General features: G+C 49.4%; 3 protein-coding genes across 5 annotated transcripts; 1 reads left to right on the top strand and 2 right to left on the bottom strand.

Annotated features, from left to right (window-relative positions):
* The first annotated feature begins 20,460 nt into the window (after window positions 1-20,460).
* Window positions 20,461-34,906, top strand: TP53INP2 (tumor protein p53 inducible nuclear protein 2). Of its 2 annotated transcripts, none has more exons than XM_066330482.1 (4): window positions 20,461-20,614; window positions 29,319-29,650; window positions 32,854-33,163; window positions 34,599-34,906. In XM_066330482.1, the coding sequence occupies exons 2-4, from the start codon at window positions 29,524-29,526 to the stop codon at window positions 34,849-34,851; spliced, it is 690 nt and encodes a 229-aa protein (XP_066186579.1). In that variant the 5' UTR covers window positions 20,461-20,614; window positions 29,319-29,523; the 3' UTR covers window positions 34,852-34,906. The 2 variants fall into 2 exon arrangements, with proteins under 2 accessions (XP_066186579.1, XP_066186580.1); XM_066330483.1 differs by having other exon boundaries at window positions 33,034-33,163; window positions 34,599-34,902.
* Window positions 34,907-45,175: 10,269 nt separating this feature from the next.
* Window positions 45,176-89,255, bottom strand: NCOA6 (nuclear receptor coactivator 6). Of its 2 annotated transcripts, XM_066330479.1 has the most exons (16): window positions 89,156-89,255; window positions 82,378-82,480; window positions 77,029-77,181; window positions 76,657-76,931; window positions 73,618-73,773; window positions 72,927-73,049; window positions 71,424-71,552; window positions 69,788-70,603; window positions 66,942-67,088; window positions 64,868-65,987; window positions 59,029-59,150; window positions 55,185-58,130; window positions 53,629-53,697; window positions 51,698-51,734; window positions 48,702-48,850; window positions 45,176-45,775 (listed from the first exon to the last, which is right to left on the bottom strand). In XM_066330479.1, the coding sequence occupies exons 4-16, from the start codon at window positions 76,889-76,891 to the stop codon at window positions 45,729-45,731; spliced, it is 6,096 nt and encodes a 2,031-aa protein (XP_066186576.1). In that variant the 5' UTR covers window positions 76,892-76,931; window positions 77,029-77,181; window positions 82,378-82,480; window positions 89,156-89,255; the 3' UTR covers window positions 45,176-45,728. The 2 variants fall into 2 exon arrangements, with proteins under 2 accessions (XP_066186576.1, XP_066186577.1); XM_066330480.1 differs by lacking the exons at window positions 82,378-82,480; window positions 89,156-89,255 and adding an exon at window positions 78,834-79,237.
* Window positions 89,256-94,633: 5,378 nt separating this feature from the next.
* GGT7 (gamma-glutamyltransferase 7) lies at window positions 94,634-115,428 on the bottom strand. The gene is made up of 15 exons (XM_066330478.1): window positions 115,185-115,428; window positions 112,228-112,454; window positions 110,985-111,136; window positions 109,662-109,773; window positions 109,076-109,143; window positions 108,266-108,339; window positions 107,636-107,829; window positions 105,479-105,566; window positions 104,322-104,449; window positions 101,988-102,076; window positions 101,084-101,236; window positions 100,475-100,592; window positions 99,828-99,965; window positions 98,776-98,875; window positions 94,634-97,335 (listed from the first exon to the last, which is right to left on the bottom strand). Exons 1-15 carry the CDS (start codon window positions 115,369-115,371, stop codon window positions 97,172-97,174), a joined length of 1,992 nt encoding a protein of 663 aa, XP_066186575.1. The 5' UTR covers window positions 115,372-115,428; the 3' UTR covers window positions 94,634-97,171.
* Window positions 115,429-116,162: the final 734 nt, after the last annotated feature.

Here is a 116,162-nt window from a genome sequence, read left to right as displayed (position 1 = left end):
TCCATCACCATCAGCCAGAGCCCGCAGGTGCTGGGGAGCAATGTTGTGCAGTGAGGACCTGGAGAACCCTTCTTGGCAACTGGGGAAATCCTACGTGGTGCATCCACCTGTAGCTGACGTCTCCAGTTTGCCCAGAAAAGGGGCCCAGTTTTATAGGCTCCAGTTGACAAGTCCAATTTACTTGTTTACCTTTTTGTGCAGTAAACATCTGGTTCTGATGGCCCACTTCCCGAGCAGCTGGGGACAGGGCTTAGCCAGAGTCCAGGCCAGGAGGGTTTTGCCTAAAATACTATACTGACAGGTCTCTAGGGATATCTGTAGGGAAGATTTCTCGATATACCCTACACAGGGTTATACAAACATCTCTACAACAGTCAGTTTGGATTAAGAATAACTAATACAAATATTTTAATCATCTATTTTTAAAGAACCTTGATGGTATAATTGCATCATGCTCCACATTAATCTTGTAAGTCGGCTCAGGTTTAGGCCTGCTGTTTAGGCCTTAGCATATCACTCATGCACTGTTCCTGGGCTGAACTTCCCACTGCTCAGGGACCAGCTTGCACACCCAAGTGTCCAGTGGAGGCATCAAAAGCCAACCTGTGGCCCCCCAGCCAGCTGGGCAGGAGGGGTTTGTGCAGGAGGTGTGTATTGGTCCTGTAGGGCACTGGAGCTGCCCTTCCCAGCTGCTGAGTGCTCCTGGAGCACCAGGTCCTCCCCTAGACCTATCCTCTCAAGCTTGATCCAACCCCAGAGCACTGCAGTAGAGGTTCCTGAGGGTTTGCCCCATCCTTTTGCCTTATTTTCCACTAGGAAAGTGGAAAAAAGGCACATGGTGTTCTACAGTGCTGTACTCTGCAGCTTGGCACAGAGGTTCCCCGTTGTGTGGGCTCTGGCAGCTGCTGGAGGTGGCTGTAGAGCCATGGGAAATGAGCGTCAGAGCCTGTGGGCACTTGTGGGTCAAATATTTTTGCCCTGTAAGAGCTTTGTTGTGGTGGTGCATTTTGTTCAAGTTCACCTTTATATTCATTTTGTTAAGTTATATGCAGTGGTTTGTTCTATGTACCTCCCCACCACCTTCTTCCCCTTACGGTTTGCCCCCAGTTACATTTGTCTGTCAGTCATCTGTTATATAACCCCTGGTCCTGTCAGTCACTCGGGGGTCTCTCCCTGCATCCAGAATGTTCCAAGGAGAGCGTCGAGTGACTGGACAGGATCCAGGCTTCCCCCTCCCATTATTTTCTGTATGGTTGTTGCACCTGTCTACTGTATGTTGAGCCACACCCTGACTGTACCCCACTGGCCTCTGACTGAACCCTCCCCTGTGTTACACCCCCCTAAAAGCTGTTGCAAAGTCCTACCCGGGGTCTGTCTGAGGCTGGTACCCCGAGGTGAGGACTCCACGCCGGAGCCCAATAAACTCCTCTTGGGTCTACCCCCTCCAAGAGCCCCTCCTTTTGTTCTCCCTGCCATGGCCACACTACACTCCTGGCAAGCTGAACCTGTCGTATTGTGGTGGTGTCAGGGCTGGCTGGCAGTGGCAGTACAGGCACCACCTCACTTGGTGTTGTTTTAAACCCCTGAAGCACAAATTTTTATTCTCTATTTGGAAATAAAGGCAACAGGAATACAGAACCCACCACTTTGTGTGCAGCTTTAGTAACAGTGAACATATTTCTTGGTTTAAAGTAATGGAATTGCAAATTCATCCCTTGACAAGTTTTCTGTCTATATCTGCTTTATTCCATAAAGCAGCCGTGCTGTCCTTAGAGTGGGAAGCAGCCCTGCCTTGGAAAGCCACTTCTAAGCTGAAACCAGTATCTTGATCAATATTTTTCCAGTTAATCCTCAGAAGGGATGTGAGAGAATCAGCTAAAGATAAAAGTCAGGTGAATGACAAGCTTCTCCCCAAAACATCAGTCAAACTTGTGGAAATCTTGATCCTGGTCCAAACCAATGCAACAAAGCAACAGTGCCCAGAAGTGCAGACTTGTGACTTCCAGCACTTGGTGACCCTGGGTGACATCTAGAAGTACTCCTCTTCCTAATGCTTCAGTTCTGTCGGTATTGATTTGTGTTACAGACACACCACAGGAAGTCCATTTACGGACCAGTTGCTGTAAAGGTTCACATTGCCATCTGGGGTTTCAGCTGCAGTAGCTGGGATCAAGTCCAGTCTGAGGGGCACAGGGGGGATGTGTAAAACCAGATTAAAGGAAAGTGAATGCATGGCTTGCCCTGAAGTTGTCTTTCCATCTTCTCACTGGGTTGAACTGTTGAGGGCTGCTAGACTGTGACAGGGGCCAGGGGCAGGGACTGGTTATCTCTGAGATGGAATTGGGATAGACAGTCACACCTGTGGAAGGGAAGGGCCCACATGCCCCTGTGCCTCACCTGCACTGCACTTGGAGCAAGGGCTGTACTGTCCCCTTGCCCTGGCCTCTCTGGCAGCTCCACAGGGGAGAGGATGCTTCCTGCATGCAGAGAGATACCTGCAGGAGAAGGACTTCTCCTGTTGCAAAGAGGATTTTTTATATTGAGCATGGTGAGGCCCTGGCACAGGCTGCCCAGAGAAGCTGTGGCTGCCCCATCCCTGGAAGTGTCCAAGGCCGGGTTGGATGGAACTTGGAGCAGCCTAGTCTAGCAGAGGGTGTTCCTGCCCGTGGCAGGAGGCGGAATGGGATAAGATTTGAAGTCCAACTCAAATCATCCTGTGAGTTCATGATTTTCTCTGAAAGGAGCCACTGAAGAATGCCCTTATGGTCAAATCTTATAACTTGATTTAACCCAAATAGCCTATTAATGGCATGTAGTGGGCACTATGGGGTCTGAGTGAGCATTTTGTATGATACTTGTGACATTACAAATAGTCATTTTTAGCACTACTGGAGATTGTGCTGACACAGGCAAGAGGAAGGCTCTGTTGAAACAGGCAAAGGGAAGGGTCTGTTTTGTTTTCCAAAAGGAAAACAAAAGTAGGGAGAGTTGACGATGCTTGCCCCAAGTCAGATGTGAATGAATCTTCATATTCTGAGCCCAGTCCTAATCCTCTGGTCTCCCCTGCTTGAGACCTGGTAATTAAAATCAAGGATCATTTTCTGGGTGAGATCAGTGGAGAATGGTCATAGAAAAGGAAAGGCCACCAAGTCAAGCAGAGTGACTGAGTCATGCCTGTTACTGCAAAATGAGAGTCCTGAGGCCCAGCAACAGCTCTCAGTGTGCTCAGCATGGAGGAACCCACAGCTTGCAGTGGTCTAGCCTGGAGAAAGAGGGAAAAATGTGTGGACTGCAGGGACAGCAAACGTCCTCCCCACACAGTGCCATCCCCTCCTCAGCCCCAGGGTTTTGGCCATAGTGACTCCACACAGCACAGCTTTCCCCCTTAGTGTGAAAGGGAGAACATGTCCAGAGCACGGGGTATCTTGAACCCTGCACGAAAAATACACCAGGTAGCTCAGGGTGTCCAACAGAAAGTCATGGAATCATTAAGGTCAGAAAAGACATCTTAAGATTATTCAGTTCCACTGTTAACCCAGGTCCACCACCAAACTGTGTCCCCAAGTGCCACATCTACATGTTTTTTTTAACAGTTCTAGGAATCATGAGTCCACCACTGCCCTGGAAGCCTGCTCCAATTCCTGATCATCCTTTCCATGAAGAAATTTTTCCTAATATCCAACCTAAACATCTTACTCTGCGTTTGGCTGGAGCACCACACGGACACATGAACCCCTGACCTGCTCTTTGAAAATCTCCAGGCATGACCATCCTGCTGTGAACCTGCACAAAAGCACAGCTGGCCACCCCACAGCCAGCCTCAGTCTCTGCCCTGTTTCTGTCCCCCTGAGGAGCAAGGGAGACTGCCCAAAACCACATAAATGGTCCTTCACTGGAGACTTGTCCCCTGCCCACTCTGCCTCTTCCCACCTGGAGGATGGGCTGCTTCCAGGTTGAAAATATGTTGAATTTCTTAATTAGAAAAGTTTACAGCTCAGGGTCTGGTTGGGATGCTCCCTCTAGCCACACCACCCTGGCCTGTCAGAGACCTGGTGGGTGGGTGATCCTGGGCCATTGGCACCGTGGTCTGTGCGGTGCTCCTGGGCTGCAAGGAGCTCCCTTCCCTCTGCTCTGGGGTGCACAAGCTGGGCTTCCCCAGTGGTGCTTTCCCAGTCCACAGCACAACCTCCAAGGTAGCAAACATCTGTCTCATGTAACAAACCCCACTGGGCCCTGTGGGCAGGGACAGAGCCACATGTTTTCTTCCCTGGCATCAAATGTAGCTTAGGATGTTCCTGCCTCACCCCAGGGCCTCATCCAGATGCTCCCAGGCTTTCAAGATTATAAAAAAATCTGTGCCCTCCTCAAGCCCTGGTGCAAGGTAGAGGCCATGAGCAAACCAGCTGGGAGTGTCCAGCTCAGCCCAGCCTGGACTGCTGGTTGAGCTGCGCAGGAGGTGCTGGCACCACTGTGTCTATGCCAGGTTGCCTGGGACAGAGGTGTGTCACTGGAGCAGAGGACTCCCAGCTCCATCTCCTGGTGCTGGGTGAGCTCTGAGGGCTGGCTTCCACCACAGATGAGGATGACCCTGCCTGGGCACAGGTCCCCCCAACCCTGAGTGCTCCTGGAGGTCTCCTGGCACTAGTTTGGTGGGGATGAGCCTCCTGGCACAGGTGGGGTGTCAGGACAAAAAGAAGGGGTGGAGGCATTCTCAGGGAGAAGGCAGAAATTCAGCCAGAGTGTGACAGTGTGGCAGGAGGTGCTGGGCAGTGCTTTGGGGAGTGGGGCTGGAGAGGAGCCTTTGGCTGGAGCTGGGGACTGTGGTGCTCAGACCTGCCAGTGACTCAGCTGCTGACATCTGGTCCTTCCTCCCCGTGCCTGAACCTGGGGCCGTTTGCGGTCATGCCCGAAGCCTCCATGAGGCTGACCTGTCTGGCTGTGACATCCTGCTCTGGATGCTCAGCTTGGCTGCTGGGTGCTCAGCCCTCAGACGGGCTCTGCCACAGGAGTCACTCCCCACCTGTTTTGTCCCGTGGGACCCGGCTCTTTGAAGTCCCCACCCCGCCTGTCCCGTGGTGCATGACTCGGCTGTCAGCTGCCCCGGGGACCCTTCCCTTGTGCTTGTCACGCGTTGCCTGAGCCGCCAGCCACATCCCCATGCTCTCTCCATCCGATGTGTTGGGGGTCTGAGCTCTGGGACAGCAATGGGATGTTTATAGCCAACATCTAGAAAACCATGTCCTCTCAGTTTCTGCCACAACAGAGCATCCCTGCAGTCAGGGCTCGTGTGCTGCAGCACTGCCCTGGCCAAACCCTCTGCCCTGTGTTCCGCCTCAGGAAGGATGAGAGCACTGGGGTTCACCCTGTGCTGTTGGGGAGCGCCTTGGCTCTCTGGGATGGACCCTGTCCCATTGGGGTGCACCCATTGCTTGCCTCTACCCACGACGGCCTTTTTTCCCAGGGATAGACTCCGGGGCACAGGGAGGGGAATGGAGCCACGCAGCCCTCCTCAGGTGGAAGGCAGTTCCAGTCTGTGTAGGTGCCACCCGAGCACGTCTGCTGTGCCCCGAGACCATGGCTATGTGCCGCGGGAAGCACGGCGGCTGCAGGGCCCAGGGCAGGGGCAGTGCGAGCGCCCCTCCGTGCCCGCGGCCGCCTCCCAGCCGCACACGGGCCCGGCCGCCTTCTCCGGCGGCGGGCCACGGCTCTGCTGCCGGGCTGGCGGGACAGACAGACCCTGTCACCCCGGACAGGCCCTGCTCTGCCTCCCACCTACCTCCCACTGCACCTCTGGCTTTCCTGCATTCCCCAGGCAGCCACACGGGGTTCCATGGCCACGACAGGGACTCACGTCCAGGCGATCTGGCCGCGGAAGGACCGATGCAGGCTGCGCGCAGAATGTTTGGAGGAAGCTCGGAGGAAGTGCTGTCCTTCTTCCAAACCTGTCTGTCCTGCTTCTTGCCACCCCTGACTCTACTTGCCTGGCCAGATTGCAAGACTCGGGCCAGTCTCCCGCAGTTTTTGTCCCCAGGTGATTCCCTGTGGTTTTGCCAGTGCCCGCCTAGGCTCAGCTGCCTGCAGGGCAGCGGGGATGGTCTGCTGGATACGGTCCTCGCTGCCACGTGAACCCAGCACAGCCCTGCCGGGCCTGCTGGGGGTGCGCATGGAGGGGACCCTGGCCCAGGCGCTGACCTGGGCCCTCTCCTCCATTGCTGCCTGATCCCAGGGCAGCAGGACAGGCGAGGCACTGTCCTCCGTGGGATGGTCAAATTGTCGCCTTTGTATTTCTTCAGATTTCTGTCAGAAAGAGGTGGTGATGAAAACACCAACTTTAGGTGCCTGGTTATAAGGTGGCACAGAAGTAGTTGGAGTCCTGCTGCTTTCCGAAGGATCTTCCTAAAGAGAAGTATATCTGTGAGTGTCCCTCTAATGGTCACTTCTTGAACCAGCCCCACTGATGCCAGCCCCATGGGGGGAGTGACAGTGTTCTGGCTCCATCCCATTTGCTGTGTTTGGGATGATTAATTAGGCACATCTGAAATACTTTTTAGTAACCAAATCAATGGTTTCTAGTCTGTTGCTTTTCCACATCTCCCCCAACTTCCAGCCTCTGTCTCCAGCTTTACTTTCACATCACCTCACTAAATCCCATTTTGAACAACACCCAGGGCAGAAGAGCATGGATGGTACTGGTGCCACCCAGCTGTAATCATAGCTGTCTCTTGCATCACCTTGACAGCAACCTCCAAGTGCAGAAAAGCAGGAAGTAAAAAGGGGTATTTTAATGACCCAAGTTATACACAACACACCAATTATCTGACTGGGGCAAAATAGGGTTCACAGGAGAAGCAGTTCTGCAGGAGCCTTTCATCCAGGTGTGTGAGGGTTCCCAGGTGAGAGGTTTGCAGCCAGAAAAGCAGCAGTGCTCCTGGATGTACTCTTTCTGCTGCTGCTCTGCTCTCATTGCTTTAATTTGGATGAAACCAGGAAAAAGGTTTATTGTAATAAAGTTCACAAGAACTTTATTTCCTGGGAGTATTGTCTGCCCAGGAAGGCATGCAGCAGAGCTGCCTAGGAGGGTGTTGCAGGGACATGGGGTTGTTAATACAGAGACAGGAGCTGGGTGAAGTATATGCAGGTGATTTTTCCCATTGGATCCATGGATTTTTCCCATTGATCTGCCTCGTTTTGGGTCAGGCCATACCTCCCTGGTGTCCTTGCTTGGAGAAGTTTCCCTAGGGTTAAATCCCACCCTGGGCACACAGGCACAATCCCACACTAGTGCTGGAGCTGCTGCCCATGCAGTGGTGCAGGAGAGGAGTGGAGTGAGGGGAGTTATGCCCAGTGCTGACTGGCTTCATCCCAGCTGGCTCTGATCCCCAGCCATGCACGTGCTTTGCTGGATGCGGGTCACGGTGCCCTCATCCAGGCAGAGTCCAGCCCTGGAACTTTGAGAAGTGGATGGCGCACAGAGGAGGCTCTGCCCCCGTCCCTCTGCCTGCCCGGGTCATGGGTAGGTGGGCATGGTGACCCATGCCTGCTAGAGCACTCCCAGCTCTGATTCCCACAAAGTGCTGTTTCTCCTCCATCTCCAGTGCCCCTCCCGCAGTGATGACCCTGCTCCTAGGCGGGGAAGGGAGAAGCCTTGCAGGTGCCATGAGCCTCTGGGGTTACCAACAGCAGCACTTCCCCTTCCTCCATGTTACAGGTTCTCCTCATCCACCAGCCAGCACCCCGCCCTGCACACCCATGGGACAATTCCCTGTGCTGGCCTTGCCTTCCAGCCCCTTCCTGGTCTCAACTCTAATGATGGGGTGTCACAGTCCCATGAAGGACAGGTGAGGACAGGAATGCCTGGTGCTGTTTGTCAGAGCTTATCTCCACCTGGCCACGACCCTGTTTTTATGAAAGAAGTTATTCAGAAAGTCTGGGGCATCAGGGGAGATTTGGGCACAGGTCCTGGAGGCTGTTTGTGTTTCTGGTGTTGCAAAACCAGCTCTCTCAGTGGCTGAAACTGGGTGGCTGCAGCTGGAGGTCAGGAAGGACCGATGCAAGTTCAGAGCAGAAGTGCTGGGGAAGCACCTTGGCTCCTGAGGGCAGTGCCATGGGGAGCGGTGACAATTCTTGTGCTCCGTGCTCTGAGCTGGCTGCATCAGACCTGCCTGGAAAAGTGTGCATTTACCTAAAAATCCACAAATAAAGTCTCTGAGCGTTGGGGGAGGAAGGCAGCCTCGTGCTCCAGGTGTGGCTTTGTTCCTGAAAGAGCCCCCACTGCTGCAAGTGAGGCTGTTCCTTGGATCTGCTGCCAGCAGTGGCAGAGGAGGATGCCAGGCTGCCAGGGCTCACTCGGGCTGCAGGCAATGAGCCATGACAACTTCAAAGCATCTTGGACCTTTTTCAAGGAAACTTTCCTATCTCCTTTCAAAAAGATAGCAAGACTTGGCCCTAGCCCTATAAGATACATTTTATGAGCTTCTTTCCACCTTTGTTAGTCCTTACGCTCGGGGGAGGGTTTTTTAAATCCCAGGAGCTGGTGACCAAAAATTGCCAAATCCCAGAAACATGCAGAGCTGATAGATCCATTTTGGTGCCCACCCAGAGCTCTGGAGATCTCCTGGGAGAGTAGTCCTCCAGTGCCTCAGGATTGCATGGGTGAAATTTCCTTTCTTCAGTTCTGCTGCCCAGTGGTGCTCTTCTCTCCTCCCACGGACCATGCCTGTTGTCCTTGAAACGTGTGTGTCAGGATGGTACAGTCACTCCCACACCTCGATGGGCAGGAGATGGAGAAGAGGTGGATCTATCAGGTCAAGGGGTCTGGCAGGTTGCAGGTGGAAAAATTCCCTCCTGGACCTGGCTTTAGTGCCCCAGTGTGGGCAAGGAGGGACCTGCTGAGGACATCCCTACAGCATGGTCCAGAGGCAGCAATGTTGCATGGGCTGACGGATGCTGGTGGGGTCAGGGCTGCCTGGACCCCCCTTTCTGAAAGCTTCTGCACCAGCTCGCCATTCCACTTGGGCAGAGCAGAAGGAAGGACTAGGCTTTTACAGGGCTGTAAAATGCCAAAAAACCTGTAAGTTTTCCCACTGTGCTGTAAATGGAGCTGAATGACCTGTCTTGGTTGAAAGGAGCCCTTGCCTGCACCTTCCCCTCTGGTTTAAACCAACAGCAAAGTCGGTTGTGAAGTTCTGAGTGAATTGAGAGGCCTGGTGGCTGTGGGATTCTGATCAGCAGGATCACCTGTACCTTTGCCCTCCAAAAAAACAGTGCAGAGCTTCTATGGAAGTTCCATGTGCCTGGGGTTGTATAGAGCTGGGTTTATTGCCTCCTCTGAGAGCACCCCCAGGGATGGGAATCTAGGGCACTCACTTTGGGTGCCCTGGGGACCGAGGCAGAGCGAAGTGGGGCTGTAACCAACCGAGGTATGACATGAACCTACTCTGAGCATGTTGGCTGGGACCATGGACCTTTAAAATCCTGTGTGCAAGTGACACTGAGTCCTGTGCTGGGCTGGCCCAGCTGCAGCTGGGGCTGAAACACTTTTGTCTATATTTAGTGCATTTTTCAGATAACCCTCGTTCTATTTTTGGGCTGTGTGCTGACTTAGGGCCCCTTTTTCCTCTTGTGCTCAACTGTACCACAGGTCAAGCCTCTCCATTTTTGGGATCCTCAGGTACTCAAAAATTTGGAAGGGGATTAAGGAGAAGACAGGTGCAAATAAGCTGTTTGCCTTCTTCCTTAATTTTCAAAAAAAGGTGAGAAAATTGGTTTTTAAGGCATTTTGATGGAGCAGCTAAGCCTGGAAACCATGAAAGGTCTTTGCTAACTCTCCTTCAGAAAGAAGGAGACTTTCAGAGGAGCAGAAACCTGGGCTTCATGTGAGAGAGAATGGGAGAAGATGCATGGGCATCTTCTGCCTGGGGTGGTTTGGTGGTTCTTGAGTGTTTCATCTCTATGTGCAGTATGGAGAGAGCAGTGGGATCCAAGGGCAATTTCAGTGAAGGGTCCTTATAAGGGAGTGGTGGCTGGGCTTGGTGGCAGCTACCCTCCTGGTGGGAGAGCTTGGCTGGCAGGACCAGCATGCCTGCGAAGACCTGGCGGAAATGTCTGAGAGCAGGAACCTGTGTTTTGCTCTTTTTAAGGTCAGCTTCTTGGAAAGCACCATGCTTGGGGAGGCCATGATCCAGGGAGCAAAGTGACAGGCACACGTGTCCCCAGCATCCCTGTGCCAGGGTGACAGGCCTTGCTGCTGTGATGAGGCAGAGCAGTGTGGTGACACAAGGGCCACGGGCACTTCACTCACCCAGGGAGGTCCTGAGCAGCAGAGCTACCGTGCCCTGGAGTGGAGCTCCAGGAGTGCACCAGCCAGTGCAGTGCTCCTGCAAGTCATGCCAGACCAGTGCCACCACCAAGCTTGATCCAGGCAGGGAGAGCACTGCAGAGCTGCATCTGGCTGCGTCTGCCACTACACTCACACTCCACCTGCACTCAGATGACGTAACCCAGAGGCATGGAGTTACCAGAGATTGTGGGTATTTTAAAACTCCTCTGTGTATCAAAGGTCTTGGGATGGTGCCCGAAGAGCAAAGGAAAAACTTTCCCCTTGTCCTCTCCTCAAATTTGGAGTCCCATCTCCAGTGTCACAGTGATCCTAATTCCTCTGCTGGCTCCGGGGGAGGGTGACATGGTCCTTCAGCAAGGTGCCAGGGTACACGCAGTGGGACTCTGCCTCTCACAGTGTCTGGAGGAGGATGTTTAAAATGCCACAGAGTCCTTGAGGGTTCTCAGTCCTGTCACTCAGCACTGCAGTGTTTACCTCCACCCCAGCCTGGTGTGGCAAGACTGGATACACCCCGCCAAGGCCAGCCCAGGGCTCATGGAAGGGCTGAGCTGCTGTCTCCCATCTGCCCTGGGGGTGACCTAGGCCCCATCCTGCAGGACCTGACCAGCGTGGCAGAGCTTGGCTCACCCAGCACCCCACCACGGCAGGACGCCTCTCCCTGCCTCTGTTCTGGGCTGCTGGAGGGTGCCCTGCCAGCACAAGCAGGTGCTTGGCAGCACCCAGAGCAAACATGACCATTAACACTGCCCATCCATGACTGCCAGCTTGTGGGGTGGCTTGTGCTCAGGTTTTCAGGAGCTGGCTGCACACAAGGCACAGCTCTGTACGGAGGGGCTCGGCCCTGGTCATGCACAAAGGAGCAGGACTGCAAGGTGGTCCGGTTTTGTGCCTGAGGGAGAGGGGCAGCAGGAGGAGAACCAGAGACAGGATGAGACCAAGACTCTGTTGGCCTGATTCATCTGAGACCTGTGAGCACTGCGGCCAGACATCCACCAGCTCATCTCCTATCAGGCATCAGATGTGCAGTGGTGGGCTGGGAAGTGTGTCCACAATGGCCCTAATGTGGCTGTGCACTGCAGCACTGCCTCCCCGGGCCTGTACCTGTGGCTCAGCCTGAAGGAGTAACTACAAACCCCAAACATCACCAAGTGTGTAGAAAATGGAGCCTGGCCATTTGCAGCCAAATTCCAGCCCCCCTCTCCAGGCTGCCATGCCTGGTTGGCTGTAGCAGTAGGTCCATATCTTACACTGCTCTGGTGTGGGAGCTGTGCTCCTTCTCCAACCAGGGCCATGACCGTGATATATCCAGCCATGCCTTTGGTATTGCCCCCAAGCAGAGTTGCTGGCCTGACTGGAAATATCTCTAAGCTAATTTTAATCTGGGTAGTGGTGTATTTTTCAGGTCATTGGGGTGGGTGGTGGGCAGGGCTTGGAGGGTGTCCTGGGGCTGTGCCGCGTGTGGGGACGTGCACACACCGATGTCTGCATAGACACTGGAACTCGGGGGAGGAACCCTGGCCATGGTCATAGGGGATCTGTTCCCTTCATCTCAGCACAAAACCAGACTGCGGATTAAGAGGAGACTTTAGTGTTCCCTCCCACCCTCAATATAGTGAAACCTACAGAGGACAGGACATTTATAGCTGCCCTCCCTTATTGGGAACTCTCTTGGGTTTCACTCCAGGGTGACACCTGGGAGCAAACTCTAGTGCTGCTGGAGGCAGCTGAGAGGAGGTTGCAGAGTCCTCCTGCCCTGCACAGCCCCAGGGTCCCTGCAGGCTCGGGCCAACGTTGGGCCAGCTGGGAGGACAGTGGTGGTGCCAGGCACCTGAAGCACCCACCTCATGCCTCTCAGAGCCATCCCATTTCCCTGTGAGCATCAGGCACAGGAGTTCTCCTGGTCTGGCATCACATCACTGCTGCGCCATCTGTGCCATGAGACTCCAAAGACTCTGACTGGTCCTAACCACCCCCACAGGAGGAACAAGAAGGAAGATCCCTCCTTTGGAGAGATGCCATATGGAAACTGGGGAACTTGCTCCAGGCTCTCCATCAGCTCCACAGTTCCCTCATCTTCTTTTTTCACACCTGACTTTACAATCTTTTTCCATGAAATATAAAGTAATTCTTGCAAGGGGCTCTCCAGGGAGAGACTGAGACAAAGAACCAAATGGGCAGGGAGATCCCAGTGGGGCAGGAACCATTCCAGCATCATGGACCAGGAAAGCACATAAAGAAAGCTGCAGGTAGGTAGTCCCTGTCCCCAGGGAGAGCCAGGCAAGGCTGAGACTTGGGGCTGCAGGAGCAGTGAGGTCTCTGCTCAGCCAGGGCAGCTGCAGGTTCCCTCCTGGCTGCCTCTAATTTTGGGACAGGAAGCTCAGACACCATGGTGGCATGTCATTGTCTGAAGACAAAAGAAGAGTCAAGGTGACTCAACACAAGGACAACCATGAGCCCAGCTGGAACAGATCCTCCAAGGCTGAGGATACCACTGCATGGTGGATGAGCCCGTCCTTGTCCCGGGGATCCTACTCCAGCACAAACAACTTAGATTGTCAAAAATTGACCCATTAGGAAAGGGAAAGCAGAGCAGAGCTGCTGCTGGTGACCTGGCCAGGGCAGCTGAACACAGCATGGCCATCCCAAGGCTGCTCCCGCCAACTCCTGCCAGCACAAGGTACGCAGCCCATTCCCAGGATGCTCCAGGGAGCCCTGCCCCTCCACATCAGGATAAAACCAAACTGCAGGACAGAGAATTCCTCAGCCAGGGATGATGGGTTCATTTTTCCCCACTTTACTCAGACCTTCTTGGATGAGGATGCTAATGGTCAGGACGTGCAGTTTGGGTGGGAGCACAGGCTTCCAGAGGAAAGCCTGATGGAGCAGCCTTGTCTCCACTCCAGAACTGGGCTGTGTCACCATGTCAGCATGGTGGTGTCCAGCAGCAGTGTCCCCTGTGGACACCAGCTGCTGGGGAAGGTATGGTGTGACCCTGTATCATGAGGTGCAAGGAGCAAAGAGAAGGAGCATGTCTGGATGGCACCAGCAAAGTGCAGGAAAACCGGTTCACCTGGGACATAATACCTTGACCAATCTCCAGCAAGGCTTAGCTGAACAATCAAGGCTGGGCAGCTACAGAAGAATGATTTTCTACCCTGTAATTTTCCCATCCCCTGAAATGGAAGACACACGTTTCATTTTATTTGATTATGATTGTCCTGGGTTGAATTTGAGTGTAGGAAGTTCCTGCCTCTGTCCCAGGGAGGGATTTAAAGTAAAGTTGGTACAAATATATGTGACTGTGAACAGACGAAGATGAGGATTAAGTCCTCCATGGTCAGCACTACCTTGTGCCTCAGCCCAGACAGGCTTAGTTCAGGGTGTGCACTCCTGGGGCTCAAACAAATCCACATTGAACTGTCAGAGGCCTGGCCAGGTGATTGAGCGGTTGCTCTTTTGTTCAGCTTCAGCCCAGGCTTTTCTTCCACTCTTGCCATAGAGGGCTGAGCCTCCCCATCCTGGGTGGATCCCAGGGCTCAGCACTGCTCTGCAGCAGGACTGACTGCCAAAACCTCACCTTGCACAAGGCAAATATGTGTCAGGAGTCAAAAGAGCCAGAAATGCTGTCATGTGGAAGGTGGCAGCTTCCAGAGTTCATCCAACCCAGACAAATACAGGGCACCAGCAGCTTCGTGGCATGACCTGCCCTGACCCAGTGGAATGCAGCACCTTTGGTGATAAAGGCATGGCCAGGCTAGCACTTCTACTGGCCTGAGTATGGCTTAGGCAGGATTTAACTTTGACCTTAAAGAGGCCCCGAATGCTGATTCAAATGCTCATCTTACTTTTGGGGCACACAGACTTGAGGGTAACTTGGGAACATACATGAATAAAGCACCACTCACTGGGCAGAACATTGGGCAGCTCATGGCACCTGGCTGAAGGGGTCACTTCAACCCAGGAGCAGGCAGAAGAGCCAGAGATGTGCGATCCAAACCCTGAAAAATCCAACTGTTCTGATTTATAGAAGCTACAAATACCGTCACCAAAGCCCCTCAGGAATGTCAGAGTCTTAGAGGACTCTTGAGTGCCAAGGCTCCCAAGGGCTCCTGGGTCCTTGTCTAGCCTGCTTGGAGTCTGAAGGGCTACAGGAAGAGCAAGCCTTGAGCTGGGGTCTGTTCCTTTGCTCCATACCATTGCATGCCCTCTGGGATAATGCACACTCCATGGATCTCACACTCCTCTGTGGAGAACAACTCCCCCATGGGGAACACCCTCCCCATGGAGAGCACACTACCTTATGGAGCACATCCCTCCCGTATGGAGCACATCTCACCCCTGTGGAGTACACATCACCCCTGTGGAGAGCATCCCACCACTCTGGAGCACATCCTACTCCTATGGAGCAGAATCCTTTCTTCCTGTGGAGCATAACCAACTCCTGTCCAACTCCTGTGGAGCGCAACCCACTCTTATGGAGCACATCCCCCCACTATGGCGTATGGCACGAGCTCCCTTGGGGTGAGGCTGGGCCCCTGCAGGTGACAGCTGGGATCCAGGGAGGTGAGGAATGACCAGCCTCGGGCATGGCCAGGGCCAGGGAGCAGGAAGGACCGGCCGTGCCCCGGCAGTGGAGGGGCGCGGGGCAGCGGGGCCAGCAGACTCCTTCTCTTGGCGTGCTGTGGGAGGTCGGAGCTGGGTATTAGTCACTTTTGAGAAGACTCATCAGAAGCCTTTTAATGGGGCAGCAGCTGCATTCCCCGCTCCCTCCTCCTGCGGTGCAGGCAGGAAGAATGCAAAGCTTTGCCTGCGCTCCTTGTCCGCGGCAGCTGCCTGCTCCCACCGCCGGAGCAGGCAGGGGGCACCGGGGGTAGGGGGGTGGCGGTGGCAGGGGGTGACAGGCTTCTGCCGTGTCCAGTCTCACACCATCCTCTCGCCCCACAGGCAGTGACCCCGGCTGCTGCACCCCGACCGGCAAGGTTACTCCATGCTGAGACACACACCCCAAAATTTCGCCTTGGGTCAAATTACTGGGCTCATCTCACCGGCTGCTATTTCCTTCTGTCCCCAAGCCAAGCGAGGAGGTTGTGGAAAACAAGGAGATGTGAGTCCAGGGTGCCCTGAGTCAGAGCCCGGCGGGCTGGGATGGCGGGGCTGCTCGCAGAGGGGATCAGCAGTGTCCCCAGCCACGAGGGACACCCCGGGCCGGCTGCGACAGGCGGCCAGCCTCTGCTCTGCTCACTCCCCCAGATACCTGCCTCCCTGGGCAGCCTTCCCGACCGGACACTGCTGTCTGGCCCAGAGCCGGTTTGCAGCCCTGTTTTTCAAAGCTGTTTTGGTGTCTCCTCGCAGAAAGCTGCTGCTGACCCAAATTCTAAATATAGAAACAAGTCCATTTTTTATGCGACAAATGCAATACCTCTGTCCTACGTTCATCTTTGGGAAATAGGTCTTTTTGTCAGAGAACTGCAAATGTAACACCCAGATTTCTTTCCAGTAGGGCCACCTCCTGGCTGTGGTCAGTCCCAGAGGACACTCACAGTATTTGCTCTAGATAAACTCCTCCAAGCTCCTTCACTGCTGGTAACCACACTCAAAGCCTCAGGCAAATCCCAAGCTCTTCATGGACCATCCCCATCTCAGGTGCTGGGCAGTTTCTCTGGGATGGAAGTGCATCATGAGGCTAGCCTGCTGCCCTCTCCCCTGGCAGACCAGCTGGGGAGCCAGGCCCCGTCTCTTCCCCTCACCCTCAGGTGCTATGTGGGCTGTGGGCATCTGTGGGTGGCACAAGGAGGTTTTATGGGGCTGGAAGGGTGGTGATTGCCCCACAGGTATGATCATCAAGCCATCTGCTCTGCACCTCGCTCTGGTTACTACCTCTCATCCAGGCCATGCAGCAGAGAGCAGCTCCTCCCCACTGCAGAGCACATCCCTGTCCCACAGGTGTCCTGAGGAGGAACTGTCTCCAGCCTTGAAATAACCACAGGTTCCCTGAGTGCCTCACAGCTCTTCTCCAGTGTAGGCCAGGGGGCTGGGCAGAGGTCTCTGTGCCCACTGGAGGCTGGGAGCCAAGGCAAAACTCCGTGCTGGCAGCAGTGGGGTGCTGGCAGCGGTGGGGTCCCAGCCATCAGGCAGCAAGTGACCAAAGTTGCAAACAACCCCCATTTACCACTCACCTGAGCCACACTACATCCACACAACCCTGCCTGTGGCAGGGGCTGAACCAAGCCCTTCACCTGTGTGTGTGTCTGGCCAGACACAGCTACATCTCCCTACCAGCATCCCTTTGATGCCAGCAGGGAGGAGAAGGGAAGAGGGAGGAGACACTGAGGAGTCCTGTGGACCTGAGATGGAGACCAGCTGAGCCAGCCAGGTCGCAGGCATCTCTAGGAGGGGCAAGACATAGGGGAGAAGCCATGCTGAGCCTGTGCCTCATGGACCTTACTCTGGCCACCAAGCCCCAGCAAGACACTGAGGCTCCTCAGGGACTGGTAGTTTTTCCCAGTTTAAGTAAGGAGCGCACCTCTTGTCCCCAGTGCAACCACTCAAGGGACCAGAGGAACTCCCAAGGAGATTGATGAGGATTTTTAATGACATGAAACAGTGCATATTGCATTTTTTTGATCTATGACACAGACAAACAACTTCAGGCAGGAGCTTCCAGGCAAATCCATTCCAAGGGACAAGCAGCATGGAAACAGCCACCTGAGGAGCTGAGGTGTGGCACATACAGACACGAGACGTGTGTGTGGGTGATTGGTGGCACATCCCAGTCCACTTCACTGGGGCTGGGTGCGTGTCTGGCCACATCCCTGGGGCCCTGGAGCAGGTTCCCAAAGGCTCTCAGTGGGATGGGAGAGGCTGGACGAGGGTAGCTTGGGGAAGGAGAATGAACAGCTTCTGCTCATTCATAAAGACCCTGAGATTAGCTCAGTTGGTCAGAATATGGCGCCAATAACACCAAGGTGAGGTCTTGACCCTGTATGGGCCATTCACTTCAGAGTTGGACTCAATGATCCCTTCCAGGTCAGTATATTCTGTGATTCATTTCCCTATTTTCTGCTGTTTGGCACAGAGCCTGTGTTGAAGGATTGTCTCTGTACACTGCACATGTACTTCTTCATCAGCTGCTCTTCCCATCCCCAGCTAACGAGCACAAAGCTCATAGTGTGGCAGGAAGCCCTGTGGCTCACTCACATTGTGGCCTTGAGGCACCTGGGAGCTGCAAGAACTAAGCTGGCTGCTGACCCATAGCCCCTGGACATGCCTGGAAAATGCTTCTTCAGGTGCTCAGCACTTACCTGGTGACTTCAGCATCACCATGAGGAGTGGCTGGGGCAGAGCTCCCTGGCCTTGGGGAAAACTCATGTCAGGGACTTGTTTGAGATGCACCCTGGGGACCTGCAGGGAAACCAGAGTAAGCAGCTGGGACTGGAGGGGTGCCCTGGGACCCCCTTCTCAGTCGATGCCAAATGCTGGAGACATGTTCTTGGAGGGCTTTGCAAAGATCCAAACATTCTATTATTTCCTGATTTCTTATTTTTTTAGAAGTTTACAGTAGCTGGATCAAGCATATTTTTTAATAGAAGAAAGGTAAACAAGGCTTGCAGCTAGGTGATCTTTAAGAGCCCTTGAAACTCAAACCATTCTATAATGAGCACCCTGCCTGCTTTGCATGCCATTTGTTGGATGAAATGAAGCACGTGCACTACACACTGATCCTGCACCTTGCCAGAGGCTCTCAGTGCTGCTTCCAAAGCATCCTGGATGAAGCAGAAGCCAGTGTGATCACCTTCCTATTTTCAGCAATCACTCAAATTCACAGAGTGCCTCCAGTTACACACCTGAGCAGCAGAGCCTGAGGCACCTGCTGGGCTGGACTTGTGCTGTGACACACAAGGTGCCTGTAAACTCCCCATTACCTGCAGGCAGGTGAGGTGTAGTCAGCTGTTTGCTCATCCCTTCCAGGCATAGCCACCTCAGGCCTTGCAGCTCAACTCAGTGTGACTTTCCCAGTGACCTGAGAGCCATCCAGGAGTCAAAGCCAAGTCATGCCCCGTGTCCCCCTGTCCTACCTCTGGATGTCACAGGGAAGGCACTCCAGTTTCCTTTCCCTCACTCAGTGTCAGCAGATACTGCTGTCCCTGGGGACAGAAGGTGGGGTCCCTCCGGGCTCTCTTTGCTATCCCCATGCACAGACAGAAGACACAGTGACACAGAGCCCAGCTCAGCACTGCAGGATTGTAGGCACATGAAGGCTGGGCCACCACAGCTTCCTGCCCACTGTTCCCTGTGCCAGCAAGATTAAAGTAATTTCCTGCTGTCACACAGCACAGCTGTCACCCACTCCAGTGCCCCAGGCCACAGCCCCTGGCTGGGCACAGCAGGGCCTGGCAGCCACTGCTGATGGCCTCGGGCTGGTGAGGAGCTCCTTCCTCTGCTTCACCATCTGTGCAGCAGCTTTTCCACCAGTAAATCACTGGGGCTACACGCTGCCCTGGGAGGGGACGGCGACCCCCTTTTGGCAGTAGAAGACCAGGGCAGGGTGCAGCAGAGATAGAAGTGTTTCCCTTCCCCGTTGGAATGGAGTGAGAGTCCATTCCTTTAGGGCATATGCCAGCACAAATGGAGCAGTTTATCCTGGAACATGTTTCACCCTAACGAGATTCATTCTGTTGCATTTATTTATGCCTTCCTCAGCAGGATTAAAGGTTAATTTCTGCACTCCTGCTGCAGCCAGCAGGAGCCATCTTACAATCACTCCATGTGAAACCAGGAGAAGTAGAAGCAGCAAAATGAACCTGCATGGGCTGCAGAAGCTCTTGGCTTCAGGCAGGGAACAAGCTGGGGGTCAAGTGTGGTTATGCTACAACTTCTAGGTGTCTTCTGCAGATTGTCCTCTGCTATGCCCAGCAGTTTCAGCTTCTTGGGCATTAAGTGAAACTGCCATGGCTAGCTCAGAATGCCCTCTGTGGACATCCCAAATGAGTGGACTTTCTGCTTAGGACTGTTTCATGCTTCACAGGCTTCTGCTCCCCTCCTTGCAAAGTGGGGTGGGAGCTCTGCAAGGGTGGCAGTTCTCCTTCCAGAATGGTTTACACTCTTCTGCAAGATCCTTCAATTACAGAAGACTAAATGTTATTTAGTTTGTGACCTTGTGTTGAATAAGATAAAATTAAATTCTACCTCTTGTGAATTTACAGTGGGGAATTCTCACCTGTGATGCCAGATGAGTCCTACCTGTTCCATGCATGACTCAGACACCCAAACTGCTCCATTAATGACTGTTTTAATAAATGTTCTTTCTTTATATAGACAATATCCTGCCGTGTGACAAGCCTGGCATGATGTCAAACCAAACCTTGGTCCCATGGTCAGCCTGTGCCGAGGACAAAGGCAAACCTCCTGATGCCAAGCATCCTTTGGGGCTATGGCACTTCAGGGATGTTCCTGGTGTCTTCACGAACCTCGAGCCCCCTCTGTCTCGCAGGTGGGTAATGGTTGGGTGGCACATGCCAGGGTTCCAGCCCCCTCAATCGTGTCACACCAAAGTTTCTCTTTGGACGAGGCCTCTGTAGCGCAGCAGTGAGCAGGAACTGGGTGTCTGGGAAGCCTCAAGCCTCTGTCCCTTCCCTTCGGCAGGCGCCAGCACATCCCCCCGCACCCTTCCTGTCCTCGCCCCGCGTCCTCGGGCCGCCGCGGCCGGGACTGGACTCCAGCGTTTTTGTTGGGTTTTTTTAAGGCTTCAGCTCTTACTTTTCGTCCATCTCCCTCCTCCGGTTCCCGTTGTATCTGGCTGCCGAAACTCCCCTCCCCCCCTGTCCCCCCGGGGGTCTCAGCGCTTCCCCTCTACCCCGGCACTCCGGGGCTCTCCGGCCTTTCCCTTTGCCCCCCACGTCCCCGGGAGCCCCCAGCCCCTCTCCGCTGCCAGCCGGGGGCTCTGCCGCCTTCTTTCCCCGCGCCACGGAGGAACCCAAAGGGCCCCGGCCTCGCCCACTCGCGTCCGCCCGAGCCCCGCTCCCCACCCGCGACCCCCGGCCCCGCCCCGGGGCGGCCCCGCCCTCCCTGTGCCCGCTCCCATTGGCTGCGGCGCCGGGGGCGGGGCCGCTTTGTGACGTCACGATCAGCTGTCGGAAGGTGCCGATTTGTGCGGGGGAGCGGCGGGCGCTCGGCAGAACCGCGGGGTCCGTTCGGCACCGGCCCCGGCCCCGGCACCGGCCCCGCCATCGGCAGCGGCCCCTCAGCGCCTTCCGCCGCGCGGGACGCGCAGGAGCGGTGAGTCCCAGCGGGACGCGGCCGGGGCCGCGGGGTTGGGGCTCGGCGGGCCCTCGGGGCTCGGGCGGGGAGGGCTCCGCCGGGGCTGTGGGGGCGGCCCGGGACCCCTGGGCTTCGGCCCCCCCGCGCCTGTTGTTTGTTTCTTCATCGCCGGATTAAGATTGGCCGTCGTTCCCCGCTCCCATTGGCTGCGCCGTGGTGACGTCGTGTCATTTGCATATGACATTGAGACGTCACGGCCCTTCTCCCCCTTGTCCCGCCGTGACCCTGCCGGCCCCAGGGCGATGGCCGAGGCGGCGCGTGGGACTTGCCCGCCGTGGTCACGCGTGGGTGGCCCCCGTGTCCCTGCCGCGCCAGTCGCTGCTGTGGCTTTTCTCAGCAGGAAACGTGCATGTGTCTCCCCCGGTGATGTTTAGATGGTCTTCGGGTGCAAAACGTGGCGTTTTGGAAAAGGAATGTAAATATATAAATATAAGTATGTGTCACTATAAGAAATATGTCATAGAATTACAGAATGAGTCGGGTTGGGAGTGACCTTAAAAATCATCTCGTTCTAACCCCCTGCAGGGGGATGTCCTTGCAGGGACACCTTCCTATACCATATATAATATACTGTATAAAATACAGCATATATCATATACTATATCAAATAAATTTGTGTAAAGAATGTAAATACATGTAAATCTCTAATACAGAAAAGTATTATCTATTTAACTTTTTTCCAGTAAATCCTTAGTGCTTTGGATCTAGATCCCCTCTGCCTTGAGATCTCGATTGTCCTTGTAAATCCCACCAGTTTTAATGAGATTCAGATGTATGCTTTGATGTTTTTGTTGAATTTAGTTGTGCTGCCTGGTAAGGGGCTGTACATGGCAGGGAGAGGGTACTGGCAGTGCCAGGCTGAGGTTTGTGCCATGGGGCAACTCCAGCACATCCCAGGCTGCTGAACCCAGAAGTCCCTCAGGTACCAAACACAGCATCTCCTTCTGCTATTGCTACTCTAAGGGTGTCTCCTTTGGGACAGCTCAAAAAGGTCTTAAGTCCTAAAAGGACAACTTTCCTCTGGGTTTCATGTCTCTCACCTCAACTTGGCTGAGCCTGGCAGACTCTGGAAACTAGAGTCTCATCGGGGGGGCTCATTGTGGAAAAACTTGGGCTTTGTGGTGTGTAGAAACAGGTTTAAAAGAGTGTTTTCGCTCTTGTAATTATTTTATGCATATACATATTTGTGTAGGGGAGCTACAGTCCTGCTCAGAGCCCCTGAGCAAAGAGACTGGCACGCTGGCATCCCAGAATAGTGGATTATCCCTTGAGCCCAGCAATAACCAGTGCTGAAGTGGCACTATCGAGGGCTGAGCTGGGCAGGTGCCAAGTTTGGCCAAGGTTTTGCTGGGTTAGAAAACCATCCCAGAAACCCTCTCAGAAACAGGTGTTGGGCTCTGGTACAGGACTATGCTGGACCTCCTTTCCCACCAGGCTTAATCTACAGAGTGCCAAGAACTGTGTTGTTTGGCTCTAAAATAAATCTTTCCTCTCCTTTTATGTTTCCTCCTCCCAAAGTACACCCTTTCCCCCCCTCCTCAAACAACAAACCTACCACAAGAAAAGGCAAGAGCTGTCTGCTGTAGCTCACTGTCACTGTTGGGAAGCTGCTTATCTGCTGCTTATCTGGCTGAACAAAAAAAGGAAAAATATAAAAGTTTTTCCCCAGGTAAAGAAAGGGTTAACACCTGCTTGTAATAAAACTGGAAAACCCTGTGACATAAATTTGTATCTAAAGGTTTTTTAATGTTAACTGCGCAACAAGTCCTACTCTGGTGAGGGGGGCCCTGAGCAGGCTTGGGGAGAGCTGCTGGGGAGCTCAGGTTCATGTGGTGTCCAAGTCCAGTGTGCCAGGTGTGTCAGCCTCTGTGATTTATGGGGTCTGTAAGGGTGGCCTGCTCCTCTCCCAGTGTGCGGCTCCTTGGGATGCTTCACACCTTGGGATGCTGCACTCAGTGCATCCCAGGGAGGACAGTTCTAAAATTTCATAGCACGGCTCATGGCAAATCTAAAATTTCCTGGATCCTGCCAGCCACTGGCAGATTTTCCAGGACTGTGTGTGATTATATCAAACAGCACAAGGTCACATTTGCCCTTGGGGTAAGGACCTTCCTGCAGCAGTGACACAAGACCCTGCGTGGATGCAGAGACCAGCTCCTGGAAAAACATCTCCTCCTCATTCTGCAGGGTTGCCCTCCTTCAGGCAGGATCTGGAGGAGCTCCCGTCCCTCCTGAGACCCTGGACTGGCTGAGGCAAGCTCTTCCAGGTCCTGTCCTGGTCTGCCATTAATAAGAAGAGTCTTGTGATTAAGAGTTGGGATTTTTCAAACTGGTCTCTGCCTTCCCCACTCTACTCTTCTGATCTGCCATGGAAGAGGCTCTGGCTGTGACTCAGCCTCTGTTTTGCTGGAATCAGCCTGTCTGTGCCAGCAGCACCTCGGGGTGCAGCTCTGCTCCTGTGCCCAGGGCTCCCCCAAGGGAATCCCATCAGTGGGCCTGCTGGAAGCAACGGGATCAGCTGGACCTGTAGCACAATTGTTGTGGGACCAAAGGCGTTAATTCAGCCCTGCCAAACTGTCCCAGGCAGGTCTCTGGCAGCTCTGGTCCCTCCCTTGATGGGAGTGGGTAGAGGACAGCACAGGGATGATTCACTGGTCATTTCTAGAGTAATGAGCAGAACTCCCCTGAGCTGCCCAGCTGCCAGATCCCCTTCTCCTGTGTTCTGTGTTTCTGTGCCAGGTTTAGGATTTTTGTATATCCAGCACAAGTGAGCCTGTGAAACGCTTGTCTAATTTAGGTAAAATGAGTTGAAAATCCCATTTCCCAAGTGGGTTGGAGGAAGGCACCTGATTTGTACCTCTGCCTGTGCCAGGATGACTGCGCGGGGTATTCTTAGCTGTGCTGAGGAAGGACTGCTCCTGCTGCCTATCAGCAGCATCCCTCTTGCTGCCAGGTATTTATGGAAAGTTTCAGGGAGCCTGTTGCCATTTCCAAGGGGAGCTGCTGTTGTTCTTGCAGACGGTGACTTTTGAGAGCTGCCAGTCCTGCAATGCTGCAGCTCCTGCCCCGGCGAGCTCCTGGCTCATCCTGGGGCTTTGCTGCCGAGCCTGTTCCCTGTTCTTAGCTCCTGGGGTTATTTGCAGCCACAGTGACTCAGAAAACTAATTATTGTGTTTAGGTTTCTGAAGGGGAAAAAAATAACTTGATGCATTGTGGTTTCCTTACTTCCACTTTAAACTTAATATTTTTAATACCTTCTGGCTTGTTGTAAAAGGCTGTTGGACTTTCTGGAAGGAGTCTGATAATTTATAGTAATTTATAATAATTTTATAATAATATAAAATAATTTATAATTAATATATAATAATTAATTCAGAAACTCATCTGTCCCCAAGTGAGTGTCCCTGGTGGGCTGTCCCCTTGTGCTGGCGGTGCCTGGAATGGGATTGGCATACTGAGGAAGGGGGATTGTGGAAGCCTGGGAGGGATGGCAGGTGTCTGTGGTGAGGGCCCTAGGTCTGGCAGGGGTCAGTGTGGTTTCTGGGGCAGCTCAGCCCCAAGGATGTGGTACCTAGGCAGCCCCTTGTGTCTCAAGGGGGGACATGTGGGATACACATCCTCCACAGATGTGGGGCACATGTAGACATGGGAAAGCTGGAAAAAGGGACCTGAGAAGAAGAGAAGCCGTCTCCTGCTCTAAACTGATGGTTCTGTGGGCACCATCTCTGCCTGGTAACAAGGCAAGTGTTTACTGCAGGGAAAGCAGAGGCTTTCCAAATACCTGGATAAACTTCAGAGCTTGATCTGCTACTGGCTCCCCCAGCCAAGGAAGTGCTTGGTGGGATCTGTAGGGTAGAGGTGGCATGTGGCCATCTCACTGTCTGAGCAGGAGCTGGCCAAGGAGTCTCTTGCTTTGTGAAGGGCTGAGCAGGTCACCCTGAGCCCTCCACGAGGATGGAGAAATGTGGTGGCTGCCAGGGAGGGTCTGGAGCAGCTTGAGGCCAGGCTCCCTTCTAGGGGGGTGGGAGATTGCAGACTCACAGACTGGTTGGGGTTGGAAGGGACTTTGCAGAGCATCTCATCCCACACCCCTGCCATAGGCAAGGACACCTTCCACTGTCCCAGGTTGCTCCAAAGCCCATGCAACCTGACCTTGAACACTTCCAGTGATGGGGTGACCACAGCTTCTCTGGGCAACCTGTGCCAGGGCCTCACCACCCTCACAGCCAAGAATTTTTTTCCAATATCCCATCTAACCCTGCCCTCTGCCAGTGGGAAGCCATTCCTCCTTGTCCTGGCATTCGAGGCCCTTGTCCCTAGTCCCTCTCCAGCTCTTCTGGAACCCCTTTAGGCACTGGAAGGGGCTCTCAGGTCTCCCTGGATCCTTCTCTTCTGCAGGTGAACATCCCCAGCTATACCAGCCTGTCCCAGAGCTGAGGGGCTCCAGCCCTTGGAGCATCTTTGTGGCCTCCCCTGGACTAACTCCAGTAGCCCCACATCCTTCTTATGCTGGGTCCCCAGGGCTGCAGGCAGCTCTGCAGGTGGGGGTCTCACCTGAGTGGGCAGAGGAGCAGAATCCCCCCAGCACAGGGTTGGTTTCTGGGCTGCCAGTGCCCGTGGCCAGGTCACATCCAATTTGTTCCCACCAGTACCCCCAAGTCCTTCTCCCAGGGCTTCTGTGAACCCACCCAGCCCCTGGCCTGTGCTGGGGCTGCTCTGACCCAGGTGCAGGAACTTGCACTTGGCCTGGTTGAATTTCTTGAGGTTCACATGAGCCCACTCCTCCAGCCTGCCCAGGGCCCTCAGGATGCCTCATCCCTGCCACCTGCTGAATTGACTGCTCCACACAGTTCAGTGTCATTCATGAACCTGCTGAGAATTTTGGAGATGAGAATTTCATCCTGCGGCTTTAACCTGAGTTTTTCAGAGGAGACAGGCTAAAGTGAGGGGGAGGATTAATGCTCATTTTTGCTCTTGCCTTCATTTTGGCCTTTGCCAGGAGCCTCCTGCAGTTCCCTGGGCACCACCCTTAGCACAGACTGCCTTGCACCACGAAGGGGGTCAGGCCCACCTCACATTCCCTGCCTTGGGGAGGGTGACAGCTGGACACTTACTTGAATTCTTTGCCGAATGATCCTTTAAAATGATCCATTTGAAGTTTTGCTCTTAGGGGAACTTTTAACTCCCACTTCCTCCAAGAGCTATGGTAGCTGCCTGTGAGCCCCTGTACTTTAACTTAAGAAGTTGAATCTGGGAGAGGGGACAATCGAAAATAATAGTGTCTGTTGTGTCTTCAGAAAAGACAGATTACCTCTGGGTTGAGGTGGGTACCTGGGGAGCCCAGGCACCTTACTCCTCTTGCTTGCATCCTACAATTTTCTGCGGACTGGTCCCTAAGCAGGCAGGTTCTCTGAGCTGTTGCTGGGGAACCAGCTTTCCTACTGTCCTGTAAAAGCTTTTGGCATGATTTAACAAAGGAAAACTAAAAGGTTTTGCCTGTGTCATTGGTCATTTGACTTTGAGCTTGCTCTGGAGGATGAGCCCCTTGTAGGGGGCTCCCAAAGCCAAGCCTGCAGAGCATGGGAAGCACTCACTGCAGTGAGACATTCCAGGTAGACTTTGCTTAGGCAACAGGGAAAACCCCTGCCTGACTCAGCCCCTGGCCTGTGGTAGCTGCTTGGGTGCTTTTCTGGGTGACCTTCCCCTGGCAGCCAGACTGGGGCCACTGTCTTCCCCTGTCCCTGTGTGCCAGATCTTTCTTGTCCCCATCTCTGCTGTTGGGTGAATCTACGTCTGGGCCGGGTGAAAGAATGACAATTGCATGAGGTAAGTCAAGAGCATTGACAGTGTCTTCCTAGTGTGGTAGGCTTGGGGCACAACACAGGAGACCCTGCTGTCCCCAGCCCCGTTGTGTCATCCTGAGGTCCTGCCTGGTGACACTGGAGTCAGCTTTGGCTCAGCAGGTCTGCCAGCCTGACAATGCCCCAGCTCAATAAGCACATGAACGCACTCCTGGCCTCACACTGAGCCAGGGCCATGGTGGCCTCAGGGGACTGGCCCCCTGTGATCCCTGTACCTGCCACGAGCTGCCCCAGTCTCTCCTGCCCAGGCACCTGAGGAGGAGCAAACAGTGAAGACTGGGACATCACCAGCATGGACTGGGAGCTGTGGAGTTTCTGCCACAATTACATATTTAATAAACTTCTTAAAAATATTATTCTTGTCATATTAAAAGATATTTACTGACTAGGCGAGTGCTCAGGCAGGTGCCAGGTTTCCAGGCTGAGCTGGCAGGATGAAGCTATGGCTCTGTGCCACAGCCCTCAGGGCTGGCCAGGGTGGCCTTTGCCAGCCTGGCCGGGTGGGGATGGATGCACATGGACATCCTGTGGGAGGGAACTCCCACTGTGCTGGGCGTGGAGCACACCAGAGTCTGTTCAAAGCCCAGCTGGGCACCAGCTCCTCCTTGTGTTGTTTCCCTAACTTATATTATTATGCCTTAATGATGCAGGTAAAGGGGGTGTCTGGCTGATTTAACTGATAGCGCTGGAGGGTAACAGAATGGCTGTGGTGGTTGTGAGGTCAGAGAAACAACTCTGTTATGTCTCGATGCCCAAACCCTCCCTGCTCAGTGCCTCTAGGGCCCTCTTAGGACACAGAGCAGAGAGTCCTCCCTCACCTCCTATTCTTCCTGGTGAGAGGCTCCACAAGCCTCAGCTGAGCTATCCCAGAGTGAGTGGGAAGCTGGGCTGGACCGCTGAGCCCTGCAGTCTGCAGCAAGGCACGGCTGTGCCTCATGGTCTGCCTTGTGCCTCTGGGGCAACTGAAGTCACCGGGGGCTTGAAACCTGCTCTAGAGGACAGGTAGTGTCACACTGCTGCCCTGGCCATGCCAGGCAGGGAGAGCTGGGTGTTGCAGGCTGCTTCATGTTCCATCACTCCTTTCTGCACCTGGGAATGTCAGAGATCAGAGCCCCTGAGGTCCAGGGGATCCCATCCAGGGGGAAGGCTCCTTTGATTTCTCATTTTCTGCGTTGTAGAGCAGATGTTGTTGCTCTCATGGCAGAGCAAAGAGAGACTGCCAAAGGCACTGCTATCCCACAGGGATGAATTAAAAAGTGCCTGAGCCCCAGAGTTGCAATGCCCAGGCCATCCACCTTCTCAGGATGCTGGGACTGGGGAAGCCACTTCATGGGGTGGCAGGGCTGAGCTAGAATTTGACCTGCTGGAGGACTGGGCTGTGTATGGACACGTAGTGTCCCCTGTACCCTTCCCATTCCATGCTGCCTAGAGCAGGTGGAGTTTCCCCTGGGTGGAGGATCACTCAAGCTCTGTGGTTCCTTGGCTGACAGGACCCTGAACTGCGGCTTTGCCATGAAAAGGGGATTTACACTTTAAATGCACTCACATTAGTGTGCCCAGCACAGCAGCACCCAGCTGCATTGAGCTCCTGATATAATTTTATGGCCTTTTAATGCCCTTTTAATGTCTCTGGACCAAGAGGCACACAAATAACACTCTGAACATTTGGGCTGCTATTCCTTCCTTGCCAGAAGCTTGGCAGTCGTTCATGAAATTAATGAGTGATGACCACCCCCCACCCCCCCCCCCCGGAGGCAATCTGCTTGCCCAGAGATATAACAGTAATGAACTGAGCAGACGTGAAGCAGAGACCCTCAAAGTACTGGGATGAGAGGCTGGATGTGAACAACAGTGTGTGCTGGCAGCCCAGAGAGGCAACAGCACCCTGAGCTTGTCACCACAGTGTGGGCAGTAGATGGGGGGGGATTATGCCCCTCTGCCCATTCAGATGAGACCCCACCTGCAGACCTGCCTCCAGCCCTGGGGGCCCAACATAAAAAGGATGTGGAGCTGCTGGAGCGAGCCCAAAGGAAGCCACAAAGATGCTCCAAGGGCTGGAGCCCCTCAGCTCTGGAGCCAGACTGGAAGAGCTGCGGGTGTTCACCTGGAGAAGTGGATCCAGAGAGACCTGAGAGCTCTTTCCAGTGCCTAAAGAGGCTGAAGAGATTTAGCAAGGGACTTTGGAAAAAGGGTTGGAGAGACAGGATAAGGGAATGGCTTTCCACTGGTAGCAGGCAGGGCTGGATGGGAGATTGGGCAGGAATTGTTCCCTGTGAGGGTGGGGAGGCCCTGGCACAGGGTGCCCAGAGAAGCTGTGGCTGCCCCTAGATCCCTGGCAGTGTCCAAGGCCAGGCTGGACATTTGGGCTTGGAGCACCCTGGGATACTGGAAAGTGTCCCTGCCCATGGCAGGGCTGTGGAATAAGATGGACTTTAAGGTCCCTCCCAATCCAAACCATCTAGGATTCTGTGACAATGCTGTCCTTGCCCTGCCTGCTGCCAGGAACGTGGCATGTTTGCCTGACTTAGGGACAGCGTCTGCTCTGTACCTGCCAGCTCCTAGGGGTGGGTCTCCTGGAACACCCCACCCATGAGGATGGGGACACAATGTGGGGCTTGATGCAGGTGGGGGCTGCACCTTCACTATTGCTTTCAGATACACACCAGCTGGGGCAGCCCATGGCACAGATCAGAGCCACCTTTTTGCATCCCCTTGAGCCCATCTGAGTCCTTAGGATGAGCAGGAGGGCCACACTGCCAGCCTGTTTTAATCTGCTATTCCTTTTTCTCTCCCTTTTACAGGCCTTTGCACTGAAGCCAAGTGAAGAACCTCACAATTGCACTGCACACCACTTAGCTCTGATTTTTCTGGCAGCCAAACCTCTGTCACTGAGACCTCGAGGGCTCTATTTCCCCTCCTTGCCCATCTCTCCTGTGTCTGTGCCTGGAAGCTGGTGCCCAGAAGTAGCTCTATCTCCCCCTCCATCCTGCTGGACCACTCCCCACCATGTTTCAGCGTCTCACCAGCCTCTTCTTCAGTGACAGCAACACGCCAGAGGGCCTGGAGGAGCCCAAACCCTTCATTGAGGAAGAGGAGGAGGAGGAAGATGGCTGGCTCATAATTGATCTTGCAGGTGAGGAAAGCAATAGTACTGGCTTCCCACAGCCTCTGCTGCACTTTGTCTCTCCAGAGCTGGGGAGATCCTTGAGATGTCAGATGAGCTCACATCACATGGGAGCAGCTCTTCATTTTTTCTCCCCTGGTCCCCATGCTCTGCCAATGGTGCCCAGGCCTGTGGTCACTGCAGCAGCCCCTGACCTGCTCCTCCTTTTTCCTTTTCCTGACCCAGTGATGGTGCTCAACTTTTTGTCATTGTGGGAGCAGCATCAGCACTTCCAGGTGGGGTTGCTGCTGCCCACAAGCCTCCAGGTGCCTCCATGCCAAGAGGGGACCCTGGCAAGGCACCAGCCAGGGAGATCATCCAGAGTTTTGGTGTGGTGCTGTCCATGGGGAGTCGGTGGGGCGGGGGACCCAGCCCTAGCAGGCTCTGCCACTGCCTGTGGCGCTGCCATGGCTGAGCTGTGCCCAGGACAGCACTTTTCCAGGAAGAGCCAAGCTCAGCTGCACCCTGCCCTGCTGGGAGCCTGTTCCCCTGGGAGACCCCAGTCCTGGGTCACTGGTGGGCGGGCAGGGTCATCCCCATGTGAGGGCAAGTGGCAGTGGTGCCTGCCTGTCCCAGCTGGGGATGTGCCACCAGGGATCTGGCCATGTTTGGGTCATTTGAGAGGAGTAAATCTCAGCTCCATGGGGGTTATCTTCCCAAATTGTTTCCACTGCCCATGCCAAGCACAAGGGATGTTTGGCACCAGGTGCCTGTACCTAGAGAGCCCACAGGGCTCCCCATTCTCAGAGCTATCCAGAGCCCTGTCTGACACCAGCCAGGCAGACTGAATTCCTTCTGAGCAGATCTTCTCCAGCTCTGTTCAGACCTTGGGAGTTGCTGTTGTAGACTGATGACTCAGCCAATTGCAATGATATTTTTATGACATTTCCTTGCAATTCCAGCAGCAGAGTCAAACCCTCCTGCCTGTGCAGGAGCTCCTGATGGCTGTGCTCTGCTTTTGTAGCCTTTGGTTGGTTGTGACGCCCAGGGGACCACAGATGTATCATGCAGGTTTAGGAGGAGGGTTTTGTCTTCCCTCTTGCAGGCAGCAGGTCTCTGAGCAGATGTTCCCTGCCTGTTCCCCCTGCTTGTTTTTGGGATTCGAGTTGTTCATTAGGGTTTTTTCCCATTTGCAGAGACCTGGAGAGGCGACCAGAGCAGGAAAAAGAGTAGGATGGGGGACAGGGCCAGCCCCATGCCTGGTGGGAGCACTGTGGACAGCTGCCAGAGGTGATGGGTGGTGTAGGCATGGGCAGCTGTGGAGGCTTTCCTGTCCTCTGGGCATTCAGGTCCAGGGAGGGTTACAGCAGTGCCATGGCAGAGGGTTCTTGCAAGGAGGTCCCTGGAGCAGTGGGCATGCATCTGCCATGTGTCAGGGCCAGTTGGCAGCAGCTGCAGCGAGCCTAAAGCATGCCAGGAGGAGCCAGGAGCTTCCCCAGCCAGAGAAACGCTATGCTGTGCCCTGATCCTTGGGTCGAGGCTGCAGATAGTTCAGAGGGGACCGGAGCTTGACTCTGGCACAAAATGTGTTTTTCCAGTGAAGTGCTTCGGCTCTCGGTGCAGTACTGTCTTCCAGCAGTGTCTGCCTGTGAATCCATCCCACTGCTAATTCAGCTGCAGTCCGTTCCCGCAGCAGTCCCTGAGCAGTGGGGGACCAGGTTCTTTCAGCCCTGTTTCTGGGGCTTGAGTTATACCAAACACTCCAAGAACCAAACCCAGAGACTCCAGCCCTATCCTTCCCCTTGGAGCTGTGGTGGCCAGCAGCAGCTCCCAGCCTGGCGCTCTCCCAGCTGCAGTGAGGCAACTTAGAGAGCCTCTGGATTCAGCCTCTGTCAGCCTGGTCATTGCCCCCGTGTTGCAAAATGCACCCAAATTACTCAGACCTTCCCAGAATGTTTCTGATGCCACTCTTGTCCCCTTGCTTAGCCTGGCCCTGCTCAGCACCCAGGGAGAGAGCAAAGAGCATCTCCCAGGATGTGGCTGCATCACAGAGGTTCTTGGGGATCCCAAAATACTGCTTTGTGACATTAAAATCCACCTTGGCAAAGGATGGGCACAGGGTATTCCCCTGCTCTCCATGCCCAGAGACCACTGCCGTGGGAGTGCTGTTCCAGCCAGGCTTGGTGGCTGTCTCCCGGCTGACAAACAATCTCCAGCCTGGCATGTCAACAACTATTAATAGACTGATATCCTCTGACTTGGAGAAAGACATTCTCATGTTTGCAAGACCAACTGTGGCCTGTCCTAAGCCCTGGCCTGTCCTAAGCCCAGGGTCCCCTCTTGGCATGGGCTGGGGCATCAGATGCAGGAGGAGCTGGGGATGCACCGAGCCAGGGATACCCAGCCTCATGCTCTGTGTTTCTGCACACAAGACCAGATTCATCTGTGCTTCCTTCTGGTCCCTCACCCAGTTGCAGGGTCCATATAGATACTGCACTGCCTCCCTCCTCACCAGTTCCCTCAAATCTCCCTGATGAGTCTGGGAATGGGTGTGGGCATCCCCACATTTGGTGCCATTACCAGCAATTCCAAGCACAGACAGCCTGGAAAAGCACCGGCCCCAAGTGCCGTTGCCAGGTAGAGATGAAGAAGGGAAGGCATGGGAGGCTGGGAGGGTGTCAGCTTCTGGAGCAGCCACTCAAAACTTGGCGTCTAACAGGCTGGAGTTGAAGGCACAGTGAAAACCTTTACTGAAGAATTCATTCCCATGATTTCTTCCAGAGAAAAGGTGTGGACTGTTTTTCTGCTCTGCGCGTGCTTGGTTTCCATGTTTGCTGGGTGGTGTTTGTGAGCACAGGTGTGTCGGCATTCCCCCGGCACGGCCCGGCCCGGCTCAGGTGCCATCAGAACGGGGAAAGCAGCGTTTTTCATTGCCTGAACTTATTCTCTCCTTTTGAGAAGGAAAAAAAACACTCCATTGCTGCGGTGAACGCTGCCGGTGTCCCGAGTCTGTGGTTCAGCTTGCCCGAGCAGCCCCGTTCCCATGCCGCGCCCGGTCCCTGGAGCGGGCGGTTCCGGCCGGGGCGCGGCGCCGGGCCCGCGTGTAGCGGAGCGGTGGCGGTGGGTGTCTCTCGCACTAACGATGGCCCTTTCTCTCCCCCTCCCTCCCCACTGTACATGGTATGTGTGTGTGTCCCCGCTGCGCCCCGCATGGCTCTGCACCCCCGCCCCAGGCAGCCGTGCCCGCCCCGGCCCCGCCCGGCGCCCGGCCGCTGGCGGTACCGGGCGCTCGGCGCGCCCCCGCCCGACGCCCCCCGGTCCGCCACCGCCGCCGGCCGCTTCCCCGGCTCCGGCCGGTCCCTGCTTGATGGACGAGAGTTGGTTTGTCACCCCTCCCCCCTGTTTTACTGCAGAGGAGCCCGGCCCCGACGGCGTGGGGAGCAGCCCCATGGAGGACCTGCTCATCGAGCACCCCAGCATGTCCGTCTACGTCACCAGCACCCTCGAGGTGGATGGGGAGGGCCCCGAGGACGATGCTGCAGAGTGAGTGCGCTTTGGAGGCTGTTTGGGGGGTCAGCAGACCCAGCACCCGCTGAGAGACCAGGGGTGGATGGTCAGTCCTGCCATCCCAAATCCCCACCTGCACCCAGGAATGTTTCACCCGTGGACATAGTGAGGCAGTGGGGGACGTCGGTGTCCTCACGCCCACCTCAGGGAACACCCTGCATATCTGGCAGGGTGCCCCAGCTGGCATCATGCGTGGCTGGCGGCTCCCGTGTCCCAAAATCCTCTGCTAAGGGGTCTCGGTAGCATATTCGGATGGCCATGGCTGCAGGACACGAGCTTGGCACTGGGCTGTGGTGGGAGAGGGCAGTGTTTATCTCTCCTGCCCTTAGCAGGGTCTCCTGGCACAGCCACTCGTGTCAAGGCCACTCCTGCCAATGCTATCCGTGCCAGTGCCTCCTGCCCAGGGAGGGTTTCCAGGCAGGGCTTACACTGAGGGTTTGCACAGGTATGGCCCAAGCGAAGCAAACCCAGTGGGACAGGGTGGCCTTTGGGCACAGTGGGCCCCTGAAGACCCCTAGGTTCCCCAGGCAGGAAGGTGCTGCAGTCCCCCTCAATTCTCCACCTGGCCCCAGACTGGCCCAGCACGGGGGTATCCCACAGCTGAGGGCAGTGGGACACCACCAGCTTCTCCTTGCCCCAAACCCCAGCTTAGTGGTGAGGAAATTAAACAGAAATGTCCCAAATGGCTCCCTTGACCCCCCAGGCCTGTGGGCTGGAGCCCTCCACACCCATTCCTGGGGCCACATCCTGGAGCTCTGCCCTCCCCCAAGGGCTGCTCTCCACTGCCCAGCAGCCCCCAGGTTTTCCCTGGAGCATGCCCACACTCAGCCCGACTGCTGCTGGATGAGGCCTGGCTGCCACCGTGCCTTGGTGTCTCTGGTGTCCCCCCAGTCCCAGCCTTCCAACACCACACCTGGAGCCCCTCGCTGGGGCAGGGGAGTAAGAATTTGGGGTGAGCTTTACTCTAGGTCAGGAGACACTGTTCCTGGTTAGGGGACAGCATTCCTACTTGGGAGATGCTATTCTCAGCTAGAGAACACCATTGCTGGTTAAATGACGCTGGTGCTGGCTAGTGGACACCGCCGCTGTCCAGGTGCCACCATTCCTTCAAGACTCTTCTCCTTCCAAAGTCTCCCTGAAAGCCAGAGCTTGATGTCCAGAGCTTCAGGAGCTCCTCAGTGCTGGAGGGGGCAGAGAAGGGCTAAAGGGAACCCGAGACTAACCAAGGCTCCAAAGAGGTCACAGGGGGATGCAGACAGACCGGGCTCAAGGGACTTAAGCGCGGGGCTCCCGGTGGTATTTGGTATTTTCGGGTGTCCTACAGCCTGCGTTGCTCGAGCGTCTGTCCCGTCACGGGCTGTTGGGGCGGGGGTCGGTGTCCCGGGCGGTGCTGACCGCGCTGTCTCCGCAGGGACGCGGCCGAGGCGCGGCCGGAGCTGCCGGTGGCGCCGCCCGGCCGGGCGCTGCCGGTGAAGGCGGCGGCGCTGGACAAGGCGGGGCAGGCGCAGCGGGCGCAGCGGGCCAAGCAGCTGGCCGAGCGGCACCGCCTGGGCCACAAGGCGCTGCAGCGGCAGAACCGGGCCCGGCAGCGCCCGCCCCGCCGCGCCAAGCAGCTCCCGGGGGCCTTCGTCCACCAGCCCTGCCAGCGCCACTGCAACTACTGACCTCGCTCCGCCGCCCGGGGGCTGGCCCCGGCCCCGGGAGCGCGGCCCCCGCGGACACCGGGCACGGGCGGCGGCTTCGCTCCACCCCCCGCGCTCCGCATCTTCCTCCTGCAGCTCTCACCGCGTCTCGCCCCCTCCGTGCCGCCTGGGCCGCTGGCGCGGGGGGCCACGGCACCCCTCCCCGACAGCCTTCGCGTGGGAAATCGGCCTTCCCAGTGAAATCACCCGCTCCTGAAATCCACCCGTGCCGGTGAAACCCGTTTGTCCTGATAAGCCTGTGACATCAGTGCCTTTCCTCACGTCATGACTCCGTGTACAGCCTGGCTGGGATGTCACAGAGACACCGAGCAGGAGTGACAAGAGCAATGAAGCCACAAGATTTGGGATTTTTAGGAAAATCTCATCAATGACACTAAATAATGCTTCCGCCCTGCAAAAACCAGCAAATACTCTACTCCCTCCTTGATTTATTAGTTACATTTTACCATGATAAGATAACCCTCCCACTGCCAGTCCCGAAGGGGCTTGTGGTTGAAAGTGCAGGTGGGAATCTCCGTGGCCAGGTCAGCCAGGCAGCTCCTCGTGCCTCATGGTGTTTTTTTTTAAATCAACCTTAAAAGGAATCTCAGGAATCAAAGCACCGTCCCAGCGCCGCACCGGAGCCCTCGGCTGCCGTGCCAGGAAGGGTGGCCAGCCTGGGATGGCATCACTCTGCCTGTGGTCCCATCTGAGTGAGCCCCTTCCTCCTGGAGCCAGGCACCTGCCCCAGCCCCACCTGTATCCCTATGGATACGCCTGTATATGTGTGTGTATATATTTCTCTCTGTACCTTTACACTCAGAAGAGGCACTGTTAAGCTGAGGAGCATTGTCTGCCTGGCGTCAGTCCCTGGGAGGGGAGAGGAGGCAGGGATCTGCACAGCTTCCCTGAGGTGGCCAAAGTACGTCCATGGTGGTGATGAAGAGATGCTGAAGAGGAGACCAGAGGGAAGAGGCTGAAGTAAGGACAGTGATGGATCTGGGAGCCACTGCAATGTGTCAGGATGGATCGGGCCTGAGTGAGAGGATTGCTGTAACAGGACCTGTAACAGAAACATCTTCTTTCCCCCTAAAAATGGCATCCTTTCCTATGGAGGGCCAAATTCCACTGCTAGGTGACACTAATTTTTAATGCAAATCCCTCCTCTCTCCTTCTGCCTTTGGAAGAACATGGTCCAGGCTTTTCACTGACTCCAGCACCAGCTCCTCATCCAGCAGAAATTTGCTGTTCTGCCCCCAGTTCGCTCCTTTTAGGAACTGGTTTTGCACCCTCTGCCCTGGGAAAGCATCTTGCTCATGACCAGCTCACAGCCTGGATTCCCACCCTCTGAGATAAGAAATACCCCCACAACACTCCAGAAAATTCTGATATCAGCAGAGGTTCTTCCACTGTTGTATCATTTAATATCAGCTGGGGACCTCAGCTGAAGGAATTGTGGTGAGCCCAAGCTGAAACAGCTGATATCTGATATTAATCCTTTTAATGATACTAAAGCCAAAATGAACCTTCTTAGTAGCAACAGCCCCTAGCTCTGGGCCAGGGAGCCTGGAACTGCAGTAGCCAGCTGCTGCTGCTCTCCTGCAGCATTTCCCTTTCACTCCACTGCCTCGGCATTCCCAAAAGCACAGAGCTGGGGACCTCAGTGCCCTTGGCATTGGCCCGCCCTCCTTGGGCCTCACCACAACCTCTGTCCCTCAGCACGCCTGAGACCACACTGAGGTCACCCTGTTCCGTCCCTGGTGTCTTCTTGGTGAAGAGACTGACATCTCCTGACTCCAGGGGAGTGTTTACATCCTTTGACTTCCTGGGCTTCACACTCAATGCCTTTTCTTTCCCCCTGCAGTGATGCCTGGGATGGACTGGTAGCAGGGCACGTGCAGGGACACTGGCACAGGTGCTGTGACAGCAGGCAGGGGCTGAGCCTGAGCTCCCCGGGTGTCTGATGAGGTGCTGCCTTCCCATCCTGCTCTTCCCATGCAGCTGGATGAGCTGTTCTGTCGCCATTGGGCAGCAGCATTGGACGAAGCATTTTCTCTCCAGCCCCCACTCACGCCAAGAAGTGGAGAAGCCAAGCACTGTCCAGCCCCTAGCTTGGTCTCCACTACAAACCCTCCTCCTGCACATCTGAGTTGCTTCCAGTCCCCGTGGAGCACTCCAGAAATCAGAGGCTGTCTGTGACCCCATTGCCCCCTCTGCAGCTCCTAGAGGAACAGCCTGGGGGGTGGGCAGTGGCCCCAAGGCAGATCCTGCCACATCTCACCTGCCAGGCTCTCCTGTGCCTGCCCAACTGCTGGAAATGGTACCCCAGGAGAAATCCCTTATGGAAATCCTCTTGTGCCCCCTTCTCATCTGCCGTGAGCCAGAAGCCATTGGCCATGTTCCCGGGGGACTTGTCTCACCCTGGTACTGCCACCAGCACCCAGCCCCCAGTGCTCATTTCAAACAGGTGATCTTCCTCTGTCCTGGTTTTCAGAAGCAAATTCAAACTCTTTCTGTGCCAGTCTGAGATGTCTTTCATCACTCTGTGCCCATCCAGCATAGGAGTTGCAGCAGAATTATTATCACAGTTTATATCCAGAGTATGTTTATAAAGCATTAATAAATTATTAATAATGTTTTCATGAAGAGGTTAATCCAGACCTTGAGCCTCTGGCCGGTCAGCAGAGTGCACAAACCACAGCAAATGAGCTCTTGCAAGTCCCCTCTGTTATTTGCACTCTTGCCATGTATTAACACCTAATACTCATCTGACAACCCTTGAAAGGTCACTGTCACCCCCAGTGTGACCCTCCCTCCCTGTGCTCTGGTCAAGCTTTGCAGAAGACTTGCAGTGTTCTGCTCCTGCCCAGCAGCAAGCACAAGGCCTGGCCTGGTCCCAGGCCTCCTGCCCAATGCTGCCAGAGTAAGAAAACCCTTTTCCACTGAGGATTTTTGTCTCCTCAAATCTTAAAACAAATGAAAGGTGCTTAAAAACTGAGAACATCCTGTGTGTGCACCCATTTGCATGTGTAGATATTTCACAGCCCAGTTTGGGTGTTCAGTAGTTAGTTTTGGAGTTGAATTTTTTAGGGGTTTGTTGTTGGGTTTTGGTTTTTTTTTTTTTTTTTTTTTTTCCACCCAGTATTTGTGATGCACTGTGTGGTGCTTCTGATGGGAAGGTTCTGGTTTGCAGGGAGCTCTTGGGCTGGTCCTGCTGGGGCAGGTGAGGTGAATTTTGCTTTCTTTTCTGTGCTTGTGTAGAAGGAAACTACAGCATGGACTCAGGGACAAACCAATCTGCTGGGGTCTTTAAAAATATCTTTTTCCCAGGCTTCTCTGTTAGAATGTGGGGTTTGGTTCTGGGAAGCTGGCACGTGGACCTGTGGCAGCATGTGGTGGTGACAGGAGCTGCAGGGTGCTCTGACACTGCTGTGTGGAAAAGAAATTGTGGTCATTCATGGTGGGATCATTCCTGGGCTGCAGCCACTCTTCATTTGTTCATGCCCTTAAAATTCACCTTTATGGCTGAATGTGGCTGGTCCCTTTTTAGCCTGGGTTGTGAACAACCAGGTATGGATTTTCAGCACTGAACTTCCTAGAGTCTGGGAAGCTGCAGCAGAGCTGTGTGTTATGGCCTGACCCACCACATCACTGGGATCAGGAGACAACCAGGATGGGGGAAGCCATTGAAATGATCACCTGGAAAAATGGTGATGCAGGCAACTGAAAGAAATTTTTGTATTTCTTGCAATGAAAGCATAAAAAGGGGACGAATTCCCAGTGGAGAGACCTGGGAAAATCCCTATTCAGTAAATGCCAGCTTTGCTGGGCAGTGTGTCAGTGCTGGGCTCAGACACCTGAGCTGGCTCCAGCCCCAGCTCAGCTCCCAGCCCCGTCCTGGACTCGCAGGCTGGGGGGCAGCAGGGCACAGGGGCAGTGCTCTCAGCGAGGGCTGGAGCTTGGGAGACTCCTTATGGAGGGAAGAATCTTCCCACCACTGAAGCCCCCGTGGTGCAGAGATCTTCTCCAAGTAAGATTTCATCTGATTGCCCGGTTCTGCCCTGGCTGCCCTGTCCCAGTGTGAGGGATGAAGCCCCAGAGTGTGATGGGACCAGCAGGGACAGCTCTGCTGGAGAAGTGCCACCTCTTGGGATGCACCAGCGCTCCCCAGTGCCCCCAGGCCCCCAAGGCTGTGCTTGCTGCACTGGGCAAGGCCAGGCTGTTGCCATGGCACACTCAGGACCCCTCACCGGCAGGCACTACAAAATTCTTGCACCGAATTCTGGCTCTTGCTTGGCACTGCAAGGCTGGAGGGATGCCAAGGGAGTAGGGACAAAAGTCCTCCTCACCTGTTGCTCTAAAACTTACATTCACACATGTTCTTTCTAAAAAACTCTGCTGCAAAAGCTTGGTCTGGAAGGAAAACAATTCTTTTCATGGGAGTCCATGTTTCCTTCTTGTTGTGGATAACATAAAGGCATGGCTTATCCCAGAGATCACTGCTGTGGGAATCTTCTTCCTTTAAGTGTGTTTCTAATCAATAATTTTACATTTACATAATATTAGTACGTTTTTATCTTCTATTCAGCCCTTCTATTCAGTGGGGAGCAAAATACCCACTTAGATGTCTTACCATGCCAGTAAGAAAAAAAACCAAGGTGAAAAAATACTCCAGTGAGATTCTAGGCTTGAGTCTCACAGCTTTGCAGTTGCCCCTCTGGATCAGTATCAATTCCATTGCCCTGCATAAAGTGGAAATTAAACTTCATATGAATTTATTGAAAACCAAGTGAGTCCCCAAAGATCAAACATCTAATAATTAGAAAACAGTAAGAAGACGTAAGTCAACTCCAGTAAAGAGAAATGGTTCTCAGCATATCTCAGAAGGCAGCACTGAGCCCCACTGCCCTGGGAATGGCTGGTGGCAGTCCTTGAGTCTTCCCTGAGTGTCTGGGTTAAAACAAGAGGCCACTCATGTCCAGCTGGTGCCACGGGGACTCTAGCCACCAGGGACTGTTAGCTACCACCACTCCCAGCCTCCAGTTTGCTGCTCCTCCTTCACTGCATGCACTCAGCAATAGCTGCTGGTGGGAGGAGGGAATCACCAGCAGCCCAGCATCCCCCCAGCTTCTCAGAGCTTTCCCCACAAGCCCTTCTCCACCACTGGACTGTGGCGACCTCAGCACAGCTGCTGACAGGGACCAGAGCCTGAGGAGGGACACCCATGGCACCGGCAGCCCCTCCCTCCCAGGTGACTGCCACAGGCAGACCCACCGGGGTCAGGAATGGGCCTTAAAAGGGGCTGATCCCTCCCAGAGCTTGTCTTCTTCAAGGTGGAGCTTTCCATCTCTGAGATCTGCTCCATGCAAAGTCAGTAACCTCCTGTTGTCCTCATGGGCTCTGTCCTCGTCCCGTTCCCATCACCCGAGCGGCTGCCACAAGTCACCTGAATGTGGCTGTAGGAGCTGGATGCAGCAGTGGGAAAGGCTCTGCCTGCCTGAAGAATCCCTTCTTTGCTGAGAGGTGTCCTCAGACCTAGGAGGTGCCACCTTCTCCTTGCTTGTCTCCAGGATCCCAGAGCACTCCCCAGCCGTGGGCTCTGGACAGCTGGACACAGTTGGGCAGGAGCTCTCCCTGTTCCATTGTCCATTGATACATTTCCATCAGCCTTTCTTTTTGCTTCTTGAAGATGTTAGTTATTAACTAAACCCATAACCCTCTCCTTAGAGGAATGAGGATGATGAGCAAAGGTGGCTCTTATGTGTGATCAACTTTCGAGTTCTTCTCTGCAGAGTGGGGACACCCAGCTGTGTTCCCTGTCACTCATTCTAAGCTGACACCTCCTGGACTGGCAAGGGGGTTGCTTTTCCAACCCTGTATTTTACACAAGGATGCTGCTTCAAACCACAAAAGGAGCTGCAAAGCTTTGACTCTGTTGCAGCTAAACCTGAAAATGGTTCTGCCTTCCACTCTGACCCTATTTTATTACATGGTGGCAGGGGGAAGATTTTATTCTCTGCAAATGGAGGTGAAAACAGAGCAGTAAATTCTAAGTGTAGCTTAAAAATGGGTTGCACAGGGCAGTCCAAAGCTTCTCTGCTCTTTTGCATTCACCTCACGTACCCTTGCTGGGGAGCCATGAGCAGCTGTGCCCAAATCTCAATTCTTATCTTTAGCTTTATGCTTCAGGAAGTCTGGGGAGCAGCACAAGGTGTAGCAGTAAACCAGTAAAATTTCTTCTTATGTCAGAACTGTATTGTACAGAGCCACCAAGCACTGCAATATTCTATCTGTATGTATCCACCCCTGGTATCTGCTTGTAAAACTCATGCCCACACATTACCCTCTCCCATGTGGGTCTGCCTGTACATGTGCCTTCACCCTTTTTCATGGTTTGGCATCTTTTTTTTAACACAATTACAGAACTTGAATAAATCACTGAACTGCAGTTATAAGTCCTATGCAAGAGGTGACCAGGGAGTCAGTTTTTGGTATTTCTGTGTTTCTGTGTTGTTTCCAAAGTCACTGTGGGGTTTTTCAGAGAAGCCCAACAGAATGAATGCCCCATTTAGCATTTTGGATATACTAAATCTCTTAGGCAGCTTTGAAAAGCTCTAAACCCCAGTTGCCCACTGGGCCACGTTTGGAGAGCAAGCAGGAGCAGCAGGACGGACGAGCGCCAGGACAGATGGCTGTTCTATGGTTGGAAAAGGTTGCCTTAAGCCTTCCCTAAAACACCCCAGAGCACGTTCCCGTTCCCTCCCGCCCTGTGCCCAGGGCAGCCCGGGCAGAGCAGCTCCTGCCCCGGGCTCTGCCGGCCGCCTTATACCTGGCACAGCCGCCACCGGGGATCCTGGAGAAGAGGGGAAAAACAGCCCCACGTTTTCTACATCACCTGTGCTGTAGGACTGAGACCTCATCTGGAACTGAAGCTAACAAAATCCGTCCTTTTTGTGTGTTACGTGTTCAGTTGGTGTAAGCAGGGCTGGTAGGGAAGGGATGTCTCCTCCTCATAGGACATGGTGTAAACATTTGCCCTGTGTGGACTGCCTGGATACATTGTGTAGTGTGCCTGTGTGTGTGTAACCTGGTTTTGGTTGTTAGGTTGTAATGCTGTCTCTTGACTGAAAAAAAAAAAATCTAATATAAAGAAAAATCACAAGAAATAAAAAAACTATATATTTAAAAATCTATTTTATGTGTACTTCTCTAAAGCCTGCAAGTAAATCTATCTGCAAAATGCTTTGGTTTTTTAAAAACGCTTTTAAAAGTCAATGGTGTGAGTAACAGAAGAACATCCCCTTTGAAGACAAGGACACACAGGGGAGGGGATGGCACAGGCTGAGTGGATGGAGGGGATTTTCCCCCCCTCCCCATTACCAAACCTTACAACTCAGCAGATAATGACAGAGCTAAAGCAGATGTCAATTGCCCTGAGGAAATCCCAGATCAGTCAATCTCTGCAGCATCAGCTGTTTCTCCAAGCACAGTGTGAGATGTTCTCAGCACCCACGAGAGGCAGAGATGACTCCAAGGTGATTAAGAGCTTGGAGATGAGGAGAGGCTGAGAGCTGGGACTGCCCAGCCTGGAGAGGGTTCAGTGAGATTCCACCCTGTGTTTGGATTACCCTGATGGGGGGAGCAGAGGAAACAGAATTGGAACATTCTCAGTGCAGGGAGAGGGTGAGAGGCACAAATTGAAGTAAAAAAAAAAAAAATCAAGAAAATTCACTTAAACATAGGAACATGCATCTTCACTGGAACGGTGGTTGGCCACAGGGGCAGGTTGAGAGGTTGAGGAGTGTTCATCCTTGGAGATACCCAAGATAAGAGGAGACATGGCCATGAGCAGCTTTGGGCAGGGGTGGGATGGGGCTTGCCCAGCCCAGTGGCTGTGCCAGCTCCTCCAGCAGAGCCAAGCCAAGGAGACACTGATGACCTCTCATCTGCTGGGAAAAGCTCTTCAAAGAAATGTTAGGTTAGATATGGGGAATGAAAAAAATAGCTGGGAGTGAGCTTTCATAGCTTGATAAACCTTCTTGTGGGAAGACCAAATTTGGCAGCCGGACACAAAGCCTAGGGTTATTTGGCATAGATGGAGCTCAGGAGGTCCAGTCCAACATCCTGCTCACAGCAGGGTAAATACTGAATTCAGACCACATTGTACAGGGTTTTGTTCAGCCAATGCCTGAAATTCTCCAAAGAGAGAGATCCTGTCACTGCATCCCAGGGAGAATAGTTTTGTCTGCTATCCATTTATCCATCCCTTTCTCCCAGCTTGCAACTCTATAAAATCCTGGCTCCATCTTCTCCAGAGCACGAAAGGGTGATGAAGCCCATTCCCCTCAATATCTCCTTTTGGCCAGATGTTCCAGCCCCAGGCCATCCTGGTGGCCCTCTTTGTGTCTCCTCTGCATTATCAACATCTTGTGGTTGGGTGGGAGGTGGAAACCAGGTGATAACATTCCAGATCCCCAAATGCCAAGGGGAGCAATCACTTCCCTGCCCCATGGGCTGCCCTCGCTGCCTCCACAGCCTGGCTCAGCTCCTCTCCAGGACCGGACTGTGAGTTGCTTCCAAGTCCAACACTGCTCAGAGGACCAGTACAGGGGCTGTTTGCTCCTTCCAAGGCTCCTTCCCAATGGTAGGATCTTGCAGTTCTTCTTTCCCAAGGTCCATGTCCCAGTAAATGGTGATACTGACCTCAAGCTTCTCTGCTCCTCACTGTGTGGTATTTCCCACAAGCTGAAGCACATCCCTTCCCTTCCCCTAGTTTATTGGTATGTGGACCTTTTTTGTGAAGACTTTCCAAGTGCATGGACTTTGTCTTCATTCTCCAGAGTTTCCCACCCAACCTGAGCAGCAACAGGAGCAGTGAGGCCAAGCGTGGAGCAGGGTGAGCCCCAACAGAGAGTGGGGGCCCAGCAGAGATACAAGGGCTCCCATACCACATCAGCTGTATCTGTGCATGGACACGTAGCTGCCACACTGGCACGGAGGATGGAGACACTGAAGAGTGCCTGGAAAGCTGCCTGGTGGGAAAGGCCTTGGGAGTGTTGGTGACAGCAGCTAAATGAGCCTGGTGTGCCCAGGTGGGCAAAAGGCCAATGACATCGGGCCTGTATCAGCCACGGTGTTGCAGCAGGACGAGGGCAGCGACTGTCCCCTGTGCTGGGCACTGGTGAGACATCTCCACTCCTGGGGACAATTTTGGGCCCCTCATGGCAAGAAAGATATTGAGGAGCTGGAGTGTATCCAGAGAAGGGAACAGGGCTGGGGAAGGGGCTGGAGCACAAGGAGCAGCTGGGAGAGCTGGAGGAGCTCAGCCTGGAGAAAAGGAGGCTCAGAGGGGAACATTCACTCTGCACAACTCCCTGACAAGAGGGAGGAGCTGGGGGGGGGGGGGGGCGGGCGGGTGTCAGGCTCTGCTCCCAGGGAACATGGGACAGGATGAGAGGAAATGGCCTCAAATTGCACTAGGGGAGGTTCAGGTTGGATATTGGAGAAAATTTCTTCATGGAAGGGGTTGTCAAGTTCTGGCACAGCTGCCCAGGACAATGGTGGAGTCCCCATCCCTGGAGGGATTTTAAAATAAGTGTGGATGCTGCACTTTGGGACATAGGTTAGTAGTGGCCTTGGCAGTGCTAGGGGAACAGATGGACTTGATGGTTTTAAAGGACTTTTCCAACCCCAATGATTCTGTGACATCGGCCTCTCTCAGTGCCTGTTACCTTGTGCACAAATAGCTGATTTCTGTGATTATAAAAGCTGACAACTTCTATTTCTTAACAATTTATATTTAATCAGCATTTTGAGATACATATTTTTAAAATTCGGCAAGAAAGAGAAGAGGTGCCAGTGTGTGTGCACAGAGCTCAGGCTCCGGGCTCTCCTCAGCAGCTCCCAGGAACAGCAGGCCTGACCTACTTTCCCTGGCAGCACATCCCAGCCGATGGCAGCAGAGTTCTCCAGATCGAGGGACACCAGGCTGCTGCCTGCCAGAAGCCTTTACCCCGTGCAATTGGGCCTTTTCCCTGCCCGTTCCCTGCTGAGCTGCCCTCTGTGGGGAGCCAGGCTGCTGGGGCTCCTCTGCTCCCTACACAGCTCCAGGGGCAGCAGGGTGCCTGCCCTTCCCTTTCTCCTTTGCTTTGCAGGAACAGCTGCATCAGTTCATTTGTTTGTGGTTAAACAAATTCCTTGCTGAAGCTACATATAAGGAGCTTGCAGGCTTCGAGCTCTAGATAATCCCTCCAATCCTCCTGTTTGGAATGATGCTGCTGTTGTTGCTAATAATAATTCAACCCAATTTATAGGACAATAACATTTATTTAGAGCATGAGGGATTCCACGTTATACAAACCCTTAAATTTATTTTTTGTTTCACTGGTCCATTTCTACAACAAATACATCAGATCTACTGTATAATAAAATTATTTACATTTCCAAACAACATGGGGTTTGTTTATAAACCCTCTGACTGCTATTCACATACAGTACTGAAACAACAGCACATTACATTATTTTAATACCTAAAAATGACAACCCTGTATTCTAAATTGTTTATGAAAAGTGGAAACAAATAAATTTACAATTGTCTTCCCCTCCCCTTTCATTTCATACAAACACATTACCCTAATGTGCTAACCCTGACTTCACTTTGCAAATCCAGGGGGCTTTAGAAGAACCCAGTTTTTATATCTATTTATCTGTTTTTTAGAAAAAAAATCATTTATTGGGAACAGTATAATATTAAAATGACTTACTGTACAGAATTTTATTTAAAAAAGAAAAATCACAGCTCAAAATTGCTATTGGTAAATTCATACTCATTTACAAGTCTCATGTTTCCATGCAGTAATTTACTTGGATTTTCTTCTTTTTGACTGCATTGCACTGGCACTCGTTTCTGAAATCAAGAGAAGAAAAAAAGCATGGATACACAAGTCGGTAAGCCATTCCCCAGAGGGGCACAGATTGCCCTGTCATTTTTCCAAACTCACACCAGAGTGGAAACCTCTGTAGAAGAGGATTTCCCCAGCACCGGGACTGACTCTTGAGCAGCTGTGACAGCCCCGGGCCATCGGCCCCAGCTGCTCCCCGGCGGCGTGAGCTGGGCATCTCTGCCACCCGAGCAGAGCAGCCTTTGAAAGAAGAGCCAAATGTTTTTAACTGTCCCCTAAGTGCTGTCCCCCACATGCCACAGGGGAGCCATATCCCAGGAGGATGCACAGCCACAGGAGCCACGGAGATGGTGCTACACAACCACTCGGGGAGGTGTTTTGGAGCCTGCCAAGCCCGTTAGCAACTCAGTTGTCTGAGCTCTTGGAAAGCCATTAGAAAACAAGTCTCTGCAGTGTACACTGAGTCACAGGAACACAAGCTGATGCTAAAAGACACGAATATTAACACCTGCAGGGCCACGGTGACAGCAGATGATGTCCAGTGCACTTACCAAGGCACTAAGTTTCCATTTCAAAACAAAAAAAGAGTAAGGACCAAGGGCATTTGCATCTTTAGATTTTTTTTTAAAATGTAATTTTAAACGTTGGCAATGTCTCTTTGGCTCTTCATAATGTTTTCCAAAAACTATTGCAGCTGTGTGTATTTTAAGAGTCAAAAGGGAAAAAAATTTCCAAGCCCATCTAAAATTAGAACAGCAGCAGTACAACTCCACAGCTGTTACATGTGGAATAAGAAAAAACAGTCAACATTTCACAATTTAACAAACTCAAATCTACAGTAAATGCTAAAAGCAGCCTTTGATGGAAAAGTACTCCAAAAATGGGAAAACACCAGTACAGTATCAATTTTCAGAAGTGAAACATCTCCATAGGCTTGACCCCAGCCTGGAGCCCTTCGAGCAGCAGGGCTGACTTTGAAGTTGCTTCATCACCAGCTGCTGCCACCCTTGCTGGTGCTCAAGGCTCCGTGTTTGGGAGGAGTGGGCCAGCAGCACTCAGCCCCTGTCTCAGTCCCCTGGGAGCATCCCCAGCACGTCCCCAGACCCTGCACTGTGGACACATGTGAGCAGAGCTGACCCTCCCTGTGTGCTCTTCTCTCACGGTGACCCTTCTGCCTCCTCCTTCCCGAGGCTTAGCAACCAAGCTCCTACTCCAGCTGGTCAGTCTGCTTCTCTCTCCCTGCTGATTTTGTTTTTCCTAATAATGACTTTAAGCAGCCTCTGTCTCAAGAGATAACTCCTCCCAGCCCCACATTCCTTTTACCATGGATTAGGGTTTCTCAGGACACAGATAACATAATGAGGATAGGAGCAACCAAACCAGAATAATTAAGCTCTGATTCACTTATAAAAATGTACAAAAGAGCAGGCACAGAAATGGTGGCAAACCAGGTGACACACCTCACTAACCTGCAGCCCGTCCTCTGCCACAGAGCACCTCGTTTGGATCATTCTCCATAGCTTGGGAGCAGCTGTGCTTGCAGGTAAGGCAGCAAAGCCAGCTGTCCCCTGCAAACTGCACCCAAGTGTCCAGCAAAGCCCTCAGACACTGCGGCAGCTTCGGATGTGCAATTTACAAACAAGGGTTTTGTTTACAGAGCTAAATGAATTACACAGTCAGCACAAACCCCTGTGAGAGTTTTGGTATTATTTAAATCTGATGCACTTTCCCATTCCCACATTTTCAGAATTTGATGTGTCACTGGTTGTCATCTTTAGGTTTACCCAGTACAGTGTTTGGGGCAGGTCACATGCTCCAGATCTCCTCAAACAGCCGGCAGGGATTTTACACTGGCTTCACATTTTTCAAACTTTTTTTCACAATCATGAAAGAGAATTTATTTTTACAATACCATTCTTCTGCACAATCCTGACACAAGAAGTAAATATAATTAAATTCAGCAGTCACAAAAGTGCAGAACATATAGGTCCCCTGTGTAATCTTTGGGAGTCATTACACAATGACGTAAAGCTGGAATGCTTCTCTGAAACTCTGAAAACACAATATCCTTACCATCACACTTTAGTACCTCCAGTATAGAAATAGTGGCTGAATTCAACTTGACTTCCTTTTATAATCATTTTATATTAATACCTCTTTGTTCTGTTTATTATCTTTAAAATAGTGGTCGAATGTTGCATCTTGATGGTCTCTTTCTACTCTCTTGCATAACTTTGGTCCATTACCATTTTTCTGACCCTTAAACACAAGAGGCTGCCAGAATTAGCTTCAGCCTGGCACTGGGACATGCATATCACACAAATGCTGCATAATTGTTAAAGACTGTAACCTGGGTAGGAGTAAGGTACGTCAGCACCTGCTAATGCCACGGGTTAATAACTTCAGGAGTTCAGATGTTGTTGCGAGGCTGAGCTGAGGCTCTGTGCGAGCACACAGCACTCCCTGATGCTCCTGGCTACCACCTCAGCAGCCTCTGGAGCATGCCTGAACCATGGCATTTGACTTGGCAAGAGCTGACCGTGCACTTGGGAAGACTTAAGTCTTGTGTCTTTCGGGATTCAGGAAAAGGAAAATGTCACTTTTTGATCTGAGTACGGTCCTTCCAACAGCAACATATTTCTGCCAAGAGAATTCAACTAGGCAAGGTGCTGAACACTATGGTGTTGAGTGCTGCAGAAAACAAGTTCCACAGATGTACCAAAGAGGAATTCATACAGGATTTACTGCCACTGCAGACATCAGGAAACTCTTCAAGACCAACCTGTGGCTAAATCCTTGAAACTAGAGATAAAGCACGGAAGGTGTACAAGCTGCAAACCAGCGTTATGAGGCAGCTACTGCCAGGGCAAACACCTGGGGAAGCAGGTTAGGAGCTGCCCTCTCCCCAGGAAGGGTGGCTGTGCATGTTACCTTTAGCTGTGCTGGATGCGGACGCGGGTCGCGAGGATCTCTTGCGCTGCCCGTTCTCTACAGTTTCCTGTGAAGCGGCAGAATCCTCTGTTCTTGAATTTCTTCTACTTGGAGTTTTAGACTTTTCACAATTCTCTTTTGTCTCATTACTAATAAAGTGGGACAAAATATTTCTGATGAAGTGTGAGAAGAATTATGCTTTTCTATGCAAGTCAGATAAGCTGGAGGATGGCCCGACACAGGAACCAGTTCCGGACTATTAGCACTGAAGATATGAAACGCTAGAGATACCAGAGGTTCTATCAGATGAAGAATGACCTGAGTAAGCCAGAGTATGGTCCATTTCTATCAAAAATTATCAGAGGATACAGAATTGAGAAGTCCTCAAAGAGAATATTGTCAACATTAGAAGACCAAGAAATTAGATGCATTATAAATTGTCTGCTCTGTTTTCCACAGGTGCCACCATTACTGAAGTCTAGGAAAAGCAAACAGGTTACGTTAGAGACTGCTGCAGTATGGGGGTACAGAGTTGAAGTTGCAGGTGAACATCAGGAGGAATTAAAAACTCTTCAGGGAGTATGCCAAGTTTTGAGTTTGCTAAAAAGATTTACTCCATTGATCCAAGTGACTTCTTCACATATTTAAAAAAAGGGTTTTTAAAACTTTCTCCAAGTCTTAAAGCTTGAAGTCGATTTTTTTTTTTTTTGTAACAAAGCTTTTCTGCTATAAAATAGTAATTTGAGGTACTGTGGAAATCTGTTTTTTGCCACTGAGACAATAAAGGGAATGCTACAATTGTAATTAAATTCCTCCTTGATTTTATCTCTCTTAGCCCTATAAACTCATCCTGAGCTTTGGGTGTTTTCTCCTTAATGCATTATTGCCAGACAATTTCTGGTGATTAAGTAGTTTCAGAAGTTTAAGCTAAACTTCCCTCGTGTTTCGAATTCAAATCTAAGTAACTAACTAAAGAAATTATTCTGCTGATAATGGAAAAGAAGAAAGCTCTTTCCAGGCCCTTTGGGTGACAACTTGCAGAATATCAGGAAGGGGTGCCTGAATCAGAGACTGGAGTGAAGACACAGCACAGACCTGTGTGTGACAGAGGTCTCACTGCAGTGTCACCCTTCAAACAAATCCTGCTTTGAAGGGAAGGACTCAAACCACACAAACTTTGGTGTTAAATAACAGAAACCTGAAATAAAACAGTTTCTCAATGGAAGGAGAGACAAACATTCTCAAGGAAGGACACACAGCAGAGGAGACTATGGATTGTAGATTATCTTGGATACAAAATAAATACTGAAATCTGTTTCCGCATAAGGGAATATTATGGGCTATCTATAAACTGGATCCCCCAAACAGGTCTCAAACTGGTCTTCTGTGAAACTGGGGCAGCTGAATCAGCAATCACCTACCTCAGAGGACCTCTACAGAGATGCAAACAGGCATCAGCACCCGAAATTCAGTTAGCACAGGCCAATTTAACAGATTCTAGTGACTAAATCCAGTGACTAAATTGTCTCACAGGAACCAGCACATCACTTCCCTCCTTTCATAGGAGGAAATGAAGTTACTCCAAGTGAAAGTATTTCTAGTGGTTTATGGGTTGCAAGGTTCCCCTAAGGTTTAAAGGTTTTTAATGGCTTTTAATGAGAATAGGTTTAGATTAGATATTAGGGAGAAATTGGCACAGGGTGCCCAGAGCAGCTGTGGCTGCCCCATCTCTGAATGTGTCCAAGGCCAGACTGGGCAGGGCTTGGAGCAACCTGGGATAGTGGAAGGTGTCCCTGCCCATGGCTGGAGGTGGAATGAAGGTAAGTTTTAAGGTCCCTCCCCACCCAAATCATCTGTGATTCTATCAAGGTTTGTCCTGTGTGGTTCAACTCCAGGAGCCCAAAGCTGCTCACTGTATCAGCCATCACTAGACCCAGTTTGCCTGCAAACTTCCCTCCGTTTCCAGTCTTGCTCAGAAAAGCATCAATCAGAAAAACTCTGAGAATGCCCTTGTGAAAATCTGATGAGCTGTGTGAGTTTGGAGATGGTCACACAAGGACACTTCATTTGGAGAATCTGCTCAGCTGCCTATGACCCACCTTCAGCTTTTAAGAAAAATTCTACCATGAGGAAAACTCACTGTGAAATTTCAGCTTGTCTTTGAAAGATGTCAATCCAAATGAAGATAAATACAGTTAAATATTCCATTCAGAGCCATTCCTGATCTGAGGAATTGTACTACATTCCCTCCCTTACAAAAGAAGGCACTGCCTCATCTCCTGAGGAACCCAACAGGGGACTGCCTCCCTTGCCCTGGCCCAGGGGGTCACTCCACCCATGAGGGCAGTGTCCAAAAGCTGGTCGGATGTGCCAGCACCAGTAGCTAAAAACCTTCCCAGGGCCTCCCACTGCCAACTGAGTGGGAGCCTGGGGTGTTTAGAATCTTCAAAGTACATCTTGGAAACTGTATTTTCTTCTGACAGAACATAACCATTTGAAATAATATCTTTTAATTACTGAATGTCTTAACCAGGACAACATGCAGTTTCTACCTGACTTTTGCATCAAGTTTTGGCAGAGTGTTAACAAGCAAATAGAGGAAAACTGTTGAAAACAATCCTCAAGGTGGAAGAACAAACTTTTAAAAGACTTCCTTTCAGAAAACAAAAATTCACACAACAGCTAAGCTGTAGGCTTTGGGGGGTTAGTTTTGCTTTGTTGTGCAACCATCAAGACCCTTCCAGGACATGAAACATCCAGGCCTGAAAGGATGAGAGGAAACACTGCCCACAGCACAAACTAAAAATGTTACCTTATATTCATTGCATTTCAGCAATGGTTTGGAACATTCAACTGGCCTGATTTCTTAGCAGGAAAGAAAGGATATGGCTAAGGAAATGAAAGGCAGTAGCAGAGGTTGAGCAATTAAGCAAAGAGAAAGGAACTTCCTCCCATGAAAGCTATATCTACTCTGAATCTACAAACTATCTCCTTACCTTTGACCAGCAACTACTGCAGCATTTGTCTCAAGTTCTACAAAAGAAAAAGATAATTTTAAAGTCTGCTGTAGAGGTACATACCTGCTGAAAAGGCATGACTAGCTCACATTTTTCTATCACATATTATATCTCAAGGATAAGCTTCTCTAGAGAAAAGCAAGACAAAATACCACATTGGCCAAGTGCTTGGTCTGATTATAGCCTTCAGGACACTGCAGTCAGCTAAGGCAGGGAAAAATTAAAGCCCTGCAGAAGAAAACTGTAGAGACACTCCCTGGCTATACTCCTCTCCCTTTTTAAACTTCCATTTTAGACAACTTATTTCTACTAAACCTTCTAGGTTTTATTAATTTTTAAACCTTAAAAGTACCCATCTGGCTCTATTGTGCATCTAAAAATTTGCCTTAACCCAATGGCCTCTCACAGCAATATCTTCTAATGACAAATTTCTGAAGCCCAATTGCAGTTGAACAGAATTGGAAAATATCTCAGAGCAGATGATGCAAAGAGAAGTCTGACCTGCTTTCTCTCTCTATGTCAGTAATTTTGTACATGCAGGTCAGGTTTCCTTTGGAGTCTTCACCTCAGTAAACAGCTCTCCTTTACAGAACAGAAAATGTCAAGTCTTTTTACTGTCTGTCTTTTAATTCTCTCCATATCCAGCGTAACCTTTGTTGAGAGGGAAGACCTACACCTAACCACAGGCCCTCTCATGAGGAACTGCCAGAGATTTAGGGATTACCATTGCAGTGTCATGGATGAACTCCCTGTGCTTTGTCTCATTGCCCAGCTCAATTCCCCCCATTAAACTTGGGGCCAGTGGGACACAAACCGAGGTTTTGCTTTTGACAGCAGTTTAGCCCCCAAAGTTTGCTAAAGTGTGCACGATGAACAGAAGCATACAAAAAGGTAAGATAATGGGTAATGTCTATCCTCCTTGGATGAATTTGCAGTGTTGGAACATCAGCCTCTTCAGTGTAAATGGATATAGTGCTGTCCCAGAAAAATGGATGTCTTGGAAACAAAGGAATAACAGACTAAAAAGTGAAAGGAGCTACCTTTCTTCCCACCCAAAATTTAAACTGGGAAATTATTCAACAGCAAAAAATGGACAGCATCAGTGCTTCCCCCAGCAGGAACCCCCATTACAGTCACAGCAGCACAGGGTAATAAGTCAGGTGTGAAAAAAAACAAAGTGTGTATGACCACATTTGTTTTAGTGGATATTCAAAGGAAACAATTTTGTACAATTTCTCCTTTCTGAAAACCCTATTTCTACTCAGATTAGAGATGGCAAATGGATGGAGAGTGGTACTTCCCATAAATAAGCCCACATCTATCTGTTTTCTCTACTCAACCTGGGAATTACTTTTTTAAAACACCCCAGAGCTGATGGTGAAACACCATGATAATAGATGGCAACACCATAAAGTCATCTGCCAGGGCTCCATCCTGGAACACTGCTGAGGAGGCATTAAAAGTTGAACACAAAAAAAAGGGACTACAATTCTAAAGCACACTCCCAGCATGGCACAAACATATTTCTATATTCAGATGGGTACAGTGAAAGAAACACTCCTCTTATGAGCTCTTCTGCAAAGAGCTTCCAAATTCAAACACCATGTATTGTTACAAATACAGTCCCTCCAATTTATCCCTGGATATCTAAAACTTTCCTTGGGGAATTTTCTTGTTTTACTTGACCCCATCCTGAATCTCCCACAAGGCTTTGGAGACTTCCAAAGCACAGTGTAAATAGCAAAGAAAAACAATCCCAAAAGCACAAATAATAATAAAAAACCCTACCCAACCCCCAGTATACCCAGTGTGTTAGTGGCCACTGAATATGCATTCAAACAAATACATTTTCAATTCCAAACAAAAGGATTTAGTTCACCTCCATTCTGCTTTTCCAAAGGAAGATTTACCTGTTCTTTGAACAGTACTTTCTGATGTTGCAACTGAACCTTTTTTCTGTGTTAAATGTTGAGAGGATGCTAGAATAAAAGTGGAGGGAAAAAACATTATTGTCAAAGGGAGTAAAGGAGTTTCTGTTGTGCTGGTACAAAATGCTCTCTCTCCCAGCTGATTGCACTTTGCCATTTACAGATGCAATATTTTTAATCTACCCTCCACTTCCCTCCCACCACACGCACCTCCCCCTTTTTAAAACAAACTTTGGCAAAACTATCCCAAGCAAGTTTTCTCAAACTCGAACAAGTTTCACAAACAACATTTTTAAAGGTAACAGTTTTTCAGCAGACTGTGACATTAAAGGAAATTCTAAAATTTCAATAGTTTAGTCTTCTTTTTTTTTAAAGTTCATTTCAACAGAGATTCTGGGGGAAAATATTACATTTTTAACAAATCAGTACCCTCACTCTTTCAATTCAAGTGCACAATATGCTCTGGAGCTGCCCTTGAAGGCCTTTGGCAATAAGACAATGACTTAACCTTTCTTAGATTGCCAAGTAAAAAAATCAGATGGAAAAATAATTTTTGTTGGGCTAATGCTCTCTAGTCTTCTATGTGATAGTTAACTTACAGAGAACAGGAAGACAAAAAGTTTCATATCCCTGCTTAAATAAAGATTATCACTTTCTAGAAAGTTGGAGTTCCTTCTGTGAAGCTCAAAGGAAGCTTCCATTTTCCAGTGGCATACAGCTACGACATCCAACAGCCATGGGGAAAGTCACACTGAGGCTGAAGTTTTCACTACCCCGACTTCTGTGGATTTTATCATCAGAGATTTTATCTTCTGTGTCTAATTCATATTGTAAAGCACAACACACTCAGCTCACTTCAAGAGTAATAGGCTTATATCCACATCAGATTCAATAAATTAAAAATGGCATCAATAAATAGCATCAATGTCATATAAAAAGTCTGCCATATGCTCAAATTAAAATAGCAAAGCTGAGACGTAAAGGTATTTCATGTTTTCAAACTGAATGCAGTTAACTTTCTTATTAATTTCTCTGAAAGGAGCATTTAAGTTTTCCCCTAGACAAATGGAAGTTTGGTGTGGGTAGTTTTTTTTCTTCTGTTCTGGAGGTTATTCAGCAATTTCCCTAGAAGATGAAGGTTATTCAGAGAAGGAAGCAATATTATTAGGATTAATTCAAAATACCATAATTAAGTCAATAAACTGAAATAATTTACAAAATCAGACCAAAGCAGAGTATCAGTGTATCTACCAGTATAAAAGGGACCCCAAGTATTTGCAACTACTGATGCATCCACTTTTCCTCTTCGCTTCCAACAGTTACAGGAAATTACAGAATCATAGGTTCATGACAAATACCCCACCGAAGCAGTAAACGGAAAGCGAAATAAACCATCTGTAACTCGAATCTCGGCAAACACAAGCCTGCGTATCACTCAGCTGTTAGAAACGAGAACGCAGCCGTCGGCCTCGGCGGCAGCGCCAGGGGTCTCCCGGAGGCGGCCGGCCGTTCCCCGGGTCCCTGCCCCCCGCACTCACCTGCGCTCTGCAGCAGCTCCGGGGCCGCTGCAGCCTTCTCGTGGGCGCCGGGCGGCTCCGGGCCCCCGCCGGCCTTGCCGCCGCCGCCGCTGGGGCCCGCGGCCTCCGGGGCCGCTGCGGCCGGGGGCGCGCCGGGGCCGGCAGCGCTCGGGGGCGCGCCCGGGGACGCGCAGGGGGGAGCGGCGGCCGCGGGGCTCAGGCTCGAGCTGCCGGGCCCGCAAGTGCTCTGTTTTGTAAGACTGGGTGCCGGAGGTGTCCCGCTCTTGTTATCGAGTTCTGCTGGTTGCTCTGTTCCCAGACTATTTGGGACCGACGTTTCTAGTCCCTGAGCGTCTGTTTCTCCATCCAAAGCGTACTGCTCTTCCCCTTTCTCCAGGGAGCCGGTGACCTTCTTGCACGCTTTAGTCAGCAGGAGCTGGCCAATCTTGTCCACCTTTCCCTTTCCCTTGCTGGATGAAACAGGACTGCGTCTATTCCCAGATCCCGGGCTGCTTGTAAGCAGAGGGGAAACAACAGGTCCCGGCTGGGCTGCTGGCACGGGGCACTGCTCACCCGACCCCGCGGCTTGGGAAGTCTCCTCGGGGCCGAAGTCCTTGGCTTGCTGAGCAGGAAGCTGCGAAGAAACACTGGAAGGAGTTGGAGCAGAAGGTAGTTGGACAGGAGATGCCAAGGGATTCAGAACGAGTGATCTGCTGGTGGGAATACTGGACACGGGACTGGTAGATGAGGTGCTGGGAGGAGTGGGCCCGGAGGAAAACTTGATATTCTGTGGGATATGCAAAGGACCAACAACCGCCACCGACTGAGGCATCAGGCTCGAGTTAGAAGTCATGGGGGCTGCTGGAATCGTGCTGGACTGAGAGCCCTTCATCACTTGGATGATTGAGGATGAGTTTATAAACACAGGTGTGATGAACTGCGGCCGAGTGTTGGACTGAACTGCCGACTGTCCCTCTGAAACCATCACTTTGCTCCCCACGTTGGGCATGGTGACAACAGTGGACACTAACGCAGATTGCAAGTGGGATGGCAATGGAGCTGATGTATTTGCAGCAGATGTAATAGGGTTGGAAGTCACGAAAACTGTTATCTGGTTGGGGGGTAAAGGACCTGAAATAGAAGAAGAGCTAACAGGCCTCTGCATTACTGGAGGAACAACACTCTGTGCCATGCTTGCATTTACTTCTCCCAGTTCCTGGTGCCCTGGATTTGGACAGGGCTCATTATTTTGAGGCAGGCTAAGTGAATTAGATGGCTCCTTGCTCAAGGATGAATCCTGCAGTGGAGGAATGACAGTTATCTTCTTTAGCTCCTCACTAGTGGGGACTATTGGTGCCATTTCAAGACCAGTCAGCCCAGGGGGCTTAATGGTCACATTAGGAGCTCCGGAATTGTCAAGAAGTTGACTTAGAGAAGTTGGTGCCTCCCTCATAGCTGGAGATACCATGGCTTTACTTTCCTCCATGACTGGGAGCTTACTGCTGTCTAAGACTTGCCCATCTTTTTTTGCCTGTTCCTCAGGAACCAGCACTTTCATTTCTGGAGTAAGGACACCTTTCAGTTCCATACTGGGCTGGTCCTTGCTACCTTGGACACCTTGTGCACTTTGACTCTCAGTATCTTGAGGCACACTAAGATTATTGTCCTTATTGTCTTCAGTAATGCCAGTCACAGCAGGTACAGAAACTGCAGGATTCTGGTTACTTAGCATGGAATTATTTTGAAAACTTGTGGTCACAGGCAAAGAAGAAGGACCAGCCATCATATTTCTCTGTAATTCCACGTTCTGCAAGAGAGATGGATTCTGCTGAGTTGTCAATGTTAATTTAGCTGCTTTTGAATTCTGTCTGCCAGGGCTCGGTGTAGTTTTCCTACTGGATCCAGGACTGGACCTTCGACTATTGCTTGGGCTTGCCCTTTTTGTTCCTCCAGTGTTGGTTTGTTTGCCCGAATTAATGACCACACCTTCCAACTTGTGCGACTGTGAGGCAGTAAAACTGGACTGACTGTTAATTGTGAGATTTGACGGGGCTTGTCCAATGGCCTTTAAAGTAGTGGGATTCAGACCCTGCTGATCAAATCCTCTATTGAGATTAGGCCTAGGAGGTAAAGGAATATTGATCTGGGGAGGGAACAGACCAGCAATAGAAGCATTAAGCCTCTCTGGAGACAGGCTGATTTCTGAGGGTTCTGTGCTGGGTGGACGGTTATTAGGAGTCTGAGGATAATATGGCCTTGGGCTAGCTCTGTTTGGGGTTTTAGGCCTTGAAGTTTGTGATGGGGCAGCAACATTTGGAAAATGGTGTGTAAGAGCACTAGACAGAGAACTAGACTGCTGCTGGGGACTTGCACCTTGGGCAGCTGAAAGTGGGGATGGTCCAGGCTTGGGTCCTGTCATCATTAACTGGTTCTGTGAAACTACTAAATGAGATGTCACATTATTCTGAGCTCCTGATGTTGGAGGGCCCTCAGCTCCACCTCCTTCTGGAAGAGAGGATACTGATGACACCTCTCTGAGGGGTGAGCTCGAAGGATTCTGTACATTATCTGGATAAACCATTTTTCTTGCATTATTTCCCAGAGGAGGATTGCCTGGCAGAGCCATCCTCTGTTTGTCAGGAGATGGAGGCACCGGCCCGGGCCCCTGGAGGTTCACCATCACTGGCATGTTCCCGCTCTGTTGCATCGGCATCCGCTGGGCATCTGGGTTCAGGGGCCCCCTCGGGGGGTGAACCCCCTGGGGCACAGGCAGCCTGACTGATTTGGAATCCTGCTGCATCATCAGCATCATCATCATCTGTTGCTGCTGTTGTGTCTGGGGGGGAGCCTGGCCTTGCTGTGGGGCTGCCTGGGGCTGCTGCTGCTGCTGGGGCTGCGGCGTGTGTGGCATCAGCTGAGGCGGCATCTGCTGAAGTGGCCTCTGCTCCACTGGCTGAGATGGATAACCTAAGGCAACAGGATGACACATGGATTAAAACCAACCAAAGATCAGAGGAAGCAGAATTTCTGTAGAAACAGGATTGTATAGAAAGTACAGCCTGGAGCCTGTTTATCTTGGATGAGAGCCACATTAACAAAACAGGGCTTTACAAACAAAGCCAAAGATTTTACTTAATTCATAAAAATAGTTTTACTTAATGTATGACTTGCATGAGATTTAACTGGAGATCTCTTAGTGTGTTGTATCAGCTAACCCAGGTTCGCACCACCTGACAAGTCTCTGCAACTACCCATGGGCTTCCTTTCACTGACAAATGCAGAGTTGGACTTTCACTAACTATTACTCCTTAAAACTAACGTCAGAGTCATGACAGCCCCCAGGAGGTATGGACCAGCACACCTGCCACAGACCTGACATTTTCTTGAGTACAAAATAGAATATGCCATGTGTTACTTGGCCAAAAACATGCTAAGAACCCAGCATGTGGGTTATAATATAAATCCTATTGCAAACTTTAGATTTAATCCTCTCTGCATGAAAAGGATCATTCCAACTACAACCACTGTTTCTTACCAAAAATCAGCTATTGGTCAATGCTAAATTTTTACGACATCAGTCTGTGCTACAGCTAGAAATACAACATTTTTTTTATCAGTTATGTTACTGCTGAATAATGCTACAGTACGCAGGATGATACTTGCAGGATGATAAATGAGAATGAGGACGCCTGTTCATTTTGAGCTAACCCAAAGAAAACACTTAATGGTACCAACTACTTACTAGGAAGAAAAAAGATTTGAACTTGAATGTGTGATAGCATAAATAAAATAGAACTGTCACAAAGATCATTAAAATTTCTCCTATAGTTATTACATGCAGATAATCACAGAAAAATCCTACTACCTGGTGGCCTACTTGCAAAATCTGAGAGTTTAGGGCCTGACTTATCTAAATTCATTCCTTGGTCTCCAGACATTGATGACTGATCACTCTCTTCCAGGCCAGCTGGACGTGATTCTGAAGAACTGAAAGAAAAATATTCACAATTAAGATCCATCAGTGTTTGATTTCTGCTTCTATAACTAGGTATTCAAGTAATTAATTCCTAGCACTCTGCACAGACCTGGAATAACCCACTGAAATGCCTCTGATGCCAGACTGGAACACACACACCAGGTCTGTGTATAGTCACTGCTTTAAGTACTACTGAAAAGAAAACAAGTTGCCTGGTGCTTTGTTGATCCTAAACATTTATTTCTACCATGAATCTAGGCTTTATAACTAAGAGAATGCCAATGGATATTTCAAATTATAGAGCTGCATATATTTCAACTGAACTAAACAGGCTTTCCTATGACATCTGTATGGATAAGCAAGTGCCATGGTTACATGCATTTTTAATTTATTTTAATGGTAGAACCTTTTCTTCCAGTACTGCACCCAAAAGTGACTCACTCAGGGTATCCAAGACCTCTGATAACATCACATCACAATGGCATTGACATGTCAGGCATTGCAGTCACCCTCCAGAGCACAGACCTGTGTGATACTGAGGCTCTCTAAGTGACCACACGCTGGTCTGGGTTTGAAGGGACCTTAAAGCCCATCTCATTTCACCCCCTGCCATGGGCAGGGACACTTTCCAGTATCCCCAGACTGCTCCAAGTCCCATCCAACCTGGCTTTGAACACTGCCAGGGATCCAGGGGCAGCCACAGCGTCTCTGGGCACCCTGTACCAGGGCCTCACCACCCTCACAGGGAAGAATTCCCTCCCAATATCCCATCTAACCCTGCCCTCTGGCAGTGGGGAGCCATTCCTCCTTGTCCTGTCCCCCATCCTTTGTCCCCAGTCCCTCCCCAGCTCTCCTGGAGCCCCTTTAAGCACTGGAAGGGGCTCTGGAGCCTTCTTTTCTCCAGATGAGCAGCCCCAGCTCTCCCAGCGTGGCTCCAGAGCAGAGGGGCTCCAAGGCTTCAAGCATCTTTGTGGCTTCCTTTGGACTCTCTCCAAAGGAGTGTCCTTCTTGTGCCTCAGGGCTGGAGGCAGCTCTGCAGGTGGAGTCTCACCTGAGTGGGGCAGAGGGGCAGAATCCCCCCCGACCTGCTGCTCACACTGGGGGATCAGCCCAGGACTCAGCGGGGTTCTGGGCTGTGAGTGCACATTCGTGGGCCACATTCAGTTTTTTATCCATCAGCATCCCCCAAGTCCTTCTTCTGAGTAATCTGATGCTCCAGAAGACTCTCTAGGACAATTTAAAATTGTCCAGACTCAATGCCCAATACTTCGACAAGACAGCTTTTGTAGACTTAGAAAAAACCCAAATTTTCTATAGTGAACAATATATATGGTCAGAGAACATAAAACAAAGACAGATGAAGAGTAGAAGAACTAAACTGCTTATCACCTTCCTGAATATATGAAGGTTATGGGAAGTTCTATGTAAGAAAAGCTCTAAACTAAAATTAAAGACATCAAAAAAGTACACTGCCAATAAAGACAGGCAGAATCATGCAGAAATGCCATGGACAAAAGTAACACTTCCAGCAAAATAACAATTTGAAATACATAATGGTGGGGAGATTGATCCTATTTCAATTTACTTGAAAATAACAGTTTCTGGCATCTGTACAGCTGACCCAAAGCTGTACATACCCATGGAGACACTCTGGCCTGTCCTAATGTTCTGTCAACTACCTAATCAACATTGAAAAAGCAGCATGTGACTGGAGATCCCTGAATTTTTGTGGGTCAAAGTACATACACCAAGAGAGAAGAAAGGTGAAAATAGGGCAAACACAAAACTGTTCCAGTCACCGCTGCTGAGGGCAAGTACTGCCAAGGAAAATACCTGGGGTGCAATGCTGTGTCTAATCCAGCACATTACCAATTTTTGTGGTGCAGGTGGTGTAGGCTTACATGCCTCCACCAATAAATTTGATGGAAACTGGCGAAATGCAGAGATATGCTCCAGAGCATTATATTAACAGCCACAAATAAACAAAAATTCTGGCAGCAAAATCACCCAGAAGAGTTGCAGCCTTTGGTGCAGGTGCCAGCCATGTGAACTGAAAGAATGTCTAAAATTGTGAATGCAATCTCACATTTGTTAATTTTGCTATTTATTTACAGTGGTGGAATATTAAAAATGCTACAGTTAAAATTTCAGCTAAAAGCTGATACATGGCATCACTGCACAGACAGGTTTAACCCAGAAAACAAAGCTGGTGCACAGTGGATCCTTAGCAAACACCTCCTGCCAGATGGGTCTGTGCAAATCTGGCAGAACAGACCTGAGCTTGGTTTGCCAGCAAAGAGCAGCTATGGCAACAAAGTTTGCTTCTATCATTGCTGGAAAATTTAAACATCAACTAAATATCAAATGTGGCTGAAATTCACTGGGCATGTTTAGCAACAACCACTCCTGAAAAGTAACCAGAATATGAATAGGAAGATGATTGTATGAGGGATAAAACATTCCATATTTATTCTTCTTTTCTATTACTCTAGATGAAAAAAAAAATACATAAGAGTAACTGCACACCAGGTACAGTCTCGATTATCATCAGCAGCCTCTGCTCTACCAGCTGCACTCTGAAGTACAACCTTCAGATACAAATCCCTTATCAGAGTGGAGTGAGAACTCCAGGAAAGCCCAAACCAACTAAAGCCAAGAAGGTGTTTGCTGGGTCATAAGGAGAGCAAACCTAATATGAGAGGTGTGGCAGACCCAGCCCCACCCAGGAGCAGCAGCTCTGGGGGTACAGAGAGGTTCCTCCCCTGCTACTGAGTGAAGGCATTTCCCAGCTCTGCCCAAGGACTGGCAACCCCAGACTGGCAACCCGCAGTGAAACCCTCTGAGTCTGGCTGGAAGAAGCCTCTTTGTCCTGCAGTGCTGTCACCACCTGCACTAGACACTGCAACCTGAGTGGCAGCACTGAGAATGACCTCCCACAGTGGGTTATTTTTATTCTACTAGTGCACTTGATAATCATGGTGTGTGCACAGGGGAACATCAAACAACTGCTTGTTTGTGCATGGATTTAATAGGATTAACCAACCTGTTTCACCCACAGTCCCATTTCATCTAGCATCTTGTTCCTCAGTTTACATCCCATTACCCACAGTCTTCAGGTTCAGCATGCAGATGCAATACTTTTAAACAAGCAAAATGTTCTGGGTTTCACTTCAATGCAAAGTTGCTCAATTAAGCAAATCCTTGAAACTATTTTCAACTCTTTCAATAGCTCACTCATCCTGTTTACATTCCAACAAGCCTGCAATCCATATTACTAATTGTACTTTTGTTACTATGTCATTATTTTCAGAAATTAATTTTACTGTCTTTATCAAATTAGCTGCATTTCCACACAAGGTTCGCTGCTCTGAATTCTAAAATTTCTGAGGAAGAATGACAGAGAGGAAGCTGAGATGAAAAGCATCCAATTTGCTTCTTACGCAAGAGAAGGTGATCCGAATCGGATTTCATTCCTGCCAATTCCAAGGCAAGAAGATGCTGAGCTTGCCCAGCAATGTGAGGGAAGCTGAGAGTGAGGGAGGCAGAAAGGTGTTACAGCCAGCTTTCACTGCAGTCTCCCTCTTTTTGCTGGAGAATAAACTCAGGAACTTTTTTAAGAACAGCTCCCTCTTTAGTGCCTCTGCAAGGATCAAGTATTGATATAGTCCAGGTAGAACCAAAATGCTCGTCCATATCAAAAAAACCCATTCTGGTTCCTTTGTTAATTACACCAAAATCTGATTCAAAGACTTATTTAGGAGCTGGAATTGAGCTGTCATAGCTCATTAGAAAAGCTGTAATTGAGACTTCTACTGTGAAAACTTTTAAATAAGCAAATAGTCTTGTAAGGTTTGCAAGCTCAGAGGAAGAGCTTTTTTTTTATTCTCAGAGGAAGACACATTTATTGATATTCCCAGGTCACTCTGAGGCTGGGTGCTCATCAGTAAGACCAATGAAAACAAAATCATAGCAGTTTTCTTTAATGATTAATGGATTTTTTTTCAAAGGTGGTGCCAACTTATCTGCTCCCTCTGAATGCTCTGTCACTTCCACAGCAAGGCACTTGCTACAGCAGTGGTTTACCATCGTTTTCTTGGAATCTATTTGGACTGGAGGAACTGGTGTCTGTGTTAAGTTTTTAAGTCACCCCAAAGCTGCAGACTGGCCACACACTTGGTGCTGGCTAAGTTACTTTATCCAGGTTTCCACATGTGAACACAGACTGTGTTCTCCTCCAGTTGTAATCTGAGATCACTCAGCAGCAGTGAGGACCTGACAAGCCATACCATGACTGTGTACAACTATACAGCAGAAGCTTGAAAAGCCTTCTTCCAAGGCCTATTAAATTAGCATCCTTTGCTTTACCTTACAGCATTTCTGCATTTTATTTTTGTACTAGTTAAGCCAATTAATGATTGTCACAAAAGATCACTTGCTATAGATTATGTGAGTTTTTCAGTACACAATTAAAATGTCCATTGAGATTAGTAATTTCATCTTCTCAAAGTAATCTTGACACTGCAGAAAATGCAGACTGCAGCTACACACTGAATAACCAAGGGGAAAATTAAAATATTGAACAGCTGCTTAATACTTGATGTCATCTTTTCTTTGCACTGAACTGAACGTGTGTCCCTAGGAAAGGCAGCAAAAACTTCAGGCTTAGAACATGATCATTCAAAAGGGAGAGACTGGTGGAACCAGAGCCACACCAGGAGCTTCATGTGCTATTGCCACCGTTTAGTTTGGTTCTAAGAATTTAATTTTGATATTTGGATTATCTCTGTTATAATTTTCTGTGCAAATTTTTTAAATTTTCCCCATTTTTTTCTGATTGAAAATAATCCCCAGAAGTATAATCAGAGGGATTCCTGTTAATGCCCCATGGGCTCATCTGTAGCATTAGAGTAATTCAATAAAGCATACCTGCCTTCACCGTTTGAGGTGAATAATGACACAGCAGCAGCAGCTACCACCCTGTGCTGGATGATAGTGAACTGTCAATGGCAAATGCTACAAGACAGCTGGCCAAGAAAGAACACACTGGCCAAAGAAGGAAGAGATTCTGCAGTCTTGTATTTTCACTAAAAAGACACATCCATTGATTATCTTTCAGCCTTTTCCATTGGCCTTCTCCCTCTCAAGAGCTGTGGGTTTTTTTTCCCTTCTTAATCTCTGCTAGGCCAGGAGGACCAGCACTGCTTGGATTTGTTTATCTCATACCCAGAAAGTACCACATTCTTCCCTATAAATTCTAGCTGCAGCTTCAACTAAGAGAAGTCTAGCTCAATTCCAGGCAGAAAAGTGTCAGGATATGCACATGATTCAGGAAACAATCCTCCCAAATCTGTCCTGCACACCTTATATAGAGGCTTCTAGTTCTTCTGAATGTACTTCCCCACCCTCTGATCGTGGCTGTCAGACTGCTTAATAAAGGCAGCCTCATCTCCCAAGGGCTGTGGCACCATGGGCCACATGCTAAACTTCCTTCACCCAGTAAAGGTAAGGAACAGTGCTGGTAGAATTTGGTTTATAACTGAGTTTGGATATTTGCATGTAATTTTTAATCTTGAACAAACATTCCAGTGACAGACTCTTGAGAGAAACTGCTACAACATGAATAAAATACAAGTCCTTTCTCACCCATTACTTGCTGATAAAATATTGACAAGATGCCTGTGGAGTTTCTTCATGCCCCTTATAAAAAACACTGTAATATTAAACCTACGTTGTTTGTTCTAGCTGTTGATTATTTTTCTTCTTCCTTGGAGGCTTCTTCTTCTTTGGCTTGTTGGCATTCTGGTTATTCTGTTTGTTGTTCACACCAAAGTGCCCTGCTGAGATATCGCTCTGGAGTAGGTTAACCAAGAGCGGACTTGTGAGCGTCACATCTTTATTGACAGGAAACACAGGGTTCTGCCCACAGGAAACCTGATTCCCATTGGGAGTTCCACTAAAGCCTGTACTGAAAGGCAGCCCATGGCCAGAGAAATGACTCCCTGAAGCACTGTTGTTTCCTTGCATTCCTTGCATATGAGAAGGCACCATGTTTGGCTGCTGCACAGGAACCTCAGGTAACATCTGTGTCAAGTTCCCATCGTTGTTTGTTGTGGTCGCAGTATCCCCAAGTTGCTGAGAGATGTGAGAACCAGGTCCAGTGGGTCTTAAAACCTGCCCTTGAATTCCCATCACCTGAGAAGGATTCCCATTTACAGGGCCTTGCTGTGCCATCATCTGCCCAGTGAACTGCACCATGTTTCCTTGCATGTTTGGGGTTGGTCCTCTCATCAGTTGAGCTGGCCCCGTCATAACATTGGACTGGCTTTGAGTATTAAAAGGCTGTTTATTTCCTTGCATCTGAGTGGTCATCATCTGTTCCATCATTGAGTTTTGCTGTAGCAAGACCTGGCCCTGAGGTCCCATCATTTGATTGTGTGTGGACATCATCTGCTGTCCCTGCTGGGGAATCATCTGTTTGGGTGGGGTCATCCTCTGGGGAGAGGGACCAAGATTTTGGTTTTGAGGTGTCACCATCATCTGGCCTTGCGGCATGAGCTGAGTTCGAGAAAGTATCATCTGGTTTTGAGGGTTCAGTGATCCCTGAGCCTGAATGTTCACCATCTGTCCTTGAGAGGACACAATTTGCTGATGCATCCCCATAAGCTGGGACTGTGATCCTTGCTGAGGCTGTCCCTGCATGTTGCCCATGTTAACCTGTGGCACCCCACTAGCACCAGCCTGCTGGTTGTTCATATTTCCATGAAGTCCCATTAGATTGGTCTGCATCATATTTGGTGGGCCATGTGCTGCTTGCATCTGAGTTTGAGGAGGTCCAGATCCTTGGCCACCTTAAGCAAATAAAAAGAAAATACCAGTAAGAAACTAATTGGTGTGGTGCAAGAGTCTTCACACCTTTAAATGCTGAGTACTCCAAAAATGCTTTCCTCCCTTTTCCAACAAACTGGTGTATCTCATATATTTGCAGTCCTAGGATGCAAAGTTTGATGCTATAGGGACACGTTAGTTATCGAAACAGAACATCATACATCTCAAAATAAACACTTGGACTGGTACTTCCCCTCTATCCAACTGCAGAAGACATAACAGAAACTTAATTTCAGTTGTTATCTACACCTAAGATTTGAAAATCTTCCATAATGTCACCCAACTCAGCAGAGTAATTCCTAATCAAAATAAGCTTCAAACTCTCAGGTTACTTTATAATGGGTAAAGAATAAATGCACACAGAGTACTGACAAAATTACATCATCAGGGTATTTATAATTCAGCCAAAAGCCTAATAATTGAGTTGTTAAATGGAGGCAGACATTTTTAATTAAAGATTTCATTTTCACACTTTAAGCAGACTTCTGAAATTTTTGAAGGAAGTAATAAATAATCTTTTCAAAGCAGAACAAGATTGTTTTGCTATTCTGCTTCTAAGATAATTGCACTTTTTTTTTTTTTTTTTTTTTTGCCTGGACAAGAGGTTAATTTTGTGTTGTATCTTTATCACCTCTCATCTCCGAATTTCAGTGCTACCTTCCATTCAATTTCTCAACAGCTGCTTCTGAAGCCCAGACCTGCAGTCCTCATCAATAATTGTTGGGTTTTGAGAAACATGAGCAGCTTTATGCTTTTTTTTTACCTATCCAGCACTACACCCAGAGTGCTGCTGCAGCCCCAGCCAGCAGCTCCCTGTTAATTGCAGGAGTTTAATGGCTTGGGACCCGTATGACACAGGAAAAGGCATCATGTACTCCAAATGGAAAAAGCTGAGGAACACCCCCCTGCAGTCAGACCTGTGTGCTGCACGTTCTGGCTGGTTTGCAGCTGCGGCGCTCCGCTGTTCCCTGGTGTTCCTGGAGCTGTGGAGGGCACCTGAGCTTGCAGGAAGTTCTGGTTAGCCTGGCCTGCAGGGAACCCCGGGGGAAGCCGCTTGGGCATGCCTGAACATGAGAGTTTTCTGATTAGGTAGGATGGAAAATGGGAAATGAAAAATAGACAAAATCTATAATTGGAGAATACCTTTGAGTCTGTATTGTCATATGACAGGTTTAGGCAGAAATTGCTTTTTGCCAATATACAAAATCCACTGAAAACATTTGTAGTTCTTACCTGTGCAATAATTCTGTCTGACAGATTACTATGACTAATTTCAAACTATAATTTAAGTACAAAACTTACTACCCAGAGAAAGTGAAAAGTCCATGTTTGACCTTTTAGAAACGAGAAATTAATGTGGCTTGTTGCTTTCTGCTCTACTGCATTTTTTCGCACACCTTAATTTATTCCATTTACACAAACAGAAATAACACAATTTGTTCCATGTACACAAAGAGAAATAAATGGTATTTTTGTTAGTGATGTGCTCCTCTCACCAACTCTGACACACCAGGCACACACTCCTTATCAGTGCACACAGTCAAATGATCTTTTCATCCCAGAGTGGGCTGAGGAACCCCACAGTTCAGTATGTCCAGACCTGCTGCTCATTCAAGTAACTCTGCTATTCCTGCTGCAAGAGCAAGGAATTCTTTGAGGCCCTTATGTGGCACAACTCCCGCACCCCAGCACATCCAAAAGTCACTGCTGCTCTGAGACAGAGAGAAAAACCTCCCCTCTACCTACCAACACAGCAGCAGCGTGAATGGATTTAAGAGAACCCACTTCTTTCTAACTCACTGCCAACACAATGCCTCAGACATTGAAGCAATCTGCCCACTGCCCCCTTTATTTTCCTGACCCAGTGCCAGAATGTGACTTCAATTCCTTCTGCAGTTACAGCTTTCTTGCACACCTAATTTTATCGCTTGTGCTAATTATCTGGTCTTAGGTTGTAATTAATATTTCAAGGTAATCAAGTCTATAGGCCAAACACCAAATATATCTGCAAATAGAGAAACAGACTTATTGAAACACCACACCACTGGACTCCAGCTTTGGTTCTGCTAAACTTCTAGGAAAGTTTTGCACATAGGAATGCTTGAACTGAGAAAAAAAGGGTGTTAGCTTGACCTATTCCAAATCTGATATAAATTCTGATTTGCTAAATTGGCAGTGTGAAATGCAAAGTGTTTAAAGGCATTCATTTACACCAGACCTTTAAATGTAAGGTAGCTTAAAAATAGGAAGATCTATAATGACAAATTAATACATAAATTGCAGCAAAGAATGAGCATGCACAGAAGTCAGGCAAAAATCTCAGCAGTGGGAGCAACACAGCTTTGCTGAAATCTAGGAATTCTGTCTTTTAAAATTACCTGAGGATACAGCTCACAGCAGGATTGTTGATTTTAGCAATAAGGTCTACATTAAGACCAAATATATTTTGATAGATCATTTCTGGCATGACTTTTAACTAAAAAAAAATTATGTTTGTTTGTAGTAGGTTTAGTTAGGAAGCAGAACAGAGATTATACAGGCTGAAGGTCATGGATAAGATTTCTGATGGAGACATATGGCTGGTGAGGCAAAACTGTAGGGAAATGTGACGATAATAAATAATGAATAACTGCTTCCAGATGGAGACAAAATAAGGTATACCAAGTGTAGGGCACTGGAAGATCCCAAGAGAATCTTGAAACACAGAAAATTCATCTGAATTGAAACAAGATCCATGATACAAATAGTGTAAACAAGAAGCTTGTCCAGATCAGTAGACCAAGAAACAGGAATTCCTTACAGTGTTTGGACAGATTTTGGATGAGAATGTAAGACACTAGAATGTACTTATGTGTGTATATGTGGACAAAGAATATGGCCCGTATTTTATAAGTACATAAATAAATTATTTCAAAAGCTTAAGCAAGAACTGGTGTATGGGACCTGAGAACAGCCATCTGAGAGGAAGATGAACAAATGACTGAGCAAAGAGAAACAGGACAAATCTGCATGGAAATACAAAGGGCTCAAGGGGAAAAAAACATCAAGGACACAAAAAAGATCCTGGGCTGACAAAAGAAATGCCTTCATTGTTAGAAAAGAACTCTAGGAGTAGTAAGGAAAAGAAGTGAATGCTTTGGTCCAAAGAGAAAACTAAAGACAACACAACCAAATGAAAAATTAAAACATCCCTTAACCTCTTAATTTTAACAGCATGGCAATAACAGCTCTTTCCTCTTTATACAGGAAGAAACTGGTGACAAATACAGACATGGTGAAGAAGAAACATCCACAGCTTAGAAAGGAAGATGCAAAACAATGCCTCACTTCTGTAATGGAAAATGTAAATGGTAACAGAGAAAGCTGAAGAGAGAGAAAAAGTTTGCATTACACTCTCACAAGAAATCCTCCCCTTTCTCCCTAAAAAGAACAACCCCAAACAAAATCCCCACACCATCTCTGAACAGGCTAAGCTTGCTTAAGGGCAACAGAAGAGCTGTCAACAGGATGACTGGCAGTAATAAGAGCAATGCACACAGCAACTCTGCCCTGACCCTTCAGGCATCTCTGTGAGACTGCAGAACAGAGACAGAGTAGAAACCAAAGTGATGCTGATGTTCATTCACCAATACTCACCTCATACTCCATCTATTCACTGATTCTGCCTCATAAAGGATCTTTTCAGAACTAACAGCAACATTAGTTCTAGCCACTTTATGTTTCTTTTCCTTGTAAAATAAAAGAGGGTGTCAGTACTTCTTACCTCCTAAACCAGGGTGTAAACCTTGTGGACCTTGGTTTTGCTGCTGCATCACCATGAAGTTGGGGGGTACATTCCCCTGTTGCACCATAGGATTACGACTAGGAGAACTGACAGGCTGCTGGAATCCCTGGGGAAGAGTGCTGCTCTGGGGGGGCCTTGGTCCCAGCTGCTGCTGTGTCTGGTTAACGGTGGGAGATGAGGCAGGAGAGCCCTGCTGGAAGGAGGAGGGAGAGGAAGCAGGAGACTTGTTGGTCAGGTGGGGTTGTTGTAGTGGTGTAGGAACCCGTGAGGGTCCTCCCTGAAGGCTTTTCATTTGAGGAGCAGTAAACTGGCCAGGATTGCTCATCTGAGGAAAGTTTGAGTGAGCCTGGGAAGCTTGCTGGCTTCCAAAAGGATATGGAGGTGGAGGATGAGTAGGAGTTTGTACTGTTGCTAGAGATGGTCTTGCTTGAAGCTGCTGCTGCTGCATTTGTCCAGGCAATGGGGCCTTTTTCCAGCCCTGGTTTACTGTCAATGCACCCAACGCTCCCTGGGTTGGAGGAGGCTGAAGTGCTCCAGAAGGAAGCTGGTTCCAGCCAGGGGGAACTGGAACCTGTGCTGGTGAAGAGAATGAAGGTCGAATGCCCTGCTGTGGCTGCTGATGTGGTTGGGGAGGCCGATTCTGCAACTGCTGCTGCTGTAGCTGCTGAAAGTTGGCTGAGTTCATCTGCCTGTTTACAGGAACTGACTGCATTGAATGGAGCTGGGGAGCCAAAGATCCAGATGGATGATTTTGCTGCTGTATATTTAGCCCAGATAAGAGTGGGTCCATCGCATCTAATAAAACAGCAAAGGAAAATAATTTTTTTAAAAAACCCTACTGTAGACAAAACCCATCCCAAAGCAACAAATGCTAAATTGCTTGCTTGCGTCTTCTTACTCTGCATAAAAATTTATATTCCACAGAAGTCAGGTCTTTTCAATTTATATCCTCTAAAATAAAGCACAACAGCCCCATAATGCTACAGACTGATGTGAGCCTTCTACACACACAGAACTGCAGAATTACAGAGTATCTCAGCTGGAAGGACCATTGAGTACAAATCCCTGCTCCTGGCAGGATCACCTAAAATTAAACCACAGGACTAAGAGCATCATTCACACACTCCCTGAACTCTGTCAGGCTTGGTGCCATGACCACTTCCCTGAGGAACCTGTGAAGAATAAACCCTAAACGCTCGCACCCACCAAACCTCCAATCCTTAAACTACCAGACTATCTACCTCTCCTGAAAAGAGGGCAAAAAAACCACCAGAAATATTCCTGCCTCATTGAATCAATCCTTCTCTTACCTTCAGCTAAACATAAAGCTCAGTCATGACAGTTCAAGTGCAAAAATACCATTGTCATTGCTCTACATATTTGAACAAAATACCAAGCAAGCGGGTGACTTACTACGCACCCAAATTATTTGAAAAATTTTAACAGATTAGGAGGGAAATGGAGGTTTTCACAGAAAGAGCAGCCCCCAGAAAGGCAGGTAAAATGCCCCAGAACAATCCTGGAGTACTCTAACGAGTACACACTCAAGCCTGTGTGCTGAAGAGTCAAAGTTTAACAATATTTTCAGATCAGTACTATGACTAAATTTTACCACCTGGCTGTGAGGAAGGCCGAGGTGTTCGTGGCTGCAGCTCAGCACTAGCACCACTTGCCACCATAGAGGAGGGCACATTTCCACCCTGGGACATCATGACAGCTGCAGCATTGCTCATTCTTATTAAACCTTAAAGAAAAAGAAAGGGAAATTATCAAGTCTTGCAGTCACACAGAGAAGAATTTTTCTTTTAACAAGAAAAACGTATATTTGTCAGTAAAACCTTTCTTTAGACTTCAGGAATTGTTTGTCCAAAATTACCTCTCAGTCAGAAAGCTCAGATTCCCTGGTATCAAGCAAACAAGTTCAGGTCATGCTGTAGCTCTTTCTTTACCACCAAATTTTTAAAGAGTATAAAAGGAAATACTACAGACTCCTGAATTAGTGTGAGCCTGATCTATCACTGAAAGAGCCAAGTGCTAAGATTGTATCAAAGCTGTACACCTAACTCAGGCTTTTGCAAAATCTGAAACTAGAAAGTAACTGAGATGTTGCAAGAGAGAAAAAAATCTCACAGGCTATTATTTTCTAAAATGATTGCTGTTGTTGCCCTGTTGGTTACATTGCTGTTACGTTGTTGACCTGCAGACAGGAAATGAAGGCGCTGATCAGCACAGAGGGGAGTAGAGCCTTTCTTTACACATTTTAGTCTTTGTTAAGGACAAGGATTTCACTACTGTTTAATCAGATTTCTACACAATTGAAATGTTCTTTCTCTTCCTTCTCCTCAACAGCCATAAATGCATCTTAGATAAACTGACCAAAAATGCTCCTGGTTTAATTGCTTTAAATCCAATTTACTAAAATATTATTTATTTTGCCTTATGATTCAGCTACTTGAATAAATTAGATAGTAGCTGTCTTTATAAAATCTCTTAGTTAAATCTGAGTTTTGTAGTTAAAAATTCCTTATGAATATACAATGCTCCAAAATATAGTTAATAAACTACACCTTTCCACAAAAATTCCTTCTTTATGATCAGATCTCAAAAGCTTATCAGAAAATAAGAAGAGAGTAACAATGACAGTATCCTGTCCTTCCTATAATTCTAATGGATTTCATCTAAGTCAGTTGATTGTACACTGAACAAAGACTTATGCACATTTCCATTAATGGAATCAAACAGAACACTGTGAAAATTTGTGCATATTCCAAAGCGAATGCACTACACTCAACTCATCTGCTTCAATAGGCTGATTGTAAAAAACCCCAAACAAACCAACTAACAAACGAAACCCCAAACCACCACACCCTCAAAATACCCGAAAACAAATTGATTGGCCCTGCCAACATCACTCCAAAGTTTGTGGGACACAATGCACCCAACAATTCATTTACATAACACAGGACATGGTTTGACAGCACAGAACAAGAACAGACAATAATTTAAACGGCAATTAGAATTCTGCAAACAATAGTTGCTGTAACCAGTGGAGTTTCATTAGCACAGCAGTAAATTTTTGAGTGTCTGATGTGCCACAAAGAAGCTCTGAGGGATTTACCTTGACCCCCCTGCATAGGGAATCCCGTGTCCAGGCGCATGGTGGTGGTCGCTCCCAGGGGCCCGTTGATCCGCACATCCTGGCTCCTGTTCTGGGCTAAAGCCAAGTTGATAGCACCTTCCCCTAAAGAAAGGCACAGGTTGGGTGAACAGAAGAGACAGAGAAGCAGAACACAGACATTTGCAAAAGGACATTTAAGAGATGCCGAGGAGGGAAGAACAGGCTTCATCTCCACTGTGCACTTTAGAAGGACATTGACACATCACATCACTCTTCTGGCTTCCAGCTTAAAGAAGACCAAATGTCACGACAAGCATTACCTGCCCTTAATTTCATCCAGAGGGTGCTCCTGGACAACTGTCCAGAACAGATGTGGTAAGTGTGAAATCCACGGAAAACTTGTCTTAAAGAAAGCCTCATATGAAACAACAGGGAAAGAAAATCAGCCAACCCTTTCCTAGTCAACATACAGAAAATATTTCTCAGGAGGGCTCCTGGTGCCCGGAGCATTTCCAGCTTTCATTTTTATTAGTAGTAAATTTTATTCTTGAAAGAATACAAGTCTTGAGCTATCTTTTTCACTAAAGCCTAAGTAGTAACTTACAAGTTTTGCAACGCTAACCAAGTACACAAAACTGCTTTTTGAGTCTACTTAAATGTGAGCTTTGGAAGCAGATTCAGCGTGCAATACCTTCAATCTGAACTGAGAGAATGCCCAGGTCTCGGAGCTGTTGGTTGTTGCTCTGAGCCAGGATTCGCAGCCGCTCGGCAGCTTCCCGGGGTATGTTGAAGGTAACACGAACGCTGTTCCAAGGCTCTATCTTCTGCACTTTTAACTTGTTGGATTCTTCAGAGAAAAACAATCCAAGTCAGTACAAAGGCAAATTTTAAACATGTCTGATGGAACAACTTGGTCAAAAACTTGAAAAAAATGAAACCATATTTGGCTTTGAAAATTTCCAGTGCTTAGTCTCAGGTACAGGAGATTTTTCCCCACAGAGGTGTACAGCAACCAATGCTGCCAAACCACATCAGGGATCTTCCAAAAAATTAGCAGTAAAAAAGCAACTCAAATGATAACCAATGCAAGAGATAACACAATCACTTGATAGTATTACTCAAAATTTGAAATATTCTCTGGAAAAGCTACTTTGGAAAGATAAGAAAATATCTAATAAAACAGATTTCATACAATTATAGGTATTAGGTTTGGCTTGGAGGGCACCTTAAAGCCCATCTCATTCCACTCTCTGCCATGGACAGGGACAACTTCCACTATCCCAGGTTGCTCCAAGCCCCATCCAGCCTGGCCTTGGACACTTCCAGGGATCCAGGGGCAGCCACAGCTTCTCTGGGCACCCTGTGCCAGGGTCTCACCACTCTCACAGGGAACAATTTCCTCCTAATAGCCCATCTAAAATCTAGACTCCTTCATCTTAAGGCCATTTCCCCTTGTCCTGTCCCTCCATCCCTTGTCCCAAGTCCCTCTCCAGCTCTCCTGGAACCCCTTTAGGCACTGGAAGGGCTCTAGGCTCTCCCTGGAGCGTTCTCTTCTCCAGGTGAGCAGCCCCAGCTCTCCCAGCCTGGCTCCAGAGCAAAGGGGCTCCAGCCCTGTGATACAGTAGATTTGTTTGTGAACCAGATGAATGTGGGAAAAAATTGACTACAGGAATGAAATGCTTGAAATATTTGCTCTACAAATGCTTATGATATCATCTTTTTTTTTATAAGACCTGTGCCAACAGACTCCTATCAATATTTCATTGATTTCTACCTTATTTTTTAGTTTTTTGGGTAAGTATTTCAAATCCACTGCCAAAAAGCATCTCAAAGTCATGCAAAATATTTACTTGCAGGTTTCCTGAAAGCCTGTTCTACAAATGAGTGGTTCTACAAAGATCAGTGGTTTTCAAAGTAACAGCAGAAAGGCTGGGCAGTTATGCTGGTTACATTACCCAAAGTGACACCTACCTAAATGATTGCCACGAGATGCAGTTAAGGATAGTTAAAAATATACCTCCAACATAGCTTATAAGTTTCCTTTTTCTATTTTTCTGTGAAGAAAGTTCCTCTCAAAACAGAAAGCATTGACCCAAATGTTCATCAGCCAGTTCCTCCACTGTGACCTTAAATTTACTAAACACTTGCTAATTTTTGGAGTCTGAAAAACATGCTAGTTATGAATGCCAACACTCATTCCTATTTAGGAAGCTCTTGTTCACCACTAACTCACCAAGCCCCTTTTGCTGCTACAGTAATGGAATTATTAAAACTAATCCTTGTTCTATCTATAAACCTGGTTTTGGCTGGAAACATGGCAGGAGGCGTTTTAAAATCCCCTTTTGTGGAGGTTTGAACACTCCCATATTTTCTGTTATTAATGTTCCAATATTTTACATAGAAAAATTGTATCATCAGTTTCAGTATTTCTATGTATTTGTACTCAAGTTTCTCATTTCTCAAACACTGCATCTCCCAAGATAACCCTATGTCATTTACTAACTTCACATTCAAGATATCCTATTTTGCTCTGAATCAGCTTAAATAACTTCTCACATGGATAATTTTCAAACTAACTTGACACCGATTTTAAGAATTTGCTTTCTCAGCTGAGGTCTGAATCATATTTATTAATCCTGGCATTAATACTTGTAACAGACTCAGCATGCAGATGCCTCTATATAACAAAGATGACTACATGCCTCTATGTAACAAAGGTGACTACTAGATGACTATTTATTTCACATCAAAACCTACACAATGCATCTGTGCTATTATACACATCCCTTCACACCAGTAATGGTCTGGTAGTTTACACCTCCTTCCAACTGCTTGTAAGATACAGCTCAAAACTGGTATTTCTTCATAGTATTTTTGTCTTATCCCCGCTATTGTATCTCTCTGAGCAACAACAGCAGGAACCCAGCAAACTAATGCCAGCTGACTACATGGACAAAAGTGAAAGAAAAGAAAAAAGTGACAAAGAAATTCAGTTTGGTTATTGAGAAGTAATGTGTTATTTTCCTGAAAAGGTCTTTGACACTGTTGAAGAAAACAAGCAAGGCTGCTTAACTGAGCAGCCATCAGTAATCAGCATAGGACCTTTTGCAACATGCTCAGACAGGGAACAAATGTCTTTTTCCAGATCTCAACATGCTGGTAAAAGATATCCCAAAAAGCCTGTTATCACTGACTTGCCATGGAGCTGTTTCCAGTGCTGGGTGAGCATTCAGGGGAATTTTAGGGCACTACCCATTCCCCAACACAAATCAGTCAATCAATCAGGTAGGGTAGGTCAGAAAAGGGCAGTAAAGTCACAGGTACTGGAAAATGAATCCATTCTCAGAAGAACTGCAGTAGTTTAAACTGGACAGTTTGGGCAGTAAAACACACCTCCTGCGTGAATAAGCCTGGTTTCACTTTTGTATTAAAACAGCCATGTGTCATGGCCATAGAGGGACATGAAAGAGAATAAAATCAGTTAAAATGTGGAAGCAGAAGAGAAATGAATGAACTAAATAAATCAGTTTTAAACAACAAAACAACTGCAGACACTTATAGTCTGCATTTCTGAGAAGAACAACTCACAAATTCACTAAGAATAACTCCAACAAATATCATTACAAACTACATAGCTGAAACACAATATAATCTATGTTTTGTGCAAGTACCCTGACTACCTAAATAAGCATTTTAAGGACAGCTGGAAAGTGACAATAAGGTACATTACCCATGTGTAAAAGGCCAGGCACATTCTCCAGTATGGTATCCAGCTTCTGCTTGAAGTCTTTGTCACTTATATTTCCTTTAAAAGCTACAAATATCGTGGAATCCCCAGGAGCAGCCTCCTGTTTCAGTTCATCTTCCTCCAGTCCTGAATCAAAATCTGTCTCTAAGTCTTCCATAGCTGAGGAGTACAAGGAGGCATATGTATCTTTTAGGTTAGGTAGATCATCCAAAACCATTGTTTCCAACAATGGGAGCCTGTCAGACGACAAGGTGATGCTTGGAAGGGAAAAAGAGAATACATATAGTAATAATTTTGTAATGACATTAACAGCTGCTTTCAATGGCACATTTGGTCATTGACAGAAAAACCTACCTGGTGACCCAGTGTTGGGCTCTGTGAGACCAGCTGTGTGAGGCTGAAAATGGTGGCCATGGCAGCGTCCAAGCTGTTCCTCCACTAGGACAAACAGAAAGGGGGTCCTGGCAGAATCGTGCTGCACGTGACTTGAGAAGTATTCCAGTTGGTCTAAAAGACAGACAGATAGAAAGGAAGGCAGAGAATAAAAAATCAGAGGAAAACGAATTACAGTCATTTCTGTGTCATAGAGGGGACAAGCAACCACCTGGTACCAGTGCTGCAGTGCCTAACTGTCAGAAGACTAAAACTCTCAGCAATAGCTGAATTACAGAATGAGGAAGAACCACCAAATTTAGCTTTAGAGACTGCAGATGCAATAGGTCCAAAGCAGTAGGAAAGCCACTGCACATTTTTACCAGGAGAAGTGTAGCATTTGACAAATTTACTCATACCCAGTGAAGTCTCAGGCATACTTTCCTAAAATCTGTAAAGATTTATGTATTTTTAGCTTCTTATGCACATAACAACCTGAAATCTGCTCCCCCTGTCACAGCCCACAACTCTCACCATGCCCTCATATCATGCTCAGGTAAGAATGAATTCAGTAAGTCAAGTGCCACACCTGATGGATTTTGCTTAATAAAATGTCTAAACTTTGCACTAAATTTTGATGTTATGACATTAATCTAAGCTGTTACAGAAGTACAATCTGTGATAAAATTATCCCTAAACTTACAGGGGACACCACCAATGTTAAGATACACATTTTCCCACTCCATGATTTGAGCAATGGCACTATCCTTCCCAGGTGAGACATCTGCTCTAATACTCAGCACTTTGCAAATGCTGCTAAAAAGACTCAAGCCACCTGCAGAAACAGCCAAAAAAGAGACCTGTTCCTGACCACCATTGTCAAAATCAAATCCATTCACCAGGCAGGACAGTCAAGACCTCATAACTCCAAAGCTGTGGGTGTTTAGCACAACCTGCCCAGAAAAGTTTGGCTCAGGACAACATACCCCTGAATGAGATATAGATTGGGGCTTTGGCAGAGGTTCAAGTTCCCAACACAAATTAAAACCACAATTTTGAGATTAAAGATGAGCTGCAGATACTGGCCAGAAAACAGCCTTTTCTAATAAAAAAATCTAACCACGTTAGATAAGCACAGATTCAGCTCTGCACTGTTTGCACACTCACACAAGGCTGCTGAACGGACAATATTACAAAGGAAAAATCAGGGACTTGGAAGTCACAAACTCCCCTCAGCTTTTGGTCAGATCTCTAGACATATAGTCACTATATCTACAAAATACTGGGTTTTTTTCTCCTCACACCAGGCAATCCAATGGCACTAAGGAATAATCCCCTATTTTACACAGAGTTACTCTCTCATCCTGCGGCACCAGACCTCATCCTCAAATCTCAGATTAAAAACCAAGCAAATTTTGTCCCACAGGCTCTTCTGCAGTCCTGCATCAGAAAGTAAGTTCAATGTTTCACAGGTACTGATCTATTTCCATAGTGTTTTCATATACTTATTATTCCCATGGAAACTTTAAGATGGGCAATAGAGAAATAAATTTTAAAAACTCACTACCAGGTGAACACAGAGACAATTCAATCTTTTTTTTTTTTTTTTTTCTCGTTGCTTGGCTTTGTATCTAAATTTCTGCTGAGTGTTTGGCACTTCCATTAAGGCAAACTCCTCAGTTTCATGTCAGGTGCCCAGATAATGAGAATCACAATTAATAGGCGCATCTGTGAAAAGAAGTTTTAACTGATTTTCATACAATTTCTTGGACAGATAACTTCCTTACCCAAGCTGACTTTACACCAACCAGGAGAGCAGTCCTCTTCCTTCTGCATTCCTACATCTTTCATTCCACATCCACTGACTCCAGGGAGAGAGGAGCTGAGAGTCCTACACAAATAGCCTTTTTAATGACCAAACACAGCCATTCTGTGCAAGGAATGAGGCAAGCAATGATCCTGTGAAATATAAGCACTATATTTTGAGGAAAATGGCACAGAACATAATTTGTCAGAAAATTGTGAGTAAACTTTTTAGGGAGAGAACTCTCAGCTCAAAAAACACATTGAAAAGCTACAACTACTTAGAAGTGATGGGGTGTTACAATCTGCAGCGAGAAACATGAATACACCTGACAATCCCTAACACCAAAGAAATAAGAATTTATCTACAAGAACACAAACATTTCAAATCTTTTTTTTTGTTTGACTGGAGATGTCTGAAGGCTCCATCTTCTCTATGAAAAAGCAGAAGACCTCCAGATTGCTTAAATTATGGTTTTTAAACAATTCATAAAAATGCTGCAGCTTAGACCAAATTTCATCAACCTCGTCTGAATGTGCTTAAATTTGACAGGAGGATTTGTTGAAGTTATGGCCTTTTGTAAACACTATAAAAATTGAGTTTTCTAAATCCCAAAGGATCATGGGCCTTGTTTCACTTGACTCAGAGAATCACAGGACTGCAGGGATATTGTGAGTAAAGGAAACAAACCAAGACCAAGCTTTACATTTCACCTCCCAGATAAACACATATAGCTACAGCTCCCTTTGCATTTTTTCTTTACATCATGCTCCTCAAGGATGTCTGCTACATTCATATGCACTTTTTCCCCTCTCAAACACATGAAATTTAGTCCGTTCCTGTACTCAGCATCATTTATCTCGAGTACGACATGAGAAAGTGATGATCTGCAAAATTTTCCTTTTCAGGCGGTGGACGGCACACCATCCACGTCAGAGAGCAAATGAATCCCAGCTGAACAGTGTCCTAATAACTTCTGTAATTCTCATGGTTATAGGGTTGGCTTCCATAAATCCTAAACAAGCAGTTGACCATAATTAACATGTACCTTCCCTCAACGCTCTTCCACACAAACATAAAAAGCCTTCAGCATAAGCACACACAGGTAAAACACTGCTCATTCAACAATCCCTGTAAACTAGAACTCCCAGCAGTTATGAAGGGTCTCTGATGAGTAAGAACCACACCTGAACTGATCTGCACAACCACAGCACACTTCAGGAACTCAAGGACCAATGCTCACTTGGCAGTATAAGAAGGTCTCTGACCATCCTCCTTCTTTCAAAAAGCACACATGGCCTCCTTCCTGTCCCTACACCTCCTCCTTTAGTTTCCAAATTAGTATTTCCCATTATACAATTGTTTCTGGAAACTCAGAGCAAGTCCAGTGCTACCACATGGCAACCATTTACCCTCAAACCTGGACTGGAACTGGCTACAGCAGCAGAATGAGTGTTATGCCTCCTTATTATAAACTTGGTCTTATTCAGTACAATCTAATTATTAAAAACATCTAACTGAAGTAAGAGTGGTGGAAATAAATAGGCAAATAAGAGACAAATGGCCAAAATGCACCTGCATTGTTGTATGGGGACAGGGGGTGGAAGAGCTCAGTCCATGAAGACCAGAGTGTCCAACCCAAAGGATGCAGGGTACACCCTGGGCTGCAGGGGCCAGGAGCTCCCAGGCATACTCAGCTTATGGATAAAACAACTGACCCACTAAAACGTGCAAAACAGAGACTCTTCAGAGGAAGAATTCCCACAGGATAGAGGATGCCACAGTTGAGACTCGGGCTGATGGACAGCTGGGTAACACACACAACACCAGGAGCCCCACGGCATTTTGCTGTGCCCTGTGCTGTGCCCACCAACAGCCTGACAGGCAGCCTGCACAACAAACCCAGCACCACGTGGCTGGGCAAGGCTTCGAAGATTCCATCCAGACTCCAGGAGAGATGGGATTAGAGCAAAATCTGAAACAGCCAGTTGTCATTCACTGAGGAGCAGCTGAACATGAGAAAGCTGGCAGGCTCTGGAGTACCTGGAAGTGCTGATCTCTGGATTGAAAAAACAACACAAAGGAAAAAAGCCCCAACTGATATCTTGGTATTTTTGCCCCAAGGTTCACTCAACTGATCCAAACTTACGTCACTTTGTCTCTTAAATAGAACTTGAGATTTCTTGCCTTGCTTTCTCCTATCATTGCACTACACAGAGCACACAACCCAAACTAAGGCTTTGTCTGGCCACCTGTCCCAGACTTTCTGCCACAGTCTATTGATTTACAAGCTTTTTAATATATTCAAAATAAATACTTTCACAACTGATTTCACGCCAGAACCTGCAGTCTCCCAAACCAAATAAAAAGTACTAAAATCATGCTCTACATCTCAACAAGTACTCTTCCAAATTACACAAAAGATTGGGAAGGATGAGAATAGAAGGAAGGATGAATTGATGCCCTTCACTAGCAGATGACACTAGCTGGCAGTAAGCAGGGTTCTTATCCTCACACTGACCATTATTTAAAGCTGCAACAGGGAAGTGAAAAGCATGAGGTTACAGCCAAATTCCTTGGGGAAACCAGAATTGAGAGTGAGGAGGAAAAGTCTGGGATAGCAGTAGCAATGTAATTTCTAAAGGTTTTAAATTGCATTTGCTGTCACTGAAAAATGGTTTTCAAGCGACTTAATAGCAAAAAATATCAGGAATAAAGGATGTCTTGGATAATACACTTGAATGTTTTCTGCTTCCTTTGTTTTAGGTGCCAGTGAGAAAAATATGTAGAGATTTTCATGGTGGGAGCAGAAGAGATTTAGCATTGCCAGGAAACTCCTGAGAGGATGGCTTTCTTTCAACCTGTAACATGCACTTGCACACAGTCACACAGGCTGCATTTAAAGTGCAACACCTATAGACCCCAGAAACACTGACCACAACACAGTCTCTACTGGAGATTTGATAACAGTCTATTATCCTCCTACAACTGTTTCCTTAGGTGCTCAGCATAGTGATCTTGGAGCTTGTTAAACCTGAGCAATGAATAAACCTAGACACCCATATCCATTCTATGGTGCAAAGATTAAAATAATATCATAGTTCTGGGGAAAACAAAAACAAAACAAAAGCCCAACAAAACTTTTAAACAAATTCTAGGCTTATATCAATAAAACACAAAGATATTAAATAAGGCTAAGAATCACTGTTAAAATAGAAAGAATACCTAAAAATAAACTTAAACATGCACTAAAATTTCCTCTAAAACAACTTAGCCAGGGTTCCAGTAATTTTGAACTTTGAATGTTGGTATTAGATGAATGACAACACTAAAGCATCTCAACTGTTCTCCTTGGGAGGAGCAGGCACAAACCTGATGGCAAATACCCCTAACCCTGTATGGCTGAGTGGGAGGTCAGCTCTGGAGCCAGCCCAGCTCTGCAAACACATACAGCAGCGAGGACAGGCATGGGGAGAATGTATAAAACCAAGAGATATTCAGATGCATCATATGCTTATTTTACCTACCAAAACAAATTTTATAACTTCAGTGTCTTCAGGTGTGCAACAGGGCTTCAGGTAATTCCAGAGTGGCAAACATGGTTAAACAGCGACTCCCAAATATGGAATCCTGAAAGAAAACCATCACATTTCATCAGACAATGATGTGAAATAACAGAAACACTGAACATATTGGTGAAGAGCTCCATTTTTAATATGCAGTTTTGCACCAAGTCATACGCTCTCCTCAGCAATGTAAAAAGCACATGTTACTATATTCAGATTTGAACAGTAAAGCCTGAGTAGCTTTCAAAATCAACTTTTCTTTACGGTCAGAAAATAGAATACTTCGTTTAGCTGGAAATGATACCCTATTCTTCTAAACAAGGCAAGTTTTATCTAGAATAATGTATTTATTTAAGTTTTAGGACAAACTAAACTAATCTTCAGAACAGAGAAATTGGCACAGCCAGGATGTCCCTCAGCTCATCCTGAGTAGGTGTCTAAACTGGCTCAGGTTAAGCTCATTCCAGAAGCACGTTCTGAGCGGACAGGACCACCTCAGACAGCCACTGCTGCTGCAGCTGGCCAGCACGGGGAGGTGAATCCATTCCTAGCTCCTGCTCCTGGTTACAGGCTCATCAAGCTGCACTCCAGGTCCTGGGATCATAAAAACACAGCAGCAAAGCTAAATGGTTTTGGGACAACAAAACACCACCCCTCAAATCAACGGGATTTATAGGCACAGCCTATAAATGTTACAGGGGTGATCTCAAGATTTCCTGCTTACGTGCTTGCCTGCCCATCAGTGGGGAAGGGGACTACTCAAGAACAAACAAGAGAAGCAGAAAATGGAAGAAGACTCAGAAAGAAAAAGCAAAGATTTGTTGTCTTCTATCTAGACAACAAAGCAAAGTTTCTTTAAAAGCCTTATTGTGCTGTAGCCTGTGCACTTTGCACCAACACAGCTACTCAGAGAGAAGGAAAGAGGTTTTGAATTAAATCACATCATATATGCCTTGCAGCACTTTTAATGGTCACCTAACACTTTTCAACCTCTCGTATTTCTTGTATTTCTAAGTAATTGTAACTCAAGAAGTGTAGCATCAAGTCAAAAGGCCTGATGACTAAATCACAAGCAGTGACCTGTTTCCAGCTATATTCACCTGCCTAAATACTATGACCAGACACCAAGCTGAGGAGCAAAATCAAAATCTGAAATAGGAAATTTTAGTATTGTTGTATAAGACAAAACTAAACAAGATTTTCACATTCTACAGCAAATATTGCATTAGTTCTAGTTTCTCACACTCTTCATAAAAGGAAGTTCCACAGCCTAAAAGTGAGTCCTGGTCACAAACTGGCTGGTTACCTCCAAAGCCAGGCCAAGATTTCACAGGAAAGGCAGGGCGTTGTAAAAGCTACTTTTAAGGAAGCATCCAAGGTGCAGCAGCCAGTCCCCAGGCTGAGCACCTGTGCCTTAGCCCAGCAGGGAGAGGGTGATTTTGGCTAAAGGGTAGGGAAATGGAAGGAAGAAAAAATCTTCTGAACCCCTTGGTGTAAGGAACCAAAGGGTTTTTGTTCCTTCAGTTTTCCTTTCTGAGTGCCCCTCACCACGACACCCAACTGCCCCAAAGAAGGACTGGGAAAGACAGGCTGCCCTGGCAAGATCCAGAGAGAAACCAAGCATGGTCAGCCTGGGCTATGGGAAGAAGAAAAAAATAACTGCTGCTACCTCCATTCCCATTGTGCACATGGGATGAGACCAAATTGGTTAAAGAAAATAAGCAATCAACACTGGTTCATTCACTCCAACTTTCACTACAGTGAGTTATCTGACAGACCTGAGCACACACCTTAGCAGATTCCAAGGAATCACAGAAAAAGCCTTGTGAAGTGTTCCAGCTACAGAAAAAGTTTTGTTTAGAGCTGATGCTTTCCCAAACACAAAGAAAACAAACCAAGTTAGTCTCCAGCAAGGCAGGCTTTGTTCACTCACACTGACACAGAACTGGTCACTGCTCCTCACATTGGTCCATTGCACTCCCAATAGCCCTCAAGCATAAAAGACTGACACCCAAATGTTTCTGACAAGGAGAAAATTACAGCTTATTATAACACACATGACTCTTTGCAGTGATATCCTGATGTAGTCTGACAGCAGGTTTAATGAAACATCAGTTTGTTAAAGTTTCATGAGGTTTGCTGAAAGCCCACGACTTGTGCCAAGCTGCAATGGGCATGCCTCAGCTGAGACATTTGGTTTTATTCCAACAGAATTTGACTGCTGAGATGCTCAGGACTGCTCTAAAAAGCAGGATGATAATTCCAGAATAAGTAGCTAAGGTAGCCACAAAGAAATTACCCCTTTCACCAGCCGAGATACAAACCAAGGCAGCTGCCAGGCACAAGTGAAATGGGAATCAGCAATTCTCTTGGAAGTGGCAGTCTACCCAGCACAATATTTGGCCAGTCAATTCCCATTAGCTGAGATACTAACTTCCCACGGTAAGGATATTTTCATTTGGAAGAAGCACACTGTGAATCCTGACAGAGCTTTGAAGCACATAACTTTCCACAAAGATCCACCAATGCAATCAGCAAACAAAATGAGATGCTTTTTAAAATCAGGAGTATCTTGACTGTATTTGATCTCACTCTCAAAAGTTACGGAAAACACCTTTTCAAGTAGCAATCTGTGCTCTGTGTTACAACAAGCTTTTTATTTAAACCTGAATTAAACTAGAACCCAATCTTTCTGGGCTGACACACCCCACAGGTGCTCCTTTATCACCAAATTCTCACAGGGCTTTCTAAACACCAATATAATCAGCCCAGAAATTCACGTGATCATCAGCGCTGAACTAGGGTTTTACTGAAAACTGCATCTGCTGCAATATTATTCCTTTGTACAGCTAATAAATTACATTCTTATGTCTAATAAATATCCAGGAAATCTCAAAGAAGCTTTTAAAATTCTGAAATTATATAAACGATTAAGAAATAATTGAAGCTAAATGAAACAGCTTAAAAATAATTATTTGATAGGAGACACTCAGTATCAAGGAGATTGTTTACCCTGACCAAAAAACTAATCTTCATATAACAGAAGAAGGTACAGCTTTGGTTAAAATCAAGATTATTCTGAGAGATTCCTGACTGTATTAAAACTTGCAGTTTATTTTGTGCTGCCCTGGAGTTTTGGAAAAATCAAATTTCAAGTGTTACTTATTGTCACCACTGCCATTAAGAAGCATTTAAGCATCTTAGGACCTTCTGGAAAAATGTTGATGCAACAGAACTGGAGAGCCATGCATTCTTGCAGGGATGGAAAGAGCACTCCCAAAAAACCCTTCAAAGAAACACTGCCTTGCATGGCAAGGGGTTGGAACGAGGTGGTCTTTAAGGTCTCCTCCAACCCAAACCATCCTAGGATTCTGTAAATGCAGACCAGAGGCTTAACTCAGTCTCTGTGAGCACCACACAGAAATTACAACAAGAAACATCTCACACCAGCTGCATGGTCCTGGCAGGTAATTTTATTTTCGAAACAATAAAAATTACAAACTTAAAATTATTTCCATAGGACTTGGAGAATTTGGTAGCATTTATCTTTTGGTGGAAAAGATACACAATGCCCTTTCATCCATCAGACTAAAGTCTGGGGTCCCATATATGCAACCAAGCAAAAGTAACTTCCTGTCCCAAACTATTGGTTTACACAAATTAATTTAGACAATGTACCATTCATCTCCTTACTTTCCTATTTTCATACAAATCCAATCCAAAGCCTTGTGAAGGGCTATGCTTCAGGTCACTCACGCCAACTGGAGAAGCAGGCAACTGGTCTCAGTTCCAAGAAGATGACAGCCCCCATGAGCTGTGGAGTCCCACATGTGTCTCCACCCCTCACCCCAGCTCCCAAACCAACAGCACTGTGACACACACTGGTTGCCTTTTTTTCCCCCATATTCGTAAAGAAGGCAGCCTCAGGGCTCTCACATATACATATACACATATATGTGACCAATTCAGTACTTATTTCTATTTTTGATTACTACAGCAGCAATTTTTGATGTGCCTTTCAGTGTGCAGGTGGGATGCTGTTCCACTGGATGGAAAATGACGTAAAATGATTTCATTTCTTGATTGGCTGTGAAAAATCCCCAGCTCCTAGACCTCTGGAAAACCTCCACTACCATCCTGCATAATCCAAAGCTTAGATTAACTTTAAACTCCAGCACCATCACTCTAATTAGCCAGGACACAAGACAATCTAAGTTATCTTCATCCTCTTGAGCTAAAACTCCAGCTCTCCATGCAGGAACACACTGACTCTGTGGCTGAAACATTCAGTTATCTGCAATAAATTGGTGGCTCCTGCTGAAGAACATCAGTGACCTGCTCCAGAGGGGACAGCAGAGTCTGTAACAATGTCAAGACAAAACACAAAATATCCATTGCTCCAGTAAAAGCAAAGGCAACTTGCTTCTCTGGCTGGTGGAAATGGAGAGACTGAGCTGGAGATGGAAAATACCTCACCTGATGAAGCATCTTCCCTGCTGCCTCAGCTTGGTATCATCTGGGGTTATTTCTCCTTCCACTGCTGGCCCTTATCTTCTCCCAGCCCTACATATTCTTTCTCACTCCTTCTGCTCCAGCTGTGCATTAAGGAAAAAGCTTATGCTTGAGTGCAGTTTTTGTAGCACCAAGGGTCAAGTCCTGCTGCTCAGTGCCCTACATGCCCACAGGCCTCCTGCCCCCTCACACCATCCCTGCACCACAGCTTGGCATTTCTCCACAGAGACCACAGGATTTTGAAAGACACCCTCATCGCACCTTCTGCCCTTCAGAGGTTCTCTAGTGACCTACAAAGTTTCACCATTTTCAATTCAAACTGTTACAGCCACATTAACTCTTCAATCCCTTCAGCAGCAAACCCATTGCCACTGCAAATCTATTAAATTTAGTGAGTCTGTGTAATTGGGTTGTAACTCCAGCTTCCACACAAAAGCAACTGTTATTGTACTAGAAAATCAAAATATACTGCCAATGTAAGGTTTAATTATCACGTTGAAACATTTAACATCTCCCACAAAGGCAGGAACCTTTGGAGTTGCTCAGGCAGCACAAAGAGTGGCATTACAGCTGCTCAGCAGAATTTACCTCCACAAACTGTATTTTCAAATATCTAAGCCACTGAGAAATAGAAGCACCAACACTTCCAGATGCACAAGGACCAGGAATTCTTTGGCTTCTCTTCATACAGTTGTTTCTTATGTTAGAGAAGTACCTATTTTTTTCATTTGAAAAACGTAAGATTACTCTATCACCTGGAAGCCTGTCGTAAACAACTCCCTTTTCCAAGTCTACAGAAGGAGAGGCCTCCCAGAGAGAACGGCTGGAGAGCGCTGCTGGGAGATTTCCAGCCCAAATCTAACGTGTAACGGAAGACCCTTCCTTGAGTTTAAAGTACTAAGAAATGTAATTTCTCAACCAAAGGTCAGGCATGTGTGCAGCACCCCATGTTCTGATCTTTCTTCTCATAGGAGAGTCCAGACACAGTGTTACTGTGAAACATTTCCTCCTGGAGCTGGGTAGCTTTCAGAGGAAGCCACAGGGCTCGGTGGATACTTAGAATCTCCAGCAAACACTTTGGGGCTGTGCTGCAGGCACTGCGTGCAGTTCCCAGGCCCCAGACCTGGCCACTCTGAACACAAGCCTTAAAACCTTTGTTTCTTGCTCAACAAGATACATAGAAAAGCTGGGACCATTTGCTATAACTTGAAAAGAGCTGCCAAATCCAAAAATTGTGGTTATTACGCTAGGTAACCTTTATGGAAAATGCCAGATTCGTTCTTCACGGTTGTTTTCACATATAGGAAATACTGAAATGTGCTTTAGCTAAAGAACCAGTCAGAGCAGCACACAATAATTATAAAACCAACAAGAAGCATGGTCTTTCTTCTAAGAGAGGTTTTGCTGTAGTAAAACCTTCCTCAGGATTTACTACAGTTCCCAGCGAGCAGAATGAGCAAAAAAAATGTGTCTGTGAGGAAGCCGGGGGTTATGGAGAGACAAAGCTCCTGAAACTCCAACCTGCTGCCAGGATGCAAACCCAGGGAAGAGCTCTGTCCTTTCATTCCACAAAGCAGCGGGAAGGAATCAGATCCCTGAGCTTTCCGAGATGGTTTTTAAGTAGCCGAAATTTAGAGAAACGCCGAAATCACACGGAGGGGACGAGCGAAGAGCCTTTTTCCGACCGGCCTAAGAGTCACCGCGGACTCGAACAAAAGCGAAGCGTCAAGGCGCTGGGGCTGACACGGCACAAAGCCGTCACGGCCCGCATGAGGTCAGGGCTGAGGGCTCACGCACAGCGGGCAGCTCCCGAGCCTGACAGCGCTGCCAGCCCGCCCGCGCTCGCTCGGGGCCGCCGGGGCCGTGCCGAGCGCGGCCTGGGAGCGCGGCCGAGGCCGAGTGCGGGCCGGGCAGGGTCGGCTCCGCGCCGGGCGCTGCGGGGCCGCAGGCCGCGGGCGGGCGGGCTCTGCCGGCTCCGCCGCACGCTGACAGGCTCCTGCCGGGCGCCTCGACACCGCCGCCGCCGCCGAAACGGCCCCGGCCCGGCCGCTCCGCCGCCGGCCACCCGGGCCCGGAACCGCTCCGCGCTCCGCCAGGCCCCGCCGCCCCTTCCCCTGCGCCACGGACTCGGCCTGCGCCCCGCCCGGGCCGGCCCCGGCGCTCCCGTCCCGTCCCGTCCCGCCGCCGCCGCCGCCGCGTCCCGACCCCCGCCCCGCCCTCCCCTCACCTGGACCCGCCGCCGCCGCCGGGGGCGCGCGCGGGGCCGCGGGGGCGCGCGGGGCGGGGGTCGCGCGCAGCCCGGGACTCCAGCGCCGCTCCGCCGCCTGCGCCGCGCACGTGACCCGCGCGCGCCTGCGCCCCAGCGCCCGGGGGCGGGGGACACGGGGACAGCGGGGACAGCGGGGAGACAGCGGGGACAGCGGGGACAGCGGGGAGACAGCGGGGGACACGGGGACAGCGGGGACAGCGGGGACAGCGGGGAGACAGCGGGGGACACGGGGACAGCGGGGACAGCGGGGAGAGAGCGGGGAGACAGCGGGGAGACAGCGGGGAGACAGCGGGGAGAGAGCGGGGACAGCGGGGACAGCGGGGACAGCGGGGAGACAGCGGGGACAGCGGGGACAGCGGGGACAGCGGGGAGAGAGCGGGGAGACAGCGGGGACAGCGGGGAGACAGCGGGGACAGCGGGGACAGCGGGGAGACAGCGGGGAGAGAGCGGGGACAGCGGGGACAGCGGGGACAGCGGGGAGAGAGCGGGGAGAGAGCGGGGACAGCGGGGACAGCGGGGACAGCGGGGAGACAGCGGGGACAGCGGGGAGAGAGCGGGGACACGGGGACAGCGGGGACAGCGGGGAGAGAGCGGGGAGACAGCGGGGACAGCGGGGAGACAGCGGGGACAGCGGGGACAGCGGGGACAGCGGGGACAGCGGGGAGAGAGCGGGGACAGCGGGGAGACAGCGGGGACAGCGGGGAGAGAGCGGGGAGACAGCGGGGACAGCGGGGAGACAGCGGGGAGACAGCGGGGACAGCGGGGGACCCGGGGACAGCGGGGAGACAGCGGGGAACACGGGGACAGCGGGGAGACAGCGGGGACACGGGGACAGCGGGGAGACAGCGGGGACCGCGGGGACAGCGGGGACAGCGGGGAGACAGCGGGGGACACGGGGACAGCGGGGAGACAGCGGGGAGACAGCGGGGACAGCGAGGACAGCGGGGAGACAGCGGGGACAGCGGGGGACACGGGGACAGCGGGGAACAGCGGGAGGACACGGGGACCCCGGGGACAGCGGGGGACAGCCGTGCGCCCCTTACCCGCCGAGGTACCCGCGGCGGAGGCTGCTAATGGGGATGGGGGCAAAGGATCTGCCGGATGAAGCTGAAGAAAAAAGAATAATTGGGGCCTTTATAGGAAATTTCCCGGAAATTAGATTTTTAAATCGGATGAATTTTAATTCAGAATGTTTCATCCAAAGGTTTCAGACTCTTTGAATATCACTGGATTATACTTTCATTTTGCCAATGGGGAGATGGTGAAGAGGCCAGGGAGTGACCTAGTATGGAATCAGCAAAGGCCACAGCGCTGAATTTTCATTAAAAGTCCATTGATGTGTTTAACGAACAGGCCCACGGGCCCCAAATCCCCAGGGAGACAATGCTAGATCCCTAAAATGTCCTCTCAGCACACAGGGACACAGGTGAAGGGACGCTCACAGGGTGCACAGCCCATGGGTTGGTCTCTTCCTACATCCTTTATGAATAAGAGAAGTGATTAATACAAACCCTCTGAAATGTCTGCTTTCCTGCCCATCTTTGCTCTGGGCAGAAAGCTCTTGCCTGGCACTGGGGAAGAAATGACACACGTGGCAATTTCTATTTCAGGGTAGGAAAACAATCAAAAGTCCTTTATGGGAAAAATAAAGACTCTGTTCCTGCAAAAGTCCGTGTGATTCAGTAGCTTGAGGTTCAGGGGCTTGAGGAGGGGTTTCAGGAGAGTGTGTACAGCTGGAGCCAGCCTTCACAGCCACCTTTGGCTTCATGTGGAATACTGCTGGATAAACATGAAAAAAGGATTTTTTTTTTCTTTTTTAAAACCTTTTAAATGCAACAAACCCACATTTCATCAGGCACTATAGCTTGCAACATAGAGAAAAATCCTTTTTAATATATTCACATATAATTGCATTCCACAAAATCCAGAAAAACAGAATAATTAACATCATGGTTAGTATAGGACTTATCCTGAGCATTAAATCTGGTCAGTGTGTGCAGAGCTGCAGCCACATTGCTGCTCTCCTCTGCGTGTGCAGCTCCCAGGCTCCCTGCTGGCAGAGGGTGAGGAATCCATCACTCAAGGAGTATTCTGCTCATGCTTTCTTATGTCTTCCACAGTCTCTGGGGAGCAACTCCAGCACTTCTCCAGAGTGCCAAGACAGGGGTAAAGCCCCCCAAAACCCTCTGGGATGTCAGGTCAGAAGAGATGGGATCAGTCCCAGTGGTGGGAAAGAAGAACATTCTATCATCTCTTGGAGTTTCCACTTCCTTCTTGTGAATGATTCCCAGGCTTTGCTAGCTCTGCTCCTGGATTTTGGGACTGGCTGGAAACACAAGGAAGCTGAGAGAAAAAGCTTTGGTACCAAGAATTAACCTTTCTTCCCCACATGACTTCATGTTTTCCTTGTTTCATGAGACTCTTCCTAAACCAGCTTCACTGAACTTCTTCCTCCAGCCTCATCTTCGCCAAAAGGCATCCCTCCAGCACAGAGACATTACAGCGCTGCTTCCTAAAAACTTCCCAACTCCTGTTGGTGTGCTTGTCCTGCCAGATTGTCCCTCAGGATTCTTGGCTTGCTTGGTTTTATCTGTATTATGCACATTAATACCAGGCATGTCCCAAATCCCTCAGCAAACAAGAACAGCCCAAATGCTATTTTCCAAAACCTGACTTTTCTGGAGGAGCAATACTGAGGTGCCCCACCAAGATCTGCTCAAGCCATCCAGGTGCTGTGACTTTCTGTTCTGGGCTTGAGAGATCCCACACAGACAACTTCCCTGTGCCTAATCACAAAGAGTTTGCAAACAAGCCCTCCTTTCCTTAGCAGCCTGAGGCTTGTATATCCACTTCACTCTTCAGAGCACGCTGCTTCCTATGGCTTCTGATGCTTCTGCTCCTCGTTGGGAAAGACCAGAACTGGCTCAGTCTCCACATAACTAAAATTAACCCAAATTCTGTTAAAATAACCTTGTTACAAGGGTAAGGAAGCAAAGAGAAAGTGGAGCTAAAGGGTCACCAGGGTGACAGAACACAACCAAAGACCTTTTTGCGGCATCTCTGCTGAAGACCAACAGTTAAAGGACCCTCAGGTGGCCTTGGCATCTGTTGGCATTGGGGAAAAGGGAATAATGTGATGTGGAGGGGCAAGAGGGAAGAAACATGGGACTGCTCCAGACCTGCCACACCACTCCCTGCAGCAAAGTCTGCTGCAGGCTGGTCTCCAGAGCTGAGCTTACTACACAGCCTTGGGTGTTCCTGGGTATTGCCCAGGCTCTGTACAGCATAAACAACACAGGAGAAGTTGTGGCTGCCCCATCCCTGAAAGTGCCCAAGGCCAGGTTGGACAGGGCCTGGAGCAATGTGGGATAGTGGAAGGTGTCCCTGCCCAGGGCAGGGGCTGTAACTGGATAATCTCTACGGTCCCCTACAACCCAAGCCATTCTGGGATTGTGGAACTCATCCAGGAGCAGACCCTCGGCTGGTTTGGGATGCTGAAGCTTTGCTGCCAAACAATGACACAGAGTGATACCACAACACCTGCAGCAAAGGAGAGCTACCTGCAGCAGAGACAAGTGTTTGAGCTGCCTCATTGTCCACAACAGAACACAAATGCATTTGATACCATGACAACCAAAACTGTGAGTTTATTTACACGCATTTTTATATGGCAGTATTTTCAAATGGCAGTTATTACACAGAAAAATGGCTTGAACAAATAATTTCGCCTCTAACACTAATACAATGCACTTAGAAGGAAGGGAGATCTGTTAAATTGCAGTCACTATCACTTTGGATCTGATGTTTTGTTAAACTGTGAGTGTGGTGAGAAAGAGAGAGGTGAGCAGCTGGCCACAGATGTGATAGGCAAGGCTGGGTTACACAGGAGTTAATCTCTTCTCCTCTACTCCGAGGATATGGAAAGGTGGAACCTTCTGTGTGGGGAGTCTTGGCTGGGCCAGGAACAGTCCTGGTGGGTAAAGGTCCGTGGCTGCCCAGGAGCTGTTGTAACACGGAATGCTCCCCACAGGCAGCCAGGCTCAGCTTTGCCAGGACAATCTGCACCAAAAATGCTGTGACCACTGGAGAGCCCTTCAAGGTCACTGTGCCAGTGCCTTGGTGCTCCTAGTCCACCTGCCCCCCGCACAAGTGTGCTTCATTCTTAACGGTGTCCTGCCTCTCTGAAACCAGCTCTGCCTCTCAGAGCTTTCCTTTCCCTGGCTAGGTGCCAATTCCCATCACTGAAGTATGGAAGAGCTTTCCAAAACCGCTGGAAACACCAAGGTGCTACAGGAGATCTTGCTCCATCTGATTCTTTGCAAAATTTTACCAACCCCTCAGTGGTTTTGATATTCATAAAAGATGCGGGTTTCCCCTCAGAGTGTTTACCGAGGCCTGACTCCCCTGTTTCTCCCCGATCAGCCCTGTCGAGTTGGGCAGCAGTGGAAGGAGGCTCTGAGATGACTTGGGCAGTCTCCAGCGGGTACCCCGAGGGTGACCCGGCCAGCCGACACTCAGTGGCACTTTCAGACTTGCTGCTCCAGCTGAGGGACTCCTCAGGGTGACACTGGCAGAGCTGCAGGACGCTGGTCATCACCCCTGGAGACGGGGGACCCGAACGTGCTGCCCCAGCTCCGGCAGCAGTGGCTGCTCTGGGCCCTGCCCTGCCCCGGGCAGTGCCCGCTGCCCCGGGGACGGACACGCCGCTGGAGCTGCTGGAGTGCAGCAACAACCGCCGTGCCCAGGGCCGCTCCTCAGCAGCTCCCACAGCCGTGCCCAGGGGTCCCTTGTCCACACCAGCCGTGACTGAGCACCGTGACCACCCCGGCAGCCTCTGCCCTCCCGGAGCGCTGGCAGCAAGGCAGGCTCCAGCCCTCCCCATGTCTGGGCGCCCACGGGGCAGCGGCGGATACAGAACGGCACAGCCCAAACCCCAGAGCATCCTCATCCCCGCGCTGCAGGACGGCGGTGCCGGCCCCTGCCTCGGCCTCCTCTGGCTGCTCCCGGGTGAGCAGCAGTGCCCAAAGCCACCGGGCAGTTTGTCACCTGTGCTCGAGAGGGGCATTCGGCCCTTGGGAGAAACATGGATAAACTGCTGACACTTAGTGGCAGAGCCTGGCTCTAGCTTATTCTCATGTGAAACCAGCGCACATTGACACGGAGTACTGCAAACCTGGGCAGAAACAAGCTGGCCACATTCCAGATCATAATTTGTCACATTTAGTAAAGGCTTTAAAAAATGTATTTACTTTTTTGTGTGTTTATTTTGTTCCTTTTTAAATCGTTATGTTTTTTCTCAGTCTCTTTGCATTTTCTGTTCTGAACTCCTCACTGACACTTCCATGACAAAGTTTGAGGACAAACTCTGCTTCAGAGCTGTCAGATGCCTGCAAGAGCTAGGCTAAAATCAGCACAGGTACTCTGCACATACACATCTCTGCAATACAGTCCTTTATTTCACAATGTCCATCTCACCTGTACCGAGGGAAACATCAGGTATTTCTTGGTACCTCATGTTAAATTTATCAGATCTTAAATTCATTAGATGTGATCATCAGATCACAACAGATGGGCTCAAAACACTAGAGACACTAGGCCAATTAGCAGATTAAAGGTGTCTATGTTGGATACATCTGTGCTATACTGATTCTGCTTTTAAACAGAAAAAAAAAAAGGAAATAATTTAGAATACCTTTACTTCTCTTAGCTGAAACCTAGCGGCATAGGTCTCATCTTCCAATTTTCAGTTATCTCTTTGTTTTGCAATGCAGGTCATGTTCCAGCAGAACATGTTGGAATATGCTTTATTTTAAGATTCCGGATAATTGCTGTGAAATTGTACTTTGGGACATAGGAGTGCCCTTTTGAATCAAGACCTTTTACTCCCAAAAATATACACACTATCCAGCATCAGAAGTTGGTGAATTCAGTTAATAACGAATTTCATCTTTCAAAGTGTTTTGTGACATTTCATGCAAAGTCCTGCACTGACAGTGACTTGACCACGTATTTTGCAGCTGCTCATAGAGAACCTCTATGCCTGAGGGACAGATCTGGGCTGGGACAGACCAGAAACCCCCAGATCATCTCCAGAGAGGTTCAACCCTTGAAACTGCTTCCTTCCCTTCCTGTGGAACCTGGAGAGGTCTGCTCCAAGACACGTTTATGAACCCTCCATCCTTGGGCTGCACCCATCAGCAACTCCAGTGCTGATGATGGAGAAATAAACAAATAAATTTGGTGTCCCTGTGGTGTGGTGAAGAAAGTTTCTTCTTGGTGGCACAGAACACGTTGCAGATACAACACTGTGCTTCTCCCATCCCAGCTGAGGGTACAGATGCACTTGGAACAGAAAAAGCTGCTGATGGTCCTGTCAGTGGGAGCTGCTGTGCTTCTCTCACGGGTGGCTGCACTTCAGCAGAACATGAAAACACCTCTGTTCTCACTCAGCCCATATGCTTCACTGGGGTCTTCTGAGTTCCTTCGCTCTTGGGTGGCAGGAACAATTAGTCCAATTATCTGCCCTGTGGCCCTGACTACCCCAAAACCAGCCCATGGCACTGTGTGCCAGAGGGTGGCACAAACAGGGTGTCACAGAGTGCCTGGAGAGGAAGGTCGGGGTGAGTGGTGTGATCATCAAATCAAAGAGCAAAACAACCATAAGCAGACATACATATATAATATGTACAGTGGCCATGGGTGCATTTGCACCATGAAGGAAAACATTACATTTTTTACCACAGAAAATTATCAAACTCTGGATTTTTTAGTGCCAAGTGTCTCTAACTCGCGAGCAAAAAGCGCAAGAAAGGTCCAAATGAGGGCTGAATGACCTGGTGCTAATGTCAGCTGAGGTATTCTTCCCTTCTCAATTTCAGACACGAAATGCAAGAGCATTCTTTTATTTTCACCACATGCTGTGGACAGAAAATTATCTCAGTAGTGTTTGGTTTGTACTTTTTCTCTCACTCTCTTCAACTTTTCCAGTTAATTCACAAGGACTAAACCATACAACTAAGGTACAGTCATTAATTCAGCCTGCAGATATTCCCAAGTCTCTCTGCAGGAATGACCCAGGCTTTTGGAACTGACTGAGATAAGGCAGTGGAAGGAAAGCTCTGAACCCACCCAAATGCACTCCATGTGGTCTTCAGTCCATGATCTGTGGTTTTTCACAACTCTGTGAGAATTGCTATGACATCTCCAAAAAGCGTCTAAGAAAGTCAAACCTGTTACCATTAATCTGAAATTCACCAGTGAGGAGGTTGAAAAAAAGCTGCTGGGGGCGTGCACAAGTTGTTAGAGGAAGTTGTTAGCGCTGTTGAAAACCCTTGCTCTGGTTACAAAATCAGACTGCCAGTGAGTCTGCGGAGCAGCTGGATTCAAAATATTTACTGCCAAAATTCAAGGTATGTAGTGATGTGAGTATAGGAACTTCCCTGGGATGCTGCATGCTAGTAAAAATCAGCTGGCCCAGATGGAGTATTAGAGGACTCCCCAGTATTCCAACTGCAGGCACCTACAAACACTACATCAGGATGTGTTAATTACTGGCTTACACTGGAGGCAAAGAAGGAACTTGGGAAAGACATGGAGATGAGGGTAATCATCATCATTAATAACATCAGCAGCAGCAACTGTTCTTCCCCTTGCTCAAGTTCCTGATCCCTAAAAGTAAGACGCTGGCTAGAACTGGCCTTTGGAAAGACTGAACTATTAGCAAGACTGCCAAAAAGAAAGTGGCTTCTGCCTGTAACAAGGATGGGGCTGCTTGCAATCAAAATCATTGAAAAATAAAAAGAGAGCTGGGCGTTGGTGCTGCCAACTCCTCTGGTGCTGTCAGGGTGGGGAGTGCAGCAGAACATCTTCCCAGCAGTGTGCAGGGCTGGAGAAGGGGCCACTTCAGAACATGCACATCACTGGGGTTGTGTGTCAGCACCAGCCTTGGTCACAGAACACGGCACCTGGGAGCTGCTACAAGATCGTGGCTCCAGCAGCATCTGCACTCCTGGGGTCCTTCAGGCCAATGATGAAACTGTTGGTTCTCCTGGCCCCATGAACCAGGGACACCACTGGGACTTTGTCCACCTGATGGCCACTGGCTACAAGAAATTCAATATCTTCTTCAGGAAACTCACCTGCAAGGATTTGAAAAGAGGAGCTGGTGACTGAAACCAATGTTGCCTTCGATGCAAAGGTCTGTCTAACACTGCTGAGGTCTGCAGTGGGGGGAATCTGCCTGCAGCCCCCTCAGAAGGTTCCAGCTGGGCAAGCTAAGGGCCAGGGGCCACTGCTTTGTGCCATGGGCTATGGGAGGATTTACAACACCATTAAAGGATGTGGAAGATTGTCCTCTTGGGATGAAGGGGAAGATATGTGACTGACACCAATTGTAGTTATTCTTAGAGAACATGAGGCAGTGCGCACTCTTAGTTGCAAATAAGAGTATTAACAATTATTAGTCAAAATAAGATGCAAGAGAGCTCAAAACAAACAACAGTAAAACAAGTTGCCTAATAATAAAGTTTGTGCTAAGCCTCCCAGCTTCCTCTGCACATATTTCTTAATCTTCCAGACGTGTATGTACCTCCGGTTGCTGCTCTTCTGCTTTTATTTGGTTCATTTGATGGTTTGTAATTTCTGCATGAGTAGAAGAGCCCAAGGCCCTGGGACTGGGGGTGCAGTTGGACAAATGGAGCAGGGAGTGGAAACCCCACTGGTATTTAAACTTTATATGTTGTGTCCTAACATGTATCTTGTTGATGCCAAACGTCCAAACTCACAAACTAGGACCTTCTGAAGTTTTAGATTTAATTCCATTTTAGCTTCCAAGTCTGCAGGGCACACTGCAGGATAGATCCTTTTTAGATTTTCCTCTGAAATGGGAAAGCCCAGAAAGCCTGGCTATTTCATGTGGAATAAGAACCAAAATTCATTTATGGTTTGCTCTGGTGAAGTTTGGGGCTGTGTGAAAAACACCAAATAGACCAAGACTTACAGTAACAAGGACAGGAGCTGACAGTACAGACTGCAGAGTGCTGGCACTGATGCTGTGTTTTCAGCACTGTCAAGCTACAGGCCTTGCTATAAGCCTTGCCTCTTTCCCACTTGCTGGAATTAAGGGAAAAGTGAAGGAATATCATTTATGTCAGGGGGAATAAAGTGCAGGAAGCTTTGAGCACATGTCAGGGTGAAGCTGAGGCTGCAGTCTTGTTGATTTTGATATTGTCCATGCCATCTGATCTCCAGAAGGATTTAAGGACAGGACAAGGCTACTACCAGGAGATGAGCTGGGACAGATGGAGGGTTGGGGAGAAGCACCTGGAAGAGCTTGGAGAAGTGGTGCTGGAGGGGTCAGGAAGCATTTCCAGGACAAGAGGGAAAGGTCATGGCTCAGCAAAGGCTCCAAGCTTTGAAGGAATTGAATTCTGATTTTTGTCCTCCCCAAAACCACACCCCTGGGGACCCTAGAACATGGTGACCTGTGGTGCTTCCTTTGCAGTGTGCTAGGAAAATCCTGCTCTTTTCCTAAACTTGCTTGATTTGTAGGTTGCACGCCACCCAGTGCCCATACTCACTGTCAACCTGCAAGGTGTTGGACTGAAGCTGGGGGTGAAGTCGACCAAGTGCCAAACTTTCACTCAGATTCTTGTTAAACGTTAAAACATTTACCAAAACCTGCAAGAGAACAAATTATCCTCAATAATAAAAAAAAGTGATGGGAATAGGAGAAGCGAACTTCCTGAGCATACCCCAAATTGGTGGCTCCAACATCTGCACATGCAGCAGGCAAAGGAGATTTTGAACCATTTACTAAACTGCATGAACTACTGCAAGGGTGTGCACACATTAAGGATTCCTTGGAATATGGCCTGTATATTGTTGCTTGTAAAGCAGGACATTTTCAGGATAGCATGGGCTTTTTGTCACATAGTTCCTGCTAAAGTAGTGGAGCTGTGTGTCTGGAACATGATGTAAGCTCTAAAGAAGTGTTTGTTACAGCCAAAAGCTCAGCATGTGACTTCTCCAAACAAAGCACGAGGAAGCAGTTCTTGGCTTTAGTTTTGCTCCGAATAATGCTTTCCAAAAGGTAAGGAAACCGGGAGCCCTTCTTGGGCTTTTCTCTTCAGCAATCCATTACTGCTGTACATGCAATCAAGCTATTGGCAAGTACTTTGTTACAAATCATAAATTAACAGGGACTGCCCAATATATATTCAGTGTTAAGCTGGAAGAATTCAGTTGGAAATGCCCTAAAAGGAGCTTTTCATGTGGAAAAGGGCTAAAGGCCTGCCAGTTTCCTGCAATTCTCTGAATTACAAGATGCTCCTTTTTTTCTTAATCATCCTTAAGATGAGTTTTGAACAAGTATTAGAATGACAAAAGCCATTATAGATTTTGCTTCTCCTCTACAATTATGAATGGTTCCACCAGCAAAGGCAAAAGAAAAGTAAACTGGTAACCCTTAGAGATTTGAAATAACCAAAGTGTGGAAATGGTGACAAAAAAGATTGAACCAGTAACCTGTGTCCACCGTTTTTGACCCAGTCTGGGACAATTAGAAAGGGAAAGGAGAGGACCCTACTGAGCCTTGAGCAGAGCAGCTGCTCTGGGAGGACGTGGCACTGACCTGGACGATGCTGCTCAGGGCTCTGTCCCCGTTGTTGGCTCCCAGGCACAGGTAGGTGCCACACATCCCCTGGGAGGGCCTCACAATGGTGGGCAGCAGGAAGGACCGTGGCCGCTTCTGAGGCTGAATGAGGTTTTGCTGCAGTTGAAGAAAAGTCACACAAAAAAAGTGTCAACAAGCCAGCTCTCCCACAGAAGGAACATGGAGCTCATCACCCTCCTCCAAAGAACCACTCTAGCAAAGTGGGGTTGTTTTACAATGCATAAGGCAGCACTGGAAGCTGCAGCACAGGTCTGTATTTGTTTCTTTCCATGACCTGAAGACACTTTTCCTGCTATCTGTTACTTTTTAACCTGCAGAGCAACAATTCACTAAGAGAGTGCTTAATACAAGTCCACACTGCTACTCAAAGTGCATCTGGGCTGCAGGGAAAGTAGGTAACTGTTGTTTGATAATTCTGGATTGTAATAATAACTGAGGGACATGGAGCCCTCTGTTTTCTCACTTTCAGTGGCTCATATAATAAAAAATAGCAGCTTTCTACAGGCTGTTATTAATAAGGCATTAAATAGGTTCCCTATTGTGAAGATGAGAATAAAATTGGGAAAAAAAATGGTAAATAAAGAATTTGTCATGTCATTCATTACCAGCCTGGGAATGGAGTGGTTCATTGTTTTATTTTGCCAGGAGAAGTCCAACATCTGGCTGTTCAGGAGGATTCCAGAGGGTGTTACTATTCCACTGCCAAAGGGACGATTCAAAGAGCTGAAAAGAAACACAAAGAAATTTCATAAAAATCATCCCAGAGATTTGAGGCTTTCAGGGCTCCAACTTTCTGTGCCACCTTGTCTTGATAGATTCCTTGGTAGTTCTCTAGGGCTGATGAGATTGAGGAGAGACAGTTTCCATGCACTTAGGAGCCACGTATGCCACAGCCGCTCTGTCCCTCCCCATGTTTGAGGATTCCCTTTGCTGTGATGGATCTGCCTCCATCAGTCCTACATTTGCCATCACCTCTCCCCCCAGGGAGCAGATACTCCAGCCATGTTTCATTGTCAGAGGGCTCTAAGACTGCACAGGGCAGAGCAGCACCCACACATCTCAGCCCCATCTCTCCCATTCCTCTGCTGCAGGACTGATGGGGACACAGCAGCCTGGCTGCTTCTGGTCTGGTCCCATCCTGTTCTGCTGAACCTACTCCCTCCTCCTTGCTCCCACTCTGGGCTCACTGTGGAGAGAAGAGGCCAATCCTTTACCTCACCATGGCGACGATGAAGTCATCAGGGCCCATGACCAGGACCTGGCTGGCAGCAGTCCCACTCTCCAGGGGGGAGTGAGGCACACGGAGGTCTGATGGCAGGGACTGGGAGTCATTGATCAGCTGGCGCAGGGAACTGGCTTCTGATTTACTTCAGCAGGGAGGGACAGAGAGAGGAAAGCAAGCCATGAGCTTGGGGAGCTGGACGTGACCTGGTGACTCTACACAGCTACGGCTGGGTGTCCCCGAGGGGCTGCACAAGGACCAATTGTTTTGGTTTTCACCCCAGGGAAGGAAGGAAGGAAGGGGTGACAAGGTGGCTCAGTCTGCCATGAACCTCCAAAGGCTCTGTCTACCCTCACCTGTTAGCCCCCACCAGGACTGAACCCACCCCAATGGCCAAGGTGACAACCCCAGCTGAACGCCAGTCTTCAGCAGGACAAGTCAGGCCCAGCCCAGTCACCAACCTGGCTCTGAGGTGGGAGGCTGGGCTGAAACACCAGGCCTGGCCTCTCCTGCACATCTGGCTGTTCTGCAAGGCCCTGAGCCCCACAGTGGGGCAGGGGTAGGCAGAAGTGGCACATGTGGCCATGCCCACAGGGATGGCTGTTAGTCTGACCCGCTCAAAGGGAAGGTTTAGAGGTGTGGCAAAGTGGGAGAAACCCTCAACGTCAAGCTGGATCCAGGAAACCTGTGAGTGAGGACATCCTGTCACCCATCCCCAGAGCCCTGTGGTATCAGCTGTGATCCTTGTGAAAGAATGAGCTCTGGGAGGACGCTCAGGGTCTGACCTTTCCTTCATAAAACAGAAGGAGAAAAAGCTCAGGGCACAGCAAACCCAGGAATGATATCCAACCCACATATCCTGCAACTGTCACCATGCATTTCCTCCTCAGACATACCTCACCATGCCTTCTGCTGTGTGAGTGACAGACACATCACCAGATGGGTCTCCCAGGTTGCTCGCCAGACTCAGGGCTATTTTTAGTGTCTATAGAAAGAAAGGAAAGACAGGAGAAGAGGAAGAAAAGGAGAGGAAAAGAGGGGGGAAGCTCCAGGAAAAACATTTATGTGGCCTTGGAAATACAACTTCTGATACTCCAAACTAGAAGAAGTATCTGGTGTCCCGGTGTGCCAGCTAAAGCTTATGAAGAAAAATTACCTGAAGTCTGGGTTCTGGGAATACCTCAGTGCAAAGGGCTGCCACATGTGAATATGGGAACCAAAAAGCCTCAGTCCAGCATGGCAAACTGTTCTGGAGGAGCCAAGTGAATCCAGCAGCATTTGTATAACCATAGATTCACAAAATGGTTGGAGTTGGAAAGGACCTTAAAGCTCATCACATTCCAACCCCCTGCCACAGACAGGGACACCTTCCCACGTTTCTCCAACCTGGTCTTGAATGCTTCCAGGGATCTGGTAGCCACAGCTTCTCTGGGCAACCTCTGCCAGCAGCTCACCATTCTCACAGGGAAGAACTTCTTCCCTACATCCCATCTAACCCTGCCCTCTGGGAGTGGGAAGCCACAAGTGCAACATCCCTGGCAGGGGGTGATGTCCAGCTCAGTGGTTCAGCTTCATTACCAGCTGGCAGACAGGGTCTCCAGGATGCCATTTACTTTCTCTTTCCATTCCTGAGTGGTCACCACAGCAGAGACCAGACTGAATCCTAATGGGACAGTGGGTGCTGGGCTCACTGCTGCCTCTGGATCCCAGCTCTGCTGGGCCAGCACCAATGCTGAGCAGAAATGAGCTGTTCTGCTCGCCAGCTGCTGCCCAGCTCCTGGCTGTAAACCATCCAAAGGGTCTGAACAGAAAGCATCAGTCCTAGCACACATTGGGGAATGACAGTGCAAAAGGAGGAAAGGATCCGGTTTCTCAAACATGCAGAATCCTGCCTGAGCCAGTCCATTGAAAATGGGAAGATGCAATTTGAAAGGACATGGTTTATCCAGCCCTGGGCAGAGCCACGAGGGGAGAGAGAGCTGCTCTTCAGCCAAGCCAGCCTGTGCCAAGCAGAAACACACCCAACATTCAGCTTGCAGGTCCTGCCATGGTCATTCAGCATTCAGAACAGTCCAGTCCCCTGCAGGCAGCCAGTGAGATGCGACTGCTGGTCTGGAATGTGCCACACAGCAACAGCTTCACCTTGGTTATCAACTGTATGGAGAGCAGAAGGTGACAAACCTCTGGAGAAGGCAGCATTTCCATGGAGCAGTGTCCTGACCACCACACCGTGTCAGTGGGGACAAGGGCTTGCAGGCCAGGGAAGAGCTCCATGGAAACACGCAGAGCATGTCCACCCTGGAGCTTAAGGACATCTTGGTCTTGGTTGTCCCAGGGCTGGATACCTGCTGGCCTAGCACTGAACCTCAGCCACATGTTCTGGACAACACAGAAGTGACTGCCTTGGAGCTGGAGATTTCACCAACAGGTGAAACTCTCAGCAGAGCAAATAGATTCACCCAGAGAGTCCTGAAGAGAGTTCAAAAATGACTCAGGTGACTCAACCTCCTGTGCCTCTGCACAGTGTGTAATGCAGCACCTCCAGGCTCCATTCCAAGCACCCATTACAAGGATGTAATTAAATCCTCAATTAAAATTCCCAGATCATAAAGCCCAGCTGTGGATCTGTAAATTTCCAACTCATAAACCCCATCTGTGGATCTGTGGAGCATCTAAGAGCACAACTCTGCTTACAGAGCAGGAGACAAAGCACTTGCTCAACCTCCTCAGAAGCTGTAATATTTTGGCAGGACAGTTCTAAATACTGAAAAAATTTTGGACCTCAGAGATCAGGAGGTGGGCAAAATGTAAACTTTTTTTTAAATGTGAAGTGAAATATTGGTCAGTTTTCCTTGTCATCACCGAGTAGAGGCTTTTTATGCAGCACACTTTGTAGTGCCCTCGGGTGCTCTGCATTTGCTAGGGCCACTGGAGCTAAGAGATGGAGGAACTTGATGGGACCACCCTCAGGTGCTGTGGGGTCATTCTGCAGAAATTACTGTTTACAATAAATGGACAAAGCCACAGTTTGTTCTGAAAAAGCTCTTCCTAAGCAGGAAACATCGTGCTCAGCCTCTGAGACAGCAGCACTGTGCGGTTATACACTTTAGCAGTCTCTTTGCTCATTCTCCTCTGGAAATAACCTACAAACATTTTTGTACAGCCACAAAATAAATAAATCATTCTCTAGCAGCACAAGCAATTCAGCCAAACATTGAACCTCCTCTTACCTCTGTCATCCAGTGCAAGACATTCCCTCTGGATCCTTGCCGTGTGATGTTAAAGCCCTCGAGGATATTCAGTGCTGTGATCAGTGCAGGACCTGCATGTGGAGCTGGGGGGGTGAAAACAAGGTGCCCTGTGGAGGGAAGAAAGGAGGAATGAAGCTGCTTTTGTCAGATACCATCCAGTGAGAACACTCGCCCATGAGTCAGTGTTCTTGAGGACAGGGAAATACTTCCAGATTTGAGAGGAAATAATAGAAAGCAACATGATTTGAGAAAGGTTTCCCAGAATATCCTTGTTGTATCTTTCTGTTTCTTCATGAAGTATGAAGGAAGCCCAAACAGGGATGCTTTTTCGCCTCTGAAATTCAGTTCTTATTGGTTGTCTGCTGTTTTCCAGACTGCATTATGGAAGAATGGAGATATTATCATAGAAAACCAGAATGGTTTAGGTTGGAAAGACCTTAGGAGTCATCCAGTCCCAACCCATGCCATGGACAGGGACACCTTCCACTATCCCAGTCTGCTCCAAGCCCCATTCAACCTGCCCTTGGACAGTTCCAGGGATGGGGCAGCCACAGCTTCTCTGGGCACCCTGTGCCAGGGCCTCACCACTCTCACAGGGAGAAATTGCTTCCTAACATCTAATCTAAATCTTTTCTCTTTTAGTCTGAAGTTACTCGCCTTGTCCTGTCAGTATCTACCCATGTTAAAAGTCACTTTCCTCATTTTTACAAACTCCTTTTGCATACTGGAAGGCCACCTAAAAAATGGGTTTGCAACATTACAGCTATAAGGAGGGTAAATACAGGGACTGCTAGAAAAGCATGACATTTTAGAAACTTCTTGCATAAAGTTAGCTTTTTTCCCTTTGTGAACTGTCTTCATCTGTAAGTCCAGTTTTTATTGAGACATTGCATCAAAATATGACCATGTTGCATCTTTAGACTTTCAAGGGAAAAATATTTCAAAGTGCTGAAAATCTCCTGAACCACCCATGACGTATCAGTGTCAGCAGGGAAGAGCAGGAAGCTCCCTGGAAGGCCTTTCTGCAGACATTTCAGCATAGCTTTGATTTCAACTCTTGTTCAATGCTGTTGCCACCCCTTGCAAGGTGAAGAAAACTTCCCCCTGGAGCTGCATGGCAATGGGTGAGGGTATACCTCGATAGATTGTGTGCACAGGCTCCTCTACAGTTGCACTGTAGTTGCTGAAATCTTCCTCCACCAAGACTCCTCCGTAGTTGTGGACCTGCACAAGAGCAAAGCAGTGCACACTCAGCAGGCTGGGCCAAGGCTCTCTGCTCCTCGTGCTGGCCCAGGGGAACACACCCCTCACTGTCAAATGCATTCCATTGAGGTTCCTAAGCCAAGTGCCAGGTTCCTTAGGATACCCTGGAAATCTGCGTTTTCACAGCCCTGGTGACCTGGCTCACTGTTCAGCATTGCAGGAAGGCTCTGCACTCACCTCTAAAACCTCACCCACCCCAGGGATGCTCCCAGGACATTTTGTCTGCCCAGGAAGATGGGGATTTGCCCTGCCCTGCAGCCTTCCCTGCTCTGGCTGGCAAACAGGAATGTGTTTAGGGGTACTGAATACTGCCAGGATTATGGATCCAAGAAACAAGGAGCCTGGGTGCAGCAGCTGGCCATCACTAGAAATCTCAACTAAAAAAATCACTGCTCCCACTCTATTTGAAATTATTTCAGCTGACAGTGGGCCTGCTGTAGCCTTGGTCTTCCTGTAAGATTCCTGTGAGAGGTACAATGTACCAGGGTTGGTAATTTTCATGAACACAGGAAAGATGGGCTATTTCCTCCACAGCATGTCTTCTCTGCTTGTGTCATGATGAAGATGAGGAAGGACCATCAGATGGTGGTGGGCACTGCCCAGGCCCCCCAAGGAATGGGCACAGCCCCGAGGCTGCCAGAACTCCACGAGTGTTTGGACAATGCTCTCAGGGAGAGGGTGGGATTGTTGGGATGTCTGCATGCTCTGATCTCTAACCCAGCCAGCTTCCTTGGTAGAAAAACTCTTTTTCTGACAAAACTGAATGAATCACTGGAGCAGGACAGCCAATGCAGGGCATGCTGTGGGGCCAGAATATCAAACAACCCCAAGGCTAAAGATGTCTCTCCTATTTGGGATCCCTGTTTACTTCCCAGAGAAAAGGCTGGTTGAACCACAGGGCTGTGCTGAGCCAGTACCAGGCTCCCTAGACCCAGCCAGTAGGGAATGGGGCACAAGAAGCAGAGAAAGAGGAAGAAGCCCCAGTCAGCCACACGCTGCAGACATCTCAAATTCCCCAGAGAACACTATATTTACTGTGCCTGGAAGAAAAAAATGGGTGTTTTGAAGCTATTCTTGATTTTACCAGATGGATGCCCTCCATCTGGTGGAACAATAAACACTTTGTGAAGGCAGCACTTTACTCTGCAACCAAAGCTGAAATTGTGCACTGGATCCCAGAGCTTGTCAGGGTCTTTGATGTGGCAACCCTAGGCCTTGCTCCTCAACAGGGAATTTGTGCTTCCCTGTGGCAGTCCTCAGGTCAGGGGAACACAGTGACAAAGTGGAGTTTAGCTGTGGAGATGCTCACAAGCTTGGGACTCTCCCTGCCCTTCATCCTTCACCTCTGCTATACTACAGGTGAACTGTAGATTTCCAAACACAGAGTCCACAGATGTCTGAGGCTTGAGTAGAATGAACACATTGCAGATTCTTGATGAGCTATCAAAAGAGCATCATTTGAACCACGGTGTCTCAACTAACAGTGCCCCAACTACCCCATCTGCAGGCTCCACAGATATAAAAGTTGCTATGGTTTGTTGGGGCTTTTTTCACCAGAATTAGTTTGTCTGTTCTGATTATTTTTCCAGAGCATGTCTAATTGGAGTTAAACTAGGGCAACCCCAAGTGGGACCAAGCCTTTCTAATCCTCTGCTTACAAGACTCACGGTTGTTTTTTTTAACCATCTTCCTGGAGTCTGTATCCTACAGTCCCATTAACCACAAGAACTTGTTTCTCAACAGCTTATCATTCTGGGGGAAAAGGCTTTGGCATCCAAATGAACAGAGCCCAGAGCCTAAACTGATTTTTGTTTTCCTTCCAGACTGTCCTGGTTATAGAAGAAATGAAGGTTTTACTTCTTGTACACTGTGGGAATGGCCTGTGTGTCACTTACACCACTGCAGAGACAGGAAAGGAAAAGGAAGCATCTGTCCCCATCATTGTGCTGGCACTTGACTTATCTCCAGTTTATCACCTTGAGCAGGTGGCAGCCCCAGGCCAGCAGGTGACAGGGGCAGTCCTGGCTCACCTCGGAGATCATCTCCTGGGTCAGGTTTCCGCTGTAGAAGGCTGACACCCCTTCTGCCCCCAGCAGCTGCAGCACGGCCGCGAGGTCCGGGCGCCGCACAAACATCCCAGGCAATAGGGGCTGCCCAGCCGGCAGGAAGAGCTCACGGAACCGGTCAGAGTAGTTCAGCTCTTTCAGTTCACTCAGGGCTTTGGCTGCAGGTGAGAAGGGGAAGGGCCAGAAAAAGCAGGGGTCAGGAAGGCGCAAAGGACCTGGAGTCACTGTGCACCTGACGGGGATGTTGGAGGCCTGCTGCTGCCTCTGCCCTATTGCAAAACTAGAGGGGAACTGGATCATGGGTCCTTTGGAACTGGAAAAGAAACCTAAAGAAACTCTAGCACTCTTCCCTGCCTAACCCTGGGCAGTGCCCAGTATGGCTACTCTGCCCTGGCTCTGCCCAGCCACGGCAAACGGCTCCTGTTTAGCTGCCACCATGCTGTCCCCTAGCAGACTGTGGCTGACGCATTGCTCAGCTCCCAATGCCATCCATCTCCAGGTCCACAAAGCCCTGATTTCCTATGACTAATCCCCTGCATCCCCAGCTGCCTTGCACAGTGAACTGCCCTGGGCAGCTGCCCACCAGGTACTCACCCAGGTCATGAGTGACATTAAAGCCATTCTGGGCGACATCGGCCGTGAGGCTCAGCAGCTCGGACCACGGGAGCCTGCCAAAGGAGAGAGGACAAGGAGAAATGGGCCTTGAAGGGGTGCAGTGGGGCAGGGGGTTGAGGAGCAAGCACAGGGCTCGGCTCTGTGGTCAGGGGCTCCTGGAATACCAGGCTGTGGGGCCAGCAGTGGCCAAAAGGAGCACTGAGCTTTCAGTGCTTGTGTTTTTCCTTAAGATCATCTCAGTGTCCCAAGGATGTGAACCAGAGAGGAATGGCAGTGCATGGATGGGGGAAGGGGCATCTCAGCAGCAAAATCTCAGGCTAGGCTCTGGTCCTGAGCAAGTAATTCAGATCTCTCCATATCCCAACAGAGCACCAAGGACAGGCACACCTATTAGGATCCAGATAAAGAGAGAATGAAAATGCACAGACATGCAAAGGCAATATGCTGCACCTCTAAAAGAATATTTATTGTACATCTTCTTAGCCAAAATTTCACTTTGCAAAAAACTTGACAAAGCTGAATTTTTTCTTTTGTACATGAAATAGAAAAAAAAAAAAAAAAACCCAAAACAAACAAACAAACAAACAAACAAACAACCCTCACCAAAACAAAAAAAACCCCAAACCAACAACAACAACAACAAAAACAACAAAAACTCTTTCAGTGCAAGCCTCCATTAGCTAATGGTTTTGACTAGTGGTTGAGAACATGGCCTGATGACAAGGGCTTGTGTGCTTCCAGCTTCCACGGGGACCCCAGGACACAGCCTGTGCCATTCTGATGTCTTACCTGCCATGTAACTGGTGTGCCTGGTGCATTCCTTGGATCATGCCTGGCACCCCCACGAGCAGACCTGGCTGTAAAATAGGAAGGAAAAAAAGGAAGAGAGTAGTCTCCTTTCCATGAAGACATGGGACACGGTCCCCAATTGCAAGTCAAGGAGCTGCAAGTCATGTTTACTTCTGAGCTATCTGCAGAGTTAGGAGAGGGGAAGAGGTCTGCAGCAACATACTTTACCACAGAATAAAAGGTTTTGGAAAGAGAAAGGCAAATTCAGTCTTGTTCTCAATGCAGTTTGGTCAGGAGACATAACTCAGCAGAACAAGCTGGGATTATGCTCCTTCCTGGGGCTCTTGTACTCCCAGCACCCTGCTGCCACAGAGATGTGCCTTTTTACTCCCCAAAGCTCTGCAGGTATTTTGGGACTGATAAAGTGTTTTCCCTAGATTCCCCATGTCTGTAGGGCCCAGGATCTCCTATGATGAGAGACCTCTTGTTGCTTTGCTGGGCATCTGCCCCTCAGCCTGAAAGTTGGAGGGAGGAGAGCTGGAGACAACAGCCCTGGAGGCAATGGCTGTGGGATACTGGTTCTCACCTTGGTGTCCTGCAGGTCCCCTTCCAGTAGGATGCCCAGAGGAGCCACCTCACGGAAGTCGATCACCCAGCTCCTGTTCTTGCGGATATCGTGGACCAGCATTACCCCGCCCCTGCGGCGAGACAGGGTGAGGACGTGGAGCCGGCTGCTCCTGCAGCAGCCTCTGCCCTGTAGCTTGGGGGCACTGGGGCCAGGGCCGGTCCAGCATGACAAGCGGTGCTGTGGCAGGTCACCAGCCCCAGCAGGGCCCCGGGGCGGCTGGAGGAGCAGGGAATGCTTCTGTCCTTCCCTAGGGCACACACTAGGACAACCAAGGCAGGGTTGGTGTGGGACCAACAGGCACCCCTGTTCTGAGCCTTGGTGAGGCTACAGCAGTCCCTGCCTGCCTGGCCAGGGAGCTGCTGGCTCTGTTCCACTGCCAGGCTGGGACCATCTGGGATTTTCTTTATAATCTGAGCAGTTTTGCAACAAAAGAGGGTGTTTGCTTACAGCAGTAATGCGTGGTGCAGCCGGAGCAGTGATCAGGTGGCTTTGGTTTATGCAATGCTCCTGAGCCCTCCTGCAGAGAAGCCAGGAGCACCGGGCTCACTTGGATGCCACCCGGGGTATGAGGGCTGGGAGAAGGCCACCCCTCCCTGGCAGCTGCCTGGAGCTGGGTTTGGACTTGAGCCTCAGGAGCAGAGCTTGTGGATGGCAGGACTCAGGCTCTGAAAGCACTGGACTGAGCCCAGGGTGTTTGTAGCTCCTGGCACACTCACAGCAAGGCTCAGCAGCCCTGGGGCTTGGATGCTCCCTGCAGCCACTACAGCAGAAACAGATTTCCCTGCCTGGAGGGGGTCTCTTTCCTGTGCTGACAGCACGGTGCACAGGAAGGGTCACTGTGGCAGACATGGACACATCCACCGCCTGATGTCAGAGCCCTGGCACCACACCCTGAGCCTTCCACGGAGGCATTTCTCAGCTGCAGAGGGACTTTTTACAAGGGCAGATAGTGACAGAACAAGGGGCAATGGCTTTACACTGATAGAGGGCAGGTTTATATCAGGTATTTGGAAGAAATACCATGGAAGATCCTCTGTCTGAGGGGGAGGTGGTGGGGGCACCAGGCAACTGGTGCAGGCTGCACCATCCCTGGACGTGTCCCAGGCCAGGTTGGATGGGGCTTGGAACAACCTGGGATAATGGAAGGTGTCCCTGCCACGGAAGGAGGTGGAACTGGATGGGCTTTAAGGTCTCTCCAACCCAAACCAGTCTGGAATTCTGTGAAACCACTCCCTTGAGGACACCTGAAGACAAGAGCAGGGGGCAGTGCCCCAGACTTACCCTCCCAGCCCCGAGGCGTGGGGGTTGACGATGCCGGCGCACAGGGCCGAGGCGATGGCTGCGTCCACTGAGGAGCCGTGCCTGGCCAGCACGTGGGTGCCCAGCGCGGTGCAGCGCGCGGCGTCCGTCACCACGGCACCGTGGTGGAACAGCTGCTGGACAGGAGAGGCTTGTGCTGGACACTGGTGCTGCTACTGCCCACATCTGCACCCACCAATGTGGCACCTGAATCCTGAATCCTCCAGCGCTAGGGCCGTGGCTGATCCAACAAATGCCAGTGGGAACTGTATGTCCCCAGGTACGTCCCTGATCCAGGGCAGCTGCCAGTAGCCACAGCCACTAGTTCAGACAGCTTTCCACACTCCATGTGCCAGGCTGGGGACCACATCTCCCTCTGCCCCTCACAAACCCAGAGCTGTCCCAGTGCTGCAGCCAGACAGTCACTGGGAATGGGGATACAGCTGCAAAGAATGCAGCACACCTCCATGACCACAGCTTGTTCTCATCCTTGTGCCAGTGCTGTGCTAATGCCATCATATGATATTTTAAAGAGTTGATTTCATCCCTGTGGCACAAACTGCAGCATCTCAACAAGAGCCAGGGTGGCCTGGGGACATACAAATACAGAAGGGCCATGGCAGCATGTGGAGATGATGACGGTGACTCCCGTCGGACTGTGACCCTGGAAGAAGTTCTGCAGGAGGATCCAACCCCATGGCCATGCTGCCTTGGCTCTGCAATCTAACATCAGGCTGTGGGACAGATTAGCAGGAGGTTCACCTCTGTTTCCAGCTATTGCCCTACCTGGTCCTGGGTGAATCTTCCAGAGGTGAATCTGGGCATGTATGCCCATAATCCATAAATCTCTGTCCAAGTGGACAAGACGCCTACTGTTTAACTGAGGATTATTTTCTGAAAGCACTCCCATCTGGCTCAAACCACAGCTGGAGCCACAGTTGTCTGTCCCCCCTCCCCAGCAGCACCCCCAAACCTGCCTGACACAGGCCCCCACACCCTGGCCATGCAGCAAGTTCTGAGTCTGGCTCGACTCTCCAAATACAACCTCCAGGTGCAGAAAAAGGCTTTCAAGCCAATTTCGGGTGGAACCAGGGGCAGACAGTACCCAAGGCCTCACTGACACCAGCCAGTACTCCTCTTGCTCAACTGCTGACCAGGAGGGAAGTCAAAAAGCTCTCCAATCTTTGGAGAAAAACTCAACCATAAAGCCACCGTTTGGTCTTACCTGAGGGTCCCCAAAATAGATCTGCATGATGAGGGCCACAGTGACACCTGTGGCGAAGGTCAGGCAGGCAGTGATGATGACGGTCAGCCCATCCTGCTGGCAGCTGCAGTCTCCTGAGAAGGGGTCCCTGCTGGTCTCCTGCAGAGGGGACACGTCCTGGCTTCCCATCTCTGAGGAGGACGAGGGCAGGCGCTGGAGACGCGCAGACTTCAGGAAGGAGTCTGGGTCTTTGTGGGCAGCAGGGAAAAAACAAGTGTGAGTTATTGAGCAACTTGGGGCTCTTATTGCAGTGTTTACCCAGCACTAACATTACACTGAGCCCCTTCCAGCCTGGCTATCACCTTCCCTATTGATCCCAGCTCTCAGAAGCCTTTCTGGCTCAGATACTGCTTTGAGTCATTTTACTGATCCTTTTCTTTAGCTCTAGTTATTCCAAACTGACTTCCCTGGAGATTAAGAGAGACAAAAACCTCTTGAATTTTACTCCATTTCAGTCCATTCATCAGTCTTCAATGATAGGCCCACTCCTATGCTCCATTTGGAGGGGTTCTTAACACAGCAAACAGGTCTCTGAAATGCAACGGGACTGAAAAAAAAAGATGCAGCAGCTTTACTTGGAGCTGTGATTGAGCTAAAGCACTTGAGCAAAACAGAGGTAAAGCAAAACATTTGGCCTGGGCACAGAAAATACCTCTAGGGAAATGAGGGCAGAGAGGAGCAAACCTGCAAACCTTGGAACATCCACTCGCTCCGCTGCAGGAAGGACTCTGCTTTAATTCCTTGCTTCCTCTGGCAGATTTCCCACTGTGAAATGAAGCCACACACAGGACACCTGGCTCCAAGATGCCAAAACAGTGGGGCAGGGGTTTGCTGGATCCCAGCAGGATGAAAAAGTCTCTTTTTTGGTCTGAAAGATGCCTTGAATCTCTGTGTCAGGGGCTGCCCTTGTGCTGGGAGGACACCGACTAAGGATGCCCTGCCCATCCCGATTGCTGCCATGCACACAGAGTTGCCGGGGCAGCTGTGAGGTTGTGCCCATCCCTCACGGGCTCTGAAGGGGACCAAGGAGCTCAGGGCATCATCCAGGGCTCCTGGAAGAATTTTTTCAGGGGCTGCAATACTCGGTGCATCCATAGTGGAAAAAGAGGAGCATCAAGTGGAAAAGACAAGATGAGAAGCTTGTCCCCCCATTCAGATGTTTCCTGGGTTTGGAAAAGGAGAGATGACTGAGCAGGAAAGCCCACATCTCCCATCAGCTGCCTGTCTGTCTGCTCTGGCAGGTGATATCACCATGGGCACTGCCAGCCCAGCCCTTGTCACAGCATTAACATGACCTGGCTGCAGCTCTTCTGAGGCCAGGGAGGGAAGGAGTTTTAATTTCAGTGATGCTGCAACCAGGAGTAAACTCCCACAACCAGGAGATCCCTTCAGGGTAAATTCAGGGTAAATATATCTCAGGTAAATTCAGGGTAAATTCAATCTCATTTGTGCTGTGGTGGCTTAGGAGCGGGACTCTGGGAAAGGGTCAGCTTTTCCAGCCTGAGCCTCTGAGCACACACTGAGCCCTTCATGGGCTTCTAGTCTAAGTGAGCTGGACTGAGTGGGAGGACTGGCTGCTGGCCTCAGTGGGGGCCCCAACTGGCCTGGCAGGGGCTGCCATTGGGGTGGGATGTCACATACAGCCCCCGGCACACCTGAGTGAGGTCCCAGCCCCACCTGCAGGGATACAGCAAGGAGTGAGCTGGATTCCTCTGCCCAATCCCTCTAGGACATCAGCCCTCTGCTCTGGTGACAGGCCAGCCCAGCACGAGGAGACATGAATATCTAGGAAGCAGCTGTGGAAGAGGGCAGACCACAGCCCTCCCACGACAAAGTACCTCCATTCTCTACCACAGACATCCTACTTTTAGTCCCTGTGACCACTGGTGTTGCACAGGGACAGCAGAGCTGTGGTGTGGGGATGGGAAGGCGTCACTCGGGAGCAGGGGGAGCAAGAAGCAGCCTGCACAGCTGCCCATCCCACCATCAATATGCATGCTTTGAAAGAGAAGCCACTAAGTCCCACTAGGCTTCTGTGGGGCTGTGAAGGAGACGTGGCTTTATGGGGGTGCCAATGCTTTGGAAAACCAGGGCCACCTTATGTCTGGAGCTGCTGCAGAGGAGAAGCAGAGACTGGAGGTGCTGGTGGGCTTTGCAGGTGCACTGGCAACACGTGTCAGGAGAGCAGCAGCTCTCTATTCCAGCCACTCCACCTGCAGGTATTGGCACTGCCAAAACTGCACTAGATTCTGGGTGTGTGACAAGGCCTTGTGCTTCCAGGAGAGCTGTTCCCACACCCCCGCAGGCAGTGGCTTTGCCTCGACAGTCAGGAGAGCACAGGAAGGGAACGGGTAATGGGAGCTTCACGTGTGGGCATGGTGGGACAGGGCAGAGGGCAAGGGGCGCCTGGGGCTGCGGAAAATTGGGCCCGGGGTCTGACAGGCACCCGGACTGGGAACCAGCCCCAGGGGAGAAGGGCAACACCACTTGAAGAAATGTGACATGGGGGAAAACCAGCATTTCTCTCAACTATGGAGGAGTTAGCAATCAGTTAAAAATAGGCAGAGGATTTTCTTACAGATCAAATGATCACCTGACTTTATTCCAGCTGAGCACCAGAGGGATGGAACATCCCAGACCGAGGGATATGCAAGGAGCACCCCAGGGTAGGGGGATGCTCAAGGAGCATACCAGGTGGAGAGATGCTCAAGGAGCATGCAAGGAGGCCATGCACGAGTGGTCCAGGCTGGAAAGCCGAGCTGGCTGTGGGAGAACGCACAGTCCAGGCTGCCCTGGGAGGCTCTGTGCCAAACCCCTGGATCTCTGGCTGCCTTCCGTCCCTCAGGGTGAAGGCGGGGCCGGGGCCGAGGGCCGGGGGGTGCCGGGGGCCGCGGGCGGGCTCTGCCGCCGCCCCTCACCCGTGTCCTGCTCGCCCAGGAACGCGTCCTCCTCCTTGCGGGCGCGGAGGCCGCTCTCGGCCGCGCCGCTCGTCTCCTCCTCGGGCAGCCGCGGGAAGCTGGTGATGCTCATGTAGTCCACGGGCGAGCCGGCGGCCAAGGCCCGCTGCCTGCCCGGCACCGCCTCCGCCGCCGCCGGCACCGCCATCGCCGGATCACCCCGAACCGGGTCACGCCGAGCCGAGCCGGGCCCCACAGCCGAGCCGGGCCCACGGCTCCCGGGCGCACGGAGCAGCCCGGCGCCGCCGGAAGGGGCCGGGCCGGGCGGGGGCGGCTCCTCCCCGGGCCCGGGCGCTGCGGGCCGCTCCGCCGGCGGGGCCGGCACGGCGGCCGGGGTTTGTCCCGCTTGCTGCCGGGCACGGCCGCTACCGGGACCCGACATCGGGAGCGGTCGGGGCAGAGCGGAGGGGCCGGGCCCGGCTCTCCTTCGTCCCTGACCCAAACAGGGGGGATCAGCCCCGGCCCCACCGCGCCAGGCGGGTTTGTGTTCCGGGCCAAGCCGCCGGGGAGCTGGATCCGAGATTCCTCGGTCTCGCCTCCAGAAGGCTGGGAGAGTTTTCCAGGGGCTGTGCATGGACACAATGTCGCTGCCCCAGCCAGCCCGTAGCAGGGGGGCTCACGTCACCCCTTGTCACGGGCCAAGGGGACACCAGCGCCCAGCGGGACCATCAGCAGGAGAGGCTGTGACATTGCCCCAGAGCGGCCAGGTGTCTGCTCTGGCAGAGCCTTTCTTCAATCGCTGGCAGCTCTGGGATGAGAGCTGGAGACCGTGGTACCCTCCGCAGCACGCTGGGTTTGGGTTGGCGTGTGCAGGTGCAGCTGGCCGGGCTGCAGCAGCACCAGCAGAGGCGTCTGGAGGGGCTGGGGCTGCTGGGCAGCGCAGCGAGCCAGCACAGAGCCGGGGGAGCACAAACAGGGGCCAGCCATGCCTGGGGCAGG

The sequence above is a fragment of the Sylvia atricapilla genome, chromosome 16 (assembly GCF_009819655.1).
Source record: "Sylvia atricapilla isolate bSylAtr1 chromosome 16, bSylAtr1.pri, whole genome shotgun sequence".
Classification (NCBI taxonomy): Eukaryota; Metazoa; Chordata; class Aves; order Passeriformes; family Sylviidae; genus Sylvia; species Sylvia atricapilla.
This window is presented reverse-complemented; position numbering and strand designations above follow the sequence as displayed.

Excerpts from the sequence above, each read along its gene's own strand:
- TP53INP2 (XM_066330482.1), top strand. The coding sequence starts at position 29,524 with ATGTTTCAGCGTCTCACCAGCCTCTTCTTCAGTGACAGCAACACGCCA. Across the intron at positions 29,651-32,853 it reads GCTCATAATTGATCTTGCAG|GCAGCCGTGCCCGCCCCGGC; the intron begins GTGAGGAAAGCA and ends CCCCCGCCCCAG. Across the intron at positions 33,164-34,598 it reads CCCGAGGACGATGCTGCAGA|GGACGCGGCCGAGGCGCGGC; the intron begins GTGAGTGCGCTT and ends CTGTCTCCGCAG.
- NCOA6 (XM_066330479.1), bottom strand. The coding sequence starts at position 76,891 with ATGGTTTTGGATGATCTACCTAACCTAAAAGATACATATGCCTCCTTG. Across the intron at positions 58,131-59,028 it reads TTTTGCAAGTAGGCCACCAG|GTTATCCATCTCAGCCAGTG; the intron begins GTAGTAGGATTT and ends CTGTTGCCTTAG. Across the intron at positions 48,851-51,697 it reads GCAGTAGTTGCTGGTCAAAG|TAATGAGACAAAAGAGAATT; the intron begins GTAAGGAGATAG and ends CCACTTTATTAG.
- GGT7 (XM_066330478.1), bottom strand. The coding sequence starts at position 115,371 with ATGGCGGTGCCGGCGGCGGCGGAGGCGGTGCCGGGCAGGCAGCGGGCC. Across the intron at positions 101,237-101,987 it reads ACAGCAGAAGGCATGGTGAG|TAAATCAGAAGCCAGTTCCC; the intron begins GTATGTCTGAGG and ends TCCCTGCTGAAG. Across the intron at positions 97,336-98,775 it reads CAACACCTTGCAGGTTGACA|GTGAGTTTCCTGAAGAAGAT; the intron begins GTGAGTATGGGC and ends AAATCCTTGCAG.